Raw genomic sequence first — 144179 nt, 5'->3', positions numbered from 1 at the left:
ACTTCAACACACCACTCACCCCAAAGGATAGATCCGCTGGGCAAAAAATAAGTAAGGACACGGAAGCACTGAACAACACAGTAGAGCAGATGGACCTAATAGACATCTATAGAACTCTACATCCAAAAGCAACAGGATATACATTCTTCTCAAGTGCACATGGAACATTCTCCAGAATAGACCACATACTAGGCCACAAAAAGAGCCTCAGAAAATTCCAAAAGATTAAAATCCTACCAACCAACATTTCAGACCACAAAGGCATAAAACTAGAAATAAACTGTACAAAGAAAGCAAAGAGGCTCACAAACACATGGAGGCTTAACAACACACTCCTAAATAATCAATGGATCAATGACCAAATCAAAATGGAGATTCAGCAATATATGGAAACAAATGACAACAACAACACTAAGCCCCAACTTCGGTGGGATGCAGCAAAAGCAGTCTTAAGAGGAAAGTATATAGCAATCCAAGCATATTTAAAAAAGGAAGAACAATTCCAAATGAATGGTCTAATGTCACAATTATCGAAATTGGAAAAAGAAGAACAAATGAAGCCTAAGGTCAGCAGAAGGAGGGACATAATAAAGATCAGAGAAGAAATAAATAAAATTGAGAAGAATAAAACAATAGCAAAAATCAATGAAACCAAGAGCTGGTTCTTCGAGAAAATGAACAAAATAAATAAGCCTCTAGCCAGACTTATTAAGAAGAAAAGAGAGTCAACACAAATCAACAGTATCAGAAACGAGAAAGGAAAAATCACGACGGACCCCACAGAAATACAAAGAATTATTAGAGAATACTATGAAAACCTATATGCTAACAAGCTGGGAAACCTAGGAGAAATGGACAACTTCCTAGAAAAATACAACCTTCCACGACTGACCCAGAAAGAAACAGAAAATCTAAACAGACCAATTACCAGCAACGAAATTGAAGCGGTAATCAAAAAACTACCAAAGAACAAAAACCCCGGGCCACATGGATTTACCTCAGAATTTTATCAGACATACAGGGAAGACATAATACCCATTCTCCTTAGAGTTTTCCAAAAAATAGAGGAAGAGGGGATACTCCCAAACTCATTCTATGAAGCTAACGTCACCCAAATACCAAAACCAGGCAAAGACCCAACCAAAAAAGAAAACTACAGACCAATATCCCTGATGAACGTAGATGCAAAAATACTCACCAAAATATTAGCAAACCGAATTCAAAAATACATCAAAAGGATCATACACCATGACCAAGTGGGATTCATCCCAGGGATGCAAGGATGGTACAACATTCAGAAGTCCATCAACATCATCCACCACATCAACAAAAAGAAAGACAAAAACCACATGATCATCTCCATAGATGCTGAAAAAGCATTTGACAAAGTTCAACATCCATTCATGATAAAAACTCTCAGCAAAATGGGAATAGAGGGCAAGTACCTCAACATAATAAAGGCCATCTATGATAAACCCACAGCCAACATTATATTGAACAGCGAGAAGCTGAAAGCATTTCCTCTGAGATCGGGAACTAGACAGGGATGCCCACTCTCTCCACTGTTACTTAACATAGTACTGGAGGTCCTAGCCACGGCAATCAGACAAAACAAAGAAATACAAGGAATCCAGATTGGTAAAGAAGAAGTTAAACTGTCACTATTTGCAGATGACATGATACTGTACATAAAAAACCCTAAAGACTCCACCCCAAAACTACTAGAACTGATATCGGAATACAGCAAAGTTGCAGGATACAAAATCAACACACAGAAATCTGTGGCTTTCCTATACACTAACAATGAACCAACAGAAAGAGAAATCAGGAAAACAACTCCATTCACAATTGCATCAAAAAAAAAATACCTAGGAATAAACCTAACCAAGGAAGTGAAAGACTTATACTCTGAAAACTACAAGTCACTCTTAAGAGAAATTAAAGGGGACACTAACAGATGGAAACTCATCCCATGCTCGTGGCTAGGAAGAATTAATATCGTCAAAATGGCCATCCTGCCCAAAGCAATATACAGATTTGATGCAATCCCTATGAAACTACCAGCAACATTCTTCAATGAACTGGAACAAATAATTCAAAAATTCATATGGAAACACCAAAGACCCCGAATAGCCAAAGCAATCCTGAGAAAGAAGAATAAAGTAGGGGGGATCTCACTCCCCAACTTCAAGCTCTACTATAAAGCCATAGTAATCAAGACAATTTGGTACTGGCACAAGAGCAGAGCCACAGACCAATGGAACAGAGTAGAGAATCCAGACATTAACCCAGACATATATGGTCAATTAATATTTGATAAAGGAGCCATGGACATACAATGGCGAAATGACAGTCTCTTCAACAGATGGTGCTGGCAAAACTGGACAGCTACATGTAGGAGAATGAAACTGGACCATTGTCTAACCCCATATACAAAAGTAAACTCAAAATGGATCAAAGACCTGAATGTAAGTCACGAAACCATTAAACTCTTGGAAGAAAACATAGGAAAAAACCTCTTAAACATAAACATGAGTGACCTCTTCTTGAACATATCTCCCCGGGCAAGGAAAACAACAGCAAAAATGAACAAGTGGGACTATATTAAGCTGGAAAGCTTCTGTACAGCAATAGACACCATCAATAGAACAAAAAGGAACCCTACAGTATGGGAGAATATATTTGAAAATGACACATCCGATAAAGGCTTGACGTCCAGAATATATAAAGAGCTCACACGCCTCAACAAACAAAAAACAAATAACCCAATTAAAAAATGGGCAGAGGAACTGAACAGACAGTTCTCCAAAAAAGAAATACAGATGGCCAACAGACACATGAAAAGATGCTCCACATCGCTAATTATCAGAGAAATGCAAATTAAAACTACAATGAGGTATCACCTCACACAAGTAAGGATGGCTGCCATCCAAAAGACAGAGAACAACAAATGTTGGTGAGGCTGTGGAGAAAGGGGAACCCTCCTACACTGCTGGTGGGAATGTAAGTTAGTTCAACCATTGTGGAAAGCAGTATGGAGGTACATCAAAATGCTCAAAACAGACCTACCATTTGACCTAGGAATTGCACTCCTAGGAATTTACCCTAAGAATGCAGCAATCAAGTATGAGAAAGATCAGTGCACCCCTATGTTTATCACAGCACTATTTACAATAGCCAAGAATTGGAAGCAACCTAAATGTCCATCGATAGATGAATGGATAAAGAAGATGTGGTACATATACACAAGGGAATACTACTCAGCCATAAGAAAAGGGCAAGTCCAACCATTTGCAGCAACATGGATGGAGCTGGAGGGTATTATGCTCAGTGAAACAAGCCAAGTGGAGAAAGAGAAATACCAAATGATTTCACTTATCTGTGGAATATAAGAAGAAAGGAAAAACTGAAGGAACAAAACAGCAGCAGAATCTCAGAACTCAAGAATGGACTAACAGGTACCAAAGGGAAAGGGACTGGGGAGGATGGGTGGGTAGGGAGGGATAAGTGGGGGGGAGAAGTAGGGGGGTATTAAGATTAGCATGCATGGGGGGGTAGGAGAAAAGGGAGGGCTGTACAACACAAAGAAGGCAAGTAGTGATTCTACAGCATTTTGCTATGCTGATGGACAGTGACTGTAAAGGGGTTTATAGGGGGGACCTGGTATAGGGGAGAGCCTAGTAAACATAATATTCGTCATATAAGTGTAGATTAGTGATACCAAAAAAAAAAAAAAAGAAGGGCAGTTCCTGTGTGGTAACCTCCAATGAGTCCTACACAAGGGTATAAAGGGCATATAAAAGTGTAGGCAAAGGGTCTGTTTGTGTTTATACAGAGGATCAAAGCCTATTTGGGCTACCCCAAAAATGAACTAAGATATGATATGAAAAAGAACTTCCAACATCAGCACTCTCTGGAAGACTCATGCCAGAAGATGATCATCAAAAAACCCCAACAAAGATCCACGCACTGCTACAGCTGTAGATGCACTCATCCCACCAGTTCCTGGACTTGCCATGGGAATGAGGAAGGAGATATCTAAGCTGGCCTGTGCATACAGTAAAACAACAAATTTGACTGGATCTATACTGTTGGAACTCAATCAAGAATTCGGAGAAGTGCAAATTGTAGTGCTCCAAAATCTTACAACTACAGACTATTTACTGTTAAAAGAACATAAGGGAGGTGAACATTCCCCAGGAATGGGTTGTTTTAATTTGTCTGATTTCTCTCAGACTGTTCAAGTTCAGTTGGATAATATCCACCATATCATAGATAAGTTTTCACAAATGCCTAAGGTGCCTAACTGGTTTTCTTGGTTTCACTGGAGATGGCTGGTAATTACAGGTATGCTTTGGTTATGTAACTATACTCCTATTATGTTAATGTGTGCGCGCAATTTAAGTAGTAGCTTAAAACCTATACATGCTGAAGTTACTCTACAAGAAGATATGCCAAAGAAATAATCAATCTTCCCATGTTTTCTGCCGCCTGCTACTTCTATAGCTTTTCTTCTTCCTTCCTAATTACAACCCTTAAATAGAATTCGTGCCTCATATCAAATTTACCGAGTATCATAATTCCTCCAAGTGGTAAAGATACCTCAAGACAAATGCTGGGCATAGAAGCTACAGGGCATAAATATGCAAGGAAATAAAAAGCTAACTATTTCAAACAATAAGGCTTCTCTCTCACTTACCAACTTTACATTTCCCTGTATGGCCCCGGAAGATGACTGGTTAGCCAGAGACGGGTAAGATTCCTCAAGGGAGGAACAACCTAAGACAGGCACAGTCGCAGGGGGGTCATCAGGTGAGAAATTGGGGATCAACAGAGGTGAGGCTTAGAACCTCACCCCCCCTGTTCTGAGAGAAATCTTCTGCATCTGTGGATGTTTTATTGCCCTGGTCTAGCTTGGATTAACACATAGTCTACAGGCACACACCTGATCATCTACATTTGCTCTCTTACAACACTAAACTATGTTTTCTACCTGTATCTTGTATCTACCTACCACTTCAGCATTTTATTAAAAATGATAATAATAAAGAGAGAAATGTGGTATCCACATATAAATCAAGTATAAGAACCAAATGAGTATTCATATTTGAACTGACTGTGTATAGTTCATAATGCATGAGCAAAACCGAAGGTTTCTGTGATGACTGCCCTTGTACTGTTCACTATGTAACTTATTCATTATGTAAGAATTTGTTCTCCATGTAAGAACTTGTTCGTTATGCCTCAGAAGATTGGAGACTGACGAGAATTAGGCTTGGGGTGGATTAATGATTGTGCATTGAGCATTGACTCCCCTATACAGAATTTTATTGTCGTTAACAACCATTTGATCAATAAATATGAGAGATGCCCTCACAAAAAAAAAAAAAAAAAAAAAAAGTATACACTTCCAATGGTAAAATAATAAGTAACCAGGATGTAATGAATACAGTCAAGGTATTGTAACAGCTTGGTATGGTGATAGCTGGTACCTAGAATTGTCATGTATGTAAATGTTGAATCACTATGTTGTACACCTGAAACTAATGTAATGTAATACTGTGTGTCAACTACCCTTCAATAATAAAAAAAAAAAAAAAAAGAAAATAGGTGTGTGTATATATATATGTAATAAACTATGTTCCATTCTCATAGCTGGCTTTTGAGTATGGAAACTTTCCAGAGAAATCTATCCCATGCTTGTGTATCCAGAAGGCACTTAACAGTGTTGAATGCATACATGATAGAATGAATGAATTTGCTGCTTCTAAGCTTCCTACCGCTAGATCTATACTAGATTCTTCATGCTTATTGGTAATCCTTGTATCCAACCATAGCCAATTCATTTTTAAATGTTTACAGTAACTGTTCCAAAACTTTTACACAACCCTCCACCCTGTGCCATTTTCCCACCACCACCACCCTCTTTCAGTCAACCTGTTCTCTCCTCTGAAGCTCCCTGTCCAGAACAATCTTTGCATGTCATCATTTAAGGCTATGTCTCACAATCCCCAACTACTCCGTGGAGTTTTCTGCTGACAGAAACCTTTCCAAATCACACTATTATGATTAAGTCCACACTTTTCCCTACTGGATGTCTAAAACATTTAGAATCACATGGAACAGTTTTTAAACACAGTGTTTTCTCACAGAAGTCTTCATTCCCCTTCAAATGACCAGCCTCCAGAACTTGCTTTATGAAAAGAAACCAAAGAAAAAGAAAAATCTATGCAAATATATCAATCAGTTTTAGTCTGAAAATATTTGCTTCTAGAAGCCTACCGATTTCAAAAGCAAGCTATTCTACATCAAGAAATCTTACACATTCTTTCTGGGCTCTAGATAACATCCATTTTCCTAACAAACTAGAGAATATAAATAAAATGACATTCACAGAGGGGCACAGGAGTGTCAACCCCACAGAAGTCAGTCCTTTAAACAAATATGAGACTGGCTTTCCTTGGGTGAAGGTGCCTGGTAACGAAGCAAGTTCACTAGGGACATGTTCAGAATTGAGGAATTCTGAGTTGGCTCAAGATAGAAAAAGGCATTTTTCCCCTTTCTGTAGGAATTACTGTCAAAAGGCTTTGAGGGGAATTATTTCCGAGTAGACCCTTTGTAAAGTATCTTAGTTCTGGTTCTCCAGAAGCAGGAATTGGGGGGTGCTGATAAATATAGGATTTATGAAAAGATTTATGGAAAGATGATAGGATTTTAGGAAAGGTCCATCCAGAAGGACCTGTAAGGAAGCAAGGGAAGAGGGAGGGGGCCAAGGAAAAATACTGAGATTAGTTCTACTCTTGGCCTGATCCACAGAGGCCCGCTGGAACATAAATTTTATCTCAGAGTAACCCTTATTAAAGCCAAAGTCAGTCGTTTATACTCCATTATCAACCAGACATTGGCTTCAGTGGTGTGTGCCCTACTGGCTTAGGTAGCTTTCCTATCTGAGAAGGGGGCAGGCCACTGTGAGCTATGAACAGTGAGTACTCAGAGCTGCTAGATGGGTCCGAGGAGAACACCAACTAATGTGTGTGGACCATCCTCTGCCAGGCACTACACCAGGTGCTCTGCATGCATTCTCTTGTGTAATCTTCCTACACCTATTCTATTCCGATTCTACAAATAAAAACTGAGGCTCAGAAGAGTTAGGTAAATAGTCTAAGATTATTTAAGTGGTACGGATAGCTGTGCTGACCTTTTGGAGAATCAATCTTCTCTCTAGATTTTAGGACCCAACCCAGTCAATGGCAGACCCCTGAGCAGGCAAAGATGAAACAATCCTTTAGGAGCCAATTTTATCCTAACTCACTTCTCAGAGGTAACTGAAACTTTGTGCATGAAAGAGATTGGAGTTCCACAGTCCCAGCAATAGGTTGGAACTGTCCTGAATGAATATTTTCAGACTGAAATCATTTAAACCAGAAGTTTACAAAATTAGCCTGACTCCCCCTGAAGAAGGGCTCTAACTTAATGCCTGCCAACAATAATAATGGTTGTCTTAATCCATTCATATAGTGTGTCCATTCATGTCACCATGACAAAACACCATAGACTGGGTGGCTTATAAACAACATAAATTTATTTCTCACAACTCTGGAATCCAGGAAGTCCAAGATCAAGTCACAGGCAGATTCAGTGTCTGGTGAGGATCTGCTTCTTGGTTCATGGACCACCTTTGTCTTCCTGCATCCTCAAATGGTGGAAGGGCCTAGGGAGCAATTTGTGGTTTGTTTTGTAAGGGCACTCATCCCATTCATGAGGGGTTATGACCTAATCACCTCCCAAAGGCCCCCACCTACAAATACAATCACATGGGGATTTAGTTATTGACATGAATTTTGGGGAGTCACAAACATTCAGTCTATAGTGATTGACAAACCTTTGTTGAGTGATTCCTATCAGCCAAGCTCTGTGCTAATCTACCACATACAATGTTCATTAATCCTCATGATCATCCTATGAGATAGGTGCCAACATTATCCCAATTTTACCACTGCAGAAATTAGAGCCCAGAGAGATTGTGTGAGTTGTCCAAAGTCACAAAACAAAAAGAGTGGGAATGTCAATCCACAACAGGAACAACAAATCTACTGAAATTGCAGCTGCCTGAGATTGCCAGCCTATCTCAAGGTCTGAGCAGAAATGAAGACTTACTTTGCATTTTCTGCTAAGTATTTAGAAACTAACACCTTTGATTGTTATTCTGGCAGGTGGTATGGCAGCAGTGATTATCTCTAACCATCAACCCCCTTAAATCCTTCAGTTCTTCACTCCTCCCACATTTCTGCTTTCTATTATCACCCTTGCCCAACTTTTGTTTTTTTATACATCTAGACTCCATTGAGGTTAGTAAAAGGGCCAACAGGAACTCCATGAAATGGAGTCGTGTTCATCATTGACTGCAATCATACAGCATTCCAAAGGACTGGACACAAGATTTGCCAGACCAGATGAACCTGGGCTGTATCTAGAACTGGCAGTGTTACTCCTGTCATACTCTGTTGGTCAAAGTGTCCCAGGACATGGTTCAATTCAAGGGGGTAGCAAATTTAGTCCCACCCAGTGATGGGGGGCTGGGATAGCAAGGCCACATTGCATGTGGAGTTACCATTGTGACCATGTTTGAAAACTATAATCTGCCACAGGTACTGTTATAACACGTGAGGTTAAGTAACTTGCTAAAGGCCACAGAGGTAATAGGTGGTGGAACCAGATCTCAGACTCCAGCACATAACCCCTACACACGATTGCCATTCATGGCTCCAGCACTCAATTTACATATTGAACTACAAACCTCTGCTTACTTGCCTCTCTCTTTCAGGAGGTGGTGAGCTCCTTGAGGGCTGTGCCTAATTTCTCTTTATATTTTTCCCAGTGTCTGGTGCAAGTCCTGTCACAGAGTGGTTACTCGATGCATGTTTGCTGAGCTAGTAAGTGAACCATACAGTCACTCATCATCAGTTCCACCAAGCTACGATGGAGTTCTTTTCTGGGATGACATGTTTTCCAGACTATCTGAATAGAAACAATGTGGAAAAAGAAATTCCTGAAACAGATCAATCAGCCAGCCCTGTGTGAGCTCCTGCAGAGTAGACATGACCCTGCACCAAAGAATTTGGAATCTTTTTTATTGCAAATGTTGATGGCAAAACTGAAAAGTTTAAAAAGTGGTACCTGTACTGGAAAAGAGCTTTGCAAACTACTCTAGGCCCATGTGTATAAAATCATACATGAAAATGCTGTTTACATTTTTTCTCATAATTCCTAAATATAAGAGGTGCATTATATGCTACAGTAGTATGCTGAATATTCTCCTCTGTCCTTTTCCATCCTGCTCAGGGTCCAAAAAGGCTGACCTTTGTCAACAGCATCACTGAATTCCTTTTCTCTCCAGTCAGTTGGGCCAATGGGAAGCAGCAGCAGGGGATGAAGGGACAGGAGAGGCATGAGGATGAGACATTTGCCCCCAACCCCAGATTCCTCCTGCGCAGGCCCTGGGTGTGTAGGAGCTGGTTTGCTCTAGGAAGTCTCTTCACTGTTTGGGGCAGGTGGCCTGTTTTCCCCGCTGCAGCTCCTCTGGACTCCAATGTCCTCTCCCACGCCTCAGCCTTCAGGCTTAGAGATGAAGTAAGGGCTCCCGCTCGCCCTAGGCTCTTTCACCACTCAGTGTTGGTGTCCCTTAAATCAGTCCTGACCCTCGCAATTAGCCCATTCATTAAATTCACCTCAGTCACCTTGTTTGTGTCTGTTTCCTGTCAGAACCTAACCAATAAAAGCGTTGTGAAGAATCTAAATATTTGTAAAGGCCTTGGCATATACCCCTCATGAACTACTCACTACTTTGGCTGAAGTTCTAAATCCCTATTACAGAGGAAATTCACTGAACAAATATTTATTTAGCTATGTGCCAAGCATCTACTTCATTGATACTTAATATGTGCCCAGGATCAAGCTCTGAGGGTGGATTCATTGATAAACACACACACATACATTCACATGCACACACATAATAACAGCTTTTTCAGTGGCTAAAAAAAACCCAGAATACACTACAGTGAGAAAAGGCTATTAGTATACTGAGTTCAATAAAGTTAAATGGCATTGTTTTCTGTGGCAAAGAAATGCAAATAACCTGACTGTCCATCAATAATAGAATAGAATAATAAATAGCTGGATTAATTTTGTAGTATATCCATAATCAGGATCTACTGAAAAATAAGTTTTATCTATAGCTATTGAAGTGAAAGTATACCAATGATGAATTGTTAAGTGAGAAAAGATATTTATAATGTGCATGATATAATCTTTTTTTGAAAGTCCTGATTTTAAATATCCCATCTCAGTTTTCCAAGTCATTGAAGTATCTCCTAAGCGGCAATTTTTTAAATTAGTTTTTTATTGAAGTATTCATTGGTGATATCATCTTTTTTTATAAACACACAGTCAAAACAACTCTATACATACGGTTATATCCACTGTGTGTAAACATGGTTAAGAGTGGAAAACACAGAATGCTAACATTAAGTATATCTGTGGTATTTGGCATGGAGAAGAAATTTACTGACATTTACAGTATTTGAATTTATGCAGTGAAATAGTATGAACATTTTCTTGTATTTTTTGTATAATTTTAAAAAGAAATTTAGTAGGAAAAATTTAAAGGAAAAATAAGATATATTGCCAAACCTAGAGTTGTTCCTGAAGTCTTTTGAGCAGAAATAGGACTACCAGCTTACATTACCTGCCTCAATGTTGCATGGAATCTAAATTAAGAAATTCTTATCTATTTCAATAAGTAGGGGCCCAATCAGTATGCAAATAATACTGATTCCATGTTTTCAATAGTGCAACTAATTTTCTTATGTATAAACATTTCTCTTAATGACCAAAAAATTAATAGTGCCGACTAGACGACTGTATTTTGGTGTTGCCTCCTGAAGTGGGCGATGTAGTTACACATTTGGCATCCACTGGCCCTGTTCGCATCCACCATGACATCCATTACTTACAGCACATGTCCAATCCTGAACTGATCACTTCAGCAGGAGACCTGGGTCACACTGACTGATTTAAGCCAATACAGACCCACTCCTGGTGGAGTCACTCTCTCCCAATTCGCATGGCAACAACAGTTGATTCATGGATGTATCATGTCTAACTTAGCTTCATAAATAAGCAAAGAATTCGGTTAGATAATAGAGAGAAGATGTGCTTTTACTCCCCCAGATGTAAACAGAAAGACATTTGACTTGAAGTGCTGCCAGCAGCCGTCTTAAATCATGAGGGGCCTTTTCAGTGATGTTAAACCCTTGGAAGGGAAAACAGAACAATAAAAATAAACGGATGCCTTGTTTCCACCACTGAGACCCTGGATCAGACCTAGCCTGAAGTACATACTAACACCAGACTTCATGGTTATGTGAATCAATACATTTTCTTTATTGATTACAACATCTTACATATATTTTTCTGCTCTGTGCAACCAAAAACATCCTAAAAAGTAACCCCCGCCACCACACACACACACACACACACACACACACTCTATTTGTATGGGCAGATCTTTAAAAAATGTCAAAGCTGTACTTCCTTCCATCATTTTGGGAAAGTCTTGCATTTCCTAAAGCACATTAATGAAAGCGCCCCAACTCAGGGGAAGCAAAGAAGAAACAAAATGTGAACTGCAGAAGGAAGCAAAGAAAAACTCCAACCTGGACTGTCAAAAGACCACGATGGTTTTTCTTGCTCATGGAACCCATGGGCGGCATTAGAATCAGCTGGGATGTGCTCTACAGTAGATTTTATATTTTAGTTACTCAAATCCTGATACCTGGCACTTCCTTTTCTCAAAAATAGGAAAGGCCACAGACACAGTTTTTTGTGTGTTATAAACTCATCAGCAGAGCAGATCTTTGTCTCCACAGCTAATACACTGAACCGCCGTTGGGGAGGGAATGTCAGCGTTTGTTAAACTCATTTTCTCTTTGGCTTTCCAGTTCACAAAGTTTCACCCCACATTTGGTCTAAAAAAGCACACAGACACCTACCCGGCTCTCCAGGAGGCACAGAGGCTACAGCTGGAAGGCTGGAACCCAGAGAGAGTTTGGAATCTCTCCTCAGCAAGCAAGTGCCTTCGGCAGCTTCCAGGGGGAGGCAGTTTGGTGTAACGGTGATAAATGCAGTCTCCGGAGGCAGACACTCCCGGGTTTGAATACAACCCTTGCTTCTTACTGGTTTTGGGACTTGGGACAAGTTTCTAAACCCAAAAACATATTTCAGCATCCTCATCTGTAAGTGGAGATGAGAATTAATACCCACCTCTTAGGGTTCTAGGGCTCTGACAAAGTGTCTCCATAAATCAGTCAACACAGTTCCTCACAGGCAGTAAACACTCAAGAGGTATTAGCTATAAAGATGTAGGGGAAACAGAAATAATAACAACCCAGGCAGATCCACTGAAATTGTTAAGAATCTGGGTAAAGATGATTTTCATATGATTAACACAGGAGGAGGGTGCACAGATGTTTAAGAAGTATTATCCAGACCTTCTCATAAGCAGTCCATACTGACTATTGCATTTTCTTGCCTAATACTTTGCCAATTCTTCCACATTATCAATTATGAGTTGCCTATCACATCTGTGAATGATCAGACAAGGGTAAAACCTTTCAGACATTTCCCTCCCCATCAATAAGTTGAAATTGATTTTCCAGTTCCCCCCACCACACACACACACACACACACACACACACACACACACACACACACACACACACTCTCATTTGGCAGCTTACTGAGGTATATTTTGCACATGTCAGTGGGCAAAGAAAACAAACTCACTTCAGATCAAACATTGTTTTCAAGTCTAGGTTAGCATTCCTGGAAAATCCATCCACAGTGTTTTTCAGGCAGGTTAAAATCTCTGAGCTGTGATCAAACAGTGTGCCAAGAACATGGTTGGACAGAGAGACTTGGAAAACTGGAAAGGAAGACTTGTTTCCAAATGAAAAGTATAGCATAGTCACAGCGGGCATTCTGGCACGAAGGGCTCTGTGGGTAAGACTTTGCTCTGGGGAGAAATAAATCAGCTTGGAGCCTGGGGCCAGATCACTATCAGGGTGTGTCTTAGTGCTTTTCTCTCAAGAAGGACTCTCTTCTCCCCCTTCTCCATTTCATAGAAATTGCTTATTTATGGTGCCTTTGCCTACATGGAAGCTAGGTAGGACTGTCAAATTTGAATCAGAAGAGACAGCACATCCATGCCTTGTGTCATTTGGTTTTGCTTTCTCTGCCTGAATTCCCATGACAGATGTTGTCCTTAAAGCCTATATATTGGCTGCACTCACATGAAAATAGGCTTCTGTTTCATCTGGGAGTTGTTTCAGGAAAGACTAGACATCTGGATAGTAGGACTGAGGAGCCTTTTGCTTCCAAGAGCTTCACAGAAAGGAGCTAGGTCTCAACTTCGGGAAACGAGGCAAGTCTTACAGAGAAGTGGCATACGCTAGAACCTGACCAGTCCCCCCTACCTGGAACCCAAATGTGCCTGAAATTTTAGGTTTCAGTTCCAACTACAAAAAAAATATAGAGCATGCAATTTAGAATTGAATAGACAAGAATTTGACTCCTGATTCTCCACTTACTGTTTGATTTGGAGTGGGAAGTTTTTATTCCCTCAGTTTCCATTTCATCAACTATAAAATGAATATAACAAAAATGGCTTCATAGCACTGTGTATGTCAGATAAGATGGTATAGATAGTTCTCCTTTGCAAAGCCAAACAAAATAAACATGGCTAACACTAAAATGTTACTGTTATTGTTCACTACAACTCTAATTCGTATTACTGGTATCTGTTAAAACAGCCTTTCCCTTGAAAACAGCACTTTAGCCACACCAATTATTTGCAATTTAATGTAAATGAAGACTAAAAGAAAGGGGGAAGAGATGACCAAGAAAGAACTCTAAGAAGCAAAAATGTTAGCATATACCAAAAAAGCAAAACACAGGTCACCTAGGAGACTTAACATAAACTTTCCCCTCCTCCAAATTTCTTCCATGCTCCAAATAAGTTAGCTTTCTTTCCCCCAACAGAGAAATCTGGAGTATATGAACTATAAGTCGACAAAGTAAATATTCATTGAGTACCTGCTAGTGCCAAGCACTGCGGTGCTGGAAACATCACAACAAACAGACCAGTCAGCCGACTGACAGAGCCTACAACCCATGTTAGCGGCTGACACCACCCAGCGGAGACGGCCCAAGACAAAATCTTGAGATACTTGCATCTGTAAGGACTGGAGATGTGTGAGAAACTTGAGGAAGAGGACAAAGAGAGGTCTGTAGAGAAGCAAGTAGGGGAGAAGAGATGGAGAGCCGAAGCAGAAGTCAGTCTTAGGCAAGAGAAAGGTAGCGTCTTTGTTTATCAAAGGAATTGCTCCATTTTTCAGCAAATATATACTTGTACTTACTCTTTGTGAGAAACTGGGCTGTGTCCTGCAACTCATTTATCAAAAAGCCCTTCACAGATTATGCTTCTCAGGAAGCCGACTGCAATGGGGCTCAGCAGTGCAGGGAATGCATAAAGATCCACACCTGATAAAGGGAGCGGATGGAAGCAGGACTGGACAGAGGGAAGGGTCACGCTGCAATGCGCGTCCAGGGGCAGCCACAGCAAGCCTCACGGAGAGCACTGGTGCTCGAATGGCCCTTCAGAGTTGCCCCCAGTTAGACAGGAATTGCCCATTCACCAGTCCTCGGGTGAGAATCACCCTGGGATGAGGCCCTGGTCAAGGCAGCTCTCTGCCGATGAGGCAATCACAGAAGGGGCTGACAGCTGAGGGGCATCTACCAACAGCACTCTGGCATTTGGGGAAACAGTCCTTCACTGCCAGGAGATTGGGGGACATGCCACAGTGCTTGGCCCCAAAATAATACAGTCATGCCTCCTGGAAGTCAGACTCTCCCCCAGAGACAACGAGTTCAGCAGGTGGCAGCGTTACAGTTCTGGTCGTCGCCCTGACTTAAGGACTTGTTGGGTCAGGATTCTTGGATGCAAACAACCAAATGGATGCTGGTTACGCAAAGCATAAAAGGATTTATGGAAGGGCATGGCTTACCTCAGGAAACAGGTGGAAAGGCCCAAGAAACAAGCTCAAAACTGAGCAGGAATAGCCAAGAGAGGGTAGGCCTCAGCCACAGCCCTGCCATTGGCGCAGTCTGGATAGGAGGCCTCGGCTGATGCCAGTGCACAATGGGGGCTACTGCCTCTGCCTCTGGAGTGAATTCTGACCTCTTCCCTGCTACTCTGCACCACTGGACCCAAATTCAGAGACCCTAGCAGAAGCAACTGTTTGGCCACTGTCTTGCCAATGGGTTTCAGCCCCAGGCAGATTCGCTATGGACTCAATGTGACCAAAGAAAATGATAGCAAAACGTTCTTGGGGTGAGAGGGTTATACCCAACTTTATTTCCAGGTGGCAGGTCAGTCACTAGAATCCCATTCACTCAGAGCAAGTCCGCAGGCAGCAAGCCGGTCTCTGCCTATGGGCCTCTCTATCCGCACAGCTGTCCTCTGGGCTTCTCTGCACAGTCGTCCCACACAGCCGTCCTCTGGGCCTCTATGCACAGCCATCCTGCACAGCCGTCCTCTGGGCCTCTGTCCTCGGCACTGCCACCACTCCAGCCTCTGCTCTGCTCTCCTGCAGCCTTGCAGCCTTGCCACTGTGTTGCCCTGAGCACTGTGAAAAGCTCTTTATAGAGAGTAAATAGCAACGTATTGCCCACACGTGTGTAGTGAGCCAGCCAACCAGGGCCGGGTGAGACTCTCTTATTTCCTTTCTAAGTTCCACAGGAATTTTCATTTTATCCACAGCCACACATAGGCAGGTGCCCATCTTCTGGCTGCCTGAGCTGACAGTGAGGAAGCATCTGGCCTTGCAAGCTTCTTTAGCAGGATGTGAGGTCCTGTCTCCCAGCTTGACTCATGAAAGGGAATATCCTCAAACATCAGAAGGGGCTCAGACACTGGATTGATTGTGGAGAAAGTGAAGGTTCCTATGGCCCAGATTCTCACCTGACCCTGGTCAGCTTGCCCACTACACACATGTGGGTAATACATTACTACTGACTCTATGTAAAGAGCTCCGCACATTGCTATGGGCTGCATGGCTGCAGGAGAGCAGAGGCTGGAGCGGTGGTAGCACTGAGGACAGAGGCCCAGAGGACGGCTGAGGAGGCAGAGAGGCCCAGAGGCAGAGACCAGCTTGCTGCATGCAAGACTCCCTCTGAGTGGATGGGATTCTAGTGCTTGACCTGCCACCATGGGAATAAAGTTGGGTATAAACCCTTTCACCCCAAGAATGTACCACTGTCATTTTTTGGTCTTAACAAATCAAAAGTGAATTCACCCAAAGCTGAAACCCATTGATAAGACACTGATTTAAAAAATTCATGAAGAACAAAGACCTATCGACCTGCCTCCACACTCATAAAGCCCATAATTAAGTTATGCAGATGTCAGAACCTACCAACCTATGAAAGGCATTCTAATAACGGACTGATAAAACAGAGAAACACTAAAGCCAGACCATCACCTGGGCTTGGCACTGGGGAGAGGGGCTAATGAGAGCTATGCAGATGCTGGTCCCAACTGGACAGATGTGACAGATGGTCTCAGCAAATAAGAGAAACACACTCAGGAGACCAAGGCAAGGCCCAGTCAGGACAGGGAGACTGGGCAGGAGAACTGAAGCTGGACAGTGGGCAGATCCCCATGGCCCAGGCCCAGCACAATGGTGGCAACCAGAGCAATTTCAAGTTCTTCCCGGTGGTCAGGGAGGACCCTGAAGAGACAGCCACGTTTGGCCAGGACTGGCTCAGGCATCAAGTAGGGGCTGAGGCTCTGAGCTGAAGGTTTTTGGTTGCAGTACATGAGCGGAGCTGGAGAGGGCAGCACTAGGAAGATAAATAACCCAGAAGGAGGCTTGAATAGCTTTCTTTTCTTTATCTCCATCTCCTCCATAGCCCTCCCCCAAATGAAGGGGAGGCAAGCAACATTTATTTACTGCCAGCTGTGCTAACCCTGTGCTCAGTGTCTTTGCAAACATTTTCTCTTTAAAATCTTACAAAGAAGTCTGTTTCCCTCATTTTCCCCACTACAGAAGCTGAATATCATGGATGTTAAGTAACTTGTCCTGACTCACAGATTCAGTATTCAAATTCCAATCTCCCCCAACACAGAACACTATTTTCAGTGGTTTCTATTTTCTATTACTTAAACCTCTCTCACCCTTTTTTTATTTGAGATCCTTCATGCTCTACTTTACTCTGATAGGCACTTGGCACTTCTTGGAGTCATGCTTCTCAAACTGGAATTGATGGTCTCATTATAATGTGTCTGAGTTTTCAAGTTCATAGACTTAGCACGGAGTACATTCTTGCCACAGTTTTACCTGAGGACTTTTCAGGGCTGGAGTTGCAGGTTAGGGAAGAGTGGGGGGCTTAGTATTTTAGTTGGTTAGCGTCTGAAGTATTTTCTCATTAAAGCAAACACAGGTGCATTTAAGATATGAATATTTAAGACAAAATAGGCGATGTCAAAGACATCTAAGCCACTTTGGGCTACCTGTAGTTTCTTCTGAGATAGATGTTCACCCTTCTCTGTCAAAAAGGGTATATTAATTGTTTTTAAGAAATACTGGTTATGAGGAAGATAGCTGGGGAACACTCAGTTAAGTTCGTCACCCCCTGCCAGGCCCACTCTTGTGTGCCAGTCCCCAGGCTTTCTGGATGTCACCAGTCTTGGAAGAAAGTGAAATGCTGAAGAATATTCAGGGAAGCCAGGGCCCTGAGGAAACTCCCTAGACTGCCAGCCTTTGGAAAGAGTGGAAACTGCTAAGACAAAAGAATGAGTCAGAGGCCCAAGACCATAAAGGAGGAATAATGAAATGAGATGGAGCAAGGGAAGGAAAATGTTGGCTTGGGGACGGGAAAATGTCCAAACAGTAAGAACTGTTAGGAGGCCGACTCATGGGGGAGGGAAATGAAGTGTCCATAACGCTTAGCTCATCCATCCACAGGACTGAGGCGGCCACATCTACAGGGACCTATCCGACTCTGGGAGGGCGGGATGGCCAGGCGGGTCATTCTGAGCTCTCATTTCTGTGTCTCTACGGAACAGGGGTGATTCAAACCGTATGTCTTTAAAACCACTCTTCAGTTCAGTGGTTTGGCTGCTGGTCCTTTCAGAGCGCCGTGTGACAAAGGCCCTCGTGACAAAACAAAGCGGCCTCACAACCCAAGTTCGTTTCACACTGAATTCCCCTGTCTTCTCTTCCCCATGGATGTAAAGTAATGTAATGTGCTTTCTTTTAGAACTCGATCCAGGGTAAACTGGATTGATGTTGCACTTTATGTAAACTGCAGGGCTGAAGAACAGAAGACTATGAAAGATCCCTCACTGGGTAGGGTCAGATTTCAGGGCAGCCTGGGGTTCTGAATCTGACAGTGGTACTCAGAACATGTGGTGAAAAAATACACTGGGTGTTGTTCACCTCAAAAGGACAGGGATGAGCCCAGAGCAGACAGACATGCCTATTTTGTGGGCAGACATTTCATGGATGTCTTGGTCCATCTCTAGTAAAAACACTAAAAACAGCCTGGGCTTCAGAATCAAACAAAACTGCGTCTGACCTACCGTGTCACACAGAAAAGGAGACTTTGACAACTTAATTTTCTCTGAGCCTCATCTGTAAAATAAACACAAGGAAACTTCCCACAGAGCATGGCTAAGAGGATGAAATGAGAGAATATATGTATACAGTACTGAGTGCACGGCCAGCAGGGAGCAGGTGCTCTATAGATTTTCACAAGTAATGTAACTGAGCTTCTGTCTAAAACTCTCTTGAGACTGTTTCTCAATTCCCAGTGCACTAGCTCTAGAGGTCAGTTGTATATGAGATCCAAGCCATCATTATCATTACACTCCTTTAGGGAATGATTTCCTGTCTCACCAACAGATACCTGCTGCCTTCCTGGTTGGAAGCTGTCTTAGCCTTAGTCTGCTCTGGCTGCTTTAACAGAATTCAACTGGTTGGTTTAATCAACAAATACTTATTTCTTACAGTTCTAGAGGCTAGGAAGTCCAAGATCAAGGTGCTGGCTAACTTGATGCCTGGTGAGGGCCCTTACCCTGGTTTGCAGGTGGCCTGGTTCTGGCTGTGTCCCTGCATGGTAGAGGAAGGGAGAGCTCTCTCGTGTCTCTTCTTAAAAAGGCACTAATCTCATTCATGAAGGCTCCACCCTCATGACTTAATTACCTCCCAAATGTCCACCGTCCAAATACCATCGCAACAGGGAGTAGGGTTTCAACATATGAATTTAGGGGTAGGGGTGACGGGGGACACAAACAGAAGGGAATGTTGGCATTTTACTAATAGTGCCCCAACTTCAGACTGCAAGGGAAGCTCTGCTCTGTCCATTCTTGGTCCCTAGAGTGGTCTTCACAGCTCAGACTTCCTTTCTTGAAGCTTTCCCGGATCCTAAGGGATTAATTTATTCCTTACCTTCCAGGTGCTGTGAGTTAACATTCCCCATTTATCAGTTTACCTAAACAAACACAACACTCTCTAACACATGCCATTTAAGTAACAGGAGATGGATTAATTACTTGTTGCAAGGAGGATATGCCGTGTCAAGAAGAAACGTGTAACAGCTTGTGGTTGTCTGGGCAGCCTATCAGGGTTTGCCAAGAAACCTCTTTTCTTACCTTTGCTATGGCACTCACAAGCATGGCATATGGATTCGAGAATGTATCGAAGTAAATGGATTAGGGGATTGGCCTGATGGGAGAACATGGTTCTAAAGTTTCTGACTGAAGAATCCAACACAGTTTGTTTCTGTCAGTTTTCTAGCTGCTGCAGAACTAGAAAGGGGGCCTTCAAGGCTGGCCTGGGCTGCTTACTCCGTGGTCAATCCAATTCGATGATACAGTGGTTCTTCAATTTTCTGGTAATCCCTTATAAATAAAATCAGGTTCTTGTTCATTTTGAGGCTGTGGAGGTATCTGTGATGTATTCCTGCCAACATAAATGTCCCCGTGTCATAGTTCAATATGGAAAACAGAGTAAAGACTACAAGGAACACAGTCAGGGCCACAGAATAACAGTAGGTCCCTGTTGCTTCTATTTGTTGAGCCATCACAGAGCCATTTTCCTCACTGCAAAGACCCAGGCTTCTTAGGGCAAAGAACAGGGCAGTTATTTCATCCAAGAGTTTCAGTAGTGGAAGGGCACTCCTTCTCTTTGTTCTTCATCTACCTTGCACTGATTGGCCCTAAAATTCAAGTGCCTGAACTCTGCAACCCTATTAGGTATCTGTACTCTTAAGACTTATGAGTATCCTGGGGTATTTGTATACAAGTTAGAGCTTCATGTACAATTAAATGCTGGTTAACTTAAGCAGAAAAATAATTGACCTCACACCTGTGGGAATTGGCTACCTGACAGAATGGGCGAGAAGATGAGACAACCAGGTGTGGCAGGAGCCAAGGGAAAACTGGCCACCATCCTTCATAGAGATGGTCTGCCTTGAATGCCATCATTCTAGGTGGAGTGTTCCTCAGCCACCAAATTCTTGCTGTAACGGCACTGAACCTGTGAATCCGCTGTGTCCACAGGAATCACTGTTGACTGACCTTGCTACCTGCACTGTTTCCTCAGCATTCAAAATCTGAATCTGGAGAATCTGAGTGGCTGCACTTGGACCACTTGACAAAGCCCCAACTACTAGATGGCAGAGCTCAGGGGAGAATGGCTCACCCCTTTGGGTTCTGTAGAGAGAATAATCTCCCACCTCTCTCAGGGCTTTCCCCAAAATACAAAGCACAGTTTTAGATCCTGGGCAGCCAAAAGGACTAACACCCACTCTCCACTTTGACTAACATCTTCCCTGATCCTTCTTCCCTTCTTAACATTTCCAAAAATATTTCTCCCATCCAACACCATGAAACTATCCCTGGGACAACCAAATTCTCACCATTTCCTTATGGGAGGCCAAACAACACCTCTGAGGATCTTAGGATGGTGCAAATTCTCCTTCCTGACATTCTGCCACTTTGACTAAATTAAAAGCCATCAACAATACATGATATGTATATACATGTAAAAACGGGATAGAGTGAAAGAGCTGAAATGTAAGGAAAGCACACACACATACACACACACACACACACACACACTGAGGAAAGAAATATGAGTGCAGGCTATATTCTTCATTTCTGTAACTCAGATGAGGCTATAACTAGTGTTACAGGTTGAATCTGGGAAGCAGTCTCTGAGATGGCATTACTTCTCAGAATACCTATTTAGGAGAGACTTTGTGATCAAAACTTGTGGAAACACAGGAAAGGAAGCAGAATAGACCAAGGGAAGAGTCAGGCTGCAATGTGGGCCCTTTAGAAGACCGTGTTTAGGAAGACCGAGTGGGTGAGTCATGCATCATTAACCCATTTTAACCTTCCTATCTCTGGAAGTCTTTGGATTCTGTCTCTACAGTGAAACTGGCATCTTTTTCATGTACGTCCAGATTTCAGTCAACCAAGTGAACAAACAATTAGAACCACTCCCAGATGTTCAGTCTTGTACAATGAACCCAAAATAACTAGACAAGGGGCCAATATCAATAAATACAGCCCGAAATAAAGTTACCTTCTTCCCTCCTTAATCCAACACCCTCAGGATCCATTCCCACACACATACCTAAGATTTTTGTCCACGTAAATTAGTAAATTCTTGTAATACTTTTGGTGCATAAGATTTCTCCCTCAAATTTAATTTTTTTTTCAGATTTAGTTTCTAAAATGTCCTCATCCCAAGTATTCTAGAGCAAACTTAATTGATAGAGTGTCACTGAGGTTTGTGGAGAGTGGACAAAGGGGGAACTGGCTTTCCCTTGCAGGAGTTAGTCACGAAGCCTTCCGGCAAGCTTGGAAAGGGAGGCGTTGTCTCCGGTGGCTGCAAAGGGTCGCTGCAGGTATGAGTTTAGACGCTAACTTTCCCACAGACTCCCATTCTAATCTATGGTGTCTCATACTATTTCATTTTCCCAACTTTAGGAGAAGTCTAGTGAAACTTTGAACTGAAGTGATATTGTCATTTGTCAAATCACAGAATGAAACTATTTATTTGGGTTTTGGCCATCCCAGTCCTAAGCCTCCAAGAGATAAGATATTCTTTTCCCATAGTCATAGAAAATACCTCTCTTTCAGCTGTTCCTTGAGCCAAGAATGTAGGAATCTGAGTTGGTCAATCTCTTCAAAGCTATCTGGTGCCATTAGAAGCAGCCGCCCTGTGATAGACAGACTCCATTTGCCCATCCTGACCTAACTTTGCTCTTTTTCTCCTTGTTCTTTACCCCAGAAGAGTGATATCCATGCATTGCATCAACCAGGTGACCTTAACCTTCCAGCTTCAACTTGCAACCAGCCACTGGCAAGTACAAGGAGGAGAATTAGCTAGAGAAAAATTAGGGAGAATTTATTTCCTGGCCTCCGATCTGCCCAGCCATGAGTTGGCAGTGGCTGGATTCTTTTAACCAGGTCCACAGTTCCTATTGGGAGACTTTCTACAGCTACAGCTGCAACCGCAGTTCTCTGCAGGTTCTGGTTCCTCTGGCCTCCTTCCCTCAAGCTTTAAGGCATAGGGGATAGTAAGGGATCATAAAGTTCAAATCCCTAAGATACTTCACCATCCCCTGTTAATTACCCTTAGCCCTGCCCATAATATTGTAAGTAAGCTCTTGGTTAAATTCCCCTCAAATACCCCATCTGAGTACCATCTCTTTCCTGCTGAGACCCCAAATAATACACACACCAGCCCACAGTTACCAAATTCCTATGGGTCTTTATTCTATTCTAGGGCATTGAACTTCTCAGTCCACCAAATCCTTTCCTTCAATACGCATTTTATTTCAAATTACTAGGGATAATAGTTTAATTAGCAGACTCTTACCTATGCACCACGAACTCCAGATTCTCATCCATAAATTTGAACTCTCCTGCTTTTAATCCTAATTAAGTCAGATAGCCCCTTATTTCTCACATTTTTCCTGAGATATTCCTGCATATACTCCTGGTACTAATAGCCGCAGTAATCAGGTTTTTTGTTTACAAATGACAAAGTAATATGGGATTACTTAAGCAATAATAGTAACTTACTGGAAGAAAGTTGGCAGCTCACCAAACTGACAGAAATGCTGGAAACTGATGTCCCAGAGGGAATAAAAGGAGACGGAGCATAATCAGAACACACCATGGCTACCCCTGATGTCATTGCCGTAGAATACTCACTGCCATAATTGATGGCACCAATGTCACTAGATTTGAACCCCTCTGCCACTGGCTACCCAACTCTGCTACAGTTGACCCAATAACCTCTAACTCCCAGGAGGTTCTTTCTCCAGTCCATTGGCCCCAAGATTTTCGCATTAGCCACAGACCAATCCTGGAATTAGAGTCAACATGTAGTTCAGGCTTCTTATCCTTCTTGGACTGAGAGCTCTGCTGCCTTCCCTGGCACCTCATTTTTGTCCATTTCTGTCCTGTTAGGCATTCTAACATAAGACAGTTCATTCTGCTCCCTTTCTCTGACAATGGAGTGACACACAGCTTAAGAAGGGGTTTCCAAGTCAGATGTTGATAAATTCATAATTCTTAAAGAATTTTTAGACTTCTTTCTTAGATCTACTCAGTATTTAAACGTCAGAAAAAAGGTCTGTTTCCAGACAAAAGATTTATCCAATCACACTAAGGCTTTCCATTTTTTCCATAGTCTGGGGCACTTATTATATCAAGTTGACTTGATAGGCAAACATGAATTTGTTCTTGGTTTTACTATGGAAACAATTATGAGGACATACCTCTCGACTTCTTGGCTCCAGGAAGAATCATTTAAAATGTCTCTTTTACATTTGTAAAGTGGATATTTAACTGGAATTATTAAGGGGTATTTGCCAAACCCCTTCCCCTCCTGATACTCTTTGTTGTGCCAAAGACGCTACTGTGATTAATGGGAAAGTTTGCGTACAGGTGGAGGAACTCTTGAATACCTGGTGGCAGAGGCTTCAGCTTCCATTCTGAGAGTCAACATTAAACTCCCTTTGACAGATTGGGATGATGTCACTTACGCTCACCAAAGGCCTACAAAAGGAGGCTCACAATGAAGAAAGATGGAGCCTGGACAGAAGATTCAGGTTCAAAGCCAAGGTCTACTGTTTACACGAAGAGAACACATTCTAGCTGAGCACACAGATGATGCTGTTTTTCCTGATCCGACAGCTGTCGTGAGCACTTTGAGAATAACGTCTTTGCACGACGATAAACCAGAGAGCTGTAACAATAGCAAGTTCTTTGGCAGCAGATAACAATGGAGAAGTCAGATTACTCCTCCTTGAAGAATCACTGTAGGTGGTACAGGAATCTGGACCAGCAGTTTCTACTATCGCAACATGAGATACAATTAATTTGAATAACAAAAAAATTTAAGAAGAAGTTTCATTTGTTTAATTAAGCTGGTGAGGCAGATCGTCATTTAATTATGGAACTTTCAGCCTTAAAAGATTTCCATTACAGCCACTCCTTATTCTTTTTAGAGCCCTCTTTGTACAACTTGGGAGAAGATTCTTGGTATATAGATGATGAGGTGACACACATTTGAACTAGCGGCTCAGTAAGGCCACCATCGTGCTAACAGGACAATGCACCAAAGTCCAAGCCTTGAAGAGCAAAGCCATTGTCCTTAGTACCTTTTCTGTCTTCATTACGCCTGCCTGCCTAAATCTGTGGTGTGGACATCATCTGCTACAAAGACTGAATTGTCATTCACCCAATGAGTGTATTTAAAAGTTTACCAAGTAACGACCTTGGGTTAAGTATAATAAGCACTAGACTGGGAATGAGTAGACCAAGTTGATTCCAAGACCTCATAAACATTTAACTATCTGTGCAAATATGGACAAACAAGTTGCTCTCTTTAAACTCAGGCCTCACATGTAAAACCCATAAAATGGAAAAAGCAAGGCCATTCTTGACAACAACCCAGAGTTAGTATGAAGATCAAATGGGATAATGCAGATGACAGTGCACTGCAAATTGGATTAAACAATGTATAAATGTGAGAGATGACCTAATTCATCTTCAAATTTTTTAACTGGCGAATCTGGCATTAGCAAGTACTCATTCGAAATAATATTTCTCAGGGAAGTTCAGGGCCCCTTGATCATCAGTTCCCCAAGGCTTTTAAAGAGAGTCACAAGGCTAAACCTCCACTGCCACATTCAGAGTATGAAAAGCCCATTTAAGCTGTCATCCTCTGCTCTCGGCGGACTCTCAGGGAATGCCAGCAAAACGTCTGAAATTGGAACGGCAACCCACCACGTACATCCAAATCTTTCATCAAACTGTGCCTAGTTTAGAAGCAATATTATGTTAACATTACCCCCACCGTGGATTATTTCTAATGAAACCAATCTGCCAAGGTGAAATGAGAGCATGTGTCACGGAGAAGCATAATTGGATTGACCTGAAAGCTGAGTTTAAAAGTAAATACCCTTCCAATTAAAGATGAGCAAAAAGATTCCAGAAAATATCAGGACTTCTGACTCCTGTAAATCTGTGGTCTAACCCTTAGACCAAAATATAATCAAATCTTTTAAAGTTTCTGAATGTAATTAGAATAAAAATTTGTCATTCTGTTTATTGAGTCAGATTCTCCTGATGGCAAAACTCCCCTAATGGTAGGCTAGCAAACTTCAAAGGCAGAACCAGCTCTTTCGAACAGGCATGGCACCGTCTGGGATGTGGACGATGCCAAAGGAGTCTTTAAGTTCAACCTCTGAATTGTCATCGTCTCCTTCCTCTCCTTGCATCATCTTCTACCTCCCTTTGCAGCCACCTCCTGCTAGACCCCAGCATTTTATGGACCTTCTATTTTCTGGACACCGTAATGGGCTCTAGAAATGTAAAGATGAGTACACCATGAGTCTTGGCCCTGAACACTCTGCTTTCATCCCAATGACCTCTTTGATTCATTCTCTCAGTCTCAGATCAAAGACCTCCTCTATGACCCTCATCCTTAATCCCCTTAGAAGTTCCTTCTTTATGATTTAACTACTCCTTGAACATATACTCATTTTAAAATTTACATTGCACTCATTATGATTATTAATTTACATGTTTCCTTGAAATCGATGATCAAGTCTTTTCCTCTTTGTTCCCCACTAACCCACATAGCATCTGGCATAAGACGTATTAAAACAGGTATTAAAAATATTTGTTGAAGAAATGATTCCCCAATCACCAGACACTTTCATTTCTTCTTCCTCTGTGGTTCTCTCCAAGCCCCTTTTCTTCACACTTTTCTTGCCCAACTGTGGTCCTCCACCACCTTTTAACTGTTTGAAGTAAGTTTCTCATGTACCATTCTTACACATCTAAGATTCATTTTCTGTTCCTACCAGAGTTATCTAAAGTATGTGTCTGACCATCTTATTTCATTTATCAAATAGTCTCGCAAATACTCATCAGAAAAGACTGAATAAGGGAGGCATAGAATTTCTGGAGGATGCAAAAGTGGTCAGAAAGTTATGGTCTTTACTCAAGTCCAGAAAAGAAAAGATAAAGGGACAGTCAAAGAATGTTTCTCAACCCGAGTGTGGTATCTCCAGCTCAACACATCAGTTAATTAGCCACACGTGTGACCTGCAACAGGCCGGTCACATGAGTTCACATGCAGCAAGTGTTACCTGGGAAACTGTGGTTCCCCTGAGGAGCCCCTTCCGTGTTTTTCCCTCTCGCTCTTGTGTTCCTCAGAGTTGCGCTTTCTCACTCACTTCCCAAACTCAGCACGTAGAGCAGATATACGGGCCTGGGGTGGAAAATTCTGCAAGATTCTCTGTTACATTTGCTTTTCTGCTGCAGCTCACATTTGCCTAGACTAACCAAGCAACACATGCTCTCCTCACCTCACCTTGGCCAACATGGTGGAACAGAAAGTGAGGCTCGTCTACACTCTCTGTCCTAAGGGGACGAAGGCTTCACTTCACAGTCACAGCGTCTTGGCCTTGGAGGCACAGAAAGTGTTGCCATTAGAAGACTTCAGCTGAATGTTTTCTGCCTGCAAGTGTGTCACCCTGCTCCTGGGAATATGGGGGACATGGCACCTCTCCCAGCTCAGAAAGGAGCACGGGATTACTGCCAACATTTCAGTCCCACTGGTGCGATGAGATCTTTCTTACCTTAGTGCAAGTCCATCACAGCTCCAAAGCAGTGACTTCCTTTCCCTTTTCCAAAACTAACACTTGACTATTTGATGAGTCATTGGTTCCCTGACATTTGTAGAATAAGCTTGAAATGTTTCCAGAAGGGGGAAAATCATACTGTGATCAAACCACACTCTCTCTCCTTTGCCCTCCCCTCTTCTCCTGCCTCTACAAGTGAGGAACCCACAAGCTTAACAGTGGAGGTCTCTGGAGCTCTGTCCTTTTACCACCTAATTCAGCTGAATGAGCTGGTTCATAGGTTTTCAAAAAAGAAATGAACTAGGTCTCCCCTCAACCTCACACAGAATCAGGAGAGTTGAGGTTATCCTTATAACTGAGAAAGTTCAGAAGAATAAGACAGGACCTCATCTATAAAACGGGCCCCCTAATATATTTAATTTACGTAATTTAAGGTGACCAATTTGTCCCAGTGTACCTGGGCCAGTGCCAGAATTAACCCTGAAAGTCCTGTGCCCCAGGAAACCCCTCCTTCCCAAGACAGTGAGTCACACTATATATTTTGTGAGGATTAAATACAGTAACACTTGTGAAATACTACACCCACGTGCCTGGAACATAATAAGCTCTCAAAATTCAATATGATTAATATATATCCCCATTGCCAGACCCTAGGTTTTCTTTTCCATGGAGATACCAAACATTCACTGAACCAGGTATAATACTAGGTATTGTACATTCAATACCCAAAGAGGTACATATGACTATCTGTAGGGCAAATAAAACTTTTGTGGCCAGGATTCTCACCTCCCCTAATTCTAATATTGCCCATGGTATACATACTAAGCCTTCTTCCATGCTCCTTGGCAGTGAGCTGTTTACCAGCCTATAGAGCCTCCCAGAGTGAACTGTCAGTCATGGACGGAGCTGCCAGGGGACGGGAAGAGTGGAGCAGGAAGCAGAAGCCACAGAGCCCCATGCCTGGAAGAAGGAAAAAGCGGAGGCTGGCAGAGGGAGCACAGAGCCCCATGCGGGGACCCAGGAGAGGGAAGCACAGAGCCCAGTGCTGGGGAGCAGGAGGAAGTGGAGACAGAGCCACAGCAGAGGCAGCACCCCAGGGTCAGAGACTGAGACAGACAGACGGGAGTCTAGCGCTCAACCTACTGCCGTGAGAATAAGGCTTGGTGTGAGCCCTTTTTTACTCCCAATGTTCCATTGTCTATTCAGTCCCAATGAATTCACAGTAAACTAGCCTGAAGCCCCTCCTCCTGGAGCAACACCACCCCTGTTTTATACATGACCAGACCCTAACTCAAGAAACATGTCTGAGAACTAGTATGTGGCAGAGCCCAGACTTGAACCCACATCTGATTTGAAAGCCCCAGGCTCTTTCATCATGTTGCAGATTCAAATTGTTCACGGGAAGGTGAACAGCAGAGAGACTGGCCTCTTGAGACCAAGTGGGCAACTGAGTTTTAGTAAAGTAAGAGGAACAGGACAAAAAAAAACAAAACACTTCAGGTCTCTGCCTGGGGTGTTTGCATGGTCCAGAGTGGATGTTATCAACACACAGAAGAAACACAGTTCTTATTTCAGGAAGTCAGAAGTGGGCCTCTGGATTACCATTTTATCTTCTTCTCAGCCTAGAGCTTTTCATCCATAATCACATTAACTATTGCAGAGGATAAAGAGAGAGTAAGTCCCTCATCTATCACTTAACGATAATCAAATCTGCATGAGGCACTTTGCAAAGGTCTGTGAATACAGTGGTGAACAAGACAAGACCACCTCAGAGGTGGAGATAAATCTAGTCAAGTACAACGCTGATTGGATTTGTCTTGCCTTAGGGTTGCAGCCCCAGGCAAGTTCACTGTGGATTCAGTGAGACTGAGAAATGACAACATAATGCTGTTGGGATAAAAGGGTTTATACCCAGCTTTATTCTCACCGTGGTAGGTCAAGCCCTAGAATCACATCTGCATCTAGAAGTTTGTGGATCTATAATCCACCTCTGTCTCTGCCTCTGCTCAGAACACTGGGCAGAGCTCTGTATATAGGGACTCAGTCAATAATAGCTCGTTGCCTAGGGGTGTGGAAACAGTAGACCAGTCACATCATCAAGTAGTTTAGGATCCTGGCCTTAGGAACTTCTATTTTCCCCTCAGAGTCATTACTGACATGGCAAAGAAAGCCCTAAGGGAGGAAAGAAATGAAAGATTATTAAAGATTAAAGTAAGTAGTCGATTAAAAGGACAATGCTTTTCACCAGCAAAGTACTACCAGAAATGTGAAATACCATAGACATAGGGTTAGTGTTACAAGCTCGTCATGGTTTGCCCAAGACTTTCCCAGTTTCAGCACTCAAATCCTGAAGTCCACGGAATCCGGTCACTTTACTGAGGGCTGAAAATCAAACTAAAGGCAGGCAAAGTAAGAGTGTAGTAGGGAAAGCAGAAAAACAAAAGCACAAACACAATAAAAAATAAAAAGTGGCAACTTGTCCTCCACCTAGAGTGAAAGAACAATGGGACAGTGGTGACCTAGAGCACTAGTCACAAGCTATGGCCACAGGGCCAAAGCCAGCTAGCCACCTGTTTTTATTTGGCTGAAAAGCTAAGGATAAACTTTTAGTGTTTGGGGAAACAATGCAAAGAAGAACAGTATTTTTTGATGCACAAAAATTATATGAAATTCAAATTTCAGGATACACAAATGTTTATTGGAACAAAGCAAGGACCATTCATTACGGTGGTGTCTGTGGTTATTTTCGCATTACAATGGCAGAAGCAACTGGAGACTGTAAAGCAAGGCTTGCCCTTAGGGGCAGCCAAACAGGCTTCCGCTGATTGTGGAGAGGAACAAGAGCTTAAAAACAGTGACTAACTAAAAAACTCTTTTAACATTTGTGGATAAAATGAGAGTTCCTGTGGCCAGGATTCTCACCTGGCCCTGGTTGACTAGCTCACTGCACACCTGTGGGCAATACATAGATGTTGACTCTATAAAAAGAGCTCCGCCCAGTGCTCTGGGCACGACATGGTGGCAGGGCTGCAAGGCTGCAGGAGAGCAGAGCAGAGGACAGAGGCCCAGAAGATGGCTGTGCAGGACGACTGTGCAGAGAAGCCAGGAGGACGGCTGTGCGGACAGAGGGGCCCAGAGGCAGAGACCGGCTTGCTGCCTGCAGACTCGCTCTGAGTGAATGGGATTTTAGTGACTGATCTGCCACCTGCAAATAAAGTTGGGTATAACTCTTTCACCCCAAAGAACGTTTTGCTGTCATTTTCTTTGGTCACACTGAATCCATAGTGGACATAGTGCAAAGGACACCAATGTCACTAGATTACCCCAAACTCCAAAGGGAGTTTAGTGGGGCTGAAACCCACTGGCAAGACAACATTTTAAGAGAGGTCAAAAATCTGGATTTTCATGTGAAACTTGATTTTTTTTAAATCTGGCATCTAATTTATTTTTCAAAGTATCATGTGCACACCACAAAGCATTTTGTGGTCTGAATCCTGCCCGCCACCACTTTGCAAAGTGTGAGGTACATTATATGTTCTCTACCAACACTTACCCCAGAAGATAATTATATCAGTTCCTTAATTTGAAGGTACATCTATTACAGCTGACTCTGTTCATCAACTGCTCTCAATGTCAAATGTCTTTACAATTCAGTTGCTTCGCCAACTAGTGCCTTTCCAGGATCATCAAATCCTCTCAACAGCCTATAAAAGCTCTTTTCCATCCTCAATAAATAAAATCCCCCCTTAACTCTACCTCCCCCTGCAGTTATTGTCCATTTGTCCTATTTCCTGTTTTTTCAAAGGCACTCTCCACTCCCGGCCTTCAGTGTGCTGTGCCGTTCTCTCCTCAATCCAGTGCAGCTTGGCTGTTTGTCAGATGCTACGTTGAATGTGTTTCCAGGAAGGTCATAGATGACCACCTCATTGCAAAATTCAGTGGATGCTTTCAAATTCCCCTTGAACTTTTCTCTGGCATTTGACATCACTGACCGCGTCCTCCATTTTGAAAGTGTCTGTGTGCTTGGATTTCACAATATCCGCTCTTTCCTGGTTCCCTCAGTACCTCTCAGGCTGCTCCTTCCTTTTTTTTTTTCCTGGCTTGATTTCATTTAACTAACAATTACCAAACACCTGACATATATAGAAGAAGGTGCTAAGAATTTTCCAAATGTGGCCAATATGTATCTCAGTCCATAAGAAATAAAATTTATTTCCCTAAAATAAGTTTCATTTATAATCTAATATTCCATTTTATGTGTTTTACATGATGTTTTAACTCAGTCTTTATTGAGGTTCCCATCTTCCTCCCAGGGTCTCACCAGTATCTGGTAAATGGAAAATGGTGGGACAAGTCCCACAGGCATGCGTTTCTATACTGTACATGTTCCCCTGTCCCTTGATGTCTGTCAGTCTCCTGATTCCAAGCTCTGGCCAGGATCCCGAGGGTCCAGGGTTCCGCCTTCCTACAAGGATCGCACAGCACAACCTGGAGTGGAACTATATTCTCAGTTCCACGGACTTCTCTTCAGCCCTGAATGCAAGGGAAGTTCCCTTCTCTCTTGGCCCCCTCAAGGCTTTTTCTCTTCACATCTTCATTGGGTTTAGGTTTTCCCAAAAGACAGGAAATCCATTAATTTCAGACACTGCTTCTGTTCCCCACCCCACCCCTCTTGCAAAAGCATAAGAGCCAAGGAAATATTTTTAAATAGTATGCCTTCCTTGGTAGGCAATGGAAATAAAAATGGAGGGAAAAATTTATCAATTTATGTTTCAGCGAGGCCTCCTGCCGTAATTCTTCTGCTAACTCTAAGAACCGAGTATTATTAAAACTATTTTACAGGTGAGAACATTTAGACTTAAGAGTTGAAGTTGCACAAGACTATGTAACTGCAAGCCTCCAGCTTTCAATCATTACCTACTACAGCCTGTCTTCTTGCCTCTACCCTGAAATGTTGGTAGTCTTCCTCTTCCAGAAGTTGTAGAGGGTCTCCGTGTTCAGTTGAACACTACCAAGCACTTGAGGCTATGTGAGGAAATGACCTAAAAGCAGGGAAAGAACCACCTGAAGGAATAAGAGGGAGCAGTACCCAGAGCTCACACAGGGATTGGCATTTTGCCTGTTCCCAATAGCCAGAATGCAACAATTCATAGGCCAGGGGCATCATGTCCACTTATACGTTCAAGCCTGACCTGGACATCCCTGCCAAGAGGGGTCAAGGACATGTGCTTCCTAGAAATGCAGCCCAGACAGCAACTACCACCACTCTTGGACAGACCCCCAACAGTTCTCTAGTTACCCCAGCCTACAAACTCAAACAGCTACATCTTGTTCCTCACTGGCCCATACAATCCCTCAGCTCACAGCCACGGGAGAGTTCCCATTGCATTTACCACTTCCCACCCACAAGGCGGCCTGGTCCTGACTCAGTAAGGAGACAGTGAGAGGAAGTTGAAGTAAGAGGGATACAAACAGAAGGAATCATCTGAATTTTATCCATAGCCACCCTTTTCCCAACCATCACGAGGAATAACGGGCCCTGGAATTTGGGGGCTGTGCCTCTTGGACAGTTATGCAAACCCAGTTAGCACCAAGCATTACTTTTGTTGAGGGATTTCTTTAAAAGTCAGCTCTCCTGAAATCTTCTGCATACGTGGATGTTTTATTGCCCTGGTCTAGCTTGGATTAACACATAGTCTACAGGCACACACCTGATCATCTACATTTGCTCTCTTACAACACTAAACTATGTTTTCTACCTTTATCTTGTATCTACCTACCACTTCAGCATTTTATTAAAAATAATAATAATAAAGAGAGAAATGTGGTATCCACATATAAATCAAGTATAAAAACCAAATGAGTATTCATATTTGAACTGACTGTTTAGAGTTCATAATGCATGAGCAAAACCGAAAGTTTCTGTGATGACTGCCCTGGTACTGTTCACTATGTAACTTATTCACTATGTAAGAATTTGTTCTACATGTAAAAACTTGTTTGTTATGCCTCAGAAGATTGGAGACTGACGAAAATTAGGCTTGGGGAGGATTAATGATTGTGCATTGAGCATTGACTCCCCTATACAGAATTTTATTGTCATTAACAACCATTTGATCAATAAATATGAGAGATGCCCTCACAAAAAAAAAAAAAAAAAAAAAAAAAAAAAAAAGGACAGACTTCCAATGGTAAAATAAATTAGTAACCGGGATGTAATGTATAGCATAAGGAATATAGTCAAGATATTGTAACAGCCTGGTAGGGTGATAGCTGGAACCTAGAATTATGTATATAAATGTTCTACCACTGTGTTGTACACTTGAAACTCATGTAATGTAATACTGTGCGTCAACTACCCTTCAATAAAAAATAATTATTTAAAAAAAAAAAAAAAAAGTCAGCTCTCCTTAAGACAATTCAGAAAGGTTTTGCCCTTGGGAAACTATGTGGCTGCTTTCCTGATTTACATTATTTACAGTAAGCTCATTTTAGAGAGGCCGTTTCTGAATCCACCCACTAGAACAGGACCACCATGCTAGCAAGCATTTGGCAGCTCCCTCAATGAAAGCATGAATGGACTAAGGTCTCAATGTAAAAAATAACAAATACCCCAACTTAAAATAGTCTTTCAGACCTCATTTTAATAGAGTCCCTGTCCATTCAGAGGCCTTCATAAATAACCCCACAATTAAGGATATGTGTTTATCGGCAAAGCCACTCACCTGAAATACACAGTGGTTGATGTTCTCTCGGTATGGAGTTTATTTATGAGAAAGAAAGACTTGACCTATGGATGAAAATAGAACAGCAGTACTCAACTAAATTTGCAACTGCTCTCCCCCAAAGCCTCAGGTATAACCTATTTTGAGAAGAGTTCAATCTGAGGTGATAGAGAAATCTGGCTAAGCAAGAAACTTGCAACTAGTAAGAAAAAACAGAATTTGTCCATCTCCCTAGTAATGCTACTATTGGGAGACAGAATTATAGCACCTAATAATGGACCTTCTCTTATCAGGTGCATTTCATGTGGAATTATATTTAGAGCATACTGTGTAATTATTGCACACCTATGTCAATACATGGAAATCTAAATCAGATCCTGTCACACCTCTGCTTGAGATTTCACAATTATTTTCTATTGCATTTGGAATAGAATCCAAAGGCCTCAGTGGGGCCTATAAGGATCTACAACTGACCTGACCTACCCACCCTTGCCGCTGTGTTCAGTCACACCCATTCTCTTTCAGATCCTCACGCATCCCCAGATCTTTACCACCCCCATCCCTGGCCACACTCTTCCTTCTCATGTCTGTGCTTCTTGAGGCCAGCTCTTCTCACCCTCCACATCTTGACTGTAATGTCATCTACGAGGCTCTTCTCTTTCTACCCCCTTGTCCCCCTGCAGCTGGTAATTCATTCACAGCACATACCATGACTCAACTTTGGGGCTTTTTAATGGCTCCCTTTCTCCCATTAAAGCATGAGCTCTATGATGTCAGGAACATTGATCTTATTCAATTTTATCCCCAGTTGCAAGTATGAGAACCGGAATGTAGTAGATGATCAACATATTATTGAATATTAAATGAATAATGAGTCATATTCAATTTATTTCTACCATACTTTCACTGTACCCCAAACTACAAAGCCCAACTCAAGCATCCTTCCCTATCCTCATCTATAAAAATCTTCCCTGAGCTCATTTTTCAGTGTTTAGGGACAAGGCATACGAAGTGCCAGAAACATGCCTGGGCCATAGCACATGCTCGATAAATATCGCTCTCATTGCTTCATCATTTTCACCTCTTCCAGTGTGTTTCCCTAACATCAGTTTTTCTCTTACCACCTTCGTGGTTTTTCCCATACCCCAGTACCATATGTCTTACTTTTGTCATAATGTGTTTTTTATTTGACACAATTTATTCCTTCTTAAATTTATTTTTAAGGGAAAATTTATAGATATTAAAAACTCACTTCACTGACCGCAAAAGGGGGCAACTGTAAAACTTAACGTAATAAGAACAAACCAATGTGCTGTCCCCTTTTTTTCTTAAAGGGAGCTTAGCAACTATTAGAGAAAGGACACTACTGAGTCTCTCTCCATGACATAAACAGAAGGACTGAAAATCTCTACATGACTTCCTCACCCTGTGCTTCATTAATATTGAAAGCCATCACCGTACCCATCTAAAACCACCCCAGCTGCCATTCGGGCCCTTCTGTCATTTTACATTATTACTGACACTTTTCAATTGAGATTTATTCTCTACCTTGATCAGTTAATTACAATTTTATGTCTTATTTCTTTTTATATCCTCCATGGTTCTGAGGTTGATACCTCACACAAAACATATGCTTATGCGGTCTCAGGTGAGACTAATATTTAGAGCTTTGAACAAACTTAATCACAAGAACCTATTCCTCCAAACTTCAAAATAGTTTTAAAAGAGATAAATGAGAGGGAATATTCAGAAGTTCTAGTTCCCCTTTCCTTCTGCCCTTCTGATTTCCCATCGATAGGTACCTAAACTATCTCATCCAGGCCCTTGTAGCTAAATATCACAGATGCTACTTTGACTATGCGAACTACATTCAACTAGGAAGAGGGTCAAAGGCATGAAATGTATACCTGCCATGCATGAATACACCAGAAGCAAATGCTCTAATTTATAAGTGAAATTAATGCCAAATAAAACAACAACAAAAAAACTGAATGTGTGATTTATTATATTCAAGATTGGTCTATAAAGCTTAAATATGTCTGTCATAATTAAGAGTAAATGAATGCAACTTTACAAATCAGTATTTTGATACAGTTCAGGACTAAATGTGTCATCTGTGCATTGGAAATTAATATTTCCTCAATGCAAAGATCAAATTTGCAGCACCATTTAGAAGCTTTCATGAAAAACGCAAGCTGCAGTATTTATTACAAGCTCTACTCAGAACACAAGACTACCTAAATCAAATGTTAGAGAAAAACAGTGGAGTCATTCAGGCATAATATGTCAGATTTGGTACAGGATTAAAAATACTAACATTTTTTTAATGTCCTGGTTTCAAATTAATAAATACAAAAACAATATAAAAATATACACCAGTTGATAAGACTGCACTGAAGATGTTCGGAAAGTTAAATCTCACTCTCATATGTATGCAGGTATGTCTTTAGTGTCAGAATTTCTGGATAGCTGCGGCTGGTCTTTCGGAAGAAATCCAGACTGGTGAGGTGTTCAATGTCCCGCACCCGAGCTGTGTGCATCTTTATGAGCTCTTCTACCCATTTCGACTCATCCTCTGAGTTCTGCAATGGAAGCAAGACAATTAGAGTTAAAATTTCCAGGGGAGGTTCTCCAAACAGTCAGTTTGCTCTAAGTCCATAAATGACCCCTACATACCCCAGCATCGTGAGCTTTGCGTGCTGTTCCTTCCTGGCCTCCCTGCCATGCTACCACATTCCTGTCAGTAATACACCACAAATACCTGCCCTTAGCTATAAACACTGTCAACAGCAATTAGCTGTACCAAATAAATAAGACATGTGGTGTGAGAGGGCATTTGACTCAATAGTTCTCAGAATATAAATCAAAATTAGGAAGACCAAAGGCCCTGAAGAATTCAGTAATTTGTTTCTCCCCGATGCCATCCCCCTCCGCTGTCAAACTACAATGTTGAGCACAGAGCACAAGTCACTTAGAATGCTCTTTTGCCTCCCAAGGAAAGTGAAGAGCTTGTGTCCAATATATGAAATTATGTGTACACATTCCCAGTCTTCAGAAGAACCCGTGGTACCAGCTACATCTATTAAATTGCCATGAACTGATATTTGAATAATGAGTTCAACTTGAAGCAGCTCAGTTGACACACATCTGGCACGTTGGGGCCCAAGAGACCTCGGTTGGAACTGTGGCTCTACCGCTCCTGGCTAAGAGACAGTGGTCAAGCTACTTGGCCTGTCTAGGCCTCACTTTCTCCATTGGTTCACAAAGATAATGCTTACTTCAGCAATTACCCCGGGAGGCAAGGAGGAGAGGAAAGGTAAATGAAGGAAACAGCATCATGGAAAAAAGGAAGGAAGTCTCTTTCATCTTCACGCCTCATGGGCACAAATTCCCCATGAAAGGCACTCAGATGTCCTGCACCAAACAACTTATTCATGCCTACGTTGAAACCGAAGAGGAACTTGGGTGAAACTGTCCTTTACATTCTAAAAATATCGTCTTTCACTTGTTGGCAAAGCTGAGAGGAAGAATGAGGCCTGAGATCCCTGGGAATCCTGGGGGAAATGCCTGCCTTCATTAGTAGACATGATCATTTCATTCCCAAATGCCCTCAGAACTGCAGCAGCTGCCAAGAGCCCTTCTGCAAGTTGACGGGGGAGCTGCACGTCCCGGGGCCGAGGACATTCAGACAGGCCCTCGCCCGGCTCTCACCACTCGTGGTCTCAATGAACTGCCCAGCAAAGCCCACGAACCTGCAGCGGGTTTTCTCGGAAAGCTCCAACCCACACAGACCTGGACAGGGAGCTACGGCAGCCTGTGCCAGGGCTAAATATGTACCAGGAGGGTGTTGGTTCAGGAAACTGATGCCTGGCCATCCCAGGCAAAATGAAGAAAGAGGAAGAAATTTCTTTGCAGGCCCAGGAAGTAAGGATTTTAACCCTCCATGCCCCACCCACCTAACCCAAACTAACCAAGATCTCTGCGATTCACAGGAAAAGACAGACCTAAATATAACTACCTGCAACGGTGTTGACCAGTCCTCAGTGTGACCATATAATTAACAAAGTAGGAGGTCTCCCAATGGATCAGGAGCCCCTCAGAGTAAGCAGAAGAAGCATGAAGCTGTAGTTTGGGAGAATTTTAATATTCAACTCATTTATTCCATTTTTCAGTGGCCAGTAAGTCTCATTTTTCCTTTGTGAATACAATTATTTGAATGTATAGGCAAGGGGTGGAAGGTTTTCACTAATTTAAATAGTAACCAGCTGGGATTATAAGAATTCAGGGGAAAAAGGCCTCTCCTTTGCTACTTCTTTCTTGGGGCAGTAATTTGTCAATTTCATTTGGAAGGCATTCTCTTCTGGTTCTCACATGATAAAACCTAGCCTCTGATTAGTCATCAGGAAATACGGATGCTACACATGAAGAAAATGCCTTCTTCCTTATGTTAGCTGGAAATTCACAGAAGTATTTGCTGAAGAAGACTCTAGTATGAAATTCAAAACCAGTAAAATTCAAATAACAATTCATGGGCGCCAAGGGAAGAAGGAAAAGGAAAACTTTAAAAATAAATAATTTAGAACATTAATGCAAACAAAATTCCAACCATGAATTTGCTTATTGCCTTTCTAGCTACGGGCATTTATTCTTCAACTGCCTCTTCTCCCTAACTTCCTCCTAAGTAAGTTTGTGAATTCAAGTCCCAATAATTTTATAGTAAGTTTCAAAGTACAAACAAGTTTCTATGTGGGCAGAAGATTCTTCAAGTTCATGCTGACCAGGAACTCTATGAGAAATACCTCTAAGTTTTGGGCACAGTCCAGAACCAGAAGAAGAGGAAGACCTGTGAGGACATCCGTGGGTTGGTTGCACTTGTCAGATGTAAAATTGGGGGTGACTAAAGAATTGCCTTTGAACTGAGTTTGAACATTTTTCAAACTCTCCCAACACCAAATTCCCCAGCACAGAGAAACAGGAACATACGCTGCCCAGGAATCTATGTGTACACACCTTAAATGGCCCACGATTAGTCTGAAATGTCTTTGGAGTCTCGGCTTTATCTTAAAAATGCATGGCATTTTTGAATTTCACTTCATCATATATGTGTTTAGTTTTTACTTGCCCACAAGTTTTTCATAAAACTAAAGTTCACAGAAAGTCTATCATGTTATACAGAGGCATTGTGTCCCCCGGTGCACCACTCACTACTCTTGGGGTCACAAACAATCAGAATTGAGATGGTCAGCCAGTAAGTTGAGGCCAGCTCTTCTCTCAGTCGCAGCTCCCCCGCTTCCCCACCTCCCATCCAAGCATCTTACTGCTCCTTCAGTACAATACTGCTGCATTCCACTTTCCTCTTGGCATTGCCAAGACTTCAAGTTCTGGTATCTCAACCCTGCGAATCTTCCCCAAACCCTTTGAGCACCAGGCTTGATCCCCTCCAATTCAAATCCATATCGCTAAAGCAGAGCCTTATGCTAAAACATTTTCCATGGTTATGTAATGCCTGTGCAAAAGAAAAATTCCTAAGGTCCCAAGGCTCTGCTATGGAAATCTGATCAGTTTTAAAGAAGATGGGCTTTTAGAGTCAGAGGCCTTCAATCTGAAGTTCCACTGTCCTCCTGACTAACCAGGTAACAATAGAACACACTTTTCCTTTATTAGCTATAGATTGCTCAACAGTTAATAAGAGGGGACTGTGGGGAGAACCTAGGTACCCGCATTACAGGGTAATGAGTAGATGATCAGCAATAACATAGGTAGGAGACCTGCACAACACTTGGATGGTGACGTGTACTCAATAAACAGTGATTACTACTGCTGCCACTGTGACTACTACCACCACTACTCTTATTTTCAATTTGACTCCAAGCAACTTTTACAACCTTATCTCCCTTTCCCACAGTTACCCTAACAGTCCAATATTCTAGTCAAATTTTATTAGCTTTCTTGGCCATACTTGAGATTTCGGTTTTCCTCCCAGAATCCCTTATTTTGCTTCATAGCCTCCATCTTGTCTGGGCTTTTTCATCATGCCATCCTGCTTCCATGTAGGAATAAGTTCACCAGGAGCCCTTTTGTGCTATTTGAGAATGGGGTAACCTGTTACAACTGTCCTCATAATAGTGGCCAATGAAAATCTGATTTGCACAGTATATGTTTCTGGGTGTGTGCTTTAAAAAAGTTTTCATTATAGAAATTGTCAAACATCCCCAGAAGTAGAGAAAAATATAATGAGCCCTGTGAACTCTTACCTAGTTTTCAACAATTATCAAAATTTTGCTATTTCCCTCTTTCTTTCTGCAAAGTAGATATGTCTTTTGCAAAACTTTAAACAATTTGGGCCCTTTTATCATTTACCAGAATTGGACGTGTGAATAAAACTCCGCTGAATGCACACCCACGCACCCACACACACCCTCGCACTGAAAAATAAAAAGCCATCAGAATACAAAGTTCCCAAGTGTTAAGGAAAGTTTTGCTGGGGCTCTTTCTTCTTTCCACTTGGTTGTATAATCCAAATGTTTTATAAGCATGTTCTAGTTTAACAGTCGGAATATAAATTAAGAAACAAAGATGAATGAAGCCAGCGAATTTTAAAGAACTCTGTCTTCGAACTCACATTGCAGCTCTCCTCATTGTCAGGTCTGTGAGGAAGGATGAATGAGGAGACAGAGAGGGGGCCGTCACACTTGTCAGCAGGCTGAGTGAAATCCAGGCAGCTGGTGAGAATGCTGTAGTAGTGAGTTGGTACCGGAATGGGACTGCCTTCCACATACCTGAAAGAGGAAGGTAAAATACAGTTACCACTGAGGCAGTAGTTTTCTTTTTGAAATGGTCACCAATAAATATTGCCTAAGTCACTCAAATTAATGCCCACTTTTTCATTATTTAATTCTAACTAAGCACTAGCCCACTTCTGTATCTTTGAACATAATGTTTTTGCTGCCTGAATCTTCTCTTTTTCTCAACCAGGAAAAATGAAAAAGGTTTCAGGTAAAGAAACTAGCTTGAACCAAGATTTAGAGGCTGGACGTGATGAACAGATCAATATATAGAAACAGAAGCCTGGAAAAATCAGTACAAGCTAAATTATGAAGGGCCTTGAATGCCAAGTTATAGAATTTGGGCATTGTTGTTTAGGCTATAGTACCTCATGAGAATTTCTGTGCTATGGAGTGTGTTTATGAAATCCATGTTTCAAGAAGATTAACTTTCAAGGAGTTGTATAAAATGGGTCTGAGTCAGGAGACTAAAACTGTGGGGAATAATAGCCTTTTCAAGTCACAGTGAGATCCTGAACTTGGTACAGAAACTCATTTACTAAAAGAAATATTAAGGGCTAATGAGCTAGAGATGAGCCTAGAGGTATAAAATGTCTTTTCCAGGGCAGCAAAGAACAGAAATTCACAATTCTTTACCTGGTTTTCTATCATCTTAATTTTAATCAATATTGAGATTATGATTGGAAGGACTTCATTTTGGCTAAAAACTCTAACAGTGATCAGAAATAAAATAAATGTACAATTAAGATGAAATTTATCTTAAGAATGAATGGGAAGGAAGTAATAACTTTTATTTTATTAATCATCTGTATAAAAAAACTAGCTTTTTGTTCCCTAATTATCTATAAATCATAATTAAGCCCTCTCAAATTTTGAACTGATCTCTGGTTGTTTTGTGCATAGAAAAAATTGAATGATGAGTTTTTATGAATTTGTTATATTTGTATCATCTTGCCTTCTCCACCAAATTGTAAGTTCCTGATGAATAACTATGCCTTATCCTTGTGTTTCGCAAATAGCACCACAGAGAGAGAGAGAAACAACTAGATTTGACTGAAGTCTATATGCAATTTCTTACTGAGATGTACTGACACAGTAAATCTTAGGGATTCCTAAAGTCCCCCAAATAATGAAGATAATAAGGTGAAAATTATCATCTTCTCATTGAAGACTTGTTAAAGAATAAATGACAATTTAAAAAACCTTCTGAAACATTTTCTTTCATGAAATGCAAAGTCCATTTATTTACCACAAAACCCAATTCTATTCCAGCCAGTAAAGACAAGTTTAATCAAAGGTACAAAAAAACTGAAGAAATCACAAGAGATTCAAAGAGTAAAGATTTAAGGGAAATCAGCACTTCTCTAGTACATGAATAATTGGAAAATAATTTTGAGTGAGACCTTGGAATTTAACACACACACAGTGGAAGGGATAAACTTACTGCTTGATTTTGTCCTGTGTGTCATGTAAGCCATCATAGTCATAGTCAAAAATTGGTCCACTTATCACATTGACTCCATTTCTTTCTGAAGCATATTTCTTCACCAGTGCCTTTTGGAAATAATTCCAGACTCCTGTGCAAAGACAAAATCAGTTATTTATGAACAAAACTCCTTTCTTTGGCCAAATTCTAAGATGCATTCTATAGGCCAAATGTCACAAGTCAATAAACAATAGAGCTGTTGTGATTCTTGAGAAGAATCCACCCTAAATCACTATCTGTGTGTGTGTCATTTATGAATCAGCAAAAAGAAAGATATAGAGAAGTTGGTAGGAGAGTTTAATCTAGTCCAAGAAGTCAGAGAAGGATCCCCAGATAAGTGGTTTGAGCTAAGATGTGAAGGATAAGTGGGTGCTTCCTTGGGAAAGGGGTGGAGACACAATAGTCAAGAGGAGCATGATGCACAAAAAAGGACAAAGTCTGTGAGAAACTGAAGAAAGGCCTTAAGCTACTTTCTCTTCCATTATGAGCTCATAGATATGCTCGTTCCCAGGCTGCCTCTAGCCCTGAACTTTTCAAGGCGCTCTGGACGTGTTACCCAACCACCCATCTCATGGTCCACTTGAACACCGAATAATCACGTCTACCATAAAATTACCCAAACAAAATTCTTGGTCTCCTTTCCAGTCCAGCCCCAACTCTCATATTCCCCATCATAGTTGATGGCACCTGTTCTCACTCAGATGTTCAAGCCAAGATCCTGTGATCAGCCCTGACTCTCTTTTCTTCCTACGCACGTAAACAAGTCCTGTCACCACTACCTCCAACCTGCACCCCAGCCATCCAAATCTGACCACTCCTCCCCCTTTCCACTGCGTCTATCCTGGTCTAAGGTACCATCGTCGTCACACAAAAGACTACTTCCTGGGCTCCTGGAGAGGAACTCTCACTTCACCATAGCCCATTATATATAGTGCATTTTGGACACCATAAACCAGACTGCATTCCCCCACACCCAACTCCTGTTTTTTTTTAACACTCCAGATGATTTCTCACTGCAATTAGAATAAAACCCCAACTTTCTACCACAGCCCCTGCCTGCCTGCATGACTTTCCTTCTTACCTCTTTCCCCCTCAGGTACATGCCTTCCTACTTGTCTTCCAACTGCCAAACCTGTTTCGGACTAAGCTTTTGCATTTGCTCATCCTTTTGCCTAGAAAACTCATTCCCCGACCCGTGCACGTCTGGTTTCTCCTTTATTATTCATTTCTCAGTTTCCAGGTCAGCCCCTGGAGAGGACTTCCTTGTCCACCCTGGCTCCACTTGACACAATGGGCAATTGGAGGGGCAGGAGAGGAACAAAATGGAGAAAGGGAAAAGCAAAAGGAGGGAATAACGGAAGAGGAGGGAACGGCCACCAGTGAGATGGTTCTGAAGTGCTCCCCACGCTCTACTCTGCAGGGGGGTTGTTAGCTTCAGGCTGTGATCGCTTATCTCCCTGTATTAAAGACACTTGGCCGTTTTTCTCATAGTGCTTCAACTGCTCTTTGTACGTTCTGATACTCTACTCTGAATGAGAAAGACAGAGCAGCCCACCAGAGCCAAAAATACCATAGATAATTACTTGCCATAAAGAAAGGAGGAAGGTGGGAGAGAAGTACAAATGTTAACTTAAGCATAAAAACTGGAGAGGCTGAGAAGGAAGGAAAAACAATGAGAACAGTTAAAAGCCCAAACCCGCAGAAATGTGGCATGTGAAAAAACCACTCCTCTAGTGAAGAACAGCGAGCCCTCTGTGAGGGGCCCTTTGCCATGCCAGCCCCTGGTGGTGCCGTGTGTTTCTTTTATTACTGCCTGGTCAAAAAGGCATCCATCAAGAATAAAGAAATCCAGGAAACCCGGATTTGTGGAAATTAAATGAAGCTGCATTCCATGTAATATTATTACAAATATATCTATGTGGGCTTCTGAAACATTTCTCAGTTGGGCCTGAGAACAAACCAGGAAACCTCCTTTGAAAAGCATACTTTAATTTTGGACTCATAGGCAATGGATTTTACCTTTGAATAAACCTTAATTTACCAACTAGGACATCAAATAAACATTTATTTTTTCCCCTCAGCCATGTTGGCCATTTCACCAGTGTCAAGTTAGGGAGGCCTGCTACGGTAAATGACCCTCGGCAATCACTCGTTCCTAGTTTGAGACTTTATTTCAGCCCTGAGGGTCTTGGGACACAGCCCAGTGCCCCTTTGCGAAGTGGAAGTAGGTGGAAGTGCTGCTTTTTCCTACCCTTCCTGCAGGTCTGCTCACTGTAAATGAACTAATGGGAGGTAAAAGCTACTCTGTAATGCTTTCTTTTTATTTGAATACATGGATTGATGGGTGGGTGGATGGATGGATGGATGGGCAAATGAATGACTTCTTTGTTATCAGGAATAGAAAATGGATTGTTTGGGTCAGTGGACAGTTAAGCCATAAATCCATATAAGCCATAGAGGTCATGCAATCAAATCTCATAATTTTACAAATGAGATGTTAAATGACATTTCTATAATTACATAGCTATGGTCATACTCCAGAGACGAGGACTGAGTTCTGGGGCCAGGGCTCATTGAGCCTATGCCTTTCAAAGCATCACTATCATCCACAAATATTTATGCCATATACAAAGAAATTCTGAGTGTTTAAAGAAACCAAGATAATGATTTGCACAGCCCTAAGACCATCTGAATTTAATACTCTGATGATTCAGAAGACCCTTTAAGCTAATGTTGGGTTTCAGAATCAACATTCAGATTATTATCACGACCACCATAGGGTGATTATCGTCACCATCACCCTACAGGAAGGAGGTGCTAGTGGCTTTTACTATAACACTCAGTAAATATATATAGATGCTGTTAAACATCTAGTGGCCTTGAAAATACAGAGAAGACCCTTTCTAGCTAGCAATATAATAAGTGTTGAAATAGAAGGAACACCAGATCAGAAGGAAAACAAACTTGGTATAGTTCGGCTTCTACCATTCATGACCTGGGTCATGTCTTATGACTTTAATCTCTTAATTATATACATCAATTCAAGTATTATAAAAGGCTAAACACTTGAAAGGTATTATTATTACTAAAATTAATGTAGAAGGTAAGTGGTAAATTTAGAAATATTTCTTTCCATATGTAAATAACAGACTTACGTTTGAAAGCAGGATACATTGGAACCATATTGGTTACAAGGAATGCATCATATTTAGCTTCTGGTGAAGAGCTGAGATCTAAACATTAGGAAAACAAACAGTGTCCATTACTTATCAAAATCTACAACAAAAGCGTTCTAAAATGGTCCAAATGGCATGAGGTGAATTGATCTGCTCTTTCATTCCTACTCATTCCTTCTTTAAACAGCATTCCTGACTTACCCTCCCACTTTAGTCTCTTTTCTTCTCTCAGTAGTTCTCCCCCAATAAATTTTTACTATGCTTTTTCTTCCTACTTTGTCTTTAGTCTCCTAAATATTATGTAAAAGAAGTCCATTATTTCACTAGCATAACTTGAACTCTACAAAAAGTCATCAAGGTAACAGAGATAATTAAATGTCTTTACATATTCTTAAGAGATCACCTCTGTAGTATCATTTAAAAGATTAATGTCTTAATGACTTACTACTTCACTTTCAGATTCTCACTTCATGATGTGAAGGGACACAAAGAAGATTCTCTTGTATTTTAGAATTCCCCTGGAATATAGGATTTGTGAACGCTGCTGTATAGTCTGGCCAGTTTTGAAAGGATCCCATCTCTTCAATCTCTTGAGTGCCCTCCCTGAAAAAATCCTGAAAACCACTGAAATTCTTAAACACCAATTTTCACACGCCAGACTCCATAAAACAACAGCCCTCTAGAATGGTCAGATCCTGATACTCTACGACTTACAAGGAGGGAAGAGGAATCCATAGGACATCTGTTTATCATTTTTGTAGGCCAGACAGTTCTGACTGAAACTTGGAGAAACACGGACATCAGGCCGGATACAGCTGGTCAGGTGCTCGGGGATGACAGAGACCTCAGCCTGCATGGTGAGTCAGAGGTATTCAGTGGTGCCATCACAAAGACAAGGCCACATGGGCAGGGGAGATACTGCAACCAGATTGCTCTGCTACAGCCAGTGAAAGCCCTGTAGCTTTTACTATAGCTCATATTCTGGTAGTCTACTTTTTTTTTTAAAAGCCCACAGTTTTAAATATAGTGAGTCAATAATTTTCAAACTCTTATTTTTTTTAGCAGTAGAACTCTCTTATCAAAGTCTTAAGTAAAACAACTATATATCAAGGAGAGATCCCACTGCAGAAATAATGAGCAGGACTCCATGGAAGACAGCTTTAAAAATAACACTTTAATAATATAGACATATCCCCTATAAAAAGAGAGACTGCATGTGTATTTTATGTGCCAGAGCATACATACATGCCCACAGAACAAGTCAGCAAGAAGCTGTGTTTGGGCAGCAAAGTATTCATTTGTATTCAGAAATCAAACTGTACCTCAACTGTCAAATAATTTTTTCTAATTCCTAATATAAACTTACCTCTCTCATCTTCATCAAATCTGAAACTCCACATAAAACCGTTATTAAAAAACAGCATGTTGTATACACAATGGAATACTATTCAGCCATGAGAAGAAAACAAATCACAAATCCTATCATTAGCAACAACATGGATGGAGCTAGAGGGTATTATGCTCAGTGAAATAAGCCAGGTGGAGAAAGACAAGTACCAAATGATTTCCCTCATTTGTGGAGTAAAACAATGAAGCAAAACTGAAGGAACAAAACAGCAGCAGACTCAGACTCCAAGAAGGAACAAGCAGTTTCTAAAGGGGAGGGGTGGGGGAGGGTTGGGGAAGGGGATGGAGGGGTATTATGATTGGTACACATGGTGTGGGGGGGGGGGCATCACGGGGAAGACAGTGTAGCACAGAGAAGACAAGTAGTGACTCTGTGGCATCTTACTACACTGATGGACAGTGACTTAAATGGGGTATGGAGGGGAGTTGATAATATAGGTGAATGTAGTAACCACAGTGTTTTTCATGTGAAACCTTCATAAGAGTGTACATCAATGATACCTTCATAAAAAAAAAACAGCGTGTTGATAGTGGGGGAAGCTGTGCATGCATGGGGCAGTGGGTAGAGGGAACTCTCTGTCCTTGCTCAGTTTTTCTGTGAACCTAAACCTGCTCTTTAATAAAAATCTATTGAACAGCTAAATCTCGATGGCTTCTATAACTATAGGGCAATGGCAAGCAGAGTAAAAGAAACTAAAAGAATTAGTAAGCTCCCTTCTATATTTGATATATTGCCATGAAGTTACTAGAACACTGAGTAAAGTCTAGTTCAAAATATTCTGCAATAGACCCAACATAGGATTTCTTTCATCAGGAAAAGTTTAAATCTTTCCTAAGACAAAAGTTCTGTTAAGCAAGCAATTATTATATGAATGCAAGGAATGTAATTATATGAAGACTATAAAACCTAGTTTTGTCATTGACCTGTTTGGAAACAGTGTACGAGGTCCAGAGTGGCATTAGGAGTATTTCACTATAACCGCTTTCAAAGTCAGTATGATATAAGATGTCGTATCTAGTCCGATAAAGCACAGCAGGCCGTCCATAAAGAAGATGTCTCTCTAGGAAAGAAAAAGTAAACTGTGTTAAACGCATATTAGGCTTTACATCAAATGTTAAAGAAATATTGGAAGAGGGTCAACTTGCCCAAAATTTGCTTGCTTACTTATTAATAATGTAGCTCCTTCTCCTTAATTTAATCAAGTTAGTTTTCCTAACATTTTGTGGTTTATCTGATCACCTAAGCATGGGTCAAGACTTACAATTATCAAAACTATAATGTAAATACCATGTTCATTTAAGTGCTTTTTAGTTGTAAGGAATTTTAATCTCATGGGAAGGAAACATTAAATAGTAAATTTTGAAATGATTCAGCTGAATGGAAAGTCAATAGGATTAATTTTTGTAGGATTAGTTCATCCGACCCCTGAAAAGGCTCATCAAATTAACCAATGATTTAATTAAGAGGAAGGTGCCCTTTGATCATTATTTGCAAACTGCAACTCAAGTATGCATTATTTCAGCATAAACAGTGAGTAGTAACGAGCATTTGAAGTAAGCAGCTTTACCACGTGGAGGAAAACTCTCCAGGTAAGAACTTAAAGAAACATGTATAGATAAAATAAGTGGGCATTCAAGAGGGTCCTTGAAATACAAAAAAAAAGGCGGTCATCAGTTACCAAAGCATTCAGTTAAGACCCCAGAATGTAAATTTAGACCTCCAAGAGGAAGCTCTTCTCTTGGGGAAAAAGGAAGGTCAGAAACCTTACTCTTTTAGGAAGAAGAGATGAGAGTTGTGTATGCAAACTTTCATTCCACACCCATAATAAATGCCTGAAGCTTCATCTGCCCATTTTGGATAGGCTAAAGTCCAAACATCCATAGATTCTTGGGAAATGGGGTCCTACAGACCAAAATATTTAGAAATTGAGGCTTAGGCAATTCACAATTCTCTGTGTGATCATCAAAAACTTTTTATAATTATTTCTATTAGAGAAAATCAGCTCTGGCAATCACTTCTTAAATTATGTATACATGTTGCTTTAATTGAAGTATTACCATTCTATGCAAGTAACAGAGGGAACCCTTCATAGAATATTTTGTAAGACCCTCCCAAGTAGAACTGCTGATTTGAGGCAAAGCGGCCCACGCTGTTATAGCACAAGCCTCTTCTGGGTGCTCTGGCTTCTTCAGCATCGCAGTAAATGTAGAAGCCTTGGTTAAGCTGCCAAATTTGGGGACCCACCCCTAAAAGATAGATCATAATATGATAATATTATACAGATGAAATATAATGAACGAATAAGCAGCCAGCAAATCGTAACAGTAGTACTTGGGGGCAGTTAACCAAGTCAGACTTTCCTTCAAAACTCAAACCAAACCTTTTCTAGGTTCAAAATTTCCATTAACGTTTTCTTTGTTTTCATTTTTGTTGCCTCTGAATTTCCTGGTTTCAGCTGGAAGCAGAAGTATCAAAATTCTTTGAGAAGCTATTCTTTTTATCATTCAAGTTTTCATGCTTACCAAACACATTCCTCCAAATACAAATGCAAACCTAGCATCCAGTCTATTCCATCAAGCGACAAAACAGCAGCCACATTTCTTCGTGAAGCACCCCTCCTTAGGGCAGCCCCCCAACAACAGTCCTGGAAAATCTGTAGACTCCACCAATTCTGGCTCCCTGCTCCAGTTCTCCTCACGTGTTGGCGTTCCTTAACATAACGCTCCATTCCACGTAGGCTGACTTATTCGCAGCACTGCTCACGATCCCTGTTTGTAACTCTTTGCTAGTGTACATGTGATTCCCTCTTTCTCTTCTGGGAATAATTTCTCCATCAGTCCTGCCACTTGACTTTGCTCAAATTTCTCATTAATGTATTCCCCCTCATCAAACATTTACTGAGTATCTTTGTGCCAGGGCTTGAGCCACAGAATAGAGATACTAGACAAAGATAATTAACATAGAGCTCTTACCTTCATAAAGCTCACAGTTCAATGGGAGAGATCAACATGGCACAAATAACTAAAATGTGACGTGGCTCACACCGTGTCAGACATCTACAGAATGTAATGGGAACATGGCAGGAGGAATACAGAGACCGGAGCGAGGCGGCATCAGTGCGATCCTTAGAGAAATATGAAACTAAGCCAGGCTGCCCCCACATCTCGGTTTATGCCTGGTGCCCTGGCATAGTTGTTAACAGGGCCCCTTTTAATACTCAAAAGAGGATGACAAGTAATATGGTCACATAGTTCAGTCCTCATAGAAGAGACACGAGAATGAGAGAGGGCAAGAGGGGACAAAAAGGGAAGAGACATCTTCAGATGCACTTTCTCCTGAAAGATGTCCCCACTTGAAGCTTCTCCACCATTTCTCCACTCCGCATGTGCAGACTCAGTTTTCTTCGGAAGTGTGCACTTCATACCTTTCCCAGCTATGCATAAGTGTAATTTTTGGCACAGAGTGGAGCACAGATATATCATTATGTGACTTTTTCTCAGTTGTTAACTGGGCATGTATGAAATGAAGAAAAAACAATGTAGTGGTTTTGACAGTTTCCTAAAATCCAACCAAGGTCCCCAACTGACCCAAACGGGTCTTCCCAAAGCATAATAATTCCATCTATGAAAAAGGTGAAATAATCTTTAAAGTAAGGAACATAAACTTTAAGGTCCAGAATCAAAACTTAGATTTTCCCTTTTTCAGTTAATCACAGAATCAAAGAACCACAGATTCTTGGTCACAGCCTGACTCTGTTACTCATTTATAACATCTTGGGCAAGCCACCCATCACATTTCTAATGTAGCAAAAGGACCCCAGTTGAGCCATAAGATCTCAGTCTTTGGACACATAAGCTCTTTGTGTCAAGACCAGTCACCCTGGACACTAGCCTGTGAGTCTCTGCTTCTGAAACAAATCCCTTCTTGATATGGATCAAGTATAGTCCCTGTCTTCCCAATCTGAGTCCCTACTCCATGGAATTCCTGGATGTGGAATCCTGGTTCCCTATTTACAATAGTCTCAGGCATTTTTGGTACATGCCAAGGTTCTCCTCCAAATACCACATTTGGCAAAATACTGTGAGGCAACTCTTTTTAAGTGGTGTGGACATCCCCAGCACTCATTCTTTTCATCTTCCAAAATTTGGTCATCCAGACTTGGGTTTGTGTTTCTTTTCCCCCTTCAGCTTCCTGACTCATATTCCCACGGATTAGCAGGCTGACTTGAGAGCCACATGAAAAGCTCTCCCTTTTTTAAAAAACACTCACTCCCACAATAACATGCTCTTACATTTTACCACAGAATCTCTACCCAAGGTCTTTCCTTTTCCTGATTCCGTTCTCCTCCTTTGCCTCGCAAATGCTTACTATCATTTATTGCCATGTCAACCTTATTCGGGATTAGATTCAGTGTCTCTACCAATGTCCTGTTCTTTCTTCTCAGTCCTTAAAACACTATGTGGTAATTCACCAACTGGATAAATCTCACAATAAAATAATAATTCAGTGAGGATAGGGATTTTATCTGTTTTGTTCATCATTACATCTCTACCTCCAGCAATACCAAGTACAAAATATCTACTCGGAAAATACATGTTGAATAAGAGAATGCTTGTTTTATTTTAAAAAAAAATACTGTTTGTTATGACTCTTGAGAACTGGCTTCCTACATATTACCTGCCTGATATACTCAAAAGAGGATGACAAGTAATATGGTCATTATATACTGATATAACCCTGAGAGGCATACTGGGCAGATCAATATCATTTCCTCTTACTAATAAAGGAACTAGAGATTCACAATTTGTGCACGATAACTCAGCAACATAGCACACCCAGAATACAGGTCTCTATCTTCCTAGTCCATTATTCTTCTCCTTAGCCTTTTGGGCAGTCTCCATTTGGGTGCTGACTCCAGATGGGGTCTGACTCCAGTGGGAGCTATCTACTGGAGGGCTTGTTGGAATGAAGATCCAACTACTCCTGGACATGAGTTCTGCCTCAGTCATGTTTGCTGAGAAGCTAACAAGGACAGCAATTGATACCAAGCATCTAGTACTTTAGACACAACTTCCAAACCCTGATAGACACTGACATTCTCTCCTGACATATTTCCCTTGTTTCAACCCTTATGCTAAGAAACATTTACATAGGAAAGCACAGGGGCTTTAGTGTCATCATAAAGAACTGAAGTCAAATGTCATCTCAGCTCTGTGATTCTATAACTTAACTTCCCAAAGCCTCATATCTCACTGGGATGTTGTACTGTTTAGAGGGGAAAGATGTAAAGCCCTTGTCTGGGTTTTGGCCCTGAGCAGTTGTGGTGATTTAGTAAAATTACATGCTCTACTTCAATATCAGCAAAGATATTGGTAGGAAAATGTTATTAAAATTCAGTTTCTATTCCTCTAATTCATCTTGAATCTTACTATAAATCAGAAACAATTATGTTTGTACCGATTTCTTCCAAATTTTCCTTAAAATATACACAGAGATACACACAGAGAGAAACAAAAGATCTCATTCTTTCTCTAGCAGAACTAATTATCTCCAGAAATAAAAAAAAAGCCTGACAAACATTTCAGAATTGAAAAAAGCTACAGATGAAATTCCTCCTCTAGTCATACTCAGGACTCTGCTTTAAAGTTAGAATCACTAGTGTTTAAATCATTTTTCTTCGCAAACTAACATTTTATTGTGTGTGATAAGGAGCCAAACGTATATAGGTGTTAAAATGATCTTTAATTTCTTTCTTCACAGAGATGACAGTGAATGCTAACCATAAAATATTTTTATGTCAATGTAAATAGAGAAAAGATTAAGGGTGAAAATAAATAGTACAATTGTTTTTACAGTGAAAAACAAAACCTAGCTATTGTGCCAGAATTGTTCGCTATGAAAGATCTTTTCATTTTCATTTTGTTCACCCATCCATCCACTGATTCAAAGTCCCAAAGAAATGAGTTTTCATTACACAGTGTGTTTGCCAAGACATTAAGTACACGAGACTCAGATACAATAGTCATGCAATTAAGATCCAGAATTCATCATATGTCTAGAAATAGTAAGGCTTCAGCAAGCAGTTTAGATCACTGTTTTTGAAGATTATCTTTCATTTTCCTCTTCATTTTAGTAAAGGACTTGATTCTGTAACAGTTCAAATATCTATAGAAAAATATTGCTAAGATTACTTTAATATATAAGAGACTTTGTGTTACCTCAACTATCCCCTGGGTTGTTTCACTATTGTGATGTCCAGCTATCACACGTGCATTTTGTATAGATGTACGAGTGGTTTTTATGGCATTTAAATGGTTTAAAGAGTGGTTTTAAGACACCAACATATGAATACTACAAATGGAATGTGCATATATAGCACTTGGCTTATTCTAGAAAACCAGCCACCTACCTAAAGAGGTAGTTTAAAAAACTAGGAATAAAAATAATACAACTTTACTTTTGTATAGAACTTTAGGTCTACAAAATACTCTCAAAGCCTTAATATATATTCAAGGAGCTCCAGAAAGAGGAAACAATGACTGTGAACATAGCATGGCTGTGCATTTGCACACATGAGGTCTACTCCAGTGGAGTAGACATCCAATATCTCAGGTATGAGAGTAGGTTTATGACCCAGGAAACACTACAGAGACCTGAAAGTACTCTGACCAAGAACACATCACTTTGCAGCTGACAAAATGACTGAGATCAGACCCTTATGGAGACAAAAACCAAGGACAGTGAGACAAGAGAGAGAGATAGGAGAGAGGACGCTGAGGCTTATACACATTCCAGAATCTAAACAAGGAAATGCTTTGTGCATACTGATAAAATGATATGTAATTACTTTAATTTCGTATGATAGTTCTAAAGTCTCTCTTGGATCCTCAAAGACCATCCCACTAGGCCATAAGCAGGCCAAGGAAATGTGCTACCATGATCTTCCCCTAATATTTTGTCACCATTGTGCAGTCAAAAGAAACTACCAGTGACACAGCTAACAGAACTAGATGTCTCAAGAAATCAGTTTCCAGCCCAGAGTAGGTCGTCCACAAATACCCATGAGGGTCCATTTCCATGAAAGTATAGAAACTTTAAGCTTCAGTGATGTAAAATCATCTTGAAATAAGACACTTACATTCACCTCTGAGCACAGCAATGGAGAAATGAAGTCACTAAAAATAGCTCCTTCCAGCCCCGATCGTCAGTGATTCACCTAGAAGATGTCTCTTATTTCATGCTCAGAAGTTTGTGGCTACTGCTTATGCTGAGCTGGGACTGGTTTTGTCACATGAGCACACTGCCACCAACAAATTAATGCAGTGTTTTTTTCCCAGAGAGTATCATGAATAGAGCTTGAATCAGCAAAAATATGAGAGTCCATTAAAAGTTATCAAAATTAATTTATTAGTAACTTTTAAAAGAGAAACATCTCAGTATTATTTCTCAGTCTTGGTGATTGAATATTTGAAAAGCTCAAATCATGAGCCTCTGTGCCTCTTGACCTTGGCAACATCCCAGTTTTTCTGATTATAGTGTCACTATAGTCCACTAGAGGTTAGGTTTCAAACACTGCAAATCACTTCTAGATTTGTGAAAGATCTGTATACCTTCCATAACCAAGTCCTATCTTCAATGTTATGTTCATTCAATTGGCATGCCAAAGAGTCTGTGTGTTCTGTGATCAAAGAGAGAGGGGCAGGGGATGGGCTGCAGAAAGGGAAGAAAGAGGAAGATGAAAGTCTTTATAAAGAGGGAAAATAAGTCAATTAAGTAAAATCAACGGTTTCCTCAACCTCCACGTAATCAGATTGGAAACAGCACATACGATAAACAAGAACCATATGTAAGCTAATAACTTGGAGAATGCTCTCAGGAGAATTTACTGTGTGCATCTTTATTGAGTGAGTTGGGGCTGCTGGTCTGAGTTCTGCTTTTTAATATACTTGTGCTCATTCTCTTGCTGTTACAAGATGCCACTCCACCTACATAGTAGTAACCTGCATAGCAGCCTCTCCCTCCCTTTCTATTTTCTTCTAATTTTCCGAAGCTTCAAAACCAGAATGAAGAGCTTGTGTGGTAGATAGCATTATTGTTCCTAATTATTTACTGCCCTTTGGATGGGAGTCTGTACTACCACCCACATTCATGTAACTTGCAGGTCAGCATCCTTACAGAAAGAATATGCTTCCCTACTCACTGGTTTCATGTGCTTTCCTTTCACCAGTGAACTGTGAATGGTAGGTAGCGGCACATGCCCCGTAACAGCAGAAGCGTTGACACCCGTTGCACAGCTGACATTCTTGTTCTCCCTCTGCCATGAGAAGGGCATGTCCCAGCTGGGGACTGCTGGGGTCCAGAATAAAGAGGACACATGGGGCAGAGCCATGCTTGGCCTAGAGTCAGCATACTGAAATGTGAGCAAGAAATGCAACTTTCTTGTACAAATAACTGAGATTCTCTTTTTCAGTCACAAGCTTGCAAAAGTTGACTACTACCTGCATGTTATTGCTGTGTGTTAAATAAGGGGAGAATGAACTAGAGCTCAAGGTGATCTTTATGTGAAGAGGGAGTTTGGATTTGGTTCCTTCTTTGCATCCCCACCACATGTACACTGCCTTTCCAGGTGCATGAGCTTCAGTCTAGGTCCAGCTGCTATTATTTCTAATTGTGCCTGCCATTCCCTTCACAGACGTACCCATCAGCACCTTTATTTATGACCCATCAGATCTACAGTACTACATCTGTTTTTCAAACAGCTTAAAAGCTATCGAGGAACAATAAAGCTAATGGAATTTTCCTGTCTATTAACAGCTAGCATCTTGTGTACATAGACTAAACCATACTATTTGCCAGATGGATATTAAAACTACTTTACAATCCAAACTGAATTTTAAAAAATAGGTGCTTATACTACAAAGTAAGTAAAAAGTCTTTTCACTTTTGAAAACTGAAGACCAAACATATCAGATTCTTTTTCTTTAAACTTCTTACCTTCTGTAGACCCTTTTATGTGAAGGCGTTTGTTGAGTTCATCCAGCTTGTTCTTCATGTGTGAAAATCAGAAAAGGAAAAGAGAAAATAAAGCAAATCAGAATGCTCCTTCTCTCCTGCATGCTTCTCTCTACTTGCACCTTGCTAAATTCAACAGGATCCTTAACTCCATAACACCATAAGCTTTGCAGAGGAATTACTATTTTATCTCAAAATGACATTCTAAGATCCACTTCCTTGTAGTTCTATGGTTCTTTAATCTCTCCATGACTTTGTTTCTTCTCCTTAAAACTGTAGATAATCATGGTGCCAAGCCCCCACATTGGTAAGGATGATCTATTTGGGAACATATATGCAAATTAATTAGAATAGTGCCTCGATATTTTTGGTTAATCCCTAGGTACACTAAAGCAATTCCCAAACTAACTTATGAAATCACTTTTTCCAAGGCTGAAAATGAATGGCTCAGTAACACTACCCTTCATTATCCTAGAGGCACTCTAACACATGTGCATAAGAAGATGTTTGCAATAATGTCTATTGCAACATTGTTTGGAGGAACTAATATTGGAAATTACCACATGGTCTCAAATAGGAAAATGACTAAAATCATTATGGCATATTTAAATTATTAAATATTAACTATTGGCAGTAAAAATGAATGAGCTAAAACTTCATGTATCAATATGCATAAATCTCAAAAACATAATGAACAAAATAATTACAGGATATATACAGCATAACATTTACATTAAATGTATAATATGAAGAACTATACCATAGGTTATTTTTAGGGAACTATACTAAAGATTATTTAATATATCATTTAAGACATACATATGTACACAGTAAAATTATGGAGACCTGCATGCCAATTATACACTATATTCATGATATAATTACCTTTGGGGTAGGAAGGAAGTGGGGCTGGCAGGGAGGTACAGATGGAGCTTCTAGTGAATCTGTAATGTTTTCTTTCTCACGATACGTGTATTGAGGTATTCATCTTACTAATCTGTACATGTTTTCAGTATGTCTGGATTTTCTTTTTTAAGAAAAGGAAGGTAATCTTTTGGAGAAACCCATAGACAAAATAAAGACAACCTTGAATCCCTCTAAAATGGTTTTAAGATAACATATCCAAAATATTTCTTGTTCTCCAGAAGAAAGGTAATTCAGAAAACAAGATGCAACTGAAAGATGCCTCTAAAATTACACTTGGAATCCACTTCTAAGGCCACTTCCTGTTGACACTGGCAACACCCCTCCTTCAGCTGAGGTCTGAGAATTATCTGCCTTGTCATAATTAGCCTCATTGGTTCTTGTCAGGAGCAAATGTAGGAGGGAGAAAAAAGGGGGCTGGGGTTAAAAGAGCAAACTGAGTTCTTCCGGTGGTGAGCTTCCCGAACTGTGGCTCCTAGCGCCTAGGAATCCTGGAAGGCAGCAGATGGCAGGGGTAGGGGACAGGGTCATAGGAGAACTATTTTCCATTTTCCTGGGGTCTAATAGCAAGATCACACATTCACCCAAAATAAAACTACACATGCAAAAAAAAAAACAAAACCAGATTTCTTTGCTTTGTGCTGGTATCACATTAACTCAGTGTGGTAACACTGGTTATTTCTTGCTGTCAGAAGCATTGATTGGCAACTATAAGGTCTTTGATCAATATAAAATTCAATAAGCAACTTATTGTTTAACACTTAACAGTTTGTTTGGTATTCAGAAGCTGTCCAAACACCGTGTGGGAGGCGGTCTCTATCTGCACCACCACTGCCACCACCGCAGCTCCCGCTGCGCCCTCCCCTGCCTTGCTCCGTGCCCTGGGACACTGGCCTGCAGGGACTGCATCAGAGGGCCAGCCTGCCCTCTCATTCCCTGTCGGGCTCCACCAGTGTGAGGAACCCGCAGCGGATTAGAGGAGAGAGAAAACAAGGCTGTTTACTCCTCCAGCTTCCTCCCTACCAGGTTGCCGTGCATGAGCTGCCCCCATCGTCCACATCCCACGGTTCCTTCCTACACAGTCTTCTCTCCATGTTTCAGTCCCTTTACATTTCAGTCCTAGGATGGGCACCCTGCTAGCCCTGGGGTGCTTGACCATCCCTCACTGACTTCCCTCCACCCTGCCCAGCCTTTGTAAATAATCCTCTCATTAAACATGATTGAAACAATCCCTTTAAACTCTCTTTAAAATCTCTTCTGCATGCCCCATCTGTTTCCTATTGGGACCATGACTGATAGACACATGATACAGGTTGAAAAAAGAAAAGGCCTTTGGTGGGGAACTGTGAATGCACAGAACAGTATCACAAATGCTCCTTTCTGCTCTTTATTCTCTCTATCTGTGCCATCCAATATGGTAGCCCACCAGCCACCTATGGCTCTTCCAATTTAAAGTAATTAAATTAAACAAAATTTAAAATTTAGTTCCACATGCTCAAAAGCCGTATCTGGCCAGTGGCTACCCTTTTGGAGGGCACAGATGTAGATCATTTATGTCATCAATAGAAAGTTCCATTGGACAGCACTGCTCTACACCCAACAAGCTCCTTCATGAGAAACATAAAGATTATTTCTACCTTCGGCTCTACCTTGTCCTCACAGGTGCATCCCAGGTCAAAGTCAGACTGAAGGTACATAATCCCTGAATAGCTGGGTCTGGTCAGTTCCTCTGGCATAGTTGGCCTGAAGGTGTTAGTACGCAGGAGATGATTCAAACTTCCATGGGTTCCATTATTAGGAGCTGGTTTTAATCCCAGCAGGTCTGATGAGAAGAAAGAAAAGAAGCCATATTTTTTAATGAGAGTCAAAACCATTCACCTTCCAAGGGTCTGAAAACTCTGAACACAAATCAGAACTGAATCAAACAAACTTTAAACAGTAAGCACTTCTTTCTTATTTCCTGAACTGTTCTCTTCTGACCGTGTCTTGCCACAGTTTTCTGAAATAGCCCTGTTTATTGCTTGACCATAGAGAGAGACAGTCCCCACAAGACAGCTATGGCCAACCCCGGTGATGGGGGCAATGCAAGGGCTATCAGTGACAGCATCCTCGCCTTCCTGCATGTCTGGGGGCCTTTGTATCCCAACTCTTGCAATGAGTCTTATAATCAATAAATAACCTCGAGTCTGCCCTCTCATGCACACCACAGAGGTACAGGGACAAGAGGAGGCTTTGGCCCTGTGCCTTGCAGTGCCGCTGTGAAATGAACAGGCTGATTTCATGGCAAGCGAACGGTTGCCAAGTGGGCACACAGTGACTTGCCTAAGCTGAGAGGCAGGACGGGGGAGAGGGAGCAGCCAAGATGGGGAAAGAACCCAGGAGACCCGACTTTCAGACTCCCCCTCTAACCACCAGACTGGCACTCCCTGACTAAATAGGAAAAGTTGTCCTCATTCAGCAACTAGAAGCTCAAGGAAGAAAAATAATTAGGAGCACATAAATAGCTGGCCAGGATGCAAGCTGGCAACATTTTAACCGGGCTGCAATATGAGAGATGGAGGTGGGAGAAAGCTCTGTGCAGAACTCTTGCTTCACTAGGTCTCTGACCAGCGGTGTCAAACTGTAATGCTATGTTGGATCAGCCAGAGGCTGCCAACAGCAACACCATGAAAACGCCCCATTAGTCAACTGTTGAAGCAAGACAAAGAAGCCTTAGAAGGGGCTGATATTCTGTCCTTCGAACCCATGGGCTAGTTGCAACATCTTTTCACAGAGGAGATGAGGTGGTCCCAGAAAATAGACACCTCATTTCTTTCTCTGACATTGAGGAAGTTCATACGGTAACTGAAGATTGTTTCACTGGTTTTGATGGCATAAGTGACTTACCACACATAACGTTGTAAAGTTCAATGTTTTCAAATGGAGGCACTTTAGTCTTGTACTTAAATGTTGGGCCATAACCTACAAAAACGGTCTTCCAAAAGAAAAGACAACAAACAAAGGCAATTAGACATCTAGTAGCAGCCCTCCCTCTATGTATGAATACCATGCAGACTCACTCACATGCCATCCCTGTCCCTGCTGAGGATCTCGAAAACCCATTTTCAATTCATAGCTCTGTGATCCTACCTGCATGCTGTTGACCTTGTTATCAAATCCATGGTCTCCCTGGAAAAAACATTTTCCTGACGGTTTCTTATAAACATCCAAAGGTTTCCTACATTGAAACAATTGTGCAATCAGTCAGGAATTCTCATGGGAATCACTCTGATAAAAAGTCAATTTCAGTGCACAGTACATCTCTAAGAAGTGGATTTTACAAGTGTATTTGTCTCTACTTTCATTGCATCATTCCTTTGGTGATGAAAAGATGACTTTATTCCTCTCCCCCAAGTACCTTTACTTTGCCAACCCACCCAGGACGAATGGGGGCCTCTAGACAGAAGCCCTGGGGCCTTCCTCGTGTCTTGTGCTTGCATTGAGCAAAGGCCTCATCACGGGTCATGTTCTGTCTGCGGATGTGCTTCACTGGCTCCAAGACCACGAGATGCTCTACTCTGGGACCACATTTGTCTGGTTCACTTCTACACGCCCATCACTATGCTCAGTGCCAAACACATGGCAGACAAAATCTGTGATATTTAATGAGTGAATGGAGATTTGTATTCTGTAAAAATGTTTGCATACACATTTATCTACCAGTATAATACAACTAGAGGGTATAACTCAGTGGTAAACTAAACATGTTTGTTTTTTGTGACATATGTAATGTGACATATCTAACAAAAGCCTAGCCTCACCTAGACAATATCTCTATTTAAAAATAGAAAATGAAAATGCTGTTCTCCAGACATCAAAGCCATTTGGCCTTCCTTGTTGTGCAGGAAGCCATCTTTTGCTCAAGTGTCATGTAGCATTTTCCCAAAAAACTTTCATGTTTACTAATACAGATATTTCCTAAGTACCTACAGGATAAATTGCACTGAAGTAAAGTGCTCGGTGGAAAACAAAGAAATTAAACATTTTCATCCCCACTCTTAGAAAAAGTACTTTCAGCTTGGGATAGTAAGATATGTGCATGTAACAACAATGCAAAAGTTAAATTTAAAAGATTTACTGATAAATAAAATGCCTGGGTTTGGTTTATGCTAATTTGTTCAACTGTCACCATCTTTCACTTAACTTCTACTTAACTCCCAGGTTTTCTTCATATAAACCTACCAAATTTGCTCTCCCCCCAAGTTGCCCCATATGTAAAAGTTCCTTCAGAGAACCTACTCAACCAAGCCATGTTGTTCACATCTTTGTAACTCCTCCATGAAGACTTTCCACATCTGTTTTAAATGGTTTCAATGATTTCTGGTCTTCATACATCTCTCTTCATATTCCTACATATTTAACTCTATGCATCCCCTTGACAATTAGAGTAGGATATTTATATATTTGTCATATGTGTCTCTCCAGATGTTCCATATTGACATAAGGACGGAAGTCTTCTCATTATTTTCCCTCCATTGTAAACTCATTAAAGTACTAGCTAGAGTGCATATAGTAGTTGTCCAATTATTACTATAGACTGATTCACAAAACTTTTCTTAAGGAGAAAGTCAGAGCAAGAGTAAATGGGGATGGGCTGCTGCCAGATCTGGATAAACTTGAGTGATTAACTCTTCAGAAATGGTTAGAGCTTCCCAACACATTCTATACTACATTTGAGAGCAAGAAATAGTCTCTTAAATAACGGAGCTCAAAAGAGGGTAAATATCTGAAATATTTAAGGCAATACAAACATGCCCACAGTGACAGAGATTTCAAGATAAGTGAATAATTTGAACTCCTCTATAAATGTTGCTAGAGACTATGTCTCATCAACCAAGACCAAATCAGTCCAGAATGGTAAGGCAATGCCCAGTCATACCTTTGACTTGCTCCAGTAACAAGAATGGAAGGTAAGATGTGAATTCAAGAAATAAAAAAGAGAGAGACCACACAGAGATGCACTGAGAGACTACAGAGAAACACCAAGATGCTGAGATCTAAAAAAAGAGACGTTGTCTCAGGGCTGATTCCAAAAACTTTTTGGAAATGGTGAGATTTCCAAATGCTATTTCTTTTTATGATGGTTAAGGGCTTTACAGCACTCTAGTTGCCTAAGAGGGTATGACAAAGATGAGACCCAGGAATAGCCACTCCCCAGGTTACCTTGCAACATGCCATCTACGGTCCACCAATAAATGGATGTCCTCAATTCTCCTGTTGTTGGCATAGTGCAGGCGTTTCGGAAGGTGCTGTTTCATGTAAGGCTTGAAGTGCTGGTCTGGTTTTTTACACTGCAATATAAGTGGGAATTGGACTTTAGAAGGTGTGTGTTCTAGAAAACGTCCTAGGTATTCACTCTCTGGAAAGTTGGAAGAAATTCTTTCTTTTCTTTAAGCCAAACAAAATGCTGACAGCTAGTGAATAAATGGAATTTGTTTCCCCTATCAAATAACTTGAGCTGAAAACAAGTAGGTTCAAAGGGGATGAGATGACTTTGAGGATGACATGGAAGACTGTTAGAGAGGGCTTAGGAACTTTTAAGATACATTCCTGACTCGTGAGACCATCACTAAGAGGCACTCAAACTTCAAGGCCTTTCCTAACTGCTTCAAGTCAAGGGATACGAGGTTGGTTGAGAAGGGAAAATGTATGTTCAGGCCTATGTGGTTATACATATCCTCATGTACTTTTAATGTCTCTATCCTGGATGGGGGGGACAGTGGAACAGGGTGGTGGTGGGCAGATCTGGTTCAGATAGAGTAAGGATTTGTTCAGTCATGAATCAATACTTTTCAGTTCCAATGGGAAGATAAAATATTCTCAGTTTGTATCACTGCTGAGACCATCAGGGAGGCTACAGCTGTCCACAGTCCAGCAGTTTCAAAAGCTCTTAGAGAAACAAATTCACAGGATGGCAGGGAAGTGAGGAATATGTTCCTCCCACCCCACAAGAGAGGTGAACACAGGAGGTGAGCTTGGGGAAGCTACTCCAAAGGCAGAGGCCTGGTGACTTAAAATACTTACCGTGAGGTTAGCAATAATGGCTTTAGGGTCATCTGTTCAAAGACAGAAGGAAAAAGATTTCAAAAGAGATGACAATAACCACCCACAGAAATCACTGTTGCAGCAAGAGACTCAATGCCTTCTTTCGTTTTTCCCTCCCAGAAGGGCTATCATTTTCAGTTTTGTTTAAAATACATGTCAAATTGTATGAGTGAATGCAGTAAGTTGGATGAAAGCTCAGTGGGTTTAACAATCCCTGTGCTAAATTTTCCTGCTAGTCCAGGCCTCCTCAGGAGGGGAATCCCTCCCTCCAGAGCACCAAGATACTGCTCGCTAAATTACTTCTTTAACTTGCCCCAAATGGCCCCTTGGAAACTGGACTTATTTGCAATTTAACATCAGTAACTAAACTGGGTATTTGGGGCTTTTAATGTAACTTCCTATTCATCTGCAGATCTTTGAAGCAAGTCATCATCCACTTTAAGATGAATCTTCTAAATCATTGAGTCATTTTTTCCTAAAGGGAGTTTGTTTCCTCAGTAATATCATGGATCTAATTATATAAGCTGCCCCTCTCCAGCCACAGATACACACACATGTACGGACCTCCTTTCTTTGCACTACCAGCAAACAAAGGATATTTTAGTCAATATCCTGAACTAGCTAAAAGCAAACCTATGCAGATGATGGCTGGGTATAAACTGTGGACAGGATTATATTATCTGAAGGTCCCCTTTGGAGGTGTGGGGAGAAAGAGGAGATTGTAGGTTGGTTGGATTTTCTCTTGTTTTCAAAAAATTTGCTGTAGTACGTAATTATAGACTCAGCAGAAAAGGAAAGAGGTGCTCAGATGAGATACCAGCTGCCATGATGCAGCCCTCCCTAGAATACAAACATCAGGGGGCGGCTCGCGCCTGCGTCATCTCCTGGTGTATCCCTGGAGCCCGGGGCAGAGTACGCATCCAACAAATATCGGTTAATAAATATACATAAATATTAGATCATATTTCTTGAAATCCATGAATAAGCTTGCCTTGGAGTATAAATACACACACTTCAAAAAACAATTTTCAGAACTGTAATTCTAAGGCTATGAAATCCAAAGCTAAAATGTGGATTCCTTCCTACTTAAGTTGGGGTTAAATTTTAGTTGTATCTTTTAATGGAAAGCAAATTAGTACTAATGGTAGCAATAATGGGTGTCCATACCATGAGCAGTGTCTCTCTGAGAGCTTTGCAGGCACTTTCTCTCTGGTCATCCACAGCAACTCTGGGAGGTAGGCTCTTACTAAGCCAGTGGGCAGTTGCACACTGGGGCCTAGCAATCTGAGCAAGCCATGCTTTGAAACTCTGCACTCTGAGGCCTCACCACTGTACTTAAAGGGACCAAACAGAGTCAGTTCATGTTCTCCAATAATGAAGAAAAATAAATAGCACAGGGCAATCCTGTGCTCAGATAAATCCCAGAGAACTACTAGGAAAAAACAGATGCCTGAGTCCATACTGGGAACACCAATTCTTCAGTTCTGAAGTACTCAGTTCCTGCATTCTAATAGCTCCCACGCTGTATGAGGGGAAGTGGTCCCCAGCACAGCGTGGTGGTTAGAACCAGCAAATATGGGTTCAGATCCCAGTTCTGCCACTTAAAGCTGTGATATGTCTACCCAGTTACTTCAGGTCTCTCTGAGCCCCAGTTTCTGCAAAAGGGGATAATAATGCTTGTCACACAGGGCTATTGGATGGGTTAAATAAGATTGTGTACCTATTTAGCTGAAGTACTAAGGTGAACAAGGCATCATCACCATAGCCAACACTGACTGTGTGCAAAACACTAATCTAAGTGATACGTAGATAACTCTCACTTAATCTTTCCAACAATCCTTATGCTATGGATGAGGAAACTGGGGCACAGAGTGTTTGAGTAGCTCACCCAAGGTCACAGAGTGAGCACCTGGCAGAGCTGGGATTTGAACCCAGAATCCTGCCACCATTGTCTAGTGCTGCTAACACCCACTCTACTGATTCTCACAAAATGAAATCACATATACGAGAGTTTTGTAAAGTATAAAATATTTAATTATTGGTAGCTATTATTTTGTTGACCCCAGAAAAGTTTTTCTTCCCTGCAAAACAACCTCCCTGTTACATCTACTGATATCTGAAATACCTTTCAAAGTAGACAAAAGCAAATACTAAATCAGGAGGGGCCTTACTGACTTGCATCTCGTCTCTGGCTAGGGCCTGCCTGTCTTAAGTGAGCGGAGGAGAGGGAAGGACACAGAGGACAGAGACGGCATGGAAAAGAAAAGGCAGAACCACCGCCGCTTTGTTTATTTCACAGTGTTGCCTAGAGCTGACCTTGGAACAGTTCCCATTTGTGGTGACTCAAGGACAGAGTTTGGGAAATATTTAATTTTCCAAAGCTTTACACTTGGTGCCAATGGTTTCTTATTCCCAAGGCCAAAAATTCTAAAGGACTTCTTTTCCCCCAAATGCAGCCTTTCTCCAGTAAAGTTGTGAACTTCTCAAAAGCGAGGTGGGCATCACCTGAAACATCTTGGTCTACAAATGAAGCCCCTTCTTGGTAGGGGTGTATCATAACCTGAATGTGCAAAACACAGGTGATGAGATTATTCCTGTTTATTTTAGTTCTAATCTTTCAGAACAGCTGCCCCTTCCCAAGGGCTTAATAGTTTTTTTCTCCTGGGTTCTGTCAACCACTTTTATAAAGGTGAAGAGGCCCCTTCAATGTTCAGGGTCTGAGGGCGGTTCTGCCAACGCTGTCACAGCCTCCCTAGCTTCAGCTAAAGAGCAAGCTTGAACCTCTTGTTGAAAAATTCTTCTCTTCTAAACAAAGTGTATCATTAGACACGTGCGTCACATTAAGTGTATTTTGTACATGATTAAAAACAAGAACATATATTTATATAGTGTTATCATGTGCCAGGAACCATTCTAAGCCATATATGTAGATTCATTTTCACAGCAATTCTACATAGCAGCTGTTATCATCATCCCCTTTTCTTTCTCAGATGAAAAAACTGAGACTTAGAGTTTAAATGATTTACTCAAGGTCTCTCAGCTAAGTAGCAAAGCTAGGATTTTTAGCCTAGTATTCCAGCTTCAGAGAGCAAGCCCTATCTACTCCACTATGTTACCACTCCTGCAATTTAGTAATTTAAGAATTAACTTACATTTAGCATTATTGCTAAATTTGGATCGAATTCTTCCCAAAGTTCCAGGCACTAAAGTAATGTCATCCACATTAGTCAGATAATTACTCAAGAACTCAGTTCTATCACACGTGACATCTTCCATCCCTAGAGGGAGAAAGAAGAAAGTATTTGCAGGCCATTGTAAAATAAAACTCTTAACACTGAAGATAACATCCACGCATCTCCCTTACTTGTTTTTAACAACTTAATGGGATGATCCCTCTCTTTTGAAATTTCTTAACTTGACTAAGTTTTTAGTGCTTCCTTCTATAATCTTTCCACCAGACTTTGATTCAGTCCTATCAGCTTGCAGCACTAGAGGGTTGAAAAATGCATCATCTCCATTACCATTTTAAGTCATTCAGCAAGAACAAGACAAAAGAAGTAACCGTGATCTTTTTAAAAGAAAAAAATCCATCTACAATCATTATGGAAAAGATCTATCCTTAAAAAAAAAATCCTAGATGGCTTCAAACCCTTCACAGCTGGGGGTTGTCTGAATAACTGGAATACAGAGTTTTGTTTCTCTTTTACAAAATATCATTTTCTACCTCTCCCTCTAATATATTTCCTGAATTGAGTACATAATCACCAGTGCCCACTCTTTCTCAGCTGGTGGCCTTGGATGTTACTGACAAAACAATAACTGGCAACAAGGGATGAGAAAGAAAAATGTGAGCCCCAGCGACCACCCAAACTGAAAAAACGATGCTGAAAAGAAGCTGTAAACAATGCCGTCAGTCAGTGCTGAGAGCTAGCAACTAGAATGCAAAAAGGATCTAGGGAGGGAATTTTTTAAACTAACAAATATACCTCCCACCCCAAGAATTGTTTCTTGCCCCCATCAAGGAAAGTTTCTTGACCAACATTTAAAAACAGAAATAAAACCTAAACAGACTCAAATCTTAGAATCACAGACTGTGGAGGCCAGTAGAGACCTTCACTGTCATTTCAGAATTTATGAGATGACATGGAACTGTAAAGGTACAATCCAATATATGAATATTCTCGAAGAGGGAGAAAATAGGTGATGATTCTGTAAAGGATGTCCTAAGATTTTGGAATAAAGATATATAACCCAGAGTGGCCCACACCTGGTGAAATTCAAATTTTTACTTTCTGGGATCCCAGACTAAGACCCCCTTTTTAAAAATATTCAAATTGGAATTAAGAAAGAAAAAAACACACCCTAATATAGCACAAAGGTTATATATCTTGCCTTTTAACACTTATGCTCTCAGGAAGAAATACAAAAACAATAAACTGTCACTATGTTCTAGTACAATGTTAATCCAGAAAGCAGAAGTCTCCAAATATAAATTAACAGAAGCCAAGAAGGATATTCCACTTATTAAGTTTCTAGAAAATTACTTATGCCACCCCACTGGTGAACCATTTCTCTTGCTCTCAAAGGCCAAATGCGAAGTGCTTCTCATGCATCATCACCATTCACCCTCCAGACTAACTCCATGTGGTTTTAGTGTTCCCACTCTACAGATGAAGAATGGGAACTCAAGGGGCTTAGAGAGGCCACATAATATACACTGTGTCACATGGCTCTTACATGGCAAGTGCAATTTGAACTCCACTGAAACTCAACCTTACTCCAAAGCCCAGGCTCTGAAACACCATACTGCCTTTTAAGGAAGAGATTCTGTAGCTTCCCCAAACCAAATTAGTCTATTCATCTCAGAAACCTGCACATTGGTAAGACAAGGTTTTAGGCTATCGAAGACCTTTACAACGATCCAGCATGTGACTCAGTGGGACCCATCTACTTCTTAGACACCAGGCTCCAGCATGTGACCAAATGCTCTTGACACCTCTGGGCAACTTAAATTGAATCAAGTTCTGTTACATGTTCCAAATACTCTGTCTTGTCTACAGCTCTCCACAAAGTCAAATGCATGGAGCATGATTTTGTAGAGGGTCACATTTATTCCCTGAAAAAGAGTAAGTTAGTCCCAGAGTTTGTCTTTTTAAAAATTTCTCATAGATCTTCTAGAACATTCTGAAAAGAAAACTGCAGGCCCAGAGCAGAGCTTTAACTAGGAGATCTGCCTGCCATCCCTAACAGAACTGCCAAAGAATCAACCAACTTTCTTCTCCCAAACCCCATAGTCCATGGTCACTATTTCAATTTGGTAGTTCTGGAATATGGGAGACATGCTCTAGTCTGCACACCTGTGAAATAAGAATGCTCTCTGAGGACACCCCTCCAGCTCTATAATCATATGATGTTTATGATGCATTTGGTCACCTCAAAAAAGTGGTCACAAATTTTCCTACTTCATACAGTGATTTAGAAAACCTGCTTCCTAAGTTGCTGCTTCTTGCCTTTAACAGCCTCCTCTGTTGAAGCAGGTTCCTCTCATTTTGGTCTTGAATTCTTTGAGTGAATGCAGAGAAATCATTTTATTTATTTGTCACTAATTTGACAAGAATCCTATGTCTCTGCCTACTTACAATATTTCAGTTAATTTTTTTAGCCACATAAACTCTGTGGGCTCCTTTGGGGATGTGCATAGCAGAGAGAAGGTATTATCACCCAACATGTCACATTCACAGAGAAAGCTATTACCATCACAAGAAATTAAAGTCTGCCCGGCTTTCATAAGAGACAGATTTTTGTAGAAGGGCTTTTTCCCCTGTGCAAAGAATAGGAAGATACAGGAAGTCCCTGGTTTGAGTGAAGTAAACTCTGGCTCATCTAAACCCTGGGTCATCTCAAGTCATCTTCTACTTTTGAGTCATATCCTGATTACTTTCCCATCCTGAAGAAAGAGAGAAGGAGGTGAAGAACACAGCCTGGGACTGTAAGGACAAGGGTTCCCTTCCTCAGCACCATCAGAAACGTCATGGATGTATCTATCCTATTAGCAAAGAGAAAGCAAAGCTTTACCATGGTCTCCAACAAAGATGACGTTCACACAGCGATGCAGCTTTAGTTGCTTCAGTCCGTCCATTAATTGCCCCACTGTTTTGTCAATTTCCCTCAGAGGATTTGTCATCTGGAAAAAGGAGCTAATTAGTCCTGAAGGGTTTTTTTGGTTTCCTTTCCGTTTCTTATAGATCTTCTACCCCTAGAATGTTCTGGAAGAAAACTTCAGGCCCAGAGGCAGAGCTTTGTCTAAGGAGATTTGCCTGCCTTTCATGCACATCTGGTAAATACTTGCATTTGTATTATTTCAAGAGCATACCACCCCTCCTCATCTAATTGCTTTCAAGATTCTTTGATATAAAAATATCAGAAATATTAAGGGTAATTTTTTTTTTAGAGAGATAAAGATAGAGTGGCCTTCCTAAAAATGTAAAAGTGTTATTTAAATCCATGAATTCTGAGAGTGAGCAGAAAGTCAGATGGATGTTTTAAGCCTCTGTTTCCTAGGTAAAAGCACATTAGGTTTTGAACTATGGCAAGAAGATGGAGCTAAGTGAATCAAAAGCAGTTCTGAAGTTAAATAGAACCTTCCATTGGATGCTAAATTAGAATATCATAATGTAATGAGATCCATCTAATGTTCCAAAGAAAACTGTCAGTTTCTGAGATTAAAAGGATACTTAAAAAAAGAACCTTTATTATTATTTTTTTTAATAAAAGAAGCTTCTGGTTCTCAGTTTTGTCCCTTTCAAGCTGATTTTGAGTAAAATAAGAGCCCTAAGTTAGAGTAAACCACTGAGTGTGTTCTGGAAGATTTCTTAATTAGTCTAATGAAAAACAAAAACTCAGTTCTCTGAAGTCCATTTCCAAACTGTAAGAAACATAATCCATCTCTCACTTTTCTGCCTCTAATGGGAGTTTCTAATGGCATGAGTGCTCCCACAAGCTAGAGGCTCTGCCTCCCTCTCATCCTCATCCCTAACTGTGCAATGGGAAGATTTTCAAGAAACACCTCATCAGATAAACATTTGACAGAGCTTTAGATGAATTTTACAACTCAGTCACAATCACACACATACACCCAAGTTGACTAAAATAGGAACAGAAGGAATCTGTGTATCATTTTTCACTCAAACACATACTATCTTACATTAGCATCTGCTCAGATGACTCAAGACCTTTCCTCATATCATGTATTTGGTAAAATCAGGTGCAAACTTGTTTTTCTCCATGACAAGAGTCAGTACTCTGTCCCAAGGAATAAGGCACAAATGAAAATTTCAGAATGATATATGCAGCATAATCTGAAGGGACTAACATGTGAAACTAAGTGATATTTGCTTCTAAGAAACCATGCTCTCTTCTGAGACCTTTGCCTAGACAAAGAAACACCAACTGCACAATATATGTCAATCCTTGGCAGTGACTTATTTTCCTTTATTCAAGACAGCTCAGGTAAAATCCAGAATCTGCTTCTTAGTGAATAGTTCAGGCAATCGTAAATGGGATAGTGCTTTGGAGGAATGTGAAGCTTTCAGGAAATTTAACAACCTTTAGGCTGTTCTGAATGGGCAGCAAAGAGTTGAGTTAACATTACTCTATCTCCATGAGAAAACCCACACAACTCTATCATTTTGTCTTTCTTACTGTCTTAGCTATTCCATTGTTTACAACCTAAGACCTTTTCTGAACTATGAAGGTACAGACAACCAACCAAAGCCAATTTTCTACTGAGTTCTAATTCACATTGTCTTTGAGGCTATCTTGCTGGGTTGTTCTCAACAACCAAGACTACTAAGTATTGTGACAAATTCTGTGAATAAGTGCAAGCAAAACCAATAGCCTTCTTAACAGTTGCTCAAGCCTTCATGTTAATACCAAAGGTAGAACAACTAACTCAAGAGAATAGAAGGTTCTTATTTCCTGTCTTGCTGAAAGTTCAGGTCTTCACATCAACGTTAACCTTCCAAGTACCAGATTCGTCTGGATTCAAAGCCAAGGAGGATGCACCAGAGTTTTTCTCAAACTTATTTGGATGATTTTCAAACCAAGTCACGGAAGGAAACCTTCAACTAGACCTGCCCGCCACAAAGCTTTGGAACAATAGATAAACTTACTTTGTCCTGTCGAGTTTCCGCGGCATAATGATCCATCCTATGTAATTTTCTTCTTCTTTTCTTTGGAGGAGCAACTGGTCTTTCCTGTCTCCTCTTAGGGGTAACCTTCCTCTTAGGTCTCTTAGCCGGAGTAAGAGGTGAGCCATAACTACTCTCCTGTACTGGCGGATAGAGATGTCTGGACTCAGAAGTCGTCTGTCCCTCTGGGTCAAATAATAATGCTCACACTTTGCCATCTGGGGTCAGCAGAGTCTTAGTTAGAAAAACTAAGCCTCCTTAAGTGAGAAAAAATTGGCGTGAGGGATGATTCAGGAAACTCTATAAAGAGAAGTTTCCTAAATCCATCTTGATGTTGCTGTCACACTTCTTCACTGAGAGCAAGTATACAGTTTAAGAGAACCTAGTCGTGTGGGTTTCCTTTGGCTGAGGAGCATACTCCTGGATATGCCTGAAGGTGACATAGAATTCTGCATTCCATAACTCCTGCATTAGGGAGAGACTGGTCTTTGGTTATGAAAAGCTCACCATTTATAATATACCAGCTGGAAACTAAATAGAATACTAGCCACTTGGTTATTTCAGGGGGATACTGGGATTCCTGTAGGTAGTTCCAAGTCAGAATCTGATGGGTGTCTGTTCATACCACCCCACATATCAAAGCAACTGTCACCTTCATTGGCAAGAATCAAGAAAAAAAGATTTTAAAACCAGGGACAGAATGAAATGTAAGTAATAAGCAATCCTCCTTGGTCACAAATGTACTTCCACAACTCAGGACTTTTAGCAGGAGACAGACTTCTCACTGATAATTTAGATTTCCAGTACAGAGGACTCTAAGCCAAGAGATAACCATAAACACGACTGTATAATTAAAACTTCTCTTTTAAAATCAGGTAAAATGTAAAAAGTTATCAAGGACTCTTTCCTGTGGTATACAAATCAAGAAAGAATCTAGTGAAATTCTTTCCATCAGAAACCCCCTTCTGGGGGGAGTAGCAGTACTGTGGATCTTGCATGAAGGTCTAGAGAGCAGTGAAGGCCGACACATCAACTGAGTAAGGAAGATAACCTTTTGAGACTTGAAAAGGCTAGAAAAAACAGGGCCCCTGATTTGCTGATGGTGCAAAGGTGAATTAAAGCAGCAAGCCCTGTCGTCTGCCTAGCTGATTTCTCTCGGTGGGACTGTTCCGAGAGACATTCAAGATGCAGGAAGGGGCAGAAGGAGGAACGATGTTAGTGTATCCAAAAAGGAGGCCATCTGCCATGCGATTTCACTGTTCCAGAGCAAGCGACTGCAAAGGCACTTCCATTTCTCTCATCCTCTCTCTTTCTCGGCAGAGCGATCGAAAGACACAGCCCCACAGATTCTGGCTTTGTTTTTGCTTTTTAAATGCTTCTAGTTTTAGGCAATTCTCCATGAGAAGAGAAGCAAAAGGAAAAAGAGGGTTTCCGATTTCATGGTCATGGAATACATTCTGCTAGCTCTGAAGTCTCCGATCAGACTCTCGGCCACTTGCAAGAGACCTCAACACTGCGAGGACTCCAAAGGCGAGCCCGTCCAACTGCAGCAGGTTAGGGGAGCAGCGGGAGAGACAGGATTTAGTCAAAATGGGTTTTCATCCAATGGATTATATTGCATGTATTTCCTTCTTCGAATGTTAGAGGTAGATGAAAGCTAAGTTTTCACTGACCAGCCATACTTTAGTCTGACTTTAGAAGGTTTAGCCTGGAGTTATTAATAGGATGGGAGGTAGAGGGGCAAATTTTCCTGCTTTTCAGAAGGATACTTTGCCATTTGAAGGTAGTAACTAGCCAGCCAAAGCTCTGCCTCTAGGCCTGGAAGAGCAGCCGAACGAGGAGTCACAGAGAAAGCACAGAAAGTCAAAGAGAGAAAGATTGTGCCAATAATCAAAAGCAAGCATATTTCTGAACATTCACCATTACACTATGAAACCAGGAGCATTATACCATTTCCTGCAGCTAGTAGCCCAGTGTTGGTGATCTCACTTAATAGCTTTTAACAATAGTCCTGGAAAACCATATACTCAAATACTAAGCAAATGAAGTGAAGATTTCAACTGTGTTGTAGCACACATTTTGCCTGATAGAATCATTTCAGTTAAACTTCGAATGCAAAATATTTTCTCTTTAGACATAAAAGATAACATGTTGCTGATTTTTAAAATAATATTTCAACTAGTTTAATATTTACATGCACAATAAATGTATATGATGGATCTATAGGTACACAAACCAATCAGCCTACAACAGAGGAGAGAATGGCTTGCTTTGGTTCTGGTTTTTTTTAAGTGTAAACTGCTTTGTTTTTCTTTCAGTAAAAATAAGATTCCTGGAACCCAATGAGAAATAGCTGAAATCTGAAAATATTTCTTTCCTAACCAAAAGAAAGTGAACAGGTTAGCAAGTTACCATAATTGAAGACACACTCTAAGATAACTAATTAACAATGTTTTACTTCATAGATACATGAGAATACCCCAGTTACAAGAAATAGTAATAAAAAAAAGAACATAGTGTGACTACTTCCAGGTCTTAATTCAAAAACACTACAGGAAAAAAATCTCTGTATATTTATAGGCAACCCTGCACATAGAGCCTTCATTACAGTAGCAAGTTAAAGCCTTCTCTATTATGCTTCCTTTGTTATTGCTTAGTACGTTTAAATAATTCTTTAGTTTATTTCTTAACTAAAATACACACACACACACACTTCCAAGGTGGTCGGTGTAACTGAACTACACGTATCAGAAACCGAGAGGTATTCATGGATAAAGAACGTTCATTGCTGAGAGCAGCCCCAGACCTCTTTAAATATAAGCCTCCTTTTTAAAAGACCTATGGTCTGCCTATGACACAGGGTTGTTTAGGGGATATTATGTCCAAACAAAGTTGAACCTTTAATAGGGCACATGATACTGCTTAGGGCTTTTTAAAACATTTTAATAAAATGTGCTTCCTTTTGTTCATGTTAGACTCATCTCAAAGAAAGTCATTCTAAAGATAAAATAGCCATGCTTGCTCTGACAGGAATAAGGTTTGTGTTTCATGTATGCAAGATGTTCATCTCATTTTATCATTTGGGTTTCCTAATCATGCAACACTGGTTAAACATCAAAGGGTTAGGAAAAAGAGCAACAGACTTGTATGACTTCAGGCAAGTTAAGAATGGTTTGGCATAGCCATTAGTTTTTAGTGCTTAAAAATTCACCCCTGGACTGATGTTGAAGCATCCAGAAATATTTATGGCTTCTTGATTTTTGCTGCTTTTGTTTTGATGTGCTGCATTTTGCTCAAGAACACTGAAATACAGACTTTTCTGTATATTCTACTCATCCTTAAGCTGACAGTGAACTTAATTATCACCAACAGTGTTGACACAGGCTATTAGAGAATGGGAGGCAGTTTCCATTAACAAAAAGTTTTTGAAACAATTTCTCATCCAAAATCAAGTTTTATTATGTTGAGGTAGACCTCACGACCCTTACAAGAAAGAGAAATGGAAAACATTCGAAATACTAGAACATTTAGATTTACAAATGCCATATTTTTAAATGATCTGGGAAGATCCCATTTTAAATGACGCTGGGAAGATTCCCATCTCCAGATGAAAGAGAAACATAATAAAACACAACCATTGCTTTCCCTCCTCCAGAATCTGAAGTTATATACTGGGTACCACTTTACAGATTGCCTTCTGCTAAAATGCCCAAATATTTGATAAACACTGCTCTACTACTCATTCATTCAACAGCGCATTTCTCTCAAATAAGAATCTCACTTTTGGGGGTGACAGATATGTTCATACTCTGGGTTGTGGTGATGGTTTCATAGATATGTATCTATGCCAGAATCTATCACATGAAACAGCATCCAGTGCCGTAACATGTACTTGTTTAATTATACTTGCTAAGAGCTACTTAGCTGACCTACCCTTCTAACTGCCGAATCGTTTTACAGGAGCTGCAATTCAGGTTTCATCTCCCGAGTGCTTTCTAGTCCTGTCCCAGTGACCGGAAATGCCAACCCCCTTGATCCTTCACCTTTGACTGATGCCTGCAGGGCTGGAATATACCCCTCCCATGAATACCAAGTTTAGGATATGTTTGAATATCAAATCAATCTGAAATGAAGTTCCTGTAAGAGAAACAGGTATGTTTAAGGTTTTTAAAAATGTTTTCAGTCTTATAATTTTTTGACAATGTATAAACCTGTGGTATGAACACCCCAAGGGACTGCGTACAAATCCTGAAACAAGGTCAGTAGGTGAGGCAGCCCAGGAACACCGGTACTCCTCAGGCAGATGATCAACTACTAACCTCAGGGCCGAAAGGGCCATATTTGTGTCCAGAGAAATCAGGTTGTTCGGAATAGAAGGCATAGACTGAAGGCCTACGGGAAAATTGGAAGGTTCAGAATCTCCCCAAAACCACACACAACAAAGAATATCCAATATCCCTACACATTTTTTTAAAATGCTCTCAATTCAAGTTAATCTCCCAACCACTGTTACCAATACCATAGAAAACATCTCTTCCTTGTTTTTTTTCTATTGCTCCCACATCCGCTGCCCCCTATACCACCCCCACTGTGAGAACTGCCTGGTACCACCTTCAAGAATCAAAAGTCACAAAGAAAAGTCTGAACACATAGATTTTGAAGATGGCAGAGCCCAGGGATAATTCACATGGGTCATGCAATCCGTAGTCTAAAAGAAGAACTCCATTAAAGTGAAAAGTCAGTTTTAATGCTTCCCTAATCCTTGGGATGATGCTGGTTCATTTATGAAAGCCAGGAACTCCCTCAAACTCTGATGTAGCGGCCAGGACAAATAGCTATAGTAATCCATGTAATTACATGGTCCCCAGTAACCTCCATCCATTGTATCCCTCTTAAGGATGTTATGCTTACAGCTAAAGCCGCAAAAGCTTTTAAAACCAAACCTTGGCTGTGAAATAGAAGCACAGTGCTTCTATTTCACAGTCCATCTAGTTTTTCACCCAATTCTAACCTAAGATGGAAATGTACTGAAGAAAGAAGAGGGTAAGTCAGGGAGACAGAAACAAATACCTCTCGTCGTCTGGCAGGCTGAGCCACTGCAGTATGGTTAATATTCTCCGCTCATGAGGAATGACCCTGTAGGGTAAAAACAAGCAAAGCATGATGATAGGTTGCATTTCGACAAACTCCAGCCTGATGAGTACTTGCTCCTGCACCCAGGCCAAGGGCTCTCTATTTACCACCATCTGTTTTCACTTCGTTGTAGTAAAAGTTCCTCTTTTGAGTTAGTGTTTAAACTACCATTTCCATTTGCAACTTATTACATTGCACAACCTCTGCCACAGAAGAGAAGACTGGAAACTCTGATTCACAGTCAAATGAAGAACCTGCCTTGCTGAACAGAGAGACTCCCTAAGGGCAGAGAGGACCCCATGCTCAGAATCATTGCCCTGTGGTAGGTAAAACCATTCACTGAGGCCACAAAAGGACTAGAATTTGTATCTCCAATCTGCCTCTAGCTGGTGGTATGACCTCTCTTGACCTCTAGGCCTGTTTGATCTCTCTGGGCCTCAGTTTACTCATCAGTAAAATAAAATAATAGCAAAGCACACAGAACAGCTTGGTTGTACAGATGCAATGAGACAAGACAGGAATGGGCATGTACAGTGCCTGGCACATAGTAGGTGCCAAAAAATTTATTTTTATTAATGATCACAATTAGCTATTATTCTACCTCCAAACAGTATTTAATCTGACACTTGAAGTCCTTTCTCCATAAAATAAGGGGTTAGGGGAGGTAATCTGGAAATTCTCTTCTAGCTCTATAAAAATCTATCAAGAATAGGCACACATAATTATGAGACTGAAAAAAGGGTATGATCTTCATCCACAATGACTTTTGTGTTTAAGTCTCATTCCTCTGTTGAAATATAATTACCCAAAATCTGGCACTCGCTCTGAGAGCTCTCAGCTGCCTGATAGCACTGTACTCTGGGCTGAGTTACACGAAGAGGCTCATAAGCTGAGTGATGTCTTTATGAAGAAATTTGCTTATTCTTTCCCAACGAGGAGCACAACATGCTTTTCTCCTCCCCCATCAAAGATCAGACATTAGAGTATGTTCATGATAAAGTCAAACAAAAGCCCAAGTTTAATTGTGGTTAGTAAAAATCACTGTGACCAAAAATAAACCTTAACATAAACTATGATCTCTGGGTGATGATGCTGTGTCAATGTAGGTTCATCACTTATAACACATGCACCATTCTGGTGCAGGATATTGATTATGGGGGAGGCTACACATGTATGGAGGCAGGGGCATATGGGAAATCTGTACTTCCTGCTCAATTTTGCTGTGAGCCTAAAACTGCTCTAAAATACAAACTTAATGAAAAATTTATCATAGGATGTTGGGTGGGCCACTTAAACTTTCACTCTTGGTGGATGTGAGGAAGAGAAAGCTAGGAGAAAAACCTTCAGAGCCACGAGGGAAAGCTACAGTTGGCAGGAGCTCTAATCAATCAGTCTCACCCATCCCCATCCCACCCCCACCAACTTCCAGCCTTCTCTGAAGGTTGGCGAGTTGTCATTCCTCTGACTCCCTCTGTCTGGAACTATCCTACCAGCCCAGCAAATCGTGTTAACCATAAAATGAGTCCTAATTTAAACAAATTCCAATGCTACTGAATAAATGTGACCCTGTTTATTGTATCCTATAATTGAGTTAGAAATAGGCATAGCAACACCCAGCTAATCGCTTAAGGTATTTAATTCTTCGGCCTTAGACTCCCCTGTATCTGAACAAAATAATTACATATTTTGAATTCTTTCCTAACTTAAAAGAAAAAAAAAGCAAATGCCATAGCCTTTTCATTTTACCTTACTTCACTATCTACCTACAAGCTGCTTTATTTTATGTACCTGGTTTTAAGTCAAAGTGGACTCTGAAGGCCTAACATGATGCTAATCGAAAACTACAGGCTAATAGAATTTGTATCAAGCTCCGAATGAACACCCTTTAACACCTTCATTACATGGGGTGCTTGACCATTAAGGTGCAGGAAATAAAAGATGATCTCTGAGGGAGGAATGTCTGGGTTTGTATCCTCACTCCAGCATATATTGGTGATGAGACTTTTGAAAGTTTCTTAACCCTTTCATGTCTCTCTAAAATGAAGATAATAATGGTATCTATCTCATCACAAGGTTGTTGTAAGGAGTACAGGAAATAATATACATAAAGCACTCAGAAGAGAGCCTGCCCAAGAGTTTAGAAAAATGTTAGCTTTTATCATTATGTACCCAAATCACAGGCCTACAGAGATGACACACTCATTCATGAAATTTTTCTTAAAAGCATGCATCGTGCAGATATCAATAAAGATATAAGATACTCCTACTAAAAAAACCATTACAGGGAAGTCACCATTCTCTTCTTAGGAAGATATGCAGGTGATTATCATTTTCTGGGCAGGGTTCAGTGTGAGCAGGACAGGGGGCACGTGTGTGTGTGTGGTAAGAGCGTAAGATGAGAACTTCGGAGGAGGTCTGAGTATCCATCCTAAGTGTGGCCTTGGGAAAAACCTTTTACCTCTCTAAGCCTGTGTTCTGACCTTGAAAATGAGGAGGTAGACAAAGTGATCTCTAAATTTCCTAGAAGTTCTACATTATCTTTTTGAAAAAATCTCAGTGACCAAAAAAATAAATGGCCCTTAGCCATCAGTGTTTAAAATACAATGCAGAGACAGTACAAAGGGAGTATGTCTAACTGGAGGGGAAATGGGGTTCAGGCAGCTGTCTTCACCATCACTGACTGACATAGAACTTGTCATGAACCACGTACATTAGACATGGTCAGAAGGAAAAAGAAACAAAGACGAATGGAAAATAAAAGACTAGATGAGGCATTTAGTGTTAAAGGGGAGCAGATTACCTTAGGAAATATATAGCTATTATATGGTCAAGGTTGAAAGAGATAACATGATTAAGAAAACAAATATCATTTATTGGTTATTTTCTATGCACTAAGTATCCTACTAGGCACTGTAAAGTTAATTCATTCTATTTTCACAACACCCTATGATGGAGATACTACCACTCCCATTTAAAGATGAGCACATTGATTTACCGAGAGATGACATCACTTGTCCAAGGTCAGGATCCTATTAAGCAGCAGAGCTGGGATTAGAATCAATCCAGACACTCATACATAAAGGGAATTACTGCCTTTGATCATGAATTGACATAAAAGAATGTAATGGAGCGTCTGCTGAGGCTGATTTTGGATCAAAATACTATCATCTAAAAACGCAAGAATAATTTTAGGTTGCAATATAGAACCATGTTTAAAAGATGACCTTCAGAGTCTATGATTTAAGTTTGGTTTTAAATGTTCAATTTTTCAGAATGTACTATGTGTTGATGTCCTTGACATATATTCTGTTAAATAACCAGAAGTATGACCATGGGTTTTGTTTTTTTTTAAGTTCAAGAAAGACTTTTTAAAAGAAAGATAAATAATGAACCCAAGTCATTTCCAGGATACAGAGATAAAAGAAGAATCGTCTGAGAAGCAAGGCAAAACTACAGACATCTTTGGAGCACACAAAAGCCACCTTCTTATAAGTGGTTTGAAATGGGTGGAGAAAATTGCCATTCAAAATCAGAACACTGGGCCTTTTCAATGAAGCTCTGCAGCAGTTTTGGCGGGTAAGGCTGGGACTAAGTATTAATTATGTTGTTGACTCCTTTGCATTCTGCTGGGCAAATATAGAGAACAAATCATTTCTATAAGCATCTATGACAGTCAAGGGTTAAAAAAATGTAATATGTAAGATTAGATGGGTAAATCAACATGCCATTTACACATCATTTCTAACATACCCATACCTATTTCTCAACTCAGAAAACCTCTTTTAAAAAAAAAGGGAGACTTGGTGAAGAGGGGAGCCTAGTAAACATAATGTTCTGCATGTAACTGTAGATTAATGATAACAAAATAAAAAAAAATAAAGGGAAAAAGACTTTTAGGGGCCACTCTGTCTTAGCTTCAAATCACAAAGCCAAATTTCAACTTAGTCCTCCAAATCTGAAAAGGCTACTTTTATTCCTGAATTTGGAGAATATAGATGGTACCATTCTGAATTAATTTGAACCTCTGATTGCTCTCAGCACACTACTATTACAGAATAGTCAGATTTTTGTTAAGTCATAAGAAGCAAATATGGAAACAGCTTTAGGTGGTTAAAAAAAAAAAAATGATGGAAAGAACATCTCAGTGGGAACAAAATCCCCATGAAAGTTGAAACAGATTCCTTTTCTTACTAAGGCGCCTTCAAAATAATCAACATGTTGACACTTTTATTAGGTAAGTTTCATCTTAAGATTATTTTATGAACATTAACTACTAACCTCCCCACCCCACCCCCACCCCCGTCACCTCTGTGGGGAAGAGAAGTAGTTCCATTTTTCTTATTAGGGAAATCCTGGAGTTCAGTGGGAAAATGGGATGGAAACAGAGGCTTCCCCTTGTCTCCTGTCTGGAATTTCCAATCTCTAGCCCACATCAGCAGTCTGAGAGCACACCAGATTTTTAAAGTTGTGAACCAAAATAAACAGTGCATGTTATAATATATTTATAGAAAATGACAATGAAACTACAGCAATAAATAGTCTAAGAGAAATATACATTCCAATGTGGTAAGTTACCAAAAACCTGTAAGCGGGGCTAAGAAAATCTAAAGGATGATTAGAAGAAGAGAAAATCTTCCTTATAGTCTCTTAAGAAAAGATGGGAGAAAAGAGAGATGAAAGAAGAAGGGTGAAAGGAGGCAGTGGGAAGAAGGAAGGAGATCAAACCTCTAAGAAATGCCTAGAACATTATTTTGAACCAGAGAATATTTAAAAGTTGGAGTACTTTTACATTTAACTCAAATGAAATCAAACTGAATTAATATTTTCAGTTATTATATATATAATTTATTTTTATATATATATATAAATATATATATATATATAAATTATATATATAATTTATAAATATAATTTCAGAATTAATAAAAATTGAATCATAACTCTAATTTTACAAACACTGATAAAGGTAACTTACACAGACCAGAAGAATGTCCCGGCTTTCACCCCTTGCTTGGTGGCCGTAATCCATAGCTAACAGAGAAAATAGAAGAGGCTTATAACATTTTCTCAGTTTTGGTCAAAGAAAAAGCTTTAAAAATAAATTAGATCAGCTATCTTATACTTTACCCACACCCCACCATAAATTTCACATTATTTGCAGCAGCTTTTTTACATCTGGAAGTCAGAATCATTATTTCCATAAATGTCATTCGATATGTTGCCTGCACAAGCTTTCAAAAGCTCTGCTGATTCTAGTGGCATTAAAAAAAAAAAAAAAACAAAACTCTTATTTCATCTCAAAAGTCTCTTCTGTACCTGTCTTCTGATCATCGTTTTGAATATTTCACTTACACAGCAGAATTCTGCTCATCAAAGGACCCAGGAGTGGACCATATGTTGCCTTTACTATTGAAAGCCAACAGAGGAGAACCCCAGTTTGGCACACAGATGCCAGGATCTTGCAACCTAGCTTTGACCTGTTTTGTTTTAAACTAGGGAGTGAAAAGGAAAAAAAATTATTTCTTATTCTGGGTTTTTCCCTTGTATCTTTTACTTAGCCTTTTACTAAATGGAATTTTAGGAATAAGTTCCTGGGATAAGTTAGGTGAACCAAGCATTTCACTAAGGCATTTTGAATATCATTTCACAAATAAAAGTTACTACATGAGACAATCCCACCAATGGAGTAAAGATAGCATTGTTATTACTGTAATACTTTTGTATTGTTTTATATTAATCCTTTTTCCATAATGTTAGCTATTGATGCCCCTATCAACTTAATAAAATATTTAGGAATACTTTGCTCTACCTGAGCACACTGTCAAAGAGCTTTAATTTGAAAAATGAGAGCCGTAACTGAGGAATATTTAAATGCACATGGACAAAGTAGGCAACATGTTGAATTTTACAAATAAAGTCATGTAGTTTGTGGGGGGGTGGGGGGGAACCTCTGAACCCTCTGTTCAGAGGCAGAAGATATAGCAGTTAAGAACTGGAGCTCTGCACCCGGAAAGCTGGATTTTAGGCCTTGTCTCTGTCACCAGCCATGGGGTCCTCTAGCAAGTTACTTAAGCTCTCTGTATTTGAGTTTCTTTCAAAATGTAGATAATAGTACTTAGCATATAGGATTATTCTAAGCTTTAATGAGTTGCTATATTCTTATAATAGTGGTTTAGCATTTGGTAAACACTTGATTTTAATCTTAATTATTATGCAATAATGGAAATAAGTATAATCCAGTTATTCTAGGAACATTAAAAACAGCTTAGGATGGCCAGCGTCCCATTGAACAGAAGAAGAAATCTACTTTAGGAGGCAAGCAAGGAGTGTGGCTTGTTTGTCATAACAACAAAGCAAAAATGGTCTAGGAATTGCAGCCAGCCCCTTTTCTGGTTTTATTGTATCCAGATTTCGAGAGTGTCTTACTACTCTAGTGAAAAACGCTGTTTTTTGAGGACAGGGATAATTTGGAGGTGTGGGACCTACAGGAACTTGACCATGATTTCAGAAGGGTCTGGGACAGCTTTCCTGGGAGAATTCTGCGAGCATTCCAAGGCTCTTCAAATTTCCATCCCCTAAAATCACAGCTGCCACAGCTGGCAAGTGAGGACTGGGGCAGGAGAGCATTCAGCTACATGGAGGTCTGAGTAGCTAGCGGATGTCGTCAACATGGGACATGCGGGGTCCTCATTCCACTAGGATGGATCTGGATCCTTAAGGATCTCAGATTGCTCTGAGCACCCTTCTGGCACTTGCTCCAGAGTGTCCTTCCAGTTTACCAACAACCTCTGGCATGCCCAGGTGTCCCCAGGCCAACCAGGATTCAAAATGTGCCCTGGAGTTTCACTCATTCTTGTTCCAACGCCACTACTAGCAAGAATATGCACTCAAACTAAGTGCTGGACATCCCACAGGTGCCTCAAAACCACACTAGATCCCCAAGAGACCAGTTTCTCATATTAAGTGATCTATTTTCATATTTATTTTCATTTCAGAGACACAAGCTTAGTGTATTCACATTCAAAAAACTTCCTAGAAAATCCAGTGCCTTGATATTTCCAAGGAAGTTGTACAGGGCAATATTTGGCAGATATAAAATGAAAGATCCATCTGCAGTTTTCTAATGGAATTTTTTAGCGCAATTTGGTCAAATGAAGACCCTGCACTTTCAAAAGTTATACTGTGGAATACATGCTGATGTTGGCATGATCTGGGCAACAGAAAACCCTATGAGTAACTTCTAGCTCAGTAACACTCACAGGAAAAGATCACCAGAAGGGGTCTTTGTGGTGGGATAAGGAAAGAGCTCTGGGAGACAGATGACAGAAGTGAGCATGCTAAAATGATCTCAATGGCAAAATCAGGATCATTTGTTCTCTACTTTCTGTACTTACCCAAATTTTTATAGTGACAATTAATCTTTTTATATTCAGAAAAAAAATTTAAACAGTTGTAAAAAGCAATGCGAACTATGAAGACAATTTAAAGATAAATAGTTTTATTTCTTCTCAAGAAAAGAAACAAAACATTCCTCCCTGCTTCTTGGTAAAAGTCACATTGACCATACTTTCTAAAAGAAAATCGAGAACATGATCAGAACAGTGCTAAAAGTGAACAAATAAAAGAATATTTGAGATGAAAAACGTATTTAAAAGTCTTAAACAGAAGAATCCTAGCACTAACAAAGCTGATCTGTCAAGATTTAGCAAATGGTATAAGACTGAAGCATAAAGTTTTTAAGTTAAATTAGATCATAAGCAGCTATAAAAGTTCCTTTGCAGGTCCTATGTATTTATTTCAGAACATGGATGTTAAATCTCATCATTACAGAGGGAAAAAAAGGCACTAAAATGTGGTCTAAAAGAAGAAAAGTGAAAAGAAGCCTCTGGGGCTATAAAAAGAAAGAGAGAGAGAGAGACACCAGTTCCTACTTTCTTGTTAATTCAGAGAAATGTGGATTATTTCGCTAAATTTAAATGTAATAAAAATTTCTTCAGAGACTGGTAAAACAAACTAAAAATAAAAAAAAATAAGTTGCGAAGACATCAGGTTTGGCCTTCTTGCCTTTAATCTCAATATTTCTTCCATCACTATGCTTTATCTAGAGACGGTTTTCAATATTTGTGTCCTAGAGGCTACATTTTGAAAAGGGGACAGAATAATATTGTGCCTTCTAGATATGTTATCAGAAATTTTTTTTTTAATTTTTTAAAAAGCTTTTCCACTGGAATCAGGAGGATTTCAATGTGAAATTCAGTACTTTCTCAAATTAGGTAAAGTATGCAGCTGTGGGAGGAGGGGAGAAGTTTTGAAAAAGAAAATAAGCAAAAAAGATCTTTCAAAATCATGAACTATTATTGTAGTTTTTCTACCAGTTCTCTGCAGGAAAATTACTCCTTTGAATTCAAAATTTGAGCACACAGCTAGGACAAATAGAATTCTGGGAGACCAGAGGGCTGGGTGGGGCTCTAACCTCAGCAGGAGTAAGTCAGTCACTGAGATTCAATAGTCAGAACAAATTTAGGATGTGAGCGTTGGAAGTGCAGTGAAGGTTGTGGACCAGTGTGGCTCTTCCCAGGCAGTCAGGCCAGGAGAAGGTGAGTGATGAAGTACAGGCAAACAGGCCTCAGTTGGGGATGCAGAGCAGTTTAATCCAAAACACAGCAGTGGGACACCAAAATGTATTCAGGCTCTGGGTTAGGGCCTGAGAATAAAGAGATTAAATTAACTGAAGTCCCTACCCGCATGGAGCCAACAGTCTAAGCAAACATGAATAATTTCAAAAGAAATTTCTATCAGAATTTCAAACTTATGATAGAAACCACCCAAAAACCTGGCAGAGAGTCCCTGAGCTTAGCCAGGTCTGGGGGAATTTAGTGAAGGTCACGTGGGAACAGATGCTTTAACTGAAACTTGAAAGATAAATAACAGTCTGAAGGGGCTAAATAATAGCAGTGAAGGGGCCATGTGAGCAGAGCCCACCCTAAGTATATTAAGATACAGGAAAAACAGGAAAAAATACAGATTTACAGCAGTATATAGAAAGGAAACAAGAGAATAAGGAAAAGCTAAATTTTTCCCAAAAAGAAAGCAAAGTTTCTCGCTAGCAAAAAGAGAGGTAAGCAATAGCTTGCACTTCCCATTAATCTGTTCCTCTGGCCTGGAAGCTCATTCCTAAATTAATGTCATCCTTCTCTTCACTGTCTCTACCTTGAACAATTTGAAAGCAACAATAATCAAAAAGGAATCTCATGAAAAAAGTATGAGAAATGTAGGGTTGTACAGTGGATGACAATTTTAACAGTGCTTTCTGAAGATGAACAAATTAAAAGCAGGCTCTTGTGCCTCATATCGAAATTACCGAGTATCATAATTCTTCCAAGTGGTAAAGATACCTCAAGACAAATGCAAGGCATAAATCTGCAAAGAAGTAAAAAGCTAACCTTTTCAAACAATATTGCTTCTCTCTCACTTACCAACTTTACATTTCCCTGTATGGCCCCGGAAGATGGCTGGTTAGCCAGAGACGGGTAAGATTCCCCAAGGGAGGAACAACCTAAGACAGGCACAGTCGCAGGGGGGCCATCAGGTGAGAAATTGGGGATCAACAGAGGGGAGGCTTAGAACCTCACCCCCTGTTTTGAGAGAAATCTTCTGCATCCGTGGATGTTTTGTTGCCCTTGTCTAGCTTGGATTAATACTTAGTCTATAGGCACACACCTGATCATCTACATTTGCCCTCTTACAGCACTAAATTATGGTTTCTACCTTTATCTTGCATCTACCTACCACTTCAGCATTTCATTAAAAAAATAAATAAATAAAAAATAAGGGAGAAATGTGGGATTCACATTTAAATCAAGTATAAAAATCAAACGAATAATCATATTTGACCTGATTGTTTACAGTTCATGATGCGTGATCAGAACCAAAAGTTTCTGTGATATGACTGCCCTTGCACTGTTCACCATGTAAGAACTTATTCACTATATAAGAACTTGTTCACCATGTAAGAACTTGTTCGTTATGCTTCAGAAGACTGGAGACTGTTGAGAATTAGGCTTGGGTTGATTAATGATTGTGCATTGAGTCCCTTATACAGAATTTTATTGTTGTTAACAACCATTTGATCAATAAATATGAGAGATGCCCTCTCAAAAAAAAAAAAAAAAAAAAGCAGGCTCAACTTTGCTAAGTGGCTGTCTCAGAGCTTTTTTAAAAGCCTAATGGTGAGATTCAAATTTTCAGAGGGACATTGTACAATTGCCTCATCACATCTCTTAGACTTTGAACTAATATGAGTGGTTCTTATTCATCATTTAATCTTATCCCGATATTATTTAGTGAAATGTCTTCTGTGGTTTAATCACTCAGTAAAAGTAAGTTGAGTTTAATTTAATTACCTAAGACTTTTATAAATATATTCTCCTTCTAATTATATTTCACTGATGATCTTGTGAAATGTACAAGCCACTGAAAGCATGGTATAAATGCTTGAGGAATACTTATTAAAGCTCATTATTTCTTACAGTGTTTATAATTTCTGAAATTTATACTTATAGTACTCTTGTACTATAGTTTCTTACAGTTTCTGTCCACATGCTCTTCCTAGATACCAACTTTCAATAAAATATGTTTTTAAATTATAGCTACTAGGCTCCTTGGAACTGTTATGGTGACCTCTTGCTCAAGAAAATAGAAACACAAATCAGTTTTACTGCAAACCTTGGTCAGCATAGGAAAGGACTAAAGTTGGTCAGATGTGTCAGCTTTGAGAATTAGTGAGGAAACAGGCAAACAGTTGAAACAGAGACTTCATTTCATTGGGCAAGTTAACAGCATTCCCTCTGCCTCATTTCTGCAGAAGTTAATGAATATGCAGACTCATCTTCTGAGTCATGCCAACCCAGAGGAAACCTAATGTCAACACTTGGCTTAAGGTGATCCAATTTGATAAAATTACTATTTATCCCTATATCCTTTGTGGTTCTTCAGGCAAGTTTGCTTCCATGACAAAATTAATATAAAAGCCCAACTAGTAACAATTTAACAGAGCTCTAATTTCAATCCTTTTATTCACACAGAAAATGTTCCTCTATCATAAACATTATTTGTGAAATCCACCCTGTAAACAAATTTCACTGTGCTCATAACTGAGGTCATGAAAGACTTCTGGGAGTCCAACCTGAATAAAGACAGCAGAATCAGAACGTCCACTATGAAGAAATGCTTCTGCAGACATTCAAGAAGTCTTCCAATTTTTTTTTGATGAAAAGCCCATATTTAACCTTGATACTGATTGTGCAATATGAAAATTTTTATTACAAATGACCTTTTCTCAAAGAGCACTACCATTTTTTTCTTAAATTCTTTATTTTGCCCATAGAGTACAGTAAACATGTCCAGGTATGAGATCATTTAGGGATGGTAGACACATGGATGTGTATGGACACTGCCCACACCTCCTGCCTTGGTAGACTGCATGAAGGTGTCAGCCTTCCTCCCTAACCAGTGCTCCAGGGAGCCACGGCCCCCAGTCAGAGTTGACATGAGATGGAGACATCTGCTGTCCATCTCCTATGTGTCTCAAAGTGACTGTGTGCACTAGGATTATGTTCCTATAGGGATTCTGCTCCTTCTCCCCAGGGTCATGTGCACTTAGCTCAGTGGTGCACACCCAGCAACCATGGCTTTGGGGTGCTGCTTTGCTCAAGTACTTAACCACACACACAGTCACAGGAGAAATGATGCATAGAAGGCCACCTTCATGCCCTTTCACTTTCGGCCCAACTACTTGATCTGAAGTAAACAGAATTTCTTTCAAAGTATTAATTTACTGGTCCAGAATTAAGGTAGGATTCCACTTATCACATGTAACTTACAAATTTTTTTTAATGGATTCAACAAAAGAATTCATGAATTTACTGTGGGTTTCACTGAGCTCCTTTTTTTCAGCAGATTTCCCTGGTTTTGTTCATAGGGCACTTGGGCCAAAATTTTGGTGTAGTTAAAATCATTCACTTCTCTTTGTCACTGTACCTCAAATCTAGTAAGTCAATTAGATCTGGCTATTTCATATTTAAAATGTTTCTGAAGTTCGTACCATGTCACCATTCTCACCACTATCATCCTAATGAAGACACATCATCTCATACTTTTATAATTAGGAACTCACATAAACACACACATGAACATGTATATATATGCACATTATATATCTTGTGCATATACATACATGCACGTTATATACATGCACATGTATATATATATACACATACATATATGTTACATACCCATATATACAGATACACCTGCATATCATATTCACACATGAACACATGTAAATTATACACACACATATGTATGTACAATATCAAAAGACAGAAACATTGCCAAGCATGAGGAAACTGTATGTATATTTTTCACAGGTAACACATTTTGGGATGAAATATTTGAATCCACAGACAAAAAAAAATGCAAAACTTACCGGTTGACCTCCCCACCATCTGTGATTAAATTTCTCTCGCCCTCGAAGATGGAAAGTGGCATCAAACACAGGATCATACATTGAATTGCCAACAATTCCATGTGATTCTGGATACAGCCCCTTTGTGTAAAAGAATACTTATCGTTAAAATGACATATAATCCAGATACTAATTCTATCACAAATTTTCTTATCATGGAGGGTTTAAAAGCAGTATTTGATTTTTAAATTTATATAAGATACATTTAACCTTTATATATGAGTAAACACTAATTATAAGCCATCTGGGAAACTTACCATGATTATAAGAAATTTAATGTTTGTTTTTTAACTGTTGCAATTTAATAAGGTGACAATAATTTTTCTAGGATAAATGAGTCTATAAGTTGAAATTTATATTTGTGCCTCCAAAAAAGTTTCTATTTCTTAATACACTTTGCCTTTTTCCTAAGTTCTATTTCTACCCATCAGAAAATTAATAATAAAATAAATAGGCAAATTGTGATCTTAAGAAGAAGTAAAGTAGAATTAGGAGTATCTGAAAATTAAAACATAGCAGCCCCGAAGTCAACACTTTTACATAGAAAAATTCAGAAAATAAATAGATCCTGTGGTATTTGAGGCTTACTGTCTGTGTTCAGACAGAACTGCACCTGAAAAAGGTCTCAGGTTTTAAGGTTGTAATGAAGTTTGGTTACACACAAAATTGTAAAAGGCATTTACTGTGAACTGATGCAGATAAGACAGAAAGCAGAAAGATTTTCTTTGAACACTAAAGAACATGTTTCTAAAATCTCCCTTCAAGTCACTTCAGGATGAAATCAGTCCTTTGAATCTATAGCATTTGAAAAAATACTTACGGTGGCCAAAGTGTATAAGTTAGGGAAAGTTTTTGTGGGGTACACCGGCCTCATGTAGGGAGAGTGTGCGCCACAAGACCCTGCAAACAGGATTTCTGATGTTAGAACAAGAGAGCCACCAGGAATCACTTCACATATGGAAATCCATTTTATAAACTATCAAAGACATATGTTACCTTCACTTTTGTATTTCAAATAATAAAACATTTAAAGCCATGTGTTCATCCGTCTCAAAGCCCACAGTCACTGTGCAGATCATGAGATGAGAACACAGTATGAAAACGACTTACTTAGTTTTTCAATGTTAGGCATGACCTTGCTGCCTTTCTTCATGTACGATGCACGGAAACCATCCACAGAGAAGATGATTAAAGGAGGGCGAACAAACCTTAAACAGTGACACATGAAGCTTTAGAAAAATAATTGCCACAGAATTTCCATTATGCCTAGTCATTCCCAATAACTGGCACCAAGGTGAAACATCTCAGTTCCAAGATGAAACTTCAAGTTAGGGTATCTGTACATGCCTGGGCTTCCAGCCACATTACATTGTGGTGACCAAAGTCTAGAAGAAAATAACCAGGGTCATATGTCCAGGGAAGAGGCTGGACTCCAGATTTTCTCTGATGTACTTTCTCCACTGCTGCCTCTCATGCTGCAAACCAGGTTTTTCACAAGGTGAAAAGTTGATATACTTTCCTAGAATAAGTATTCTCCCATTTGCTACCTGGAAAACTAATATTCATTCTTTAAAACCCAGCTCAGCATTTCCTCTTCTAAGATGTTAGTTGCTCATGCTTGTGAATTCCTTTAAGACATTAATTCACATATATATATATATTATATTACATTGATTATATATATTATATTATATTATATTATATTAATGATCTATTAACATGTTTATCTTCTTTACTAGTTTCAGAACACAGTTTGTGCCTTATCCATCTTTCTTCTTTGTGGACCCTAGTAGGGCTTCAGTAAATATTTATCAAATACATGAATCCATGAATGAGTATGAAATTGTTATACACAGCAATCCTGTCACTAGAACTAAGCACTTATAAAATTCTTCTAGGTTTAATTATGAAATAATTTCAAAGATGATTTAAAAATTTTAAAGATCTTTAAAAAGTTAACCAATAAATGATGAGACGATCTATCTAAGGTAGGATCGGATGAAAATAGGCCCATTGTTGTATTGTAAAGATTTTGGTTGTTCAATGAGACTTGAGAATGCTAAGCCTTGTGCAAAAATTTTTCCAATAGTTTAAATTCAGCAAGTATAGGCTTAAGTATATTTGAAGCCACATAATAAGACATATTTTAAATAAGTCATATGTAAAGCACTTAGAGTAATACTATATAAGTTTCATAGTATCATTACTACTATCATTTTAAAAAGCTTGTACTACATAGACTGCTTTTCTCATTTTCGATAGAAGTTACTGCCATTCCATTCTAAAAGTTCATTCATGTTAAAAAGAAGACAGAAATAAAGACAATATCTAAATACTTGGATGTTGTGTCCCAGGCTGTGCTGCCTACAGCAAAAACACCTCCAAACAAATGAATTAATGAAAACATGTTTGTTGAAAATTTATTTTCTGCCAGGCATGTTAGGGGTCCATGAATTTTCAACAGTTTCCTGTCAGGCATAATAAAGGCCGTATGCTGGTCACACTTGAGCTATGGGGTGTCACTCAAGTTTGGCTTTACCCCAGCAAAATAGTGCTTCAGTGGTTTGTCATGTTTCTGCAGCATCTGGTCAGAGTTACCATCTTGGAGGATATTTTTGAGAAGTTCTATAGTCTTCCCTTCTCCCTCCAAACAAAGGCAAAAACAGCATTCAGGACAAAACACTGAAAAAATAAGTCACTACTTGAAATGATTCTCTCCTTTTTCAGTGATATTTAGATACACTTTGTACAATCTTCAGCTGAGGTGGAATCGACAGGATATTAAGTCTCAGAGAGGTGTGGAGGTGATAGGACAATTTTTTTTAATCACTACTTCAAGATGTACATTTTAGCTTTTGACTGGTCAGTTATTCATAAGTACTCATAAGTTTGCCATATAACAGGATTTGTTTTACACTGTTCCATCCGTATCTTATGATATTTTTTTACCAAATACATAAAACTTCATAATATTCATAAAATACACTTACCCTGCAGGGCATTCAGGGGCCTTTATTTCCTCACAGTCGTCATCTACCCAGTGTGACTCTCCTATCAGGAAAAATGGGTAAATGTATTGGCAAATCTAATTACAAATGCCATCCAGACCTTGAAAACTCCAGTTCCAGGACCTGTGTCCTGTGTGATACTTGTTGCTGAGGGGACACCATCTGAAAAGAAATTCTGAAATCAAGTCTAGTGTCTGGTTTGGCTTACTAAAGTACACCCGTACATGATAGGAAAGCTAAGATTTAATAACACCAAGTGGTGTTTATGCAAGTCTTCCGAGCCTAAATGGTTTGTAGATTAAAAACATCAGTGGCGTCAGTGAACAAAATTTCATGTTTGTTTCCCTCCAGAAATAAACTGTTTGGTCATTAGATGGAACATTCCTTTCTCTGCCACTGAACATTCATTCTCAAAGCCATAGAAAGCGTGACACAACTTCCCTTCAGTTAGAGAGAACGGTTTAGAATACTCAGGGATAATAGATAGAAGATGGCAATGGAGAGATTATTTGCCGATGGATCTGTGCCCAGCCCTTGAATTTAGGGATAACAACTAATGCTGTCTTTCACTTTTGTCTTCCACAAAGATCTGAGAGCATAACCTTATGTCTTTCCTAGCTACCCCTTCCACGCACAGAGAACAGAAAAGAGCCCAGATTTTTTTAAATGAGGAGAAATTTCTCCAAAATTTCTTTTGCAGAAAATGAAGACTATCGAATGGCATTTGCCTTAAACTGTCCTAAAACAAACAGGAATCATGTGTCTTGAATACAGGTAAAATTTGTAACCAAGACTTTGGAAAAATTGCTCCCAGGTAAAGAGCACTGGGAAACTCACTGGTCAGTAAGAATCTGACTACCAACAACTGTGTCAGCTCTTTTAAATGGGGGAAATTTACCACACGTGCAATAACTCAGGGCACACATACGGGCCTCAGGAAAGAACTACAACTATGATTTTAAACCAGCCAAAGCCAATGTTTAATAATTCAATGACCAATGACAGGACCTTTTCTTTATTTTCTATTCTAATAGCCTTTGTGGCTTATTGGTACATTTACTACAGAGGGAAATAAAAAGGGAAAGGAAATAAGTTCTCAATCAATTTTGTTTTATTAATAGTTACAATCATTGTGTGGGTAGGGAAACTTTCCAAACACAGGATGAAAGTAATACCCTCTTGCCACAACTGAACACTACATATTTCAGAACTAATTTGCTTTTTCCTTGAAATCTTTAAACAGAAACTCTTCTTAAATGTCCCGTGTCACAGCTAGAAAGAAGGACTTAATTTGGATACTAAATAGTGACTTGCAAACTTTACATAGAGATTCTTGAATTTCCATTAATTTCTATAAGGGGGTACCATGGCAACTTAAACTCCTAAAAGTCAGACACTGCACCTTCTGTATTTCCAGTATTCTACTGACTAGTACTTATTATTCGAATTCAACCATCATGTTCTACAATCAACAATACAAAGTCAGCACAAGTGCATACACGGCTTGGGGGGATAACAGGAGCTGTAGTACCCTGACCCTCTTTACAAGCGGATGCCCTGATCTCCAGGCTGCTGCCAGTGCCTTGGATGACAGCTTACATCCAGTGGGTACGAAAGCCATGCCCCCTTGTCTCGAGGGTAAGAACTCTGGGATTTACTTTTCAGAGCCCCCAGCAGAGCAGGCCATGCTGACACCTCACCTGAGACCACACCCTTGCTTGCCTCCTCCTACCCTCACCTTCCGTGCTACTCACACGGTTTTCCTGCGAATCATTCCCTCGATAAGTTTCACGTATGGAATTCCTATCTCAGGCTCTGCTTCTGGGAAACCTGACCTAAAACCAAGACAGGAACTTTAGGAATCTCTTCATTATTATGCTTCTATCTAATTATGGAATTTGGGGTTATCTCCTTGTTATTTCGGATCAGTGAACTGCAGGGAAGCAAAACTTAGAAAGAAGCACAATGAGAAACTCAAAAGCACAGTTCATTCCCTCCTCCCAAACCCGAGGTGTTACATCCGCCACATTCAAGATCTCTTGGAGCATCTCCAGGTTTTATTCTTTTAAAGCTCACGTCCCTCCAAGGAAGCACGTACCTTTGCAGACCACCTGGTAATTGGTACAGCAGTCTCCCCTGGCCAGGCAGTCCTCGGAGCAGTGACAAGCGTTGTCTTCATTTCTTACTTCTCCACATCTGTCCTTCGTACACTCCCAGCCGCCAGCTGAAATTGGCACAATAAAACACTTTAACTGCTTCACACAAACCAAATGAAAGAGGCCACAACTGCTTACAAGGGTTGCCAACAAAAAGAGCTAAAATCCCACATCATTTAATCTGCTTGTGAAATTAGAGTTGGCCTGAGGCCTAGATGATATTTGGAGGATTTACAAACAGGATGAATTCCTAATTTTTCAAGTCAAAGTACAAAGCCAAACGAAATTGGGTTCCTTTGGAAAAATGGAATCCTTCCTGTGTGCAAACGGTCCTACATGATCCAATAAAATGCATGGTATCTAAGGTTTGGGACAGGAGAATCTAGTATCATAGCCGTATCACTATAGTTGGACTCTTTTATTTCCCAAAGTAGTTCTACTTCACTTTAAGCACCTTGATTTAAATACAAATGTCAGTGTAACCAGATGGCCTCTATCTGCTACAAGACACTCCAGAATTTATAGTCCTAAGCAGATATAAAGAGTATAAAGGGATGTTACAAACACATGCAGTTCCAACCATTGACCAAAATGTGATCCTACCTATAATGAGAAGTCAGAGCCCCTACTTTCAAGGAGGCCAAGAAACAGGTTACAGATTTCTGTCTAAGCATGCTTAATTGAGATCTCAACTCTGCCAAGAGGATATATTCAGAAAAGTAATATTCATTTTAAAGAGAGTGTTATACTTTTGTTTGACTTTTCATCCACTAGACTGTAATGTAAGCTCCGTGGCAGGAAAAATTCCATCTCTCTTTTCATCATTGTATCTCCAGTGGCTGAGAGTGTGCCTGGCACAGGCTAGGTGTCTCATGAGCATTTATTAAATTTAACTGAAAATTACCATGAAAATAAAATATGTTTCTTTAAATTCATGATTGTTGATTTGAGTAATTTCATCGTTGATTCATTTAATCAATAAATACTTGTACTATGTTTCCCATGTTCTAGGTGCTAGAGAGGTCATAAAGAACAAGAGAGACAAGGTCCTGCCTTGATGGGGATTGGGAAAGAAAGACCATAAGCAAGTAAACCGGTACACATAATAATTTCAGCTTATGCTAGGTGCTGTGAAGGAAATAACAGCATGGCATTGATAGAGAGCAACAGTGTGGGAGGGAGGTCATACTTGACACAGAAGGATCAAGACATGGGTTCTCTTAGCGAAAGAACACTTCAGGCCTTCATCTCTTAAAATACATCATTAAATGGAAGGCAATGATTTTGCAAAGTAATGCTGCTCCTTGGTAATATTCTACAAAGACATGCTATTGTTAAGTGAATAAGTGGATAAATATTAGTTGCCATGCTAGGAAACCATGCAACTACTGCTTAATTTAAATACTTTTAGAATTACTTTTGCATCCTGATTCCATTCTCTGATTTTTTAAAACCCCTTTTTTACATTGACTTTTCTTCCCAAGCAGATTAAATGCCTGGAATTCCTTTATCCAGAACCTATGGCTAGCAATTTTCCAAGGTTATTTTGAAGAGACTATGGGATTTCTTCCCAATTCAAGGATAATCCTACCAACCAATATACTTTTATTCCTCCCCCATTTCCATGAGAAAAACCTTTGGTTTACAAAACAGCATCACTATTAATAAGCTAGATTTATTAAGGAACTACTGACTTCATATGAGAATGGAATTTTTAAAATTCGAGGTTCAGAGTGAACTACTGTGTAAGTAAGGTATGAATCAGTCTGCAATTTTCAAAGCAAATATGGGAATAAACATAAAAAAATTTAGCTTTATTGGGTAATAAGAAAGTTGCCTATCAGAAAAAAAGATACTTCTTAATGAAAATATCAATTTTTAAAATGAGAATATGCTGAAAAGGGAGTGGTGAAAGGCACTTGTGCCCTTTGAGAGAAATAAAAAACTTTGAGAAGTGTAATTCTGTAATACATATTTAAACTTTAAAAATGCACATACGAAGATACCTCAAGACAAATGCTGGACATAGAAGCCAAAGAAGAAGTAAAAAGCTAACCTTTTCAAACAAAATTGCTTCTCTCTCACTTACCAACTTTACATTTCCCTGTATGGCCCTGGAAGATGACTGGTTAGCCAAAGACGGGTAAGATTCCTCAAGGGAGGAACAACCTGACAGGCACAGTTGCAGGGGGGCCATCAGGTGAGAAATTGGGGATCAACAGAGGTGGGGCTTAGAACCCTCAACCCCCCTGTTTTGAGAGAAATCTTCTGCATCTGTGGATGTTTTGTTGCCCTTGTCTAGCTTGGATTAATACTTAGGCTATAGGCACACACCTGATCATCTACATTTGGCCTCTTACAGCACTAAATTATGTTTTCTACCTTTATCTTGTATCTACCTACCACTTCAGCATTTTATTAAAAAATAATAATAATAATAATAATAATAATAATAATAATAAGGGAGAAATGTGGGATTCACATATAAATCAAGTATAAAAATCAAATGAATAATCATATCTGACTTGATTGTTTATAGTTCATGATGCGTGATCAAAACCAAAAGTGATATGACTGCCCTTGCACTGTTCACCACATAAGAACTTATTCACTATGTAAGACCTTGTTCACCATGTAAGAACTTGTTTGTTATGCTTCAGAAGATTGGAGACTGTTGAGATATAGGCTTGGGGTCGATTAATGACTGTGCATTGAGTCCCCTATACAGAATTTTATTGTTGTTAACAACCATTTGATCAATAAATATGAGAGATGCCCTCTCAAAAAAAAAAATGCACATACACTTTATTCACAAAATCCCACCCTGAGGAATTTATCTTAAAGAAAATAGACAAGAAATATGAATATGCATGAACAATATTCACTGATACATTGTTCATAAGGCCAACCTTGGGGAAAATATAAATGTCAATCAATCACTCAGTGAAATAGGTTGCATCTGTTCAATGAAATGCTATATGAGCATTCAAAAGGATGATATGTATGAAGTTATATACACAGAGACACACCCTCTCACAAATACACACACACACACACACAGAGTTATATAAATATACCTACACACATACATTCTAAACACCCACACAAAGGGTTCAGTTTACACTGAATGTGCTTATCTCTAGAGAGTGCTTGTGTCAGCACAGTAGAATCTCAGAGACTTGTTTTCTCCTTCAACCTTTTGTTATTATTTGATATTTTATTCTTCCACATATGGCATATGTTATCTTTGTACACAGGGAAATAAGCTACTCTAAAAATATTATCATAGCCCATATTTATTAACCCTGGGAAGAAAGGCATGAGCTATATTCCTAGAGCTAAGCTAGAGTCAGGAGATCTATTGCCTTTTGCAAGGATCTGTGCAATTAGGATCTGGAGGGCTGAGATGAGAGGTCAGGGACAAGATACTCAAGGTAAAGAGGAAACATAAAATGTTAGTTCCTCAGTGCCAAGCAAACACAGACTGCTGGTTTGAAATAATGTTTTAGAGCCAAAGAACTCCGCTAGGACATCTGTTCTATCCATATATTCAGTTTATGAGATTCTCAGCATTTAAGTCTGCAGACCTACAGCTAAGGAACCTGGGAGACGTTCCAAGGGAAAGTAACAAGAAAAATGGCTAAAAGTTTGAAAAATATGTTATATAAAATCCAGCCTAATAAAACTCTTCTTATTTGGGGAGGAAAACAAACAAATCAGAACTCATAAGGGAGTTGATGTCTGTTTTCATATAAATCGAGGGCTGTTTCTTTAGCAAAGGAGAATGATGTCTCCGTTTGATATCATTAGAAAGATCGGGCTAATATCAGTGATAATATGAGTTAGATTTTTGAAAGAATCATCTAACCAGAAAAGTCCAAAATAAAGTCATAACTTGTCAGGGGAGCTGGAGAATCTGCATCCAGTGGTCTGAAGGGCAGGGCCAATGGCAACTTTTGTCAGAGAATTTGAATGGGCTGCTGCTCAGAGGCTTGGTGGAGAGCCTGCAAGTTCCAAAGTCCTACCTGCAGTGTTGGGCTTTAGAAACAGAAGAGGCACAATGGCAAAATTTCTCCAAAGGTGCTTCTTCTCATGTCATCCACATTCATTCAGAAACCTGTATATTCTACTGAGTGTTCCCGTATAAAAGAAATGTAAAGAAAGGTCAGAAGGCTGTAGAGGAAAATTTTAGAGCTACCCGGAGCATGCAACCCCAAGCAGAATTCCAGAACAATTTTCCATTTGGCACAGATAATGGGGGATGACATCAGGATAGACCCATAGTCACTCTATGATAACATGAAATAAATTGTAGAAACTGGGCAGGCAAGCAAAAAAAAAAAATTAAAATTAAAGCAACTCTACCCCCGCCCCCAAAACTTAAAGAATATGCACAATTTCAGCCCATGTTCCCTAGCAGTGAATGGGGGAATTGACAACATGAGACAGAAACCATACAGATGAAAACAAAGCCTGGCCACAGATACTTCTGAAACCAACAGATAATGACTGCAGCTGCAAAGAGTCTTTTCTGGGTGGGCCTTGTGTGGAGGCGACAGTCACACAGGGTGTGTTCATACTACGACGAATGATTCATTATTCAAGAAACAAAACTAAACCCCACATTTGGTCTGTCCAAAGCAGGATGGCAATGCCAGGGTGTAAAACAGCAGGGGATCCTTAGCATCTAATCAAGGCCAGAGAGGACTCAAAAGTTACATACCTGTCTTCAAACAAAGCTCGTCGAAGTCATGGCAGCAACTGCTGTAGCTTTTACACAGGTTATCACACCGACAATCAGGGGGTCCAATGTCTTGAAGTTCAAAGCATCTGCCCTTGCAAGATCCAGAGATGTTGGTCCAGGGGGAGTCTGATAACACTGCAAGATACAAAAGACGAGGGCAATGGGCTTCGGAAATGGGTCATCTCACCATGGAGGGGAGGCGCTGGGAGGCAGGGCAGTGCGGTGGGGCAGGCACTGTTGGGCTGAGCAGCCTGGCTCCATCACTGCTATGGCCAAGCATCCTTGTGCCAGTTTCCTTATCTATAAAGTGGTGGGATTAATAAAGTAACTCAAGGTTAGGATGAGAATTAAATGAAACAATCCATGCAAAACACATAGAAAGTGTAACACTGCAGTGGAGTATGGGTGGGGACTTGATAATATGGGTAAACGTGGTAACCACATTGTTTTTTCATGTGAAACCTTCATAAGAGTGTATATCAATCATACCTTATTAAAAAAGAAAAAAGAAAAAAAGAAAAGTGTCACAACTGTTGGCTGTTTTTTATATTACTGTTTACAATTCTTATTAGTACACATCTGTAAGGGTTAGAACCTGTGTGGATGCTAAGGATGCCAAAAGAGAACAGAACTTTAATGTACACACTTAGAAACAAGAGTTCAAATTTTATTTAAAAATTTAAAAATCCATAGCTTTTTGTAAGGAAAACTGAGCCTAGATGTTCTAAGAAGAGGCTGAACATACTTGGAGGATCTCTTCAGGCCTTTAAATCTATACCTATCGCTAGAGTTACACAAACACAAACTCCACAATCTTGGCTTGTCAAAAATAAATCCTCTTCTATGATTTTCATATGATATAACTGTATATCTGGAAATCTCAAGAATCCACAAAAAATTTGGAAAAAGAAAAGAATTCAGTGAGGTGAAAATTCCACAAATTTGTAAGATACAGGCAATATAAGTTCAAAACTTAAATGGAAGTTCCATTTATCGTAGTATGTAAAAGATAAAATACCTAGATATAAATTTAATATGACAGGTATAGAATCTACATGAAGAACATATTAAAACTCTATAAAATGATATTTTAAATATTTAAGTAAATGGGAAGACATACCATCTTGGAGGTAAAAATACCAATATAAAAATATCATTTCTTCCTCAATAAACTAAAGATTCAATGCAATCATGATAAAAATATAAAGAGGATTTCTCAAAACTTAAGAGGACATTAAAAGTTTATCAAAAAATAAATATATGAAAATAAAAAAAGCTGAAAAGGAAGTATAATTTGGTGAAGACTATCTAGTAAAATACATTCTGAAGTTAAGTAATAAAAACAGCTTGGTACTAGAAAATGAGTAGACCAGTGTTGGGAAAGGGGATGAGAAATAGGGCCAAACATGTGAGAATTTATTATATGAGGAAAGTAGCATTTTTAATCAGAGGAAGAAAGGAGGATTAATCAGTAAATGAAATAGAATTTAATCTGTAAGTAGTGCTGGAAAACTGACTAACTGGAAAAAAATTAAGCCGGATCCTCATCCTAGCTTACAAAATAATTCATTTCTGATGGATAGAAAAATACAAGCCATGCCATACATGTTGCTAGGAATGAAAATTTTGTAAAATAGAACACAATTTGGAAATATCTATCAACATTTTAGAATTCACAGGAATCTTTCACCCAGACATTCTATTACTAGGAATTTATCTCTCATATATATTTATAAAAGTTTGCCAAGATATGTACAAGAAAGAATCACTATATCCATAAATAGAATATTGCCCAGCCCTTTAAAAGAACGGGTCAGAGCTGTGTAGGCTAATATGGACACTTTTACAAAATATATAAACAAGTTTTTCTCAAGGAGCAAAGTACAGAACAGTGTTACAGTGCTAAATATTTTACATTATATGTTTAAAATAAAGACGAAGAGAACAATAAGGGTAGGGATAAATATAAAAATAAAAACAGTGCCAGAGCTTGCTGAGAGAGAGGGTGGGGCAGAGGCATCAGAAAAGGTGCAGGTGAGCATCACTTTTTAACAGTGCAGGTGTGACTGACCTCTTTTTTCCCCTGTAAGAAACTCTACAGGAATTACATTTGGGCAAATGAGTGAGGAAGAAGCAAAAAGACTTTTATACCTTTCTGTAGTTTGAAACTTCTAACAATTTACAAATGTCTTATTTGCTTGCTCACTTCTCTCTCATGTATATAACATATATGTGCATGTGCACATATGTGTATAAAGTATATATTATACATCACATAAAAATATGCTAAAAATGTTACTTGTGACAAGTTATTTGTAATTTTACTTCCTTATTTTGCATTTATGAACTTTTCATTTTTTTATCATTAACCATGCATTTTTTTGATTGAAGTATCATTGATATACAATGTTACATTGGTTTCAAGTATACAACACAGTGGTTCAACAGTTACCCATGTTATTAAATCCTCACCCGCACAAGTGCAGTTACTATATGTCAACATAGAAAGATGTTACAGAATCATTGGCTATATTCTCCATAGCATGCACTACTTTTAAAATCAAGAAAATACAAGAAGCAGGAGGTGATCAGATGAGGTGACATTTCTAGGTTTACCAAAGCGATTAATCTGAACATCCTGCTCATCCGTAGTCCTCTGTACTCTTTAAAAAGTCCAAGTCACCCAATCCTAGCCTTTATGGCATCAGATCAGCTCAACTAAAGCAAACAGATTCACTAAAGCATGAGATGTGAAACGCTTTTGCATGGTTGATTCTAGGCTGTTGCAATACATACAAACCACACCAGTTCAGTTTAGGAAATAATGTCAGGTTTCCAATGCAGTGCCTCACCTCTGGTTCAAAACCACATTTTTCTATTGACTTTGGCCAAACTATCAATGCATACTGGACGGTAAGAAACTATGGAGGGGTGGTGGGTGTTGAGAAGTGAAAAAAAGAAAGAAAAAACAAAGAAAGTTCTATAAAATAAAGATAAGGAAAATGCTTATAATTGAATTACTCCTTTTTTAAGGGTATTGTTTAGACAGAATCATTCCAACAGCCATCTAATAAATTGTAAATAGGATTCACTGCTGTGAGCTGCAGACATAAATATGCTTAGCTATGCTTATGCTGCAATAATGGGAAGAGACCCAAAGGCACATTGGTTGTAGTTGTTTACTTGGTGGCCCTGTCTCTTCTCATGGTGGCCCAGTCCACATTTGAAAGTCTCTACTCATGCCCTTTGCCTTCTCCTCATCATAATCTCTTCTCTATTTCTTTCTTTACTTTCAAAATATCTGTATGATTTTTTAGTCATTTTAAACCTTTTCTCGCCATTCTATCCACATGATTTTTACTATTTTTTTGCAATATTAATTATTCTCAACTTTGTTTTTGAAAATAATTGAATCTCATTCACTAGCTTTCTCCTGTCACTTATAACATTCCATGCCAACACTTAATCTGAAGACAGCTTTGTTAAGGAAGAGTTGCATCTACACTCATAACGCAAAGATATATCTCATAAAAAGTATACTACTCAAGACTGGGTCATGTACAGCTTTCAAATTAGAGTAAATTCCTGGGCCTATTGGATTAGAGATACATATACCAAAATTTATTCTTGGCTGGCTTAGATTAGCTGGCAGTGGCAGGAAGAGAAATGGGAATATGAAATGATCCATATACCTCTTCACATCCAATGACTCCAACAATTGTAAACTGAAGTGACAGAGCAGAACAATACCCACTTGGCCTCTCCAGGGCCTATTCCATCCCCGATCTTCTTTCATAACAGGCCCAAGCCCCTATTCTTTTCGTAGTTCTGCCATTCGCCCTCCATATTCTGGCTTTTTCATCCCATGCCCAGGTCCCTTGTCCTTCTTCCTATACCAGGCTAAGAACTGATGTTAGAATTTCTCTTTTTATTGTACCTGGTTCAATGGAATATGGAAAGATTCCCTGATTATAACTTTGAACTCTAAAATCTGAAAAGCCTTCCTTTACCTGAACAAAATCAAGTGAACATTGATGTGAGCACTTTGGTTCTATGATTTATTGAAAGGTATGATGAAAACTGAAGTATCAATAAACTTGCAGTATCCCATAATTTTCATCTTAGATCCTTACTGAGATTTCTGTAAAAGTTCAGAACTAACAAGGAATATTTTTTTAAAAAAGATGGAAAGAAGGAAGAGAGGGAGAGAGGGAGGGAGAGAAGAAGGAGAGAAGGAAGGAAAGAAAAATTTCAAAAAGATCAAGTCAGAAATATGTGTTAGGTATAATGAAGTTTGTTATTTTATATGAGGCATTTGCCAATACTTTTGAGATTCAAATTCTACGGCTGCCTTTTAAATTACATATTTAAAAGATGTTATTTTACTTCAAGGATAAAATTCGGTTCCAGAAACAAAAGCAAAAATGAACAAATGGGACTATATCAAGCTGAAAAGCTTCTGTACAGCAAAGGACACCATCAATAGAACAAAAAGGTATCCTACAGTATGGGAGAATATATTCATAAATGACAGATCCGATAAAGGCTTGACATCCAAAATATATAAAGAGCTCACACACCTCAACAAACAAAAAGCAAATAATCCAATTAAAAAATGGGCAGAGGAGCTGAATAGACAGTTCTCTAAAGAAGAAATTCAGATGGCCAACAGACACATGAAAAGATGCTCCACATTGCTTGTCATCAGAGAAATGCAAATTAAAACCACAATGAGATATCATCTCACACCAGTAAGGATGGCTACTATCCAAAAGACAAACAACAACAAATGTTGGCGAGGTTGTGGAGAAAGGGGAACCCTCCTACACTGCTGGTGGGAATGTAAATTAGTTCAACCATTGTGGAAAGCAGTATGGAGGTTCCTCAAAAAGCTCAAAATAGAAATACCATTTGACCCAGGAATTCCACTTCTAGGAATTTACCCCAAGAATGCAGCACTCCAGTTTGAAAAAGACAGATGCACCCCTATGTTTATCGCAGCACTATTTACAATAGCCAAGATACGGAAGCAACCTAAGTGTCCATCAGTAGATGAACGGATAAAGAAGATGTGGTACATATACACAATGGAATACTACTCAGCTATAAGAAAAAAACAGATCCTACCATTTGCAACAACATGGATGGAGCTAAAGGGTATTATGCTCAGTGAAATAAGCCAGGCGGAGAAAGACAAGTACCAAATGATTTCACTCATATGTGGAGTATAAGAACAAAAGAAAACTGAAGGAACAAAACAGCAGCAGAAGCACAGAACCCAAGAATGGACTAACAGGTACCAAAGGGAAAGGGACTGGGGAGGGTGGGAAGGGAGGGATAAGGGCGGCAAGAAAAGAAAGGGGGCATTACAATTAGCATGTATAGTGGGGTGAGGGCACGGGGAGGGCTGTGCAACACAGAGAAGACAAGTAGTGATTTTACAGCATCTTACTACGCAGATGGACAGTGACTGTGAAGGGGTATGTGGGGGGAACTTGATGAAGGGGGGAGCCTAGTAAACATAATGTCCTTCATGTAACTGTAATTGTAGATTAATGATACCAAAATAAAATTAATAAAAAAAAAAAAAATTCAGTTCCAGAATCTTGAAAACTAAGTATTGCCGTATATACAGGCAAATTTTTTTAAAATAGGGACTTCACATTTTAAAACATGTACATATGTACATATTATATGCATAAAACAATGGTATATATAATACTTTTCAAAGAAGCATACTTCATGATTTTAAAAATGCCAATGTAAAACAATTTATTTCATTCATACTCATAATTTTGATAGAAACAAGTGAAATTATTTTTTATTAAGTAATACTTTATTTCTTAAATATTCCATCTTACCATACATACACACAGGTAGTTTTGTAGAACTCCAGTGCCATTTATACATGGAAAAAAACTGTTGGTAGTTTAATTAGACCATTAATTAGATTAGGAAAGAACCTAATTCATATCAAGAGTCATGACCTAAATATTATTTCTTCCTGGACTCCCAATCATATTTCCCTCTAAATCCCTCCCAGATGGAAACTTTTAGATTTGGATGATGGCCAATGAAGGAGGCAATATTTGAGTTTGAAACATTTAGCTTAGCCAAAAACCGAAAGATTCTTCTAAGTCTGTTCTGATCCAGGTTTGAGACACGGCACCCGATCTGTTCCTCCCAGTCTCCGTGGTTCTCAACCTGACAGTTTCCTTAGAGAAAAGCCTTGAAATGGGTCCTAGACCCTGTGACTCACCTCCTTTCCTGCCCTGTCTGAAGTATACATTGCAGGGAAAAGAGGCAGACAACGTGGATGACATTCAAGATGCCACTCAGTTCCAGAATTTAAGTCTTATGCCGCTTCAGGAGTATCCAATTCCTTCCTTCTCGTAGTAGTTTGTTGTACTGAAGTTGCCATGTTTTCCTGATACTATTGACCTCACCCCTTAGTAAGGAGAACTTACAAACAGGCCTGCATGTCAGTATCTCTGCTTCCTAAATATATCACTTCCTCTAAGGACCCATTACTGGGGCATTACTATTCTCTCCTCTTTACACCTTCTGAACCAGATTTCATGGACAATCTTTTGAATTCAAATACCTGTGCTTTCAGTGCATTTATAAATACAACATCCTCATGTAGAAAGACCTCACAAATTACAAGAAAACAAATTTCTATGTGACTTAAATAACTTTGAAACTAATTCAACTTTAAAAGAACGCAAAACCATTTATGATGGTAGTAGTGTAAGTCTGCATGGTTTGCAAATCTGCTCCCAAGCAATAAAACACTGTCATTTAAATCACAGGTATTTAGACTGGCTTTCAAATATAATTAAAGATAAATTAAATGTACCATCGTATACTTAACACCTTATATTCTCTCAGCTTTAACATGGCATTTTGTTTTCAAAAACTTTTTTGAGTAAAGGGGCAACATGATCCCCATATTCCTGGTTGGAAAATCAGAACCCTGAGCCTAATTTGAGCCAGCAAAGGTCTGGCTAAAATTTTACATCATCTGAATACAACTTCAGTTCTGTTTTCATTAACAAAGCATTTTTCACATTGTTTTACAAAGGCTTTAAATTTCAGATGTTCTGTTTAAGACATGATTTTAACAAAACAGCAGTAGACAAAGAGACACTGAGAAGTGACTGACTGGTAGCTACCATGGGGATGGACTGGGGTGGATAGGTAGGGAGGATGAGGGGAATAAAATAGCATAAAAATAGCACAAAATCAAGCATAGTATATGTTTTGTACTTAAAAAAACACTTTGTATAAAAAAAATTATTACATAAAAAAATTTCCTTCAAAATTATGATTTTTTTAAATTTAAGTATAGTTGATATACATTATACTGGTTTCAAGCATACAACACAATGATTCAACAGTTACCCATATTATTAAATTCTCACCCCAACTAGTGCAGGAGCTGTCTGTCAACATAGAAAGATGTTATAAAATCATTGGTTATATTCTTCCTGCTTCACTTCCATCCCCATGACCAACTTACTATGATTTAGATTTTTGTGCCCCTTTATTCCTCTCATCCTCCCTACTCACCCCCACAACCACCCCCCCTGCATGGTAACCACCAGTCAGTCACTTCTGAGTGTCTCTGAGTCTACTGCTGTTTTGTTAAATTTGTTTTGTTTTGTTTTTAGATTTTTGTTGATTCAAGAATCTATGTTGAAATCTATTGAAGACAGATTAATAGTTATGCAAGCAAGATAGAAGATTCTGTATGAATTAAGAAATCACTACACCAAAGCTCTGTTTAACAAACAACAAAAATCTGTGCCTTCCTTAGATTCTAATGCAGATAATTTCATTCCATTGACTTAAACACCATGATTTCTACATTAGATTTAACATAAAGCGCCATGATGTGATATTCCTCATCAGATGGTTTTCCTCACAGAGTACTAGCTGATCTATCTGTCAGCTTTGCAGTTTCCTAAGTGCTACTCTCCCATCATTTAAATGGTTTTTCATTGGACAAGATTCTGAAATTATCAAGCGAACAAGAACCTTCATGTTTCTGTTACCACTGTCTGTTTTCTCTATGACTCACAAAGAAAATCTTTACTCATAAAGTTGTTAGACATACTCTTCATTTTATGCTTACCCATGAATTTCATTCACATTCACATACTTTTAAACTTTCAAGCTACTAAAAATAATGACAAATTCGACTGAACTTTCTAGTCTATATTAACCAGTTACTCACAAGCCCCCAAATTCTCCTTTGTCTTTCAAGTATTAAGTTGCTTATATTTCAGAGGATATCCCATTTTCAACTGGGGACTGAAAGAGTATCTAACACAAACTTCAGTAAAATAGATTCCACTTTAACACTACAAGCATACTTTTATGCATATGTACATGACTGCACACACACCTTTATGCACATAAATTCTATTGCATTCCTAAAGGTAAATCAAGCTTGCTACATGAGATGTATGGAACAAAGATGTCAAATTGAATTGCAACTAATTATTTACATTTTCTTTAAAAATTTATTCCAGCCATCTCATTTGCCGGATTGCCCATTATATTTACCCCCAAAATATTATAATTAGCTCTGCTCATTTCACATCTCCTAATAAATCAATAACTCTTTTATGATCTGGTAAGAAATCCTATTCCACTCTTACTTGCAATAGACCACTAGGTCCTAACAATAAATCCAGCTAACAAGTGTGCTAGTTAATTAATTATAACAGTTTGTTTGTACTGCTACAGCCTTGAAACTAACACCCCAGTCCATAGTACAGCAAGGGTCTGCATCTGTGTAGAATGTTCTCAACTATTGTTGAGGACTTTGGGGGACTATATGTACTCAACAAGAAACTGCTTGCTTTTGAATGGGAGATCTTCCTCAGGTTAGTCTGAAGGTGGCCATATATTAATACCTTGTATTCCTTCTACTTGGTGAAATAATCTTGAAGCACTGAGCTTCCCAGCATTCTTTGGAACATGAATGCATTGTGGAAAATAGATATGGCTGCCTTTCCTCCTAATAACCTGTTCTAGTATGTATGTAAAAGTTCACCCAGTGTTGTTTGATGTGAAGGCTTAGCTGACAGAATAACAAAGCACATGAGTTATTTGAAGGAGTCCCTTCCTAGGCACACATAACATATAAAAAGGTGAAAATACGTAAACTCTCTACACTGTGTTTTCACCCAGTTTCCAAAGTGCATCGCTGGTCTTTATTTAGGATCAATCAATCTCCTTGCCTAAATAGCTGGTAAATTATATCAACAGTGTTCAAGCATACTCAAATCTTAAAACTCAGACTAAAATGGCATTGCATCCTAAGACTTCATAAAGGCAGAATTTTCACCGATACATTATTTTTGAAGATACCTTAAAGGCCTAAAATAATAAATGATTTAATAACTCAGGAAGCAAATATTCTGCAGTATATTTAAGATCATTTAGATTTATAGATTATAACATAGATTATATTATTTTTCCAGAAGTAGCATTGATCCATTAGTCCTTACAGCTGTTTCCTAGAATCTATGGAAATAATTTTTTTTACACAAAATATAGTCAAGAATTAATAAATGTGGTCCATAGTTTTCACGTTCTCCAGTAGAGAGCAAATTAAAGAGGCAATGAAACAGAATGGATAGAATTGGGGACTGTTTTTTAAACAGAAGGAAACAGAAATTGCCTAGGCTGCACCTCATTGTACAGGTAAGGAAACAGATGTCACAGGTGACTTTCCCAAGACCACACAGCACGTTAATGGCATCAGTCCAGGAGACTTGCAAGACTGTTTAACCAAAAAACCAACTTTGAAAATAATGAGTGACTTGATTTTACACATTCATTAAGGAACTAGATTTTAATATCAGTTTTCACCTACATAATATATTAATACAAAACAGAACATAAACTTCTTTTAGGGTGCATTGGTATGAACCAACAGTGGGCTCTCAGGCTGCTAACTTGCTCACACAACCAAATTAAGGCTCTGATCTCTCCTTCCAGTGTGTGCCTTACAGTGAGTGTTAGTGGGAGTTATACTTGTCTGGAACAAGAAAATGTGGTCTTTAAAGAGAGCATTGGTTACCAATAAAGACAGGATTCTCCAGCCCAGTGATCTCCCCTCTTCTCCCTCCCCAACAGAAGACAGCTCACTTTGTCCATTTGGCTCCCTGGGGGTACAATCTTTATGAGCTATTTTCTCACTTTTCACCCCATCCACACCCCACCTTGACTTACTGAACTGTTAAGGTAATTCTTTCAATCTTCTAGCATGACTCAGAAGTAACTTGCTTGATAGAAGGAAGACTTAGTATTATAAATATATATATATATTACCATAGCTTGGTTAATAAAAGTTCATGCCGGCCAAACAGAGACAGGTGATAGCCTTTTGTAGTAGCCAGGTCAAGAAACACAGAGAAATACAAAATTCACAGGAAGGCAAACATGCTGAGATGTCAGGGAAACTCAAGAAAATATTGCCCCCTAGAGTACCCGTTACTTAATATGTAATTTTTATTTATAAAACCATCAGCAGCTCCAATTTCCAGGAAATTAACCAACCCATTACTTAAGACCTGGTCAGTTAAGCCCCCTCGGTTTGCACAAGGAGCTCCTTTATAAGAATCCCCACACTGCTCATGGGGCAGTGTATTGTAAAAGGAAACTCTTTCACTTTGGCTCTATTAGCTAAGTCAAGGCACACTCCTGTAACTTACCTTTCCTTATGCCAAATGAAAAGACAATGAGCACAAGTCAATCCTGTAAGCCCTTTTAAGCACCTCTTCTCCTTTACATTTTACCTATTTTAGGTGAATTTTAATCTCATAGTCCTAAATTTCCAAATTTCATAGACAGTTCAGTGCCTTTTTTACTTCCCTTCCTCTTTTTTCCTAAGTCAGAACTTACTAAAGACAGGTACTATATCCTACGTCACACGACAGTAAACCAAACCATGTGTCTCCAATACTAAACCAGCACCTGTCCTCCCCCATTCTATTTTAGCCTTGTCTATTAGCAAAAGTTTTAATTTTATCTTAACATTTATAAACTTCAGAGTACAAAGATTTAAATAGCCAGTTATCACAGAAGCAGTCCTAAATGTTCTCTAAAACAACATTCTCTCACCTGAATTATACACAGAGCTGGTTGTATTCCACAGAAAGCTATGACTAAATTAGTTAGACCACAGGATTACTTTAAGGTGAATTTCTTAATGAGTTTATACTGATTATCTAGTATATAATGTTTTTAAAGGATTGAAAAATGTGAATAGCTGCTTCTCTTACCTGTAGGAGGGCCTTCATCCCACCCTTCTGCCCTCTTAATTCGATGTGCTGTGAATCCTAAGCAGATATTGACTCCAGCAGCAAAAGTAAACAGGGAGATTACCTAAGGGAATAAAGAGATTGGTTGTCAAATACAGCTGGACAAGACTAAATTGTATCATAGGAAGGCAATTCAAATGACTTCAACATCACCAGCTGATCCTGTCACTTCCAAAATGCCCCCATAAAGCTCTGTCTTAATTTGTAAAACAAAAAGACAAATCCAAAACCAGGGGCTAATTCTGAAGCTCTAGCCTTTCCCCTCTGGTTCCATCATTCTCCTACCTGATACACGTGGAGGGAGCCTGTCCGAGCCATGGCAGAGGGTCTTGGAAAGCCTTTTGCAGTGTGTTCTCTTTTGCCTATACTGAATGCACTGCTTTTTGGGGCTCTGAGTTCAGTCTATTAACTACAAGTAATCCCACCTGGGCGGTTGACAGGCTTCTCTGATTTGGCCACAGCTCGATTTCATCACGGTCCTTTCACAAATCGCAGCTCTGAGCATAAGACGCTTGAAACATCACTGCCCTTTTCTCCACCCCCTTATCGGTCCCTCCCCTAACACACAGGCACTTTCATGTGGTTTCCTCTGCTAACATGAGGGCTTCTTACGTTGCTGCGGCCAGTAACAGTGCATGTTCATTTTCCTTCCCTCACAAAAACACGGTTTTTAAAAAAGAAACCAAATGTATTTTATCCTATAAAAATGAAACAGAGCCGTAAAAGGGTTTCTACCAGCTTCAAGCTTTTAAGGTTTACAACGTAGTTATTCAATGCAGTCAACCTCAAGACTTTATTTTCTTAAAACAAGGGAAGTTTTATAATTTATAAACCTAGTAACTTTTCCTGTCTTTCCCATTTATTTATTTTTCTGGCAGTTTCAATGACCCTGTCCCTGTTGCCACATTCTCAGCTACGCCCAAATTCTCAAACATTTCTCACGATAGAATCTCCCAAGATTGTAACTAACCCAAGAGATAGTATTATTTTTTTCCCCAATGTTGCTGTTCAAGTTTAGAGAAGTAACTTTTATCAAAATACTGGGAATGCCAGCTAAGCAGCATAAAGTCTTTCTGTCCTCTTAGAAGAGACAAAATAACTTCATTCTCTGCCTCTTCTTCCCCAAAAAGCTGTCAGCTTGTTTTGGGATTTTTTTTTTTTTTTTTTTTTGGTGTTGGGGGTGGGGACAGTGGTATTGGATGAGGAAGTTTTATTTGTGATTGAATTTCCAAAGGAAATTTCAACGGCAGCAAGAATTTAGCTTTAAAGAATTGTTTCCTGAATTATTTCCCAGTTAAATCATCTAGCCACCAAACACTGTGTCCTTTGAGGCTATCATGATGTTAAAGTTTCTTTACTAAGCTGTTTGGCAACCAGGAGACTTCTAGGCGAAATCAAGGCCTCTAAATCTGAAAGTTACTTAAATATTGTATGTTTTTAGGATTCAAATGAGGGAAGAAGGCTTGTCTTCAGTTTTTCTCTCGCCAGGCCCAGTGACCATCAATCATGCACAGAGTGTATGTGTGTGTGTACATAAACAAATACAGCACTTCCCATCCAACAATTACTAACGGAGCAGTGGCTCTGCTCAAATAAAACATGATAGCACAAAAGCAAGAAACTTGTTTATAGTGGATGGCACAGTAGGCCTGGGTTTCATTATATATTCTAGGCTTGAGCAACAGATAATTGAGAAAAAGAAAACACACTGCCAAACTTTAAGTTGCCTTTCTAAAATCTTTTTAGCTTGGCAGTCTCACAGAGAGGGCAGGCTTGCGAGTTTTTCTATAGAAGTCCCTTAGGTTAGTCTGTGTGCCATACTGAGGGGATTTGGAGTTGGGTATTTAGCAGGGCTTATGAGAGAGGTTAACTCGATATAAGATTTTTATACTATTTATGTTAAATTTAAAGATGCAGGCTTTCTTTTACAGAGGAAAACTATAAACCAAAAAAGGAAAATGTCAAGGCAATCTTACAATTGTACCATATGCCACAGTGTTCCAATGTTGTAAAAAACCCACCTCCCCTTCCCTCCCACCTCCCTAGCCCTTGCAGGAGGTCCAACAACTTTAGATTCTGTCTGACAATGGATTGTTGAAACCCAGCTTGAGGACAATAAAGGCTCCCCTTGAGAAAATAATTAGTCTCAGAAGATAAATATCATCCATTAATTTTTTTGACATGCAGAGTAGCTATGCACTGGCAAAAGCCTTGTGTGTAATAGCCAAGTTGATCCATAATTGGCTTCTGTACAGCACTTGTTACCAAATATCTAAGAGGCTTGAGCTCGGCTGCTATTTCTTTTAACAATTCTGCCAAAGAACTTTATCTTCTATCAGGTCATTGTGCATACAGAACTCATTAAAACACACACACACAAATGCACGTCTGTGCACACATACACACACCATCAAACCACAGTTAAATAGAATTTTACTAAAAGACATTATTATAAATTAACTGTAAGGAGGATGGCTAAAACCCTACCTTAGGCATCATATCACCATCAAAATACAATTATACTTCATTACCTAAAACTAAGAAAACCAAAAAGTCTGATAATGCATACCATGGGTCTAGAAACTCAACTAAAATGTCTGGAATATAATCCAAACATTCTATAACATAACTAGATTAAGAAAATTCACCTGCTCTGGTGTCTTAAGACTGTGGAATAAGGCCACCTGTGGTTAAATCAGTAAATAAGAAAGTACATGAGAAAAGCTAAAATTAACTTCCAGCGTGATTTATTAATCCAGTCATATTTCAGAAAACACCACTCCCTGGCAGAAGAAAACCCAGAACTATTAAATCTTTTGACAGTCTCAGGCCCCAGAAATCATTCTGTGGTTCCTCCTCAAGCTTTATTGTATATAAGACTCACCTTGGAAGCTTGTTTCAAATGTTGATGCTTAAGGCCTACTCCCCAAGATTCTGATTCATTAGGTCTAGGGAGTGGGGAGTTTGAGCGCCAGATAAAAACCAGCACAATAGGCTATTCTGATGCCAGTAATGTAAGGACCACATAGAGAGAAATAGCATTAGAATAAATTACTCTGAATTAATTTGTTTATGCCCTGATGTTGAATTGTTTGGTCTAATTCATAAAATAATTTTAATATATTATGAATAGCATTCACTATTAATTGGACATTAAAGTTTGGACCTCTTAATGACAAACCATGGCTGTTCCCCATGGGAATCATCTCCAAACTGTAAGAAGCAGAACAGTATTTTATTTACTTTGCTGGTGGTACAAAGCAGTAGTGTGTGTATTGCTTAATTGCAATACAGTAGTTGCATTTATACAAATGCACAGTCTATCTTTTCATGAAAAGGTTCTGTGAATCCTTGTTCCCAAGCCCTGATTAAGGTAAGAGGGCTTGAGGTCAGCTGTGAGATTTGAAAGATATGTAACTGAGGGTTGTCATTCTTGCCTCCTGCAGTAATTATGAAATTTTTATGGACTGATTCAAACTTTTCTATATCCAGTTTCTCATTATGCAGAATTAACTGCATAATGGAGCCTTGATTTTACTTAACACTGTTCCCAGAATACTTCTGAGACTTTGATGTGAGACAGTTACTGAGCACCTGATTTTCATTAGTATCATTTAGGAGTAACTATAGCACACACATTATGAAAGTAAGAAAATGGCACCCACATGTATTATTACAAAAGTTTTTGAGATAATCTTTTAAGTTCTGCTGCAGTTGTAGGCTATTAGAATATTCAGAATAAAAAAGGGACAACAGTCTTTGCAAAAGGGATTTAGCAATCTTAATTGAGCAAAAAAATATGACAGCTAATAGAATAACAAGCTGACTCAATTGCGGCTCAGTCCACCATCCAGGACTGCAGATGTGTATAAAGTAGATACCACTTAAGATTCTAAACCACAGATGCAAAGTTTTATGGGTAATCTATGGCCCCAGAGGGGTTCTTCAGGGAAGAAATAGCATATGCCTATTCAAATGCAAACAAGGATTTGTGCTATTAGTTATTATACAATTGAATGCTGAAATCAACACTGTCACACCTTTCAATGACTTCAATTTACATTGCAAACTTCTATGTCTTACATTTACTCCCAATGGAATCTAAGCATAAGCCCCCCCACCAGAACAATCTCTGTCCTCTGAGAATATTCATTCATTGCACAAATAATCATTAGCTCCTACTGTGTACCAAGCACTGTTCTGAGCACCAGTACTATATAGGGAGCTGAACCAAACATAGTCTCCTGCCTTCCCTACTAATCAACTAGACACAGAAATAAAAGTAAAATTGCAACTGTGGTAAGTGCAGAAGTACTTAGTCAATGGTGCTATGAGAACATGAAATTCAGGACTGATCTAGTCAGGAGGGTCTTGGAAGACTTTGTGGAGTATCAGCTGGACTGTGATGTGAAGGGTAGGTGGGAGAAAGTAGACAGGACAGGAGGGAAAGATTCCAGACAGAGAGAATAGGATGTGCAAAGGATCTGTGTTAAGTTGGAGGCACAGCACATCCACAAGATGACAAGATGACCAGCTGGACCAGTGCAGGGACAGCAAATGTGGGCGTGGAGTAAACTGAGCTTGGAGAGATTAGGAGAGGCCAGTTCCTGCGGGGCCTCATCGGTCATGTTAGGTGGTACTGTCATATCCGAAAAGCAATGTAAAGCCTTAAAAGGGCTTGAGTACGTGAAGGTCAAATCAGATTTTGAAGCACTAATCCCTGTACAGGGTAGATATGAATTGGAGGATGTCAAGAATGGATACAGCAGATCAGTTGGGAGACGATGCCAGTAATCTGGACAAAAGAGAGTAACATCTTGCACCAAGAAGGTTAGGATGACGGTGGAGAGGAAGAAAACAGGGAGAGTTAGAAAAAAGGCTTGTTAATGAATTGGGGGGGGGAAGGGGTGTAAGGGGCGTGAAGGTGTGAAGTGTGACTCCTGAGTTAATGAATATTTAACAATTATGATGAACAAGTACATATTCAGTAAGTCACGTCTTAAGTTTTAATTGCATTATAAAAAAGACATGGAGATTGGCATCCACTTGCTAACACTCTAGAATTAAATAGGGAAAATAAGGACTATGGATAATAGCTTTAAAACATTTGTCAGTAGTTTTAAAAACCATCAAAGGTAGTTGATTTTAAGTTATTTTGGACTTTAAACACTGAAAAAACATTTATTCATAATTGAAGTTTACAAAAAAATTACCACTGGGAAGTAACTCAGCTTTGTTCCTGATTCTTTCCTGTCACAAAACATTTTAAAACTGAAAATTCAGTTTAAGTCTACTTCGCTCCAGCTACTCTGAGACCCGCATGCTGAATATCCAGGCAAATGGAAGAAGGCATTAGAGTTTGGCGAGATGGCTGGCCAGCATTTTCATCTTTGAGTCTACTTTGTAATTTGGACTGTGTAATATATGAGCACACATGGGTGGGTATGACTAGAGAGAACTGTTTTACCAACAGTTTCACCACAGGACTGAGGACTCATCCAGTCTCACAGAGGAAGGCTGAGAAGCATCTACCAACCCCACTTGCAGACGAAGAAATGGAGGTCCAAAGAGTACGTGACATCTCTAAAGTGGTAAAGTAAACATTGAGTCACGTCTAGAAATGGGGTGTCCCCAGTCAGCCTCGCCCTCTTTTACTATAGCATGGTGTCTCTCCATTACACCACACGAGGGCCTCAATCCCTCATGGCCAAAACGCAGCTAACTAAACAAGCAGTTCACCCTCCCAACTGCATTTCTTTTCATAGAAACCTTAGAATAATTTTTCTACTGCTGCTATCCTTTCATCTCTTGTTTCTAATCAGACACTATGTCTATAGGTTCTAGTTAATAATTATAACTGTTGCTATCCTTTATCAGAGCTGGCTGAGTGCTATTAGTACCTAAATTATCTTCCAATGGGACGACTTTTAGATTGATTCCTCCATCTGGACATACATTAGAAGTTCGTCTCATAACTGCTCTTCCTGTTTGCACTCTCTGCCCTCTTCAAACATCATTTCACTGAGGCTGCTCTTGTCCAACCTGTAATTCATTCCCATTCATTGCCCAGAGAGCTCTGCATAAAATGCAAATCTGGTGATTTTCCTCCCAAACCTAAAACCTGCCAGTGGCTCCGGATCCCAGAAGTTCTCAAAGTGTGATCACTGGACTCACAGGGTTAGGAATCACCTGGCAGCTTACTAGAAATGCCAGTCCTTGGTCCTACCTCAGACCTACTGAATCAGAAATTTTGGAGATAGAGCCCAGAATTCATGTTTTAACAAGTCTATCTAGTGATTCTGATGCAAGTTTGAGAACCGCTGACCTAGAGCATAAAATTCAAACTACTTAGTAAGGCACATAGGACTCTAAATCTGAAATTAAGCTCCCCAGATTCAGATCCAGGTTCCACCACTGCTTCACTGTGAGACCTCACATGACCCTTAAGAGTGAATTACTTGTCCATCCTAAGACTCAGTTTTCTCATCTGTGTCCAACTCTTAGGATTTTTAAGAGTATTAAATGAAATAATCCATGCAAATTGCCTAGCACAATGCGTGGCACAGAAGAATGGCTAATGAATGGCAAGCTTTCTTAATTAGAGAAATATTTGCTATTTTTTATTATGTTGTGCTTTCTCACACCTCCGTTCTCTAATATTCCTCGTGGCTTTGGCCTCGAATGCCCTTCTCCACATAATCTCCCTGGCAAACTCCAACACATTCATGAAGAATTCAGGTCAGGTGTCACTCCTCTGCGAAGCACCCACTGATTTTGCACTTCCCATCCAGAGCAATGGGCTACTCTGCTTTGTTCCATATTGTCTATAATCTCTTTTTAGACACCTCTATCCCTTGTAATCTCTTTGAATGCAGGGACCAATCATCCTTGCACTCCACAAAGCTTTGTGTCTTTCTTGGGATATAACAGGCAGATAATAAATGTTTGTTAAATGAAGCACTTGGCATCAAGAAATCGGAATTTGAATTTGAATTCTTCCTCTCTTACTAACTAAATGTGTCACTTCAAACCCATGTTTCTTCATCTTTAAAGCAGGATCATCAGGCTCAGTAGTTTATAACCCTTTTTTAAGCATTAAGGCCTTATTTTCAAATAAAATCCCAAAATGAATACCAATGCCAATGTCTAAATTTGGAGCTGCTCAACTTTAGGTGGGAGTGTACAGCCAGGTTCCCATCTAACCAGACACCCCCCTACTCCCTACAGCCCCTTCTCAGAGACCTGGAATTTCAGGGAGAGCAATTTGTGAAGATAAACAAAAACAATGAATAATGAAGTGAATTTCATGATTTAAATACCTTTTCTAAATCTAACCCTGTTTTTATAGTATTCAGATACCTACACACACAGAGCAAACCTGACTCAAATCGCCCCCAGCTCAGGTCTCTCACTGATGAGGGGCAGAAACTCTCCAGTCAAGCCCTTTCCTCCAGTACCCACACCCCTCACGCCGGTCTCAGCCGCCTGCGCTCATGGTGCTCTTCCAAATCTGAGTTGATCCATAGCCTTCCCAAGGCTCAGCATCTTCACACAGACCACCTCCCCAACTGAGGTACCTGCTACACCATCCCCATTTCAAGGACCTATAGATTCTACCCAACTCATTCTCTCTCATCCCTTTAGTGTTCCCTGTTTTATTGAGTATTTCTTGTCTCAGCAAGATCATAAATTCCCAGAGAGCAGGAGAAAGAAACAACATGGTATAGAGACTAAGCATCTGGATTCAGGAGTCTAGCCAACCTGGGTCTGTCTCACTCAAACATGAGGCCTTGCTAAACTTCTCTAAAAGTCAGGTTCCTTTTCACAAAAATAGTAATAGTCCTTATCACAGGGGGTTGATATGAAGACCAAATGATATAATGCACATTAAGCAAGTAGCTCAGCACTTGAAACATAGAAAACACACAAATATCAGCCATTCCTATATATAAGAAGATAAAGCCTGAGTGAGTCATCTGCTATCATGTTGTCAGCATTTAACAAAGTGCTGGGCACATAACGTGCTGAGGAAGAACATAGATTCTAGGAAAATTCCCTTTACATACGGACAGATTATATGCAGATAAAAGTTAGAAACGTTACAAACCTTTTCATCCTTTTCACATTCTCTCTAACCTGAAGAGAAAATGGGCAGCACTTATTTGACAAAGGGTAGGGTGACGCTGGAGACAGCTGTGAAGGCACACATTTCAGCTACAATAATAAAGGCGTTCCATTTGGATTGGAAAGTCCCAAGATTTTGAGCTTCAACTCAAGAAATGTGTTTGAATGCAAACCTAAAAGGAAGTTTATGCTTACTGCTGGAATGGCTTTGTCACATGCTTAGCAGAGCGACAGTACCCTGGGGAGGAAGTAGAACTAACATTTCTGTGATTCCCCTTGCGATCAAACAACAGCTAGTGAATTCAGCAAACTAGGAATGGAAGGGAACTTCCTCTTCCTGATAAGACTTCTACGAAAATCTCAGAGCTAACACCACAGTTAATGGTGAAAGACTGAATGCTTTTCCCCTAAGATCAGGAACAACACAAGGATGTCTTCTCTCACCACTTCTACTCAACATTGCACTTGTAGCCAGGGCAGTTAGGCAAGAAAAACAAATAAAAGGCATTCTAATCGAAAGGGAACAAACACAACTATCACTATTCAGAGATGGCATGAACTTGTATGTAGAAAATCCTAATGAATCTATTTTAAAAATTGTTAGAATTAACACATGAATTCAGGAAGGCTGCATGATACAAGCTAAATATATTTTTTAAATCAGTTGTATTTCTGTACATGGAAAGACATACATGTTCATGGATTGGAAGACATTATTGTTAAGACGGTAAGAAAGTAAAAAGAGATGTTCCACAAAACGGAAGAAAATACTTACAAATCATATAAAAAATAAGAATCTAGTATCCAGAATATATATATTTTTAAAAACTGTTATAACTCATCAATAAAAAGACACATAACCCAATTTTTGAAATGGACATAGGGTTATAATAGATATTTGTAGAAAGAAGATATGTAAATGAACAATAAGTACATGAAAAGATGCTCAACATCACTAGTCATTAGGAAAATGCAAACCAAAACTGCAATGAAACACTTCACACTCACCAGGATGGCTGTAATTAAAAATACAATGTTTACATGAGTATAATAAACACATGTCAAAATTCACCAACCTGTACAGTAAGATTTATGCATTTTATTTCATGTATCTCAGTATAAATATAAATAAATAAATGGAAAAAGAAAAAAAAAGACAATAACAAGTGTTGGAAAAGATGTAGAAAAAGTGGAACTTTCATATATTATTGATAGGTTTGCAAAATGGTGCAACCACTTGGAAAACAATTTGTCAGTTCCTCAAAATGTGAAACAGAGTTACCATGAGACCCAGCAATTACACGCCTGAGTGTACACCCAAGAGAATTGAAAATATATGTCCACACAAAACCTTGTACACAAATGTTCATAGCAGAATAATCAACTGATGAATGGATAAACAAAATGAGGTATAGCTACACAATTAAATATTATTCATCAATAAAAAGGAGTGAAGTCCCTACATGCTGTAACATGGGTGAATCTTGAAAACATCATGTTAAGCGAAAAAAGTCAGACACAAAGATGACATATTGTATGTTCCATTTATAAGAAATATCTAGACTAGGCAAATCGATAGAGAAAGGAAGCAGATCAGTGGCTGTCAGGTGATGTGGGAGTGAATACTTTTGGATATGAAGTCTTGTGTGGGAGTGAGGGAAATATTCTAAAATTATAACAGTGATATTTGCACATCTCTATGAATGCATCAAAACCACTGAAATGTACAGTTTAAAATGGTGAGTGTTATGGTTTATGAATTATATCTCAAAATATGCTGCTAAAAAAAGGAAGAGTTGGTGATTACACCTGCAGTGAAGCAAGTTCCAAGGCATTTTTGGACCCACAGAAAAGAAACACAAACCCTGATCATCAGCTCTCAGGTCAGTGCCTTCAAAGCTGTCTCCAGAGCCACAGCAGTTACCTTCCAAGCCTGACAACAGGAGGACCGAATCGTCTGAGTCATGGTGTGGATCTATTTCAACCAGCTTCTGTGTAATGAAACCTCTGCATTCCTAAAAATAAGGAGGATTTCCTGGGACTCTTTCAGAACCCTTTTGGGCCTCTGCCGCACCACTTTCATCAGGATTCCTGTTTTATTTTACTTTCAGATAAAATTCTTTGTAATAAGAATTAACTTGAGCACCTAGTATGTGTAAGGTATTGAGGATGCAAAAACAAAAACAGAATAAAGCCTCTTCCCGATGGGTCCCACAGTCTAGTGGAAAAAGAACTATAAAAGAATGTCAGGTAGTTGATAAATGATAAGGAAACCAAAGCAGAGTGAAAGAACAGAGAGTTAATGGGAGAAGCTCTTTTCAGTCGGATGGTAATGAAAGTCTCTCTAAAGAGATGACTTCTTCAGAACCAAATTCTGGAGGGAGTCTCAGAAGGAACTCTGTGTCTCTCAGAAGGAACAGCACATGGGAAGGCCCTGAGGAAGGAGCGGCCCAGAGTGTTCTGGAAGGCCAGTGTGCCGAGAGCCGAGCTGGAGGAGCAATAGCCGGTGATGTCAAAGAGGCAACAGGGTGCTGGTTTGTGGGGAACCTCACTGGTCACAGTGGGGTCTTTGTGTTTCATTTTGGGTGTGATGAGAAGTTACTGGAGGGATTTGAGTCGGGAATTGTCATGATCCAATTTATGCTTCCAAAGGCTCACTCTGAGTGGTGTTTAGAGAATGGATATTTAATGAGCCCCTTTATGGCCAGGGGTTGAGGAACCCATGCCTCACATGGATGACAGTATTTGAAGGACAATGCAAGACGCAGGAGTTTTATTTTATGTGTGCTTCCTTGGGCAAAACTAGAGGTTACAGAGGAGCATGGTTCACCTCATAATAAGAGCAACATTCTAGCAATCAATACTGCCTGGGTTCTCTTACTAAAAATGAACTCATGTTACTATTAAAGAAAAGTCTGGGCAATGTTGGTCAGAAAATTTTATAAAGTATCTGAATTAGAGAGAGATTGGCAATATAACATTTAAGGTCCTTTCCTATTTTAGGCATCTATTATCTTCCTCTCTTCTTAAAGTTCTCTTAGGGAGGTAAGTTCTCCCTCTGTAATGACTAGCAAAGAGTTACTCAAATCCGGTTAGATATCCAGAATTTGGTTCTATCTTTTCTGAATAAACCAAAAGGAGAGGTAAGGATCCATATACAGACTTTGTTTGTACTATTTCTTCTCCTGAAGGAAATATACATGTAGGTATAGACAGAAAGATAGTCGGCATGTGCAGTTTAATGTATGCCAATTAAAGGGAACACCTGTCAGGCTAGGTGAAGAAAAGGAGAGACACCTTGCACAAAATCATTTGATGGACTTAAGCAAGAGATGAAGCTAACTACTTCTGAGCAGGTCTAGAAGACAGGCATAAAACAAGCTGACCTTATATTGCCTTTGCAGCCTTATAGGTCTCTTATAATCCTTTGTAAATAGAGAGCCGCTGCGAAGTTGAAATCCAATGACCTCGGCTTGCCGCTAGAGTATCATGCAAGAGAATGCAGAAGTCCTGTCCTCCTAAGCTTCTGTTGCTCTAATGAGAAATTCTTTACAACTTGTTAATTACTATAATCCTGGGCTCTTGGACTTGGTTAGAGTCATGACTCAGATGCTCACTAGCTGTGTGGCCTTGACTGAGGTAGGAAACCTCTTTAGACCTCCATTTCCTCATATGTAAAATGGGAATAATCCAGTACTTCCCTCATAAGGTTGTTGTGGGGATTAAGTAAAATAATCCCTGTCAGGTTAATTGTAAATAAAAAGAGCTACCACCTACTGAGCACCTAGAATATGCCAGACAGTGTACAGAAATTATCATACTGAGTGTAATAATTTCTCAACAATCTTGCAAAATGCATATTGGTTTCTTTTTTTGATAGCAGTTCACAGAAGTTTAAGTAATTTGCCCAAGTTCACACAAGTTCATTCAAACTCAGGTCTGCCTAACTAAAGTCCAGCTTGTATTTCTTGATACAGTCCACTATGCTATGATACGTTTAGTTTTATTACTTTTAAAAGAAATTCCTCCAACCTCACATTTGGAGGGCAGTTGAGGAACTTTTCCCTAGTGCCTTCAACAGCTGAGAAACAGAACAGATTCCATAAAAGACAGTTTCTCACTTTGGCACCAACTGCAGGTTGGAGCCGTCATACTAACATATTCTTTTTGTATCATCTGACTGATGCAGCTGGTTTTGTATGCCTTCTAGGTTTGGAACTGGGTAAATCTCGGTCACAGACTTGTAGCCTATGGCCTCATGTGACAAAATATTTTGCAAAGGATGCTGTTTTCTCCTTTCCTCAGTCCTCCCTTCCTTTCTGCAGCTGTTTCCCCTTCTCTCTGAGAATTATAAAAATTCTGAAACTCTTCTTTTTGTAATTAATCTCATGTGACCTTACTATTGACAATGACCCAGTTGTTCAACCCAACTCAACACAGTTGATGAGAGGCCAGTACTAAGAACAAAGATCACCGCCTGGCGGAGCTGGGAGCAATGTATTCCTGTGTTGATTTCTCTTGCAGCATGCACCATACTCTACTCATAATAATGCCACTAAGCACAGAAACTCTGCCTCGTGCCAGGAGCCTTCCACCTGCTAAACATTTCACGTACGATTTAGCATTCATTTACTTGTACTTGCTCATTCAGCTATTTCTGCAGTAAGTATTTTATTGAGTATCTATGATGTCCCAAGCATTGTTTTAGGGACAAACAACACCAGCAACTAACAAAAGAACCTAAATGCCTGCTTGTGTAACCCAAGAGCTTACATTTTGTTGGATGGGAAAGAACAAAAAATATATAAATACATCCATTAGTCATAAGATTATGAATGAAGAATAAAGCAGAGTGATGGGAGCGATGAGAAAATGCAGTTAGCTCTTACACCACACAAAGAAGGCCCTTAGGATTGCCCTATTTTACAGATGAAGAGTTTGAATGGTTTGCTAAAAGTCACCCCATCAGTGTTAGGAGATTTGCCATATTCTGATAATAATAATAATATTAAGTACAGCAATCATGATCATAATGGTTACCATCTTTTAAGGTAGTTATACAATTGCATGAAGTAGTTATAGAATCCCATTTTTTGAGTGAAGAAACCAGAACTCAGAAAGATGACATAATTTGTTCAAGGGACTGAAACCCAGTCTGAATGGTTCAATTCCCTGATCACACCTTACCTCCTCTGTTGAGTTTGTTATGTCGGAAATTCTTACTAAACTGAAAGTTCCTTGAGGAGAGGAATCGCACCTCCATCATCTCCTGAAAGTTCTACAACAAGTGCATAGGAAGTGTTGAACTTTCTGCATCTGGACCAGCTGCATTTCCCAGACAGAGGGAAATCTAAATACCCAAGAAAGAGGCTGCCTGTTTTAATGTTCAGACCTTCCACCTCCCCTGGCAGTGGGTTGCAGTGTCTAATTAGCATTGAGGGCACTACCACCCTTGGACCCCAAAGTGCTGAATGACACTTGGAGTCATGATGCAAAGCCAGCCTACTGGGGACAGCCTAACCTCCCCAGCAGACAGACTTGTGACCTGTATGCACTTGTTTGCCCCTCTATTAGATTGTTTTTGTCTAAGAATGAAAGGAATAAACAAGTGGGATGCACATGCCCTGCATTGTAGTGGGGGCCAGTTCTATAGAGTAAAGGCGGCATTGTGATGAATTAGGAGCGTGCCGACTTGCTGCATCATGCCAGCTCCTGTCGAACAATGCTTTTCTCAACATTCCTCAGCACTGGTGCTCACAGCTGCACTTTGCACTTACATGCACACTGTGGCCAACCCACAGCAAATGATCCAGGTTTGGTGAATGAATGATTTTCCTGCTTATTGTTCAAGGCACTTCGAGGGAGTACAGCACAGCTACATGTAAACATTTTGAGAGAAAGTATAGTTCTTTTTTTTGTTAAGGTTTAGTGAAAAGTGAACAGTTCTTAGAGTCAGGCAAACCTAGGCTTAAACTTCAGTGCTGCCATTTACTAGCTGGTGGAGTTTGCAAACTGTCACTCATCAACTTCACTGCTCTCCTCGAGCCTTCAGTTCTCAGCACAGAGAGCAGCCTTCCCTGACTCCACTGCCCCCCAACCTCATTATTCTCTCTCTCCCCCCACTGTCATGTCTTGAGATCCTCACCCTAACTCCTGGCACTTTCCCTGTCCCACTGAACTGTAAGACCAGGTCTCTGTCCCTTCCCTTTTACCTCCAGAACCTAACACAGTGCCTGGCACACAGAGACACTCAATTCATGTTGGCTAAATACGTTAACCAAGGAAGAGGATGGTGAAGAAGGAGGAAAGCAAATATAATCAGTGTGGAGGGTTGAGACAGAAGAGAAAAGGAATCAGGCAACTGTCCTGCAGCTTTTAATCTCTGTGAAATGGCAGCAGGGTTCTGGGGCTGTCTCCCGCCAATCCTCCCCAGCCTGGTTCTCAAGGCCAAAGTTCTCAAGAATTTTCTATATCCTGGTGATCCCATACACAAAATATGCTTTGTAGAGTGACAAATACTGATAAAAATTGATTTTTTTTCTCTTGCTTTGCCAAGGACCAAATTACCATTTGAGATGTCCCTGAGGAAAACTGCTTGCCTTGGGGTATTTAGTAAGGTTGTTTCACTGGCAGCCTGGCTACGTATTTAGTTAACTTGGAGCTACGGGAGTGGACGCTAGGGCTATAACTATCAGGGGTAATAGGAAAAGAGGTGGGATCCAGCAAGCACTGGATGAACAACCTGGATCATCTCACAACAGGCCTACCCAAGGCAAATGTGGCCAGCCAAAGACTGAAAGACATGCTCAAGCCAAAGACCTCTCTTATAAAGAAGCTAGAAGAGCATCTTTCCCAGCTGCTATCTGACAAGCAGGGGCCACTGTGCTCCGTGAGCTTCCCAGTTGAGGCATTCTGTTAACCAACCATGGCAGATGATCCCACCTTTTCCAAACTCTTTATTTCACCCCCTACTTTGAAATAATAATTTGACATAAAAATAACAAATGTCTTGTGAACCACATGCCAGGTGCTCTTCCAGTTTCTTTTCAGATATTATCTAATTCAATCCAAGTAATGATCACACAAAGGGGTACTATCATCATCTGCACTTTATGGGGTAGAGACTGAGGAACAGAGAAATTGTATGATAGAGCTGGGGCTTAAACATCAGAGCTCCTGAGCCTGAGCATCAAAGCACTACATCATCCCATCTGCCATGTCTTCAACATGAAGGATATTTAATAAGAAATGACAAACCCATTTCCCTATTGCTAAACCCATTTGGGACAAATGGAACTGATAATCAGCTTTCAGATCAGATGTACTAAGAGCAGAAGTTTTGGAATTCTACAGGCCTTCGTTTGAATTTAAAAAGTTGCAAGAACTCTCCCAGCTATTCAACCTCTCCAGACCTTCTTTTTTTTTTTCATTCTAAAAATGGGAATAACAGCAGCTCCTTCAAAGGGTTGTTTTGAGCAGGTGTAGGCAAGTTTTTCCTGTAAAGGGCCAGATAATAAATATTTTAGGTCTTATAGGCCATACAATGATCCAATGTCACAAGTACTCAACTTGCTGTTGCAGTGTGAAAGCCACAAATGATACAGAAACAAATGGGGGTGGTTGTGTTCCCAAAAGATTTTATTTATAAAACAGGTAGTGACCAGACGTGCCCTGCAGGCTGTAGTTTGCCAATCCCTGGTTCTGAGGATTACATGAGATGATGCATGTGCATCGCATGACCCCTAGAAAACAAGTCATCAAAAACAGCTAAGTATAGTTATGGTTTTGGCATGAGATGACCAGTGCTTTCAAGCTGGGACAAAAAAATCCAAACCATATCAAGGAAATTTCACATTATTGGGAACCTCTGAAGCCTTACTTGGGTACGTGTATAATTTTCATCTTTTTTGAAATTTTGAAAAATTATTAACACTGTAACCCCAATACTAGCTTATAGGGAGGGTTGTTAGAGATGATACTTTGAGTATTTTCAATATTTAGGATATATTTATGCTAAAAAAGTATTTGTTGTTTTTTTGAAATTGAAACGTAAGTGGGATTTTGCATTGCTATTATTGTCTGTTTTATTTTTTGTGTTTTTTCCTAAATAGGACAACCAAACCTATAGACCCTCTGTGATTCCACAATTTGGGAACATATCCACAATATGGGTTTTATCCCATGACAAGAATAACCCAACCTAAGCAACCTTTTGTTCTTTCAGGGAGGAAAAGAATTACATTCTTATGGAATTATCCCCAAGGTTCAAAACTAATAAGTAAGTCCCCTGGGTGGAAGCCACCGAAACACTGAGAGAGCCAGTGCTCTGCGCTCATGGATGCCAAGAACAAGCTTAGGTCACCCAAGGAAAAAGGCAATAATCTTGCATTTGTTTCTGCTGATTAAAGTCAAGCAGCTTCCTGGAAATTGTGAGGCGCCTCTCACGTCACTCTGTTGAATTAATATCTGAGCAGTATTAATGATGGAAAAACTTAATTACATCCAACACGTCCAAAGTTTTGAGGTTGGATTTGCCAATAATCAAACTGTGTACTGAGAAAGCTCATTTTGTCAGTAAACAAAGCTTCTGAGTGAAGAAGAAATACTCTGTACACATAAACACAGATGCCTGAATTCCTGATAAATATTTGATAATGAAGACATGGGAGGAGTAGGTGCCTTCAGGCATCAGTTATCTTCCAACAAGTAGGATTATAAAACCATTCTCAAGGGACTAAAAGAGAGTGAGGGAGAAATCCGGCTCAGCATACCACAAAACATGCCTTTTCAGACTTTAAAGAAGGAAGATGATATTTGACTTGTCCATGAAGGTGAAAAGCATTGTGTTTCCATTAATTAAAATAATAAAGTATTCAGTATCAAAAGGCTCACATTTGAGTTTCAAGCTGTGCAACCTTGGATAATTCACTGACTCTCTCTGAACCTCTGTGTCCTACCCTAAAACAGAGATAAAAGAATTCTCATCTCTTCTGCTTTGGTCAGGGTCAAAAGAGATAATGGAAATGAAAATGTTGTGCTAACTGTGAACAGCAACACACTGTCATCTATTATTCCTATAAACAGCAGGAGAATCACTGGTGACTGAAGAGCAAAATAATGCTGTACTGAGTGTTACCAGCTGAAACTAAGCTAGGAAAATTATGCTCTCATGAAATCTGTATTAATTTAAATCTGTATTAAGTCATAGCAAAGGATCACAAACTGGATGGCTTAAGCAACAGAAATTTGCTGTCTCCTTGTGCTGCAGACTAGAGTCCAAAGTCAAGGTGTTGGTAGACTTTATCCCCTTTGAGGGAGGATCTGTTTCAGGCCTCTCTTCTCGGTTTGTAGATGGCCATCTCCTTCCTGTGTCTCTTCCCATCAGCTGCCCTCCATGTGTGTTTCTATAACAAATTTCCCCTTTTTATAATTCACCCCTCATACTGGATTAGGGCGCACTCTGATGTCCTCACTTTACCTTGATTACATCTGTAAAGACCTCATGATGGTCAATCATGTGACAATTTGATCAGGCTAAGGAATGCCTTGATAGCTGTAAAACATTGCTGGGGGTGTCTGTGAGGATGTTTCTGGAAGAGATGAGCATTGGAATAAGTCGAATAAAGAATGCGGTGCTCACCAAGGCTAGTGGGCATCATCCAATCCACGGAGGGCTGGAACAGAACATTAAGGTAGAAGGGCAAATTTGCTCTTTTTTGCTTCAGCTAGGACCAGCTTCTCTGCCCTCAGAAATGGGCACTCCTGCTTCTCAGGCCTTTGGACTTAGACTAGGACTTATACCATCAACCCCCCAATTCTATGGACCAGAACGGAATTACATCGCCAGTTTTCTTGGTTCTTAAGCTTGCAGGCAACAGATCAGGGGGCTCTTGGCTTCCACTGTATATGTTTGTGTGTATAATATTATAAATAAATATTATATATATAATTATGTACTCAACACTATAATGCAACCTATGATGTTACAACAAAGCTTGATGAAGGCCTCAGCATGTGATTTAGGTTAGGCCTTGATAAAAAATATTTTCTTAATGAGGCAGATAGAAGGTGCAGAGGAGGGTTTTCCTGGCACAGAAAGTGGTGTAAGTAAACAAACATGTACCAAAATGCCAATTTTCCCCTGAAAGTAACAAATAGTTCATTTCGGTATGAGTAGTTCAGAGGGTTTCTATCAAGATCTCAGAGGACAGTGAGGCAGGAATATTAAGTCAGGGGTATGGATGACCATACAATTTATTGTTCAGCCTAGATCCTTTTGAGAGTGAAAGCGGGTGCTCATGAGAGCGACTAGGAGACAGCAGGCTTGCACTTGGTCGGTAAAAGGAAAACAGCCATGGCTGCCCCACAGAGGGCTGCATCCCAGAGGGCCTTACCTGCCAAGCTAAGAGACATAACTTCATACATGGAATCCTGGAATCTTGGGGCTAAAAGGAAATGCTGATGACCTTCAGCCTGGCCACCTCTATCCCTGCCTCTCCAACTTTTCTAAGAATAGTTACCAAGCCTTTGTTTTTATTTAAATATCTCTATAACAAAGAATGCATTGCCTTGGACCAGCTCTGCTAGAAAAGTCTTCATTATATTGAGCTGAAATTTATCTCCTTGTATCTACCACCCATTGGCCCCACTCGTTCTGCCTTCTCACAGAGACAAGCCCAATGCTAACTCTCTTCCACATGAGAGTGAAAGATGTAAAGGCAAATATAGGCCTGTAGAACTTCTTTGCAGGTTAAATGTCGTGTAGCCATCCTTTCAACAGCATTCCTGCAGTTTGTGACTATCTGCTTTATATCTCTTTTGCTCCATTCTTACCTTCCTGTTACCATCTTGGTTGGGGACATCATCCTTACTTGCTTATATTACCACAATGCCTTTTAAGGGGTTTTCTCTCCCTGTTATTGACCATCCCTCCAACCTGTTATCCATACTGCAGCCAGAATATTCTTTCCAAAACTGATTGTGGCACTTCCCTGCTTACAATCTCTGATAGCCCCCTATTCTCCTAAGGATCAGCTATAGCTCCAGTACATGAAGTTCTAGCCCCTATCACCACTCTAGTTCATCTCTCTCATCCCCTCACCTCTTGGTGTCTCTTCTTTCAGTTCCTTGAACAGGTCTCTTGCCCTCAGCCTACTGAGAGTACAACCACCTACGCTTGGAACCCTCTTCCCTCCACCACCTACACCCTGGTAACCCCAACCCAGCCTTTGGATCTCAACTAAACATCACTTCCTCTAGAGAGTCTACCCTGGTCCCACTAAGTGTGGATTAAATATCACTTCTTAGGTGTTCCACAGGGACCCGAGCCTCTCCTATTAAACAAGTAAAACATTAAATTAAAATTACCTGCTTATTTATCTAGCACATTTGCTATATTGTGAACTCCAAAAAAGCAGGCTTATTTTTTTCAGCACTGTTATTATCAACATCTAGCATAGTGACTGGCACAAATGTTTAAAAATACAAATAAAATAATGTGTAGCACCCAGAACTAGATACAATTGTTCTAAATGTGGTCTGCACAATACAGATAGAATGACTATCACCTTCCATATTCTATATCCTATACCTCTTTTAATAAATCCTAACATTATTTTAGAAGAAACACCTCACTTTCAAGCCCTAAACCTTAACTATATGAAGCCACAACTCCCATATTTAACTTTCCCTTTCTGTCACTTCCCCTTTCTCCCTCCCCTTTCTCTCTCCCTCCTTCCACTCCTTCCTTTCAACTTCTCACTCCTCCCTACCTTTCTGTTTCCTCATCATATACACATACCCAACAACTTGCAATTGACTTTTAGGACCCATGCACAATACATTTTATATCCATTTCTGCACATTTCCCCTGACCCAAATAAAAAGTTAAGCAGACTAGAATTGACTGATAGCTTTTAGATCCCTAATCATTAAGAAGTTTCTCTTAGCAAATGCAATCACTGTGTTATGCCTTCATGGATATCAATGATATTGAATAAAAGAGGAATAAGGACAGAGCTGAGAGCAAACCACCACCTTTAGTATTAAAGACGTCATCTGTTAATCTACTATCCTTTAACAAATGCATTCAACCAGTCATTGATCTGGCCCATGTGCACCCTTCTAACACAGAAGAATATCACAAGATCTGGGCCCTTCCTGAAATCAAAGTTTTGAATTGAATGGTAATTGAGTATAGGCCATGTTCCAGGTGCTTTCACATATATATATTTTTTAATTTTCCAACACATTTATCCCTTTTTAATAAGTTAATAAAACTACCACTCAGAGAGAAAAATCAAACAACTGGTGAGTGCCAGAGCAGGAACGTGAGCCCAGGTCCTGTGACTCCAAGTTCAATACCACACATTATACTTTCTCTCAGAAGAGAAAATATGCTTAATTGGACTTACCCTGACTCCTGCTAATCACCACCTACTCTCCCAAATATCGTGAGTGATTTAATCCTTTATTAAAGGTTCTTAACCTGAGGTTCATGAGAATTCAAGGGGATCCAAGAGTAGACTTTTATGAATGTCCTGAAAATTTATGAAAAGTGCCATGTGTTGCATATTGTGCATTTTCTCTGAGAAGAATTATGTACATCTGACTTTCAAAAGGACCATGGCTCCAAACAAGAACAGTTGTAGTTTAAATAACTCTCCATAGAACTTAACCATCACTCACCTCTCTGTCTAGAGTTTCAAATGTACATTCAATTTTCTTTAGAAAATTAAAGCTGCATTTTTCTCATCCGTAGTCCCCCAAACCTCCATCACTCTCTAGCTGCCCTAAGAGGTCTCACCTACTGGTCCCTTCTGAAGCCTTGCATACCTTCTCGAGTATCAAAACATACCAGCTTGTATCTTCAATACCACCTGATCAAAAGCCTCTCTTAGAAGTCCACCTATCTTGGCCTTCAGTACCCTCTTCCCATGCCAGGTTCTAGCCTGAAAAGAATTCCTTTGCCTTCACAAAGCCAAAGCAAAATTGCAAAAGGCTTTTTATGCAGCTTTTGCAGCCTCAGGCAAGGTTAAGACAGATGCAGGCAGCAATAGGAGAAACTCATCAGTTGAGATATGGATTGGAGAGGGAGCTGGTAGATCTGGAGACCTGGAGGATTAGAAAATCTAAAGTATTCCCTTTGTTAAGTAAGTCGAAGACTGTGTTGTTTCCTGATAATCATTGATCGTCATTCATCATTCTTTACCATACTGTATTATAGATTCTATCTCTGTCATCTTATTCAATGACTGAACACAATAGCCACTGACAAGAACTGCATAAGAACTCACACAAATTCATTGAGCATCCCTGCTGGGTCCAGGCTATAGGCTCTAAGGATGCTAAGACAAAAAGAGCTGATCCCTGCTCTCAAGGAGTTTACAGACCAGTGGGGGTTGAACAAGTAAAAGATCTTTGCAATAAAGAAGGTCGATAGAGGGGAAAAAAGGAAGCTCTGGAGAATATGGGAGGGCACCTCACCCACTCCGGAGGATTGGGAGCAGATGGTCTGGGTGTTGCCATGAGAAAGTGACTCTCAGCTGAGTCTCTAAGGAGAAATATAAGTTAGACATAGACCTACGGGCAAGGAGGAAAGTCCCATTTAGTAAATAGTTTAATACATCTTAATTTGCACACAGTGTGCATAAAGTGCATGTTAAAATGTGCATAAAATGTGGAGAGGCAGTGAATGATACGAGATGAGACTGAAGAGGATGGAAAAAGCCAAGTGGTGAAGAACCTGTATATGACATTATTCTCAAAGAGGAAAAAATAGGAATCCACTGAAGACTTTTCAAAAAAGACCTTCATGATCATATTGCATTTCGGAAAAACCATTTGACACAGTAAGGTGACAAGATAGGGGGTATGGGAAAGGGTAATTCTGACCTTAAGTAAGACTAATGGGAAGTTGTGACTAGAATCAAACTTGAGGTGATACTAACTTAAACTGAAACAGTGGCCGGTGAGGTGGAGACACAGGTATGCAAATAAACTGTATGAAGCAGGGGCAGTAGTTAGGATTTGGTGACTGAGTAGGTATTATGCATGAAAGGAAGTCACCTGCATGATTCTGTTGTGGCTGGCTTGGACAACTGCGAATGCCACTGAGCAGTGGGGAACAGAAGAGAAGTAGCAGGCCTGGGAGAAGACATTCAATTTTGAACATGTTCATTTTAAGGTACCCTGTGGGACCTCAAAGTGGAGATGTTGTATATAAAAGGTTAGTATTCAGGAGAAAGCTCAGGATAGGGTATAGATTTGCATGCAGTGGCTGAAGCCATGGGAATGGATGAGACTTTCTGGAAAGACCATGGGATAAAAAGGGAAGGGAGTCAAGGAAGAGCAGGACTTCCCATGACTAATGAAAGGCAGACCTTTAAGCATTAAATAGTAACTGAAAAGGTCAGAAGGAAACCAGAAAAGTGGTATCACAGAACTCAGGACAGAATAAAAAGAAAATAAGTGAGAAAGACCAACAGTTCAAATGACACACTGAAGACAAGGGGAGAGACTTGTTCCACCATAGCTACCAAGAGGTCTTTGGAGACCCTGACTATCTTCAGAAGTGAGAGCAGATGCCAGCTGCCTGCATATGAAGGACAGAGACAGCAAATGTCCCCCACTCTTTAAAGCAGTTTGGTGGGAAAGTGGAGGAGAAAATAGAGTTTGCAGCTGCAAAGGAAGAACAGAAGCTCAACAAACATCTAAGGAACTGAAGGGTGGAAAACCTCCTATCCTCAGTAGAACTGGTGTGTGATAAATACATAAACAAATACCAGACCGGCTTCCCTCTCTGTCCTGCTGAGCGCTAGAAAGGCTTTTGTCTCCATTGCCTTTATCAGTGAGAAATGACTCTGGGCTTAACCTGTTAAAATGAAACCAGAGTGTGGCCCTGCAGCAATCGAAACCCTTTGACCCAACGCTTGCACCTTAACACCGGCTGTGCCCACTGCCCCTTCTAATCCTCCCCACCTGGTCTGTTTATCCTGGGAGATTTCCAAGTCCAGATCAAAAGCACCCCTCCTCAGTTAGGACCCCAGGCTCCCTCAACTCTCATCCAAAATTAGCAGATCCACTTGAAAAGCTTGTTCAAACAATGAAGTACAAAGGGCTGAGAGACTGCAGCCTGGCTCTGTGCATGCCAATCAACATCTTCCTCTGTGGACCCCAAGAGGGGAGCCAACTGTGCGCCACGGGCTCCCTCCATCTGCGAGATGATTCTACTTCCTCTGGAGACAAGTGTAGGATCCCAGAGAACATTACTGAAACAGATGGCTTTAAAGACCCCCATCCTTCTTGCAAAGCCCTTGTCCAGCAGGTAGTAAACCAAACGCCGAGCCCTCTCGCTGCCCCAGCGGGACATAGCTCACAGGACCCTGAGACCGGCGGTGCCCCAGGAGTCCTCACTTGGCACGGGCTCTAGCCGCGCGACACGGAGACTCGTCCACGACCCCTCTCTGCAAGTTCTATCGGCTCGTTTTCCAGAAACGAGATACATATTTAAAAACCCAAACATTCCCTGGCAACGAAAACTCGCAATGAGTTAAGCTCTGCATCTTGCGCGCCTGGAAACTGCTCCAGCTGAGTGCACGGGAACGCAGCCCAACAGGGACCGTTTTCCGGGAAATCTGGAGGCCTTTTGCAAGGTTTCTCGGCTGACAGAACAGCAGCTTGGCCCAAGCAATGGAGGACGGGAAGAGAGAAGCGCCTACCGTACCGGAGCGGCGCGGCGGGTCATGCTGCGGGAGTCTGGGTGCCTGGTCCGGCCAGGGCGCTGCGGACGCGGCCTCTGCTGCCGGCCGGCGGACCTGTGAGCTCTGCCCCGGGACGGCGGCCCCGGGCTGCTCTTGTTTGCACTGGGCCGTTTGCTTTTGGGATCTCTCCAGTGCAGATGTAGTCAGGGGGCCGCTGTCCCGGGGGACAATGATTCCATTGGAAGCTGGCCTTTGACAAGATTCACACATGACCTTTGACTAAAATGGCTTTGGGGAAAGAAAGTGTCCGGAGGCTGAAGACGGGGCATCCAGGGCAGCGGTGCACATCCCCACCCCCAACAATGCCAAGTTAATTTTTCATCGGGTAATCTTTCAAGGAGTCTCTCTCTGAGGTTTGATTTGCCGTTTCTCCCTCATTCCGTAGGATTCTTCCCGTTTCCAGAAGGATTTTGCTGCAGAAGCTTCCTGCTGTGTTGTTGATGAGTCCCTGAATTAGCATTTCCAGGTTAAACGTGGGCAAGCGTGTATTGTGTAAATTCCTCTAACATTCTCGGGAATAATGCCACCATTTTTCCCCCCCTAGAGCATGCTACAGTTTACAAAGGGCTTTTCACAATCACGCTGTCATTTGGCCTCCCAAACAATGACTGGGAGGCATTCCTATTACTGCCTTTTTTACACATAAAGAAATGGGAACTCCAGAAAAATAAGGTATTTGCCCAAAGACCAAACCAGAAAGTGAAATCTGGATCCTTTCAATAGGCATTCTGTCCACCTCCACAAACCATCCACCTCCCTGCTGGGTGACCCACCACACTACCTTAATTATGACACATAAACACATAGTATAACACATAATTATAAGGTGTAATATAAAGCAACAGTAGTTATAATTATTTTAATTTTTGAATTATAGAAGTGTTAGAAATTGTTTTACTATAACAGCTGTTTTGGTTAATGATATCCACAGAAACCTTGAATTTACTGATTGCATTTTTTTCTTGCTTGAATTTTTCTCTTTACCGGCTACTAAAAGGGTGCTTATGGGAACAAGACTGGCCACTCTCAGGTGTGAGTATAAGCCAGGGATTCCTAAGGCTGCTAGGAGTCCATCACTAGCCATGATCACAGCATTTCTGCTCCTGTTTCTGGGTCCTTCCAGACTACGAAAGGAAATGGGCCATGGAATTGTGAAGAGAGCCCTGAACAAGGAAGGAGTCAGGATCCCAGAATTTCACTGTGATCAGAGCTAAGAGGGATGTTAGCAAAGATGCCCTAGAGGCACATAGGTGGTATCATTCTCATTATTTTTCGTTTAGAGAAGGGGATGGGAGTGATACTTACACCCACTTTGGAGGGACTGGAAGGAGTCAGCCAGGAGAAGAAGGAGAAGGACATCACCCACCTAGACAACAACAGGCACAAATGCTGTCCTGGTGCCTTGAGCAAACTGAAAATAGTTCCTGCAAGGTAGGAGCAGAGGGTGAGGGAGGCGGCGTCTGGAGAAGGGTGTGGGTTTGGACTCTGACCAGCCTCCTGTGCCCTTCTAGGGAACGTGGATGGCATCCTGCAGTGCTCAGTTAGTTAATATAATTGGCCCTGGGTTATCAGCTCACAAAGATGCAAGAGTCATATGTTGTTCTATAATAAAAAATATATGTCAACCTAGCTTGGTACTTATGGGCATTAGCTTCATCAGACAGTTGCAGTTATTCTTTTTCCTAGCTACAAAAATGTGGGCGATATATTTAACCCCATTAAGCCTCAGTTTTCTCATTAATAAATGGGGATTATGATATACGCTATGTGTGTGAAATGAAATTATGTAAGTAAACCCTTTACCTTTCTTCCGACATGCAGTAGTACCCAATAAAAGGTGGCTCTTGTTGCACTTTGACACACCTCAATGTGTGCAGTGCCTACGGCGGGGGACTGAGGACCTTTCCTTCTAGTGCTCTCCCTTACTTCTCCCCACCATATGTCCAGCTTTGACTCATCAGCGTTTGTCCTTTGCCCCTTCTACTTGTTATCTTTCAGCTCCTTCTGACATTACTTCCTTTATGTCCCAGATTAGACTTCGATGTCAGTTTAAATCTTCCCTTCCAGCTGCGTTTATGTCCTTGTCCTGCCATCACCATAGGCAACCTGCTGCAACCCCCCAACCCAAGATGTAGTTATGTGCTAGAGCCACACATCACCACACAGCCACGTCCACTGGCACCCCCGTTTATGTGTTTTCTGCAGGCTTGGCTGAGTGCCCACATCCACACTTGCAATCCTTCCAAGTGTCTCTGGCCAGCCCATCTCTCCAGTTACACAAAGTCACTATTCCCAACTCTTCAGAACTCTGAGCTCACTTCCACCTGGCTTGCTTTCAACAAACCTCCTCCTCTCCCCTGACAGAGCACAGGTGGGTATCAGGAGGGAACTCTGCTCCCTGTCTCTGCACCAGAAAACATACCTCTAGTCCTACCTCGGAGGGCTCTCTTCCTGTGTACTTCAGAATCCTTCTCTTTCCATTTCCTCTGGAACATTCTTTGATCAACCATCACCCTTTCAACTTCTTCTCTACTGATTTCATTAATTCATTTATTTAGTAAATATTTATAGAACAATGATTACATGCAGTCAGCATCTTTCATTCTGGGCATGAAAGGATAAAAAGATTTTTAAAAAACACCACCATCATGAGCTATAAATACATTCAAGTCTCTCCCATTCAATGAACTCCATTTTTCCTAATGTGATTTGAATACTCAACTGTTTTTTATAACAATACACACACACACACACACACACACACACACACATACACACACACACACACAGGTCCACTGGCTGGAACATTCTTCCCATGGATCTTCCAGTGCTGGTTCCTTCTTTTAGAACCTGACTCAGAGTCATCTCAAAGAGACCTTTCTTGACCAGCCAATCTAGGGAACCATCCTGTGCCTCATTAATGGTTTACTGTTTACCTTTTTTGTTTACTTCATATTATTTACCTAATGTTGTAATGAGAGACTCCTCTGTCACTTACTTGCCTATTTTCTATTGCTTCCACTAGTCTGAAACTTCATGATGGCTGGGACTCCTGTCTTTTATTGACTTCTGTATCCCCAGTGCCCAGGATATACCTAGTGGGTTCTCAGAAAACATTTATTGATTATACTCTCCTAAGTGCCAGGACCATCTTTGATTTTATCTTTTTTTTTTCATCTCCACCATAAAGTCTACTGATTTTTAACACTGACTACAAATATAATTCCCCCCAAGAACTTTGAAAAATGCTGATGCCCAAAGCACCCTCAGACCAGAAGTTTCTGGGGGGACACCCAGGTATCAATTTTTGTAAGCTTTCCAGGCCATTCTAAAAGCTAACCTTGAGACCATTGAACCTAACCTCTGCCTGACACACTGGTGATGCTTTACACAGAAATGAATGAATGATTCAAGGAATGGAGTCATTTAGAGCTCCTGCTTCTTTGAATCCTCTTCAGCTTGGTCTTTCCACACATGATCTGTTATCCAGGCATGCAAACCATCCAACAAGCCCTGCATTCTCATTTCTCAAGCTATGAGCTCTACCAAGAACACCCTCAAGCCGTCTTGGCTCCACCCTTATTCCACACATCTTGGAGTTTCCCTGCTAAAGTCTCCTTGGAGACTCCCTGGTAAAGTCTGGGTTTGGGCTCAATACCACTTCCTCTGCCAGGTCTTTCTCAGTGTCTCCAAAGAGCTCTGGGCCTCCCCTCTCCTTGCGGGCACCCCCGTCAGAGCACCCATGCTGCTGCCTGCCATTGTATCATGATTGTTCTTGACCAGGAGCTCCTGTCTCCCCACATGTAGCAGACTGCCCAGCCAGAGACGGCAATCCACAGATACTGTGGAATGAATTCATAAATTAACGGATTGACACACTGAATGAATTTTCAAGAGATGCCCCATGTTTGTTTTTTTAAATAGGTTTATTGAGCTATAAATCACATAAGGCCTCAATTATACTATTCAGTGGTTTTTAGGATATTCACAGAATCATCTAAACATCACCATGATCAATTCTAGAACATTTTTGTCACTCCAAGTAGAAACTCTGTACCCACTATCAGTAACCTCCCATGTCTCCCCAGTCTCCCAACTCCAGGTCACCACTCATCTACTTTCTGTCTCTATAGACTTGCCTATCCTGGCTATTTCATGTAAATGCAATCATATAATAACTAGTTTTGTGACTGGCATCAACTTGCACTTTTGAAGGCCTATTTGGTCACAGTTGTCCCCTTCACACTGAGTCAATGTGACAGAATTTGAACTCTGGTAGGGATCTTGGAGAAGGAGCCAAGGCAGTACTTCTCAGACCTTATTACCCGGCAACCTGGAAAATTACCCAAATTCCGGAGCTGGGGGAAGGAGGATGAGAGCCTCAGCTACACCTCTGACAGGGGTGCATGGTAGGACAAGGACAGAAGAAAGGAAAGGAGGATGGAAGCCAGATGGTGCAGCTCGGCCTCACCAGCCCCATCAAACTGGGCCACTGAACCAGGAACTCATGTGCCATAAGGACTCCGTATTGAGGGTAAACTGTCTGGGTCAGACTCAAGCTTTACCACGACTTGGCTGTAACTCTTCATTCCCTGCTTCCTCATCTTTAAAAAGAGGATGAAAGAATCCTTGTCCTTTAAACCCCACATTATAGCATTGTTATAAAGATTAAATGAGGGTATGCAATATCAAGTGCCTGATAAATATTTATGCTGCTGTAGTTGTTAAAGTTTGGCCTCAGCTGTTTATATATTGTTCTTCTAAGTAAAATTTAATAGGGAAAGAGGGTTGTAGTACTTTAAAAAGAAAGCAAACCATTATTTTAGGAAAGCTTCACACACCATGCAGATATCCACTGCCAGATGGTCATCTGTGTTCTGCTGGGTGAGAACAGGGACACTGGCAAGATTTAGCTGAAGCTGAAGACCAGTTGTTAATGGAAAGTAGGTGGAGGAGGTGGGTTAGGTCCACTCTGGTATAAAAAGCTGATGGAAAGAACCTACTGCCTCCCATCAAATGTTCATCAGCCATTAGCAGGCAGAGGATATTGGCTCCATGGGCCTTGGTCTTGTCTGTTCACCTGCACTCCTCTCAAACAATGTCTTTTTCTTGCATTCTTATGTGCTAGACCTACCTGTGGCATCCTGGGCTAAGCCCTTCTGTGGTGTCTCAAGTACTAAAGTCAGCACTTGGCTGATTGACCCTCCGTAGGCAATCCAATCATCAGACATAACCACCTGTAGCAAGTGGCCAGAGGATGTGGCCAGAGGATATCCCAATTCTGTTACGAACTGTCTCCAGGGTAGCTGTCTTTCATGAAAGCATCAAGCGTCTGTTTTGAATTACTGAGGGTAACTGATGGGCCTTCATCTAACTTCCCACTACTTTGAATGTTCTTTCTTGCACATCTGGCCAAACTCTGTTCAGATTCAGCTCAACTGTCTCTCTTTCTTGCTTTCCTCTCCTCTGATCCCATTGTTAGTTCTCTGTACAGGCCTATGGGATAGCGCCTAGGCCATGCCCAGTTATCCCCTGTGTATATAACTGAACAACTAAAACACAATGGGCTTTTTCATTTATCTTTGTGTCTCCCATTAACAGCCCTGGGCCTAGCATACAATGCTTGTTCCTCAATTTTACAGATGTATACTGAGAGCCCACTGTGTGCTGACACTTCTAAATGCAAACATTTCATTGAGGCTTGAGATTTTAACTCTGAAAGGAATTCTGAGACAAGAAAATGAAGCCCAGAGAAGGTTATGTCTTATCAAGCGAGCCAAGTAGTGTCGGAGCAGGGAAAATACTGGGGATAGTACTCAACTCTCCTGACATCTTGTTCTTTTATGACAGGGATTTTTCTTTTGCTTAAAATAACATTTTTTAAATGTAGTTAGAAACTAGAGAAAATATGGATGATTATTTTGTTCATTAATGATTTTACCAGCTCAAGCACTGGCCTCAAAGCACCCCTACGTTGACTGAGGATATTAACACAGACCCACGTAAATCTGCCATGTGGCTAACTTCACCGTTGTCTGACTCTCTGTACTTCTTACACCCCCACCCTCCTGGCTCACATCTTACCCACACCAGGCTGACCAAGGGCCTGTAAAAATTTAACTTGGTGCGATTGCACAACCGTGAAAGCTCAAATTGCTTTTTGGGGGTAATGAATGAGATTTTTCAGTTGCCTCATAAAAATGTTTCCAGTCGAAGGAAAAAACAGAACAAGCTGTCACAAACATAAATGTCCCTGTCAGGCTCAGGTAAGGTTATTACACAATTAAAGGATGTAGGGGACACTCATTTGGGCCAGCTTGAGAAACAAAAGAAATCCTGTTGTTTCTCTTCCTACTCCTTTGTTGAATTTCTATTGTTAAGAATCCTTTGGGAGATAATATGTTTGTTACTTTGTTTGGTGTGTACATATGTCCAAATTCATCAAATTATATACATTAGATATGTGCAATTTTTTACATCAATTACATCCCAATAAAGGCTTTTTTTTTTAAAAAAAAGAAACTATTTCCTCATTGAGTTGAAATCATGGTCCAGCAAACCCAGTGTTTTGTGTCTTTCACCAAATTCAACTTTTGGTAAGAAAGAACAAGATTATAATTTTTGCCTAGTTCCTAGAGGGCTGCTGATGAGTTTCTCTTAAGGTTTCATGATGACATTAACTGCCATGAATGCCACTGATTTAGATCAGGGCCCCATTATCTCTCATTGGGACCACTGAGAAAGTCTCCTAACCATTCTGCTTGACTCCAATTTGAAGTCTTCTAACATACCTTCCATGCTGCAACCAGAGGGATCGTCCTAAATTTAAATCTAATCACTTAATTCCTCTGATTAATATCTTGCAGGATTTCTCATTGTCCTGAAAATAAAACATCTACTCCTTAAGATAATTTGGCAATAATCTGGTCAAGTTACTGCCTATAGACAAAGGTCTCTAGCTAAGAGTTGACCGAGCCAGAAGCCAGTCTGTGTACCACATGACACGTCATGAGCCCTGACACTGGCCCATCTGCTTAAGACCCAGGAAGGGCTAGAAGTGCCCGCTAGAGCACCTATTACTTCCTGCAGTGGCTTGTACAGAATTGCTCCTACACCTGCTTCCATTCTAACCTCAGCACTATATTCTTACCATATTAGCATCTTGGAATCCCCCTCTGTCTTGCTTTTGACTCTTTGCCCATGTTCTCCTCTACCGGAATATCTTCACTCTTCTCTTCACCTGGGTAAATCTTTCTTTCTTCTTTCTGTTCTCTACTTAAACTTCACCTTTCCTGACCCTCTTGGACTGGGTTAGGTGCTCCTTATGTGTGTTCTCAAAGCACCATGTGTTTTTCTTAACAGAACCTCATTCTACAGTTTTATAATTGCCTATTTATTTGTCTTTCCTTGAAAGGAGAGACTGTGCCATGGTACTCTGTAACCTCCTTTTTACAGTAGGTACTCAGTAGATATCTCATCAAAGAAACAAATTAATAAATATATGGCTGAATAAACATGTTTAAAAATTTGAAGTCATGTTTCCAATGGCCCTCACATTTTGACTAAAAAACTCCAAAGGCTTATAACCTACTGTCCTACACTTGTCTTAAATGCATTTTTTTTCTGCCATCACAGAATGTATTTGAAAGAGTGGAGCTCTAGGAATTGGGAACTTATCCAAAAATCAGTTTTCCCATTTTATAGACAAAAAGTATCAGACTTCTATGTGGTACATATATATAATGGAATATTATTCAGCCTTAAAAAAGAAAGAAATAATGCCATTTGAGAAAATATGAATTCACTAAGACTATTAGGCTAAGTGAAATAAGCCAGGCAGAGAAAGACAAATACCATATGATTTCACTTATATGTGGAATCTAAAAGCAAACAAAACAAAATGAACAAAACAGCAAGACTCATAGACACTGAAAAGTGACTGGTGGTTACTATGTGGGAAGGGTTTGGGAGGGTGGAAATAGGCAGAGGGAATAAAGAGCCTCAAAAATCTCAATCATAATATAAGTTAGTCATGGGGATGAAAGTAAAGCATAGAGAATATAGGCAGTAGCTCTATAACATCTTTCTATGTTGACAGATAGTAACCACACTAGTCGGGGGGAGGATTTAATAATGTCTATAACTGTCAAATCACTATTTTGTATACTTGAAACAAATATAATATTGTATTTCAACCATACTTCAATTAAAAATAGCAAAATTTAAAAAGTGTCAGACTTCTTTCTTTTTAGTCTTGATGGCTATTTCCAAGTTAAAAGATGCTGGTCTTTCTAAGGTGTCTTCACTCAGGGGTCTGCCCACCCTCTCCCAGCTTGGCACCCCAGGCAACATAGTTGAAGGGGTTGAATATCTTCCTGAGGACTTTCATGTTCATCCTGTGGCTGATAAAGAGAGTTCATAAAGGGCTTTAAGCAGAGGAGTGACATGTTCTTTTGTGTTTTAAGTAATTGCTTTAGCAGGGGTAAGGCAGATGATAGTCTGGGCGCAGGGAAGCGAGAAGGGAAGCCACTGGAACAGTCCAGGCGAGAGATGGTGAAGGCCTGGAGCAGGGAAGGGGTCATGGCTATGGAGAGGAAGATGTCAAGTCAAGAAACATTGAGGAGGAAAGATCCCTTGGACTTGACTAGCTGTGGTTGGTCCATAAAGACCAAAGGATGTAAAGGAGAAGAAGAATCAGGGATGATTGCAGGGTTTCCAGCTTCAGAAACTGGATCCCTGGTGGTGCCATCATCTGAGCTCAGGACTGTGAAGACAGTTCACTTTAAGATGTGTTCCGTTTGAGTTATGGGCTTTCATAAGTAGTAAAGGTAGGAACCACCTCTGTATATCTAGTTTCTGGCATATCTCATATAAAGTAGCTGCTCAAAATGTTTCCTGAATTGAGTTGAATGTGTGGTACATCCTACTTACAGAATTTATAGTACCTCATTTCAAATATGTCTTGTCAAATTCCATGCAAAGATCTATCTAACCATACTCTGGTAATATTAACATAATTTAATATTTATCTACAGGACACTCTAAGAAATTTCAACCCCCTGGAAAGTATGACTAAAAAGTTTTACTGCAATAATTTTCACTAAATGGTGGAAGGAGTCAGGAAAAGGGGCAGTTATCATAGCAACCACAAATTGGTCTGGGGTTACACTTGGCTTTCAATTTCACTAAAAATTTCAGAGAAGCCATGAAAGATTCAAGTGAAATCTGGTTGGTTGATTAGAAACATGTGAAGGAACCCCAAATAGGCACGTGTTTCACATTTCCTACTCTAAACTTTGCCAAGTGTTAATCATCATCCTCCCTATGCTCTTCCAGTAAACAGAATAACTGCAGTTGGCCTTTTGGAAGGACAGGACCTGGGTCAGGAGAACATCCACAAATCCAGGACTTCCACAGAGGAGCAAATAAATGCTATGCAGAGGGCAGGCTGCCACATGCAAATGTCCCCACCTTCCTCAACCCGGATCTTCACGTTACCATCCGTGTCCCCACCCTCAGCCCAGGCCACGCTCACCTCCATGTCACAAGAGAAGACAGAGTTTGGTGATGTAGCCTCTCAAGTGAGAATACTGTTGCTTTGTCCTGACTCTCCCTCTGCCCAGAGCACAGATTCGAGAATGGAACAGGCACAAGCACTGGAGCCAGAAAGTTCCAAATCTGAAACCAAACTCCACCATTTACTTTGGGTAATTCACTAGACATCTTTGAGCCTCAGATTTCTTCATTTACAAAACCAGGATAATAAGACCTGCTTTGAAGGGTGAAGACCAAATGAATTAATTTATGTAAAACATGTACGTGTGATGTTAACAAACATACACATGTGTGATGTTAGCAGACATGCTTGGGACATTTCTTGATCCCTTCCTTCTTTACGATGACCTGCCCAAGCAACTGTGGAGCCCAGACCTGTCACTGAACACAGCCCCCACTAACAGAAGTCCCAAGGGAAGGGGTCCAATTTGTACAGCATCTAATGACCTGATCAGATTTCTGTAGGGGGCTTAGTTTCATCTAGTCCTCCTAAGACTCACAGAGCAGGTGAGATGGCAAGCCTGGCCTCCCCCAGATGAACATGCTGTGAGAGTAAGCAGGACAGAAAAGCCCATTCGGCCTGCCAGTCAGGTCAGACCTCATACATGAGGCATCGTTCCAATTGGGCCTTAACAGGTGAGTAACATTTTCTGGACAGGAATCAGAGACATTTCATGCAAAAGGGGTAAATAAATAAAGACATTGAGGTTTGATGTGCTCAAGAAACAATGACTAGTTAACATGGCT

General features: G+C 40.1%; 1 protein-coding gene across 9 annotated transcripts; it reads right to left on the bottom strand.

Moving 5' to 3' along the window:
- Positions 1–36007: 36007 nt before the first annotated feature.
- On the bottom strand, positions 36008–134273 carry ENPP2 (ectonucleotide pyrophosphatase/phosphodiesterase 2). Of its 9 annotated transcripts, none has more exons than XM_036876307.2 (27): positions 133836–134273; positions 109954–110056; positions 98633–98788; positions 93852–93977; positions 91736–91796; positions 89856–89953; positions 89566–89645; positions 88707–88826; positions 81195–81250; positions 76157–76222; positions 75406–75478; positions 71069–71224; positions 68973–69081; positions 66050–66175; positions 62877–62908; positions 62016–62143; positions 59943–60030; positions 59700–59787; positions 58463–58635; positions 55872–55923; positions 49258–49332; positions 47801–47937; positions 46184–46319; positions 45449–45526; positions 42252–42384; positions 40645–40801; positions 36008–36604 (listed from the first exon to the last, which is right to left on the bottom strand). In XM_036876307.2, exons 1-27 carry the CDS (start codon positions 134085–134087, stop codon positions 36434–36436), a joined length of 3030 nt encoding a protein of 1009 aa, XP_036732202.2. In that variant the 5' UTR covers positions 134088–134273; the 3' UTR covers positions 36008–36433. The 9 variants fall into 9 exon arrangements, with proteins under 9 accessions (XP_036732202.2, XP_036732201.2, XP_036732208.2 ...); XM_036876306.2 differs by having other exon boundaries at positions 58451–58635; positions 133836–134271; XM_036876313.2 differs by lacking the exon at positions 133836–134273 and adding an exon at positions 110278–110465 and having other exon boundaries at positions 58451–58635.
- Positions 134274–144179: the final 9906 nt, after the last annotated feature.

Source organism: Manis pentadactyla, chromosome 3 (assembly GCF_030020395.1).
Source record: "Manis pentadactyla isolate mManPen7 chromosome 3, mManPen7.hap1, whole genome shotgun sequence".
NCBI classification, from domain to species: domain Eukaryota; kingdom Metazoa; phylum Chordata; class Mammalia; order Pholidota; family Manidae; genus Manis; species Manis pentadactyla.
Note: the sequence above shows the minus strand (reverse complement) of the source record. Positions and strands in the feature narration are given on the sequence as shown.

What these genes read in the sequence shown, in the direction of transcription:
- ENPP2 (XM_036876306.2), bottom strand. Translation starts at nt 134,087, where the DNA reads ATGTGTGAATCTTGTCAAAGGCCAGCTTCCAATGGAATCATTGTCCCC. An exon ending in GGATGAAGGCCCTCCTACAG is followed by an intron (nt 98,789 to 109,953) that starts GTAAGAGAAGCA and finishes TGTATCTTGCAG; the next exon opens with TGTTATCAGACTCCCCCTGG. An exon ending in GCCCCTGAATGCCCTGCAGG is followed by an intron (nt 89,954 to 91,735) that starts GTAAGTGTATTT and finishes TCACTGTTTAAG; the next exon opens with GTTTGTTCGCCCTCCTTTAA.